Raw genomic sequence first — 128,709 nt, forward strand, 5'->3', positions numbered from 1 at the left:
AATTCTTGAGAGATTGCTATTCTTTGAGTTGCCGGGAGCTGCCTCTCTATCCGGAGAGAGAGAGCAGGAAAGCTGGATTCTGTAACGGAATCATCCACACCTCCCTCCCTCTCTCTGCATTCACTATAGATTTATATCTGTGCGTCTTTTGGAGCGAATCCTGTCGCTTTGGAAGCAGCAACTTTAACTCAGTTCTGGAAAAATAAAATAAGCGTTTCCAGGAGTGAGAAAAGGCAAAGTGTGAAGGAGATTGAGGAGTGATTGTATCGACCTTGTCTGAGTTTCTTCATCCTGGCGATCAGATTCCAGCCAAATATTCTTCACACAGGTTAGTGAGTATTTGGAATTATCCGTGTGTGTGAGGGTGTGTGTGTGTATCTGTGGGTGTGTGTGTGAGGGTGTGTGTGTGTACCTGTGGGGGTGTGTGTGTGTGTGTGTCTGTGACTGTGTGTGTATCTGTGGGGGGGTGTGTGAGGGTGTGTGTGTGTATCTGTGGGTGTGTGTGTGAGGGTGTGTGTGTGTGTATCTGTGGGTGGGTGTGTGTGAGTGTGTGTGTGTGTGTATCTGTGGGTGTGTGTGTGAGGGTGTGTGTGTGTGTATCTGTGGGTGTGTGTGTGAGGGTGTGTGTGTATCTGTGGGTGGGTGTGTGTGAGTGTGTGTGTGTGTATCTGTGGGTGTGTGTGTGAGGGTGTGTGTATCTGTGGGTGTGTGTATGAGGGTGTTGTGTGTGTGTGTATCTGTGGGTGTGTGTATGAGGGTGTGTGTGTGTATCTGTGGGTGTGTGTGTGTATCTGTGGGTGTGTGTATGAGGGTGTGTGTGTGTATCTGTGGGTGTGTGTGTGTGTGTGTCTGTGACTGTGTGTGTATCTGTGGGGGTGTGTGTGAGGGTGTGTGTATGTGAGTGTGTGTATCTGTGGGTGTGTATGTGCCTGTTAGTGTGTGTATCTATGAGTGTACGTGTGTGTTTTTTCTGTGTATGTGTGTGAGTTTGTGCAGCCCCGTGTGTGTATATGCATGTCTGTGTGTGTGCATGTGTATCTGTGTGTGTATGTGACAAGGTGTGTGAGTATGTGTGTTTCTGTGTGTGTATATATGTGAGGTGATGATACGGTATGTCTGTATGTATGGATCTGCATGTATCTGACTGTGTGAGTGTGTGTGTGTATCTGTGTATCTGGGAGTATGTACATCTGCAAGTGTGTGTGTCTGTGTGCGTCGGTGAATGTGCGTGTCTGTGAGTGAGTGTGTGCCTGTGTGTATGTGTGAGTATCTGAGCATGCGTGAGAGTGTGTGAGAGAGCAAGTGTGCGTGTGTTGGTGTGTATGAGGTTTAAAGTTTATTTATTAGTGTCACAAGTAGGTTTACACTGCAATGAAGTTACTGTGAAAATTCTCTAGTTGCCACACTCTGGCACCTGTTGGGGTACACTGAGGGAGAATTTAGCATGGCCAATCCACCTACCAAAAGCATGTCCTTTTGGACTGTAGGAGGAAACCGGAGCACCTGGAGGAAACCCATGCAGATATGGGGAGAACATGCAAACTCCATATAGGCAGTGACCCAAGCTGGGAATTGAACCCAGGTCCCTGGCGCTGTGGGGCAGCAGTGCTAAATAATGAGAGTTTGTGAGTATGCCTATGTAAGTGAAAATGTGAGTGTGTGACTGAATGAGTGTGTGTGTGAGTGAGTGTGTGTGTGTGAGTGAGTGTGTGTGAGTGAGTGTGTGAGTGAGTGTGTGTGAGTGTGTTTGTGTGTGAGTGTGAGTGAGTGTGTGAGTGTGTGTGTGAGCGTGTGTGTGAGTGTGTGTGTATATGTGTGTGTGTGTAAGTGTGTGTGTGTATACGTGTGTGTGCGTGTGTGAGTGTGTGTGTGTGTGTGAGCGTGTGTGTCTGAGTGTGTGGGTGAGTGAGTGTGTGTGTGAGTGAGTGTGAGTGAGTGTGTGTGTGAGTGAGTGTGTGAGTGTGTGTGAGTGTGTGTCTGAGTGTGTGTGTGTGAGCGTGTGTGTCTGAGTGTGTGTGTGTGAGTGTGTGTGTGAGTGTGAGCGTGTGTGTCTGAGTGTGTGTGTGTGAGTGTGTGTGTGAGTGTGTGGGTGAGTGAGTGTGTGTGTGAGTGAGTGTGTGAGTGTGTGTGAGTGTGTGTCTGAGTGTGTGTGTGTGAGCGTGTGTGTCTGAGTGTGTGTGTGTGAGTGTGTGTGTGAGTGTGTGGGTGTGTGAGTGAGTGTGTGAGTGAGTCTAGACCTTTTATTTTTTGACATTGAAAGAGATTTTGTAAATTCAGTTTTTTTATAATGAACTCTGGCCCTGAGGTTAGAAGCGCCGTCCCTCCAGCTGTTCAGTAAATGATATGGTCACTGGGAACAAAGAGATGGGGAGGGTGGCGCAGAACAGTTATCAGTGAATTCACTGGGTACAGCCATCCTGAGCAAACTCCCACAAAGTGAAAGATAAAATCACAGAGCTGTGACTGTGTCTGGGTGTCTGATTATAAAGCAGGGGAATCGCAGCTACTCTCGTTCACCATTGTAATAACTTCACTGAGTCAGAGCCACTAGTATAATCTCCCTAATTGAGGGTAGTTTAGGCTGTCTAGTTGGAGAGCTCTGCACAGATATATAATACAGAGTGTCTGGGACACTGGCAGGGAATATTCTGTACGAGAAGTATCTGGCTCAGTATTGCAAAACCATTGCCAATAAATCAGCTTTTTTGCAGGGACACCAAAGATGGTTCAGTGTGATTTGGACAGGCTGAGTGTGTGGGTATCTGCATGGCAGATGCAGTATAATGTGGATAAATGTGAGGTTATCCACTTTGGTAGCAATAATAGGAAGACAGATTATTATGTGAATGGGTGTAAATTGAGAAGTGGATACCCAATGAGACCTTGGAGTCCTTGTGTACCTGTCTCTGAAAGTAAGCGTGCAGGTACAGAAGGCAATGAAGAGGGGGAAATTGTATGTTGGCCTTCATAGTGAGAGGATTTGAGTATAGAGATAGGGATGTTTTGCTGCAATTGTACAGGGCGTTGGTGAGGTCACACCTGGAGTATTGTGTGCAGTTTTGGTGTCCTTATCTGAGGAAGGATGTCCTTGTTATAGAGGGAGCACAGCGAAGGTTTACCAGGCTGATTCCTGGGATGGCAGGTCTGTCATATGAGGAGAGACTAAGTCGGTTAGGATTATATTCACTGGAGTTTAGAAAAGTGAGAGGGGATCTCATAGAAACTTATAAAATCAATAATGTAAATATACAGAAATATCTATGAGCAGAAACCCAACTGCACTTCAGTCTATCCAGCCTCTCCTTATAACTCAAACCATCAAGTCTCAGTAGCATCCTAGTAAATCTTTACTGCACTCTTTCTGGTTTAATAATATCCTTTCTATAATAGGGTGACAAAGAACAGCACAGCATAGAAACAGACCCTTCGGCCCTCCCAGCCTGTGCCGATCATGGTGTCCTATCTAACAAACAGCTAATGTGCCTCTATCCCCCATTTGTTCACATGCTTATCCAGATAAGTTTTAAACGTGGCTCACATATCTGCCTCAACCACCTCACTTGGCAGCGCATTCCAGGCCCCAACCACCCTCTGTATAAAAAAAACTTCCCCCGCACATCTCCCCTGAACCTTCCCCCCCCAAAGTGGCACAGTGGTTAGCGCTGCTGCCTCGCAGCACCAGGGTCCCAGGTTCAATTCTGGCCTTGGTTCACTGTCTGTGTGGAGTCTGCACATTCTTCCCATGTCTGTGTGGGTTTCCTCCGGGTGCTCCAGTTTCCTCCCACAGTCCAAAAGATGTGCAGGTTAGGTGGGCTGGCCGTGCTAAATTGCCCCTTGTGTCAGGAGGATTAGCAAGGTAAATATGAGGGATTATGGGAACAGGGCATGGGTGGCATTGTGGTGGGTACAGACTCGATGGGCCGAATGGCTTCCTTCTGCACTGTAGGGATTCAATAATTCTATGATTATCTTGAATTTGTGCCCCGTTATAATTGTCATTCCTGCTCTGGGAGAATCTTCCAACTGTTCACCCTATCAGTACCCATCACCATTTTATAAACTTCTATCAAGTCGCTCCTCAGTTTCCATGTTTCCAGTGAGAACAATCCCAGTGACCAGGACTGTACACAGTATTCCAACTGTGGCCTTATTAATGTCTTGTACGGTGCTTTGTAATTGCTGCTATGTGGAGTTGACAGTTACGCGCAGATCCAACCAAAGAACACACCCGTCAACTCAACAGACTGACCAAGACCTTTGATCCAGACCTTCAGAGCACCCTCCGTGCTCTCATCCCACGTACTCCCCGCATTGGAGATCTCTACTGCCTCCCAAAGATACACAAGGCAAACACACCCAGCCATCCCATCGTATCGGGCAATGGGACCCTGTGCGAGAACCTCTCCGGCTGTCGAGAGCATCCTGACACCCATTGTACAAAGAACCCACAGCTTCTGTCGCAACGTTACAGACTTCCTACAGAAACTCAGCAGTTGAACCAGGAGCATTTCTCATCACAATGGGTGTCTCGGTGCTCTACACCAACATCCCTCACGATGATGGCGTTGCTGCAACTGCCTCAGTTCTCAACACCGACAACTGCCAGTTTCCAGAATCAACTTTACAACTCATCTGCTTCATCCTGGACCACAATGTCTTCACCTTCAACAACCAGTTCATCATCCAGACACACGGAACAGCCATGGGGACCAAATTCACACCTCAATATGTCAACATCTTCATGTACAGGTTCAAACAAGACTTCTTCACCGCACAGGACCTTCAACCGATGCTATACACTAGATACATCGATAACATTTTCTTTTTTAGACTCATGGTGAACAATCACTGAAACAACTATATGATGACATCAACAAGTTCCATCCCACCATTAGACACACCATGGACTATTCCCCAGAATCAGTTGCATTCTTGGACACACGCATCTCCATCAAGGACGGTCACCACAGCACCTCACTGTACCGCAAGCCCACAGATAACCTCACGATGCTCCACTTCTCCAGCTTCCACCCTAAACATGTTAAAGAAACCATCCCCTACGGACAAGCCCTCCGTATACACAGGATCTGCTCAGATGAGGAAGATCACAACAGACACCTCCAGATGCTGAAAGATGTCCTGATAAGAACAGGATATGGCACTCGACTCATCGATCGACAATTCCGATGCGCCACAGTGAAAACCGCACCAAACTCCTCAGAAGACAAACACGGGACACGGTGGACAGAGTACCCTTCATCATCCAGTACTTCCCCGGAGCAGAGAAGCTACGACATCTTCTCCAGAGCCTTCAACATGTCATTGATGAAGACGAACATCTCACCAAGACCATTCCCACACCCCCACTTTTTGCCTTCAAACAACCACACAACCTCAAACAGACCATTGCCTGCAGCAAACTACCCAGCCTTCAGGAGAACAGCGATCACAACACCACACAACCCTGCCACAGCAACCTCTGCAAGATGTACGGGAATGTTGTCTACCTGATATGCTGCCGGAAAGGATGTCCTGAGGCATGGTATGTTGGGGAGACCATGCAGACACTACGACAATGGATGAATGAACATCGCTCGACAATCACCAGGCAAGACTGTTCCCTTCCTGTTGGCGAACACTTCAGTGGTCACGGGCATTCAGTCTCTGACCTTCGGGTAAGCATTCTCCAAGGCGGCCTTCACAACACACGACAGCGCAGAGTGGCTGAGCAGATACTGATAGCCAAGTTCCGCACACATGAGGATGGTCTCAACAGGGATCTTGGGTTCATGTCACACTATCTGTAACCCCCATGACTTGCCTGGGTTTGCAAAATCTCACTAACTGTCCTGTCTGGAGACAATACACATCTCTTTAACCTGTGCTTAACCCTCTCTCCACTCACATTGTCTGTACCTTTAAGACTTGATTACCTGTAAAGACTCGCATTCCAACCATTATTTTGTAAATTGAGTTTGTGTCTTTCTCTGCCCTGTTTGTGAACAGAACCCCCACGAACCTGATGAAGGGGCAGCGCTCCGAAAGCTCATGCTATTAAATAAACCTGTTGGACTTTAACCTGTTGATGTGAGACTTCTTACTCTGGAGTTGAAACAGCAAAACAAAGGCCTAGATTGAGAAAAACAGCCCGTCAGCCCATCAGCACTATCCCGGAGACTTCACACCTTGGAAGCTCCATCTACATCTGATTTAGAACAATTAAACTGCAAAGCGATGTCCAAATCGGACCTGATTAAGATGACCGTCTGGTTAAATAGAAACCCGGTATTATCGCAGATCGATACGGGGGTGGCTGTATCACTGATTGGAGAATCAGTGTTCCTTAAAATTCACTCTGGACTCCAGCCCCTAATTTCACCAAAGACCTCAGCAAGGCTGAGAGCCCCCACAGGGGAATCTTTGTGAATAGTGGGTAAATCCCTATCGCTGTCTCCTATGAAAGGCAGCTGGGTCCTCGGTTACCGATGATTGTAACGGAGGATCGGAGACCAGCCTGATGGGATGAAATCAGTTGTGAAAGTTCCACTGGAATTGGCTGGATATCTTTCAGCCAGAGGCTTAGTGAAATTCCACTTAAATCCCCGGACATTTTCCAGGAAAGCCTAGGGATCATCAAAGGAACAACGGTGACCTCAACGTGAAGACCAGGAAGCAATTCCGGGATTTTGTAAAGCCTGTCCAGAACGATTTGGTTCTTGGGAAAAAGTGGAATCTGAAATCCAGAGACTGGAGTGTGGAGGAATTATCAAACCAGTGCGATCTGCGGAATGGGCAGCACAGCAGTGCCAATTCCGAAGCCGGACGGATCAATCTGCCTTTGCCGGGATTTTAAACTGTTCCTTGCAGCCGGATAAATACCGGATCACTGGGTCGAGGACTGGTTTGCGAAGTTGGCCGGAGAAATCTCATCTTCAAAACCCGATATAAGTCACGCGTACTTTCAATTAGAGCTAGACAGGAATTCCAGAGAAATTCACCAACTCAAACACAAGGCTCTTTATCAATACACCCGACTGACACCGGGGCATTGTCAACCCGCACAGTCTTCCAGAGAACAATGGAGAACATTTTCACAAGGTCTACCTCAGGATGACACCTGCATACCAGGGGAAATGAGTAAGGAACTCCTCGAGAACTTTGAGGGAGTCCTGAGTCGAGTTTGCAAGGCAGGTGTATGCCTAAGAAGGGAGAAATGTGTATTCCAGGCCCCCACAGTGACCTGTCTCGAGTGGACAAACCTGGTCTATGCCCTTTGGAACACAAGGTGCGGGCAGTCACACTCACCCAGATCCACCAGGAGCTAGGAACATTGCTGGGATTGGTAAACTGCTCTGGGAAATTTATACCCAACCTTGTCCCCACCCTGGCTCCATTCCACCAATAACTAAACCAGGCTCAGCCTCGGAAGTGGCCTTCCGTCAAAGTAAAGCAACAGTTTCCCTCATTGAACATTCAGGCATGTTATGATCCCAGGAAAGAATTATTACTGACCTTCAATGTGTCCCTGAGCGGCACTGGGATGGTATTGGTAAATAGGTGGCCAAACATAGAACATAGAACATTACAGCGCAGAACAGGCCCTTCGGCCCACGATGTTGCGCCGACCAATTAAAAAAGCAATGACCCTCTAACCTAAACCAATCTCTTTCCATCCATAAACCTATCCATAGATCTCTTAAACGCCCCCAAACTAGGCGCATTTACAACTGCAGCAGGCAGGGCATTCCAATCCCTCACCACCCTCTGGGTAAAGAACCTACTCCTGACATCCGTCCTATAAATACCACCCCTTAATTTAAAACTATGCCCCCTCGTGCTAGCTTTCTCCATCCGAGGAAAAACAGAGAGGAACACCCGATTGCGTTCACTTCCAGGGCCTGAGCTATTGTGGAATGCAAATCAAGAACATAAGAACATAAGAAATAGGAGCAGGAGTAGGCCATCTAGCCCTTCGAGCCTGCCCTGCCATTCAATAAGATCATGGCTGATCTGTTGTGGCTCAGTTCCACATTCCCGCCCTCTCCCCATAACCCTTAATCCCCTCTCTTATCAAGAACCCATCAACCTGCATCTTAAAAATATTTAGCGAGGGCAGCCTCCACCACTTCAACGGGCAGAGAATTCCAGAGATTCACCATCCTTTGAGTGAAGAAGTTCCTCCTCAACTCCATTCTAAACCGCCCCCCCTTTATCTTGAGGCTGTGCCCCCTAGTCCTACTGTCCTTTCTGAGCGGGAAGAGTCTCTCCACCTCAAATCCGCCCAGGGGGTCGGGGGGGGGGGGGGGAGAAGGTTGTGGGGGGGGGGGGGGGGGGGGGGGGGCAGGGGTGCCCAGCTCAGACCCCCTGCCAGGAGAAACACCCAATCACAGGCGATTGAAGCGTGATGGCCATGTGTGTGCGCGCGGACAGGACCAGCTTCCCGTGGAGTCCGTGGGGGATCAGCCATCCCACGGGAACACCTCCACCCTCTCAAAGTCAGGAAACCGCAGGCTGTGCCGGAACAATCGATACCCAGCAGGCCGGAAACTCGGGAAGGAATTCCCGGACCTGCCGGCTATCCCTCTCCGTCTCCACCAACGGTCACTCAGAGTCCAAAATGGACTCCACCTTGACCATCCCCACCCCTTGCTGCCCAATCAGGAGCTTGTATTGTGACGGGGGGGGTGGGGGGGTCCGCTTCACCCACCCACTGCCAGGAACCAGAGCAAACACCAAAAAAACTCTCAATCCACACACTTCCTGGGACCAGGGGGGGCGTAATGAGGGGGGGAGGGGCGTAACGAGGGGGCGTAATGAGGGGGGGAGGGGCGTAGTGGGTGCATAATAAGGGGGAGAAGTGTAATGAGGGGGAGGGATGTAATTGGGGGAAGGGGTGTAATGAGGGAGGAGGGGTGTAACGGAGGGATGTAATGTGGGAGAGGGATTGTAATGAGGTCCATGAGCTACTGGAATACGAGCTCCTGAATTGCAGGATGTTAAGGTTGCCCAATCAGGGAGCTGTACAGAGACACACTGCGGAGTACTGGTCCCCTCGCACGGGGGTGTACACCCCAGGTCCCTGGCACTGGGGGGTGTACACTCCGGGTCCCTGGCACTGGGGGGTGTACACTCCGGGTCCCTGGCACTGGGGGGTGTACACTCCGGATCCCCTGGCACTGGGGGGTGTACACTCCGGGTCCCTGGCACTGGGGGGTGTACACTCCGGGTCCCCGGCACTGGGGGGTGTACACTCTGGGTCCCCGGCACTGGGCGGTGTACACTCCGGGTCCCCGGCACTGGGCGGTGTACACTCCGGGTCCCCGGCACTGGGGGGTGTACACTCCGGGTCCCTGGCACTGGGCGGTGTACATTCCGGGTCCCTGGCACTGGGGGGTGTACACTCCGGGTCCCCTGGCACTGGGGGGTGTACACTCCGGGTCCCCTGGCACTGGGGGGTGTACACTCCGGGTCCCCTGGCACTGGGGGGTGTACACTCCGGGTCCCTGGCACTGGGGGGTGTACACTCCGGGTCCCTGGCACTGGGGGGTGTACACTCCGGGTCCCTGGCACTGGGGGGTGTACACTCCGGGTCCCCGGCACTGGGGGTGTACACTCTGGGTCCCTGGCACTGGGGGGTGTACACTCCGGGCCCCTGGCACTGGGGGGTGTACACTCCGGTATGGGGTGTATCTGAGTGTTACTGACTCCTGTAAGTGAATAGGTTCTGAGTGGGGGGGTGAAGACTCGGGGCTAATCGGGGGTGAACTGATGGAGTTTCAGGTGTCATCATGAAAAGTTCAGTAAGTTGTGGGTAATGTACCCGGGACGGGGCCCCTCCTGCTCCAGTCGAGGTTTAGTTTTCAGGCTGGATCTTTTACACGAGGACCTGGAAAGGCAGGGCTCAGTGTTACTGTGGGATTTGTGTATCCCGGGCTTCTCCCTGTGCCGCAGGGAACACGAAACACAGCCGTTGCCTCGTGTTGAAAGAGCCGCTCGCGTTGGGGGGGGATTGTTTTGTGTTTGCTGGACGAAACAGAGAGCACAGCAAGATCCCACAGATTGCAGTGCGACCTGATTCCGGAGATAATCATTGCACAGTTTTTCTGACCCAGCCCGTTCTTCAATCGTCTCCTTCGCAGACGGGTAACCGCTACCTGGGATGTCCCATCCAGCCCAGGCTCTGCCTCAGAATTCACACTGAGAGTCAGACTGCAGCCCAGGCGCTGGGGTGGGACTCGAACCTGCAGCCAGCTGTCTCAGGAGTGACCGTGTGTGTCCCCCCACCACCCCCCCCACCGACTCAGCCACACCCGTCTCACCCCCACCCGAAAGAACCTGGGGAATGAAAACAAAGCAGCATCAATATTCCCATTGCTGACATGGCACTGAACAGCCTGGGACTCATCCGGAGTCTGGAGTTCCAGACTCACCCCCAAAACCCCCAAATAATTCCTCTCTCACTGACCGGGGGAACGCCGGGAACCTGTCCCCACAGCTCAGAGCTGCTGGAATTCTGCTGAATCTCTCCAGTTTGATTGTTACCAATTTCTTTAGTGAAAATTAATGATAATCTTCAAGATTGCAGATACTGTTCATAAAATCCTCACAGGGAAGAAGGAGGCCGTTCGGCCCATCGAGTCTGTACCGATCACAATCCCACCCAGGCCCTATTCCCCATAACCCCTTATACTTACCCTGCCAATCCCCTCAACACGAGGGGCAATTTTAGCATGGCCAATCGAACTTACCCCGCACATCATTGGACTGTGGGAGGAAACCCACACAGACATGGGGAGAATGTGCAAACACCACACAGACAGTGAACCCAGGGCCGGAATTGAACCCGGGTCCCTGGTGCTGTGAGGCAGCGGTGCTGAGTGCCACTGTGCTGTTCCTGTGAAAAGTGTAGAGGATTTATCGCACGGTAATAACATTGCCAAGTACCAAGTGTAATTCTGGTGCAGGTTTTACAAACACTGTCACTCTCTGCTGCTCACCCTCACTGTCTGCCCCTCGTCTCCCAGCCTCAACTGTGAGGACAGTGAGAAAGCCCCAGATAGAACAGACCCTTCTTTACACCAGACTAAACATATCTGCAATTAGCAGCGACAGAGAACAGCGGCAATGGCAGGAGGGACGTAACGTGTAAACGTACAGATGGTGCAGGGGGGAGAGGATGGAGTAAGGCTCAGTTACTAAAAGTCCACTTTACTGCTGTCAGGAAGAAGCAATGATCCAATCACGGTGAACGTGTAGCCCCAGCTCAGGTCATGAGAGGAGGAATCAAAGCCTGTCACAGACAGGGAGATATTCACAACCCGATGAAGTCTCACTCATTAAACAATCCCTCTCCCCGGCCTGGATTCCAAAATCACCCACTTCCATCAACAAATTCAACCCGATTCCAATTCCCGAACCACAAACCACACCCGACCCCGGCACAGAGAGTATCTGTGACACAGAGAAACAATAAAGCATTTACTGGGACAGTATAGAGGGAGCTTTACTCTGTATCTAACCCCGTGCTGTACTTGTCCTGGGAGTGTTTGATGGGGGAACAGTGTAGAGGGAGCTTTACTCTGTATCTAACCCCGTGCTGTACCTGTCCTGGGAGTGTTTGATGGGGACAGTGTAGAGGGAGCTTTACTCTGTATCTAACCCCGTGCTGTACCTGTCCTGGGAGTGTTTGATGGGGACAGAGGGTCAATACTGAGGGAGTGCTTCCCAATCAGTGAGCAATGCCTCCAGTCAATTCAGTGTTGTACTGTGAGAAATGTAACAGGAAAGATGTTTACAAGAAGATTCCACAAACAGAAAAGTGCAAAGGCCCAGATAATTCATCTTCATTGATGATACAGATTGATGAATCTGATCCAGACAAGGGACAGATCTCCCCCCACTGCTCATTGATACAGTGCCAGAGTGAACCTCATCTCAGAGAGACTGTACATCCAACACTGCAGCGCTGCCTCAGTACTGACCCTTTGACAGTGCGGCACTCCCTCAGTACTGACCCTCTGACAGTGCGGCACTCCCTCAGTACTGACCCTCTGACAGTGCGGTACTCCCTCAGTACTGACCCTCTGACAGTGCGGCACTCCCTCAGTACTGACCCTCTGACAGTGCGGCACTCCCTCAGTACTGACCCTCTGACAGTGCAGCACTCCCTCAGTACTGACCCTCTGACAGTGCGGCACTCCCTCAGTACTGACCCTCTGACAGTGCGGCACTCCCTCAGTACTGACCCTCTGACAGTGCGGCACTCCCTCAGCACTGACCCTCTGACAGTGCGACACTCCCTCAGTACTGACCCTCTGACAGTGCGACACTCCCTCAGTACTGACCCTCTGACAGTGCAGCACTCCCTCAGTACTGACCCTCTGACAGTGCGACACTCCCTCAGTACTGACCCTCTGACAGTGCGGCGCTCCCTCAATACTGACCCTCTGACAGTGCGGCACTCCCTCAGCACTGACTCTGCGCTGTGCTGAGATGCTGTGTGACATTGGAGCGATGGAGGTGAGAGTTTGTGTGGAATCTCCAGTAATGTCAGTGCTGATCATGGTGACGGAGTCAGAATTGGAACAAACACCAAGTGAAACATTTCTCCCTGCGTCAAACTCAGCCGAGGCAGCAAGTCTCCACATCCCCTGCTGAGTGGAGCAGAGCCTCTGAATGTGTTTGGAATTTAGTTTTGAAGATTAAATATTTGAAACGTGAGAGCTGGGAATATTGTGAGTGCTGAGATCATCCTTTATTTGTTGATCGTGCCCCAGTTAGGAACTGCTGCCCTTTGTGAGTGTGAGAGTGAGAGGCTGGGGCAGAGGCAGGATCGTGAGGCAGAACCACTGAAACGGAGAGAATCACTCAGCGAGGCCATTCCAGAAACTGCCGGTTACATTTACATAAAACTGCATAATCCCATTCTCAATTATTTATTCAATATTAACATCCAATAAAAAGATTCCTAATACAGACTCATCCCAATGGACAAGATGAAAAAGATATTCTTCTCCCCTTTGATAAATATTCCAAGAAATTGACTGAGGCAGAAATGAACAATATCCATTCCCTCCTTAGATACAGAGTAAAGCTCCCTCTACACTGTCCCTCATCAAACACTCCCAGGACAGGTACAGCACGGGGTTAGATACAGAGTAAAGCTCCCTCTACACTGTCCCCCCATCAAACACTCCCAGGACAGGTACAGCACGGGGTTAGATACAGAGTAAAGCTCCCTCTACACTGTCCCCCCATCAAACACTCCCAGGACAGGTACAGCACGGGGTTAGATACAGAGTAAAGCTCCCTCTACACTGTCCCCATCAAACACTCCCAGGACAGGTACAGCACGGGGTTAGATACAGAGTAAAGCTCCCTCTACACTGTCCCTCATCAAACACTCCCAGGACAGGTACAGCACGGGGTTAGATACAGAGTAAAGCTCCCTCTACACTGTCCCCCATCAAACACTCCCAGGACAGGTACAGCACGGGGTTAGATACAGAGTAAAGCTCCCTCTACACTGTCCCCCCATCAAACACTCCCAGGACAGGTACAGCACGGGGTTAGATACAGAGTAAAGCTCCCTCTACACTGTCCCCATCAAACACTCGCAGGACAGGTACAGCACGGGGTTAGATACAGAGTAAAGCTCCCTCTACACTGTCCCCCATCAAACACTCCCAGGACAGGTACAGCACGGGGTTAGATACAGAGTAAAGCTCCCTCTACACTGTCCCCCATCAAACACTCCCAGGACAGGTACAGCACGGGGTTAGATACAGAGTAAAGCTCCCTCTACACTGTCCCCATCAAACACTCCCAGGACAGGTACAACATGGGATTAGATACAGAGTAAAGCTCCCTCTACACTGTCCCCCATCAAACACTCCCAGGACAGGGACAGCACGGGGTTAGATACAGAGTAAAGCTCCCTCTACACTGTTCCCCCATCAAACACTCCCAGGACAGGTACAGCACGGGGTTAGATACAGACTGGAATCTAATCGAGGGGTTCGGGGTGGTTTATATATAGAATAACAGATACCCGGGAGTGAGTTACAGACTGGAATCTAATCGAGTGGTTCGGGGTGGTTTATATACAGAATAACAGATATCCGGGAGTGAGTTACAGACTGGAATCTAATCGAGGGGTTCAGGATGGTTTATATACAGAATAACAGATACCCGGGAGTGAGTTACAGACTGGAATCTAATTGAGGGGTTCGGGGTGGTTTATATACAGAATAACAGATACCCGGGAGTGAGTTACAGACTGGAATCTAATTGAGGGGTTCGGGGTGGTTTATATACAGAATAGCAGATACCCGGGAGTGAGTTACAGATTGGAATCTAATCGAGGGGTTCGGGGTGGTTTATATATAGAATAACAGATACCCGGGAGTGAGTTACAGACTGGAATCTAATCGAGGGGTTCGGGGTGGTTTATATATAGAATAACAGATACCCGGGAGTGAGTTACAGACTGGAATCTAATTGAGGGGTTCAGGGTGGTTTATATACAGAATAACAGATACCCGGGAGTGAGTTACAGACTGGAATCTAATCGAGGGGTTCGGGGTGGTTTATATACAGAATAACAGATACCCGGGAGTGAGTTACAGACTGGAATCTAATCGAGGGGTTCGGGGTGGTTTATATATAGAATAACAGATACCCGGGAGTGAGCTACAGACTGGAATCTAATCGAGGGGTTCGGGGTGTGTGGAACCGATACCCAGTGAAGTGTTTGATACGGTTGAGATTTGCCTGGGTGTAAATGAGTCGAGTTGCTTGAAGTTTAATTTGAGAATGTGGGGCTAATTTCTCAGTGTCTCACTGTGATACCCTCCTTCTCTATTTGTGAATTGGATGGAGTGTAAAGCTGATTCCATTCCTGTGTGTGCAGAGTCCTCTCTGGCCTCTGTGTGATCAGATTGCTGAACTGAGCAGGGAGATAATGTCTGAGTTGGACAGATTTTTCACAAATTAGCAGCAGAAGGAAATTAGAATAATGGGATTCAGTACAGGAAAAGTGCAAGAGCATCATCTGCAGATTGGGTGACGCACAAACTGCTCTGATGTGAGGAGTGAATTCAGTCTCTTACTTTTTCACAGATTTCCACACACTGGGAGTTGGAGAAGGGGGAGAGACGGGGAGAGGAAGCAGGGAGCTGATGGATGCAGTGGCTGTTTAATCTGGTCCTTACTGTGTGTCTAACAGTAACCATGAGACTCTGCTACCTTTTCTCCTTCATCCTGCTGTTCGGGATGCTGGGTCTGATTTTCCTGATCCATGTCCAGGATCTGATGGAGCTGGTTAACCAGGAAGAAGCAGGTCAGTGACTCCATCCCCCCTTCCTGCCCACAGTGAGAGCGGCGCTGAGAGAGTTAAACCCCAGCACCAGTTGTGTGGATTCGGGTTCCCCTCTCTCCTGTCTGTCCGAGAGACTGAGGATGGGAGTTGCTGCAAGTGTTAAAGAGATTTAATCTGCTGGAGGGAGGGGGAGAGAATCTGCTTTGTCTGGAGTTCAAAGCAGAGCATTGTCTGAACACGGCTGAAATTTCCCACCCAAAGCACAGGGTGGGGGCAAGGCTGGAGCTGTCCCACCAAGGCTGGGGGGGTGCTGTGGCGGGGGGCATTGGGAGGGAGGATTGGGGGTGATTGGGAGGGGGGGGATTGGGAATGGGGGGATTGGGGGGGATTTGGGGGAGGATTGGGAGGGAGGATGGGGGGAGGGAGAGGGTGGATTGGGAGGGAGGGGAGATTGGGAGGGGGGATTGGGGGGGAGGGGGAGGGTGGATTGGGAGAGGATTGGGAGTGGGGGGACTGGAGGGGTAGTGGGTCTGGTGGAGACAGGAGTTTGTTGATTGGAACTTTCTAAGACTGAGATTGGAAAGTTTTTGCCAGGGTTTTTGGGTGCTCGATATTTGACAGAGAGACATGAAGATGGACAGGATTGACTGGATAGCAGAACGAGCTGGAGGGGCTGAATGTCCTCTTCCTGAGAGAGATTAGTTTGATAAAGATGACTGATTATCGATGGTGTTTATTGGTTATCTGTAACACACAGTTTCTCCAGCAGTCAGCCAATGCCCCAGGCCTGGATGAAGAATTTGCTGAGGTTTCGGAGTCAGTGTAATTCTGTTCTTGAAACACTCACTAACCTCCAACCCAGTCACCATGTCGCCCTCAACTAGAATCCAACTGCTCTGTAATAGTCTCACTGCGACAAAGAATCTTCCTTATCTCAGACAGGATCAAAGAAAGATTTGCATTTATATAGCACCCTTCATGATCTCATGCCATCCCAGAGTGTTTTACACTTTAAGAGTGCAGGAAACATGGCAGCCAATTTTACACAGCAAGATCCCACTAGCAGCAATAGGATAATGACCAGATCCTCTGTTTGAATGGTGATGGGTGGAGAGTAAATATTGGTCACTGGGAACAATTCCACGTGATTTTACTAAAATAATGTTCTGTCTGGCACTGAGGGCCTCACCTTATTAGGGAGGTAATGGCCCAGTGCAATTATCACTAGACTTTTAATCCAGAAACTCAGCTGATGTTCTGGGGACCCCGGTTCGAATCCCGCCACAGCAGATGGTGGAATTTGAATCCTATAAAAAATATCTGGAATTAAGAATCTACTGATGACCATGAAACCGTTGTCAATTGTTGGATAAACCCATCTGGTTCAGTAATGTCCCTTAGGGACGGAAATCTGCTGTCCTTACCTGGCCTGGCCTATATGTGACTCCTGAGCCCAACTATCGTGCTTGACTCTCAACTGCCCTCTGAACAAGGGGCAACTCGGGATGGGCAATAAATGCTGACCCAGCCCCTGTCCCACAAATGAATAAAAAAGCAGACAGTGCAGCACTCCCTCTGCACTGCACCGGCAGATTCTGCTGGCGTTAACTGCTGTGGGATTCGGAGGTGAGGGTGTCTGGACCGAGGGCTGGGAGGAATGTGATTCTGACACTGGGGAGACGCAGGCAGCTGTCTTTCACAAACCCGTTCTTGTGTGTGTGACACAGTGTCGGTTATGAAGAGAATTCACCTGTAATATTGATCTAAATTAAAGCAGTGTTTTTCGCAGTGAGTGTCAGGACAGAGGTGTTACACAGTGTGACTGACACGGGGATTACCCTGCTGCTCTGTGTGTCCTGTCCCTGTTTGGCAGCTGGTCTCGGGGTCAGTTTGAGCTGAATATTTGCTGACCATTTAATGTTTGAAACTTTCCCGCTGTGAGCCGGTTGCTTCGTCCGTCACAACTCAATCCTGTTCACCCAATGGAACAGTTTGTTTCTGACTTTTCACAGTTTTCAGTGTGATGCCTTTTACAGAGATATATTTAAACGGTATATTTAGCTGCTGCCATTAATCATTCTCACAGCACAAGCACATTCATCGCCTCAGCAACCTTTGATCATCTAAAAATTCCTTGTGAATCTGAGGTTCATAAGGATTCGAATCCTCCACATTTACTCCAGTTTCTGGAACCCAGTGCTCTCTTGCATTTTTCCACAGGTTCAGGCTTTGGTACATAGACCAGGATTTATTTACCACTCAGTATCCCATCAAATACTCCCTGAACGGGGGTTAGATACATAGTAAAGCTCCCTCTACACTGTCCCCCATCAAACACTCCCAGGACAGGTACAGCACGGGGTTAGATACAGAGTAAAGCTCCCTCTACACTGTCCCCATCAAACACTCCCAGGACAGGTACAGCACGGGGTTAGATACAGAGTAAAGCTCCCTCTACACTGTCCCCATCAAACACTCCCAGGACAGGTACAGCACGGGGTTAGATACAGAGTAAAGCTCCCTCTACACTGTCCCCATCAAACACTCGCAGGACAGGGACAGCACGGGGTTAGATACAGAGTAAAGCTCCCTCTACACTGTCCCCCATCAAACACTCCCAGGACAGGGACAGCACGGGGTTAGATACAGAGTAAAGCTCCCTCTACACTGTCCCCCCATCAAACACTCCCAGGACAGGTACAGCACGGGGTTAGATACAGAGTAAAACTCCCTCTACACTGTCCCCATCAAACACTCCCAGGACAGGTACAGGATGAATTCTTATTCATTAGCCTTACGGACATTCTGGGAATCTGGATTTGCAGCATTTTTTGAAATGATTCCATTTCCTGTAACTGTTGCATCTTTTATTTAATGCAAAACCAGTTTGGTGCTGACCTTTGCAGTTGGAGCAGAGCCAACCCTGTCATGTGAATACTTTGGGTCCCTGTGTAATATCTCTCTTTCTCTGGTTGCTCCTTCGACCATGATATGGAGATGCCGATGTTGGACTGGGGAGGGCACAGTAAGAAGTCTCACAACACCGGGTTAAAGTCCAACAGGGTTATTTGCCAGCCCGAGCTTTTGGAGCGCTCCGAAAGCTGGTGTCTTGTGCTCCTTTAACACGCAGGGGGCTTTGAGGGCTGTTTTTAACATTGTGTTTTGCTGTTACAGCAGCTGCTTGTGATCTGTATCATTGTATATTCCACAAACGACTCAATCTCTAATTAGAACATCAGTGAAAGTTCCGAATGCGTGTTTCTGTATTAATAGGGCAGTGTGTAAGATTATATTGTCTTATCCACTCTTTGGTTTGTGGAATTAAACACCTGTCTATCAAGGATTGGATTTCTCACCAGGAGACAAATATTCTCAAACTGTCTCTGGATTATCTCCTGGTCTTCCTTTCCCTCCTCTGGCTGGGAAACAAACTATCTCAATATTTTGACAGACTCCGAGTCTATGAGAGTACGAGCCTTTTCCTGCTTGTCGGAGAATGCAGCCCCACAGTAATTACAACACTCCTTCCAGAACTGTTCAAAACTCTCCACTATATTTATATCGATGAAGACTGGTCATTGTGCTGAAATCATCGTGCCATCTGACCAATATCTGACACTGTGTCGAATTTTATGGCTTCCTTAAATCATCAACAATAACTTCCAGTTCGAGTACTTTATTCCTGAGCTCAACAGCTGTGTACAACGCCCACCCTCCGCTCACAGTCCTGGGGTAACTCCCACATTCTTTAACTTGATTTATTATTGTCAGATATATTAGGTAACGGTGAAAAGTATTGTTTCTTGAGCACTATGCGGACAAAGCATACTGTTCCTAGAGAAGGAAAGGAGAGAGTGCAGAATGTAGTGTTACACTCACAGCTAGGGTGTAGAGAAAGATCAACTTAATATAATGTAAGTCCGTTCAGAAGTCTGATGGCAGCAGGGAAGAATGTTTTTGAGTCGGTTGGTACGCGACCTCAAACTTTTGTATATTTTTCCCAATGGAAGAAGGTGGAAGAGAGAATGTCCGGGGTGCGTGGTGTACTTAATTACGCTGGCTGCCTTACTGAGGCAGTGGGAAGACAGAGTCAATGAATGGGGGATTGGTTTGAGTGATGAACGGAGCTTTGTTCACAACCCTTTGTAGTTTCTTGTGGTCTTGGGTAGAGCAGGAGCCCAGACCGAGCTGTGATACAACCAGAAAGAATGTTTTCTGTGATGCGTCTGTAAAAGTTGGTGAGAGTTGTAGCTGACAAGCCAAATTTCCTTAGTCTTCTGAGAAAGTAGAGGCGTTGGTGGGGCTTTCTTAACTATAGTGTCCAGAAGGGGGGCACCAGGACAGGTTGTTGGTGATCTGGACACCTAAAAACTTATAGCTCTCGACCCTTCCTACTTCATCCCCATTGATGGAAATACTAATGTTGTGTTTCGGTGCCCGCTCCTTGGCACCAGATCTAGGATGCTCTAACTCATCTTTACCACTGGAGGTGACCTTCCACTTCCCATTTCTTGGTAAATGTTGCTGGTCTGACTGCTCCCAGAATGAAGCAGTGAAGTCCCTCAGTCACTTCTACCTCATTGAATGTTTTTAAGGTAAGGATAGATAGATTTTTGAACAGTAAAGGGATTAGGGGTTACGGTGAGCGGGCGGGTAAGTGGAGAAAGATCAGCTCTGATCTCATTGAATGGTGGAGCAGATGGCCTACTCCTGCTCCTGGTTCTTATGGTAGGAAATCTGTACTAAATCTGAAAAAGAACACTGCAAAACTAATTAAGAACATAAGAACATAAGAAATAGGAGCAGGAGTAGGCCATCTGGCCCTTCGAGCCTGCCCCGCCATTCAATAAGATCATGGCTGATCTGTCGTGGCTCAGTTCCACATTCCCGCCCTCTCCCCATAACCCTTAATCCCCTCTCTTATCAAAAACCCATCAACCCGCTTCTTAAAAACATTTAGCGAGGCAGCCTCCACCACTTCAACGGGCAGAGAATTCCAGATATTCACCACCCTTTGAGTGAAGAAGTTCCTCCTCAACTCCGTTCTAAACCGCCCCCCTTTTATCTTGAGGCTGTGCCCCCTAGTCCTACTGTCTTTTTTGAGCGGGAAGAGTCTCTCCACCTCTATCCTATCCATCCCATTCATCATCTTATACGTCTCAATGAGATCTCCCCTCATTCTTCTAAACTCTAACGAGTACAAGCCTAGTTTATTCAGCCTCTCCTCATAGCTCAACCCCCTCAACTCCGGTATCAGCCTAGTAAACCTCCTCTGCACTCCCTCCAAGGCCAAAATATCCTTGCGCAGGTGCGGCGCCCAAAACTGCACACAGTACTCCAGCTGCAGCCTCACCAATGCCCTATACAGCTGCAGCAAGACCTCCCTACTTTTATATTCAATCCCCCTCGCTATGAAGGCCAGCATCCCATTCGCCTTCCTGACCACCTGCTGCACCTGCAGGCTGGGTTTTTGCGACTCATGCACAAGGACCCCGAGGTCCCTCTGCACCGTCGCCTGCTGCAGTTTTTCTCCACGTAAGTAATAGTCCTTCCTACCATTATTCCTACCAAAGTGGACCACCTCACACTTGCCAACATTAAATTTCATTTGCCATTTCCTGGCCCATTCGCCCAGCCTATCCAGATCCTTCTGCAGACTCTCCACACCCTCCGCACAATTTGCCGTTCCCCCAATCTTGGTGTCATCAGCAAATTTCGACACCATACACTCGGTTCCCTCCTCCAGATCATCTATATAAATGGTAAATAGCTGAGGCCCCAGCACCGACCCCTGGGGCACCCCACTAGTCACCAACCGCCAATCCGAATAGCACCCATTGACCCCCACTCTCTGCCTCCTATTTGACAACCAGTCCTCTATCCACACTAACACCCTACCCCCAACTCCATGTCCCTCGACCTTCTGCAATAACCTCTTGTGAGGTACCTTATCAAACGCCTTCTGAAAATCCAGAAAGACCACATCCACCGGCTCTCCTCTATCCACTGCCCTAGACACATCCTCATAGAACTCCAGTAAATTTGTCAGACACGACTTCCCTTTAATGAAACCGCGCTGCGTCTGCTCTATCAAGCAATTCCCTTCAAGATGCCTCGCAATTTCCTCCTTAATGACGGATTCTAACATTTTACCTACAACAGACGTTAAACTAACCGGCCTGTAATTCCCCGCCTTTTGCCTGGCACCCTTCTTAAACAACGGCGTAACATTAGCCGTTTTCCAATCTTCCGGCACTTCCCCGGAATCCAGCGACGTTTGGAAAATAACCACCAAGGCATCCACTATCACCTCCGCCATTTCTTTCAGAACCCTCGGATGCATTCCATCCGGTCCTGGGGACTTGTCCACAATCAGCCCCTCCAGTCTGTCGAGCACCGCCTCTCTAGTAACAGTAATGTCATTAAGACCCTCCAGTCCTACCACCTTTCCATCGCTGACACCCGGCAAATTATTCACGTCCTCCTCCGTGAAGACAGAAACAAAAAAGTTATTCAATACCTTAGCCATATCCCCATCCCCTACCACTAGGTCCCCTTTCTCATCCTCTAAGGGACCAACGTTCACCCTAGCCAGCCTCTTCCTTTTTATATATTTATAAAAACTCTTACTATCCTTTTTTATATTAAGCAAGCTAAGTGGAGATGGCTGGGCAGGTGTTGTGCTGTAACTGTATGATGTGGGAGCAGGCAGATCCCATCGCGAGCTGCCGTGACCACGTCCACAGCTCGAGGAACTCCGGATCAGAATGAATGAGCTGGAGTCTGATCTTCAGACACTGCGGCACCTCCGGGAGGAACAGAGTTATCTGGATGCTTTGTTTCACCAGGTGGTCACACCCAGCAGGTTAGATACCTCAGATTTGGTCAGTGGTCAGGGACAGCAGCGTGTGATTGAGACAGGCAGGGGGATCCTGGAACAGAGGAGCCTCAGCTCTTGACCTTGTCCAACAAGCGTTAGGTGTAAGTCCCTGTGTGGATGGGGAGAGGGCTGTAGGGAGGATGAGCTAACAGACCACTGCACCGTGGTACAGGAGACCATTCAAGAGGGGGGAGCAAAAAACCAAGTGGTAATTGTAGGGGATTGTATGATTAGGGGGATTGCTAGCATCCTTTGTAAGCAGGATCGAGAGTCCTACATAGTATGTTGCCTGCCTGGTATCAGGGTGAGGGACGTCTCTGACCAGCTTGAAAGGATATTGGAGTGGGAGGGGAAGGATCCAGTTGCTGTGGTCCACATTGGGTCAAACAACACAGGCAGGACTGGGAAAGAGGATCTGTTTGGGAATTATCAGGCACTAGGAACTAAATTAAAGAACAAGAGTTATAACCTCAGGATTACTACCTGAGTCACATGCAAATTAGCATGGGGGGGGAGGGGGGAGAATTAGGGAAGTGACCACGTGGCTAAAGGAATGGTGCGGGAAAGAGGAATTCCATTTCCTGGGGCTTTGGCACCAGTGTTGGAACAGGAGGGATCTGTACCGGGGGGACGGTCTTCACCTGACTCAATCTGGGAACAGTGTTCCAGCGGAAAGGATAAGCAGGGCGGTCACGAGATCTTTAAATAGCAAGGGGGGGGGAGGGGGTAAAGACAAAAGCACGGGAAATGTAATGGTTAATAAGCAAAGCAGCAGTTTAACGTGTGGGGAAAAGTTTCTAACCACATTGAAAATTAGGAAAAAAGTTAAAATGGAGAACAGAGGAGGTGTTATTAACGGAAGTGTTAACATTCCAAAAGGTGTAAAAACTAGCATAAGGCACTTTATCTGATTACTCTAGCATTAGAAACAAGGTAAATGAGTTGATGGCACAAATCATTGCGAACGAGTATGATTTGGTGGCTGTTACAGAGACATGGTTACAGGATGGTCACCACTGGGAGTTATATATCCAGGGGGTATCAGAGGGAGCGACAGGAAGGTAAGGGAGGTGGTGTTGTATATAAGGATATATCAGGGCGGTAGTGAGAGATGAGACCGGTTCTATGGAAGAAAAGGTTGAATCCATTTGGGTGGAAATTAGAAATAGTGAGGAGAAAAAGTCACTGATAGGCGGGGTCTATAGGCCAACAAATAATAACATCACAGTGGGGTGAGAAATAAACAAAGGAATAACTGATACGTGTAAACATGTTACAGCAATTATCATGGGGAATTTTAATCTACATATGGATTGGTCAAAGCAAGCTGGTCAAGGCAGCCTTGAGGAGGAGTTTATAGGATGTAACCGCGATAGATTCCTTGTTCAGTCTGTAATGGAATCAATAAGGGAGCAAGCTATCCTCGATCTGGTCCTGTGTAATGAGACAGAAATAAGTAATGATCTCACAGTTAGGGGATCCTCTCAGAAGAAGCGATCACAGTATGGGTTGAATTTAAAATACAGATGGAGTGTGAGAAGGTAAAATCCAATCCCAGTGTCTTGTGCGTAAAGAAAGAAGACTGCAATGGAACGAGGAAGGAGTTGGCTAAGGTAGACTGGGAGAAACTTGATGGTGGGACAATTGAAGAATAGCGGGAGGACTTTCAAAACGCTTTTTCACATAGTCAGCAAAAATGTAAGGAAGGAGTGAAGAAAAAGAGATAATCAACCATGGATGTCGAAGGAAATAAAGGAGGGATCAAACTGAGAGAAAATGCAGACAAAGCGACAAAGATTAGTGGGAATCTAGAGGATTGGGAAATCTTTAAATGTCAGCAGAAAGCCACAAAAAAAGCTATAAAGAAAAGTAAGATGGATTATGAGAGTAAACTAACTCAGAATATAAAAACAGATAGCAAAAGTTTCTACAAATATATAAAATGAGAAAGAGTGGCAAAAGTAAACATTGGTCCTTTAGAGGACGAGAGGGGGATGTAATAACTGGAAATGAGAAAATGGCTGAGGCATTGAACAGGTATTTTGTGTCGGTCTTCACAGTGGAAAACACAAATAACATGCCAAAAATTGATGACAGGAAGGCTATGGCAGGTGAGGACCTGCCATAACTAGGGGGCTTCTTCACCAACTGGGGCCCCATGAATAAGATTAAATACATTTCATACACGCTGAAAATTTCATAAGAACATAAGAACTAGGAGCAGGAGTTGGTCATCTGGCCCCTCGAGCCTGCTCCACCATTCAATAAGATCATGGCTGATCTTTCTGTGGACTCAGCTCCACTTACCCACCCATTCACCATAACCCTTAATTCCTTTATTGTTCAAAAATCTATCTATCTTTGCCTTAAAAACATTCAATGAGGGAGCCTCAACTGCTTCACTGGGCAGGGAATTCCACAGATTCACAACCCCTTGTGTGAAGAAGTTCCTCCTCAACTCAGTTCTAAATCTGCTTCCCCTTATTTTGAGGCCATGCCCCCTAGTTCTAGTTTCACCCGCCAGTGGAAACAACTTCCCTGCTTCTATCTTATCTATTCCCTCCATAATCTTATATATTTCTATAAGATCTCCCCTCATTCTTCTGAATTCCAATGAGTATAGCCCCAGTCTACTCAGTCTCTCCTCATTAGCCAACCCTCAACTCCGGAATCAACCTAGTGAGTCTCCTCTGCACCCCCTCCAGTGCCAGTATATCCTTTCTCAAGTAAGGAGACCAAAACTGTACACAGTACTCCAGGTGTGGCCTCACCAGCACCTTATACAGCTGCAACATAACCTCGCTGTTTTTAAACTCCATCCCTCTAGCAATGGAGAACAAAATCCCATTTGCCTTTTTAATGACCTGCTGCACCTGCAAACCAACTCCTTGAGATTCCTGTACAAGGACACCCAGGTCCCTCTGCACAGCAGCATGCTGCAATTTTTTACCATTTAAATAATAGTCCATTTTGCTGGTATTCCGACCAAAATGGATGACCTCAAATTTACCAACATTGTACTCCATCTGCCAGACCCTCGCCCACTCACTTAGACTATCCATATCCCTCTGCAGACTTTCAGCATCCTCTGCACACTTTGTTCTGCCACCCATCTGAGTGTCATCTGTGAATTTTGACAAACTACACTTGGTCCCCAACTCCAAATCATCGATGTAAATCATAAACAATTGTGATCCCAACACTGAACCCTGAGGCACACCACTAGTCACTGATCGCCAACCAGAAAAACACCCATTCACCCCCACTCTTTGCTTTCTGTTAGTTAATCAATCCTCTATCCATGCTAATACATTACCTGTAACACTGCACCTTTATCTTATGTAGCAGTCATTGGTGCGGCACCTTGTTAAATACCTCCTGGAAATGATTATTTACTGTGATGGGAGAGGGAGGAAGGTCAGTTTCCATTCTCACTTTTCTTCATCCCTGGAGAAAAGGGAAATCGTTCTGCCCATCTCAGATTGTGTTTTTATTTGTTTGTGGGTGTGAGCATCTCTCTCTAACCTCATATGAATTGCCCATCCCTAATTGCCCTTCAGGAAGTGGTGGTGAGCTGCCTTCTTGGACCGCTGCACTCCCTGGTGTCGGTACACCCACAGTGCTGTGCCTGTGGGGGGAGTTCCAGGGTTTTGGCCCAGTGATGGTGAAGGAACGGCAATATATTTCCAAGTCAGGATGGGAGTGATTTGAGGGGAACCTCGAGGTGGGGACGTTCCCAGGTATCTGCTGCCCTTATCCTTCTAGATGGTAGTGGTGATGGGTTTGGAAGGTGCTGTCTAAGGAACTTTGGTGATTTCCTGCATTTTATGGGTGGTACACAGCAGGCAGATCAGTGGCAGGTGAAGTTCCACACGGAGAAGTGCGAGGTGAAACATTTTGGTGGAAAGATCATGGAGAGAGAGTATAAACTAAGGGGTAAAATTATTAAAGGAGTGCAGGAGCAGAGGGAGCTGGGGGTATCTGTGTAGGGATCATTGGAGGTGGCAGGACAGGTGGAGACAGCAGTTAATAAAGGATACAGTATCCTGGGCTTTATTAATGTGGGCACAGAGTGTAAGGGCAAGGAGGTTATGGTGAACTTATACAAAATACTAATTAGACCTCCAATGAGTACAGCCCCAGTTTACTCAGTCTCTCCTCCTAAGCCAACCTCTCAACACCGGAATCAACCCAGTGCATCTCCTCTGCATCCCCTCCAGTGCTGGGTTTGGACTATCGGAAGGATATGAACACATTGGAGAAAGAGCGGAAGAGGTTTACAAGATTGGTTCCATGGATGAGAAACTTCAGTTCCGAGCAGGAATCTCATTTGACTGCACTTTAATAGCCTTCCCCATATAAACAACAGCTGCCTGACTGACACAGTGTCAAAGCTGTTTTTGCAGAACAGGAAACAGCCGAGGATAACTCGCTGTGGGTGCAAAGGTTTTGCCCCTGGGGGGTGGGGGACAAGCCACGGGACTGCCCCCCTGGCATCCTGACACTGCCCCATGACACTGCCCCACCGCCCCCCCAGCACTGCCAGGAGGCACTGCTGGGGTGACACAGGGTGAGCGCTCTGGGGGGGCTGCACTGTGGGGTGTTGCCATTATCCATGGGGGCTGGTGGGTGTTGAGGGGGGAGTATAGTCTTCAGCACGGATCAGGGAGCTGTGATCTCGGTGGGTCCACCATTGCCAACTCTATCCAGCCCCTTCCTGCTGGCGTGACGGTGAAAACCCTTTCCCCTTAGAGTGTTAGAGAATCTGGAGAGAAAACTGGGCTGTCCGGCTGGAGGGATACACACTGGTATTCTCGCCTCTGCACAGTAAAAAGTCTGACAACACCAGGTTTTAGTCCAACCTATTTATTTGATAATATACTCACAAGCTTTCGAGGGACACCCTCTTCTTCAGGTGAATGGAGAGTTCTGGCCTCAGACAGAGCATATAAAGCTTGTGAGTATATTATCAAATAAATAGGTTGGACTAAAACCTGGTGTTGTCAGACTTTTTACTGTGTTTACCCCAGTCCAACGCCGGCATACCCACATCATTCTCGCCTCTGCCAGTGAACAGAATCCCACCCGATGGGCCTCCTTCCACCTGTAACGATTCTGTGATTTTATCATTTCTCTCACACGCAACTTTAAATCAGTTTAAAATTCTGACATGGAGTTTATTTTTGCTGAGATTCCTGGATCATCTCCCTGGACCATCCACTGTGAGGGCAGAGAATTTAGGAATTGTAGAATTTCTCTGTAATTCACCCCGAGACACAGAGAGAGCGAGAGACAGAGGCGAAGAAATCACGACTGTCAGACTGGATTCTATTTTTATTGAGTTTTTTTTATGATCTCTGGGTGTTCCAGCCAATGTAATCACTGTTGTGGGATTGGATATACAGCAAACTCTCACACAGCAAGCTCCCACCGACAGGGACAGACCGGGTGAGCTGTTTGGGGTGTTGGATGAGGTATAAATACTGGCCAGGGGAACGGTCCTGGACACCCCCTGAGGATCTCAGATTCACATCTAATTGGAAAGATGAATTTTGCTCCCCCGCAAACCCACCCCCGCCCCTCCCATTGGCCCATTCCCAATTTACTCCATCCTCCCAGCCTGGAGTTTAATTAACAGTCTTTCTTGTGGAACTTTCTCGAAAATCTTGTTGAATTTGAGGTCAGTACAACATGGGGCTTCCCACAATCCACTTGACCTGTTAATTCCTCCAAGGAGAGATGTGATTGGTTGGACAGGATTTACATCTTAACCACTGTCCGTGTAATTGTTATTTCAGAAATGTTCAGATTTATTCTTTGTCACTAACTCTGTTATTTTCACACTGAGCAGGGAGGGGAATTAATTTGTCAGTTCCTGTACCTGTTTAATTTTCGTGTTTAAATCTCCTCTGACGATCTGAAAATAATTCCATTCTCACCATTCTGCTCCCTGATCTCCATCTGTGTCCCGGGATAAACACCACCCAGTCCAGGGGTTACTCATTCTCCAGTTTTAACATTTCCATCATCCCTCTCTGTATCCCAGACTGTCTGTGTGGGGGCTGAGTGGATGGGTGGGCGTTTGTGATATTTGTGTATCAGTCTGTCTGTGCCTGTGTGAGTGTAGGTTTGAATGTGTGTTTGTGTGTGTGTGTGTGTGTGTGTGTGTCTGTGGGTCTGTGTGTGTGTGTGTTGCTGCGTGTGTGTGTGTCTGTGGGTGTGTCTGAGCGTGTGTGTGTTTCTGTGAGTGTGTTGCTGCGTGTGTGTGTGTCTGTGGGTGTGTCTGAGCGTGTGTGTGTTTCTGTGAGTGTGTTGCTGCGTGTGTGTGTGTCTGTGGGTGTGTGAGTGTGTGTCTGTGTGTGTCTGTGTGTGTGTGTGTGAGTGTGTGTCTGTGTGTGTTACTGTGTGCGTGTGTGTGTGTGTGTGTGTGTGTGAGAGTGTGTGTGTGTGTCTGTGTGTTGCTGTGTGAGTGTGTGTGAGAGTGTGTGTCTCTGTGTGTGTTACTGTGTGTGTGTGTGTGTCTGTGGGTGTGTCTCTCCCTCTCTTGCTCTCAGTTCTTTCACAGGGGCTTGGGATTGGATGGAGACAGTAAGCCATCATCAGATAATATCCAATCAGTCACCTTCCAGTTGCAGCTCTGTGTTGGGGCTGAGTGAACACAGCCTCGGGAAGATTGATCTCCCCGGGACACACAGCCCCAATCAGGGGGACACCCCCCTCCCAGCAATGCTCACTGCTATTCCCACATCTCCAGCCCCTCTCAGCAGACACAGAACCTGGAATTACTGTACACAGCAAGATCCCAATGCCACAGCTAGGCACCGGAGCAGTGATGGGGGCTGAGGGAGTAGGGAGGAGATGGGGAGAGGGGTCAGTACATCACCAAATGCAAAGGAGGAAACAACAAATTATCAAAGACAACAAGGGACAATTTCTCAATCCCAACTCATTCCCCATATCCCTGTACTCCACCTCCTGGGGGACAGTGTAGACGGAGCTTTACTCTGTATCTAACCCCGTGTTGGTACCTGTCCTGGGAGTGTTTGATGGGGACAGTGTAGAGGGAGCTTTACTCTGTATCTAACCCTGTGCTGTACCTGTCCTGGGAGTGTTTGATGGGGACAGTGTAGAGGGAGCTTTACTCTGTATCTAACCCCGTGCTGTACCTGTCCTGGGAGTGTTTGATGGGGAGACAGTGTAGAGGGAGCTTTACTCTGTATCTAACCCCGTGCTGTACCTGTCCTGGGAGTGTTTGATGGGGACAGTGTAGAGGGAGCTTTACTCTGTATCTAACCCCGTGTTGTACCTGTCCTGGGAGTGTTTGATGGGGACAGTGTAGAGGGAGCTTTACTCTGTATCTAACCCCGTGCTGTACCTGTCCTGGGAGTGTTTGATGGGGAGACAGTGTAGAGGGAGCTTTACTCTGTATCTAACCTCGTGCTGTACCTGTCCTGGGAGTGTTTGATGGGGACAGTGTAGAGGGAGCTTTACTCTGTATCTAACCCCGTGCTGTACCTGTCCTGGGAGTGTTTGATCGGGACAGTGTAGACGGAGCTTTACTCTGTATCTAACCCCGTGCTGTACCTGTCCTGGGAGTGTTTGATGGTGGGGACAGTGTAGAGGGAGCTTTACTCTGTATCTAACCCCGTGTTGTCCCTGTCCTGGGAGTGTTTGATGGGGGGACAGTGTAGAGGGAGCTTTACTCTGTATCTAACCCCGTGCTGTACCTGTCCTGGGAGTGTTTGATGGGGGGACAGTGTAGAGGGAGCTTTACTCTGTATCTAACCCCGTGCTGTACCTGTCCTGGGAGTGTTTGATGGGGGGACAGTGTAGAGGGAGCTTTACTCTGTATCTAACCCCGTGCTGTACCTGTCCTGGGAGTGTTTGATGGGGACTCTGTATCTCGCCCCTCTGTTGTTTATGGTGTTCTATCTTTGTGGATATTGGATGCAGCAATGTACTGTCTGAATATCTGGGCCAATCGATGGAAGGTTTCGCAGAAGGAGATTAAATGGTGGCTGTTCCCAGTCTGACAGCTCTGTGCAGTAAATGTAACATAGCAGAAATCCTGAGACAACCATTGAGATACAGGGGACAGGTCACCAGCGGGGAGCCTGGGAATCTGGGCTGCCCCAGAGAGGGTCAGTGTACACTGGGGTCAGGGAGAGGGTCAGTGTACACTGGGGTCAGGGAGAGGGTCAGTGTACACTGGGGTCAGGGAGAGGGTCAGTGTACACTGGGGTCAGGGAGAGGGTCAGTGTACACTGGGGTCAGGGAGAGGGTCAGTGTACACTGGGGTCAGGGAGAGGGTCAGTGTACACTGGGGTCAGGGAGAGGGTCAGTGTACACTGGGGTCAGGGAGAGGGTCAGTGTACACTGGGGTCAGGGAGAGGGTCAGTGTACACTGGGGTCTGGGAGAGGGTCAGTGTACACTGGGGTCAGGGAGAGGGTCAGTGTACACTGGGCTCAGGGAGAGGGTCAGTGTACACTGGGGTCAGGGAGAGGGTCAGTGTACACTGGAGTCAGGGAGAGGGTCAGTGTACACTGGGGTCAGGGAGAGGGTCAGTGTACACTGGGGTCCGGGAGAGGGTCAGTGTACACTGGAGTCAGGGAGAGGGTCAGTGTACACTGGGGTCCAGGAGAGGGTCAGTGTACACTGGAGTCAGGGAGAGGGTCAGTGTACACTGAGGTCAGGGAGAGGGTCAGTGTACACTGGGGTCCGGGAGAGGGTCAGTGTACACTGGAGTCAGGGAGAGGGTCAGTGTACACTGAGGTCAGGGAGAGGGTCAGTGTACACTGAGGTCAGGGAGAGGGTCAGTGTACACTGGGGTCAGGGAGAGGGTCAGTGTACACTGGGGTCAGGGAGAGGGTCAGTGTACACTGGGGTCAGGGAGAGGGTCAGTGTACACTGGGGTCAGGGAGAGGGTCAGTGTACACTGGGGTCCAGGAGAGGGTCAGTGTACACTGGGGTCAGGGAGAGGGTCAGTGTACACTGGGGTCAGGGAGAGGGTCAGTGTACACTGGGGTCAGGGAGAGGGTCAGTGTACACTGGGCTCAGGGAGAGGGTCAGTGTACACTGGGGTCAGGGAGAGGGTCAGTGTACACTGGGGTCAGGGAGAGGGTCAGTGTACACTGGGGTCAGGGAGAGGGTCAGTGTACACTGGGCTCAGGGAGAGGGTCAGTGTACACTGGGGTCAGGGAGAGGGTCAGTGTACACTGGGGTCAGGGAGAGGGTCAGTGTACACTGGGGTCAGGGAGAGGGTCAGTGTACACTGGGGTCAGGGAGAGGGTCAGTGTACACTGGAGTCAGGGAGATGGTCAGTGTACACTGGGGTCAGGGAGAGGGTCAGTGTACACTGGGGTCGGGGAGAGGGTCAGTGTACACTGGGGTCGGGGAGAGGGTCAGTGTACACTGGGGTCCAGGAGAGGGTCAGTGTTAAATGCTCCCTCACAGCCCCTGGGTAACTGTGTGTGATCTTATATGCCTTTCTCTGATTAGAACCTTCCACACACTTGATGGAGGAACACCGTTTCCGAAAGCTTGTGGATTTACTATCAAATTAACTGGTTGGACTCTAACCTGGTGTTGTCAGACTTCTTACTAATACAGGAAGTGAGACATTATTAGAGTTAGATTATTATTAGGGTTACATTATTAGGAAAGTTTGAATGTTCCCTCGGTAATGACCAGGAAGTGTGGGTAAATCCCAGTATCTGTGGATTATAGATGTGTGTTTTTAAACTGGGAGCAGAGTTTCGGGAAAGGATGTTGTGTGGACCCCACTCCCTGGACAATTAAAGTGGGGAGTGAAGAGGACAGACTTTCCTGGCTGTTAAAACCGGCTGAGCAACTCCAAATCATTCAGTCTGTCTGCTTTCCAATTAATAGCTACATAATAAGTCCCCTGGTTTCATTTTATCTGTATTAAAATCGTTTTCATGTTATGAATATTTAATGATAGGATGCATCTCAATGAGACAGGCTGCAAGGTTGCAGCTTCCAGCCTCTCTGTAAATTCACAGCCGGAGATTTGGCAAAAGCTTCAGCTGAAATGAAAAAAAAATGAAGGAGTAATTTGAGAGCACCAGCCGTGCACTTTGGGTGGATGTTCTGGGGGTGAGTTTGAATTCACGCACAGTCTGTTAGCAGCATGTCAAAGCTTCCCAGTAACTTGGAGTCGGTGCGGAAAATCGACACTCTGCTGAACCAACCGTCTGAACCAACAGTCTGCCCGTCGATGTTTTGTTCATCAAAGCGAGACTTTCAACCTGCAAACCTTTCCAATCCCCAACACCCTCACTCCCAGTGTCTCTGAGTGACTGCACCCTCACTCCCAGTGTCTCTCTGAGTGACTGCACCCTCACTCCCAGTGTCTGAGTGACTGCACCCTCACTCCCAGTGTCTCTCTGAGTGACTGCACCCTCACTCCCAGTGTCTCTGAGTGACTGCACCCTCACTCCCAGTGTCTGAGTGACTGCACCCTCACTCCCAGTGTCTCTCTGAGTGACTGCACCCTCACTCCCAGTGTCTCTGAGTGACCGCACCCTCACTCCCAGTGTCTCTCTGAGTGACTGCACCCTCACTCCCAGTGTCTCTCTGAGTGACTGCACCCTCACTCCCAGTGTCTCTCTGAGTGACTGCACCCTCACTCCCAGTGTCTGAGTGACTGCACCCTCACTCCCAGTGTCTGAGTGACTGCACCCTCACTCCCAGTGTCTGAGTGACTGCACCCTCACTCCCAGTGTCTCTCTGAGTGACTGCACCCTCACTCCCAGTGTCTCTCTGAGTGACTGCACCCTCACTCCCAGTGTCTGAGTGACTGCACCCTCACTCCCAGTGTCTGAGTGACTGCACCCTCACCCCCAGTGTCTCTCTGAGTGACTGCACCCTCACTCCCAGTGTCTCTGAGTGACGGCACCCTCACTCGCAGTGTCTCTCTGAGTGACTGCACCCTCACTCCCAGTGTCTCTCTGAGTGACTGCACCCTCACTCCCAGTGTCTCTCTGAGTGACTGCGCCCTCACTCGCAGTGTCTCTGAGTGACTGCACCCTCACTCCCAGTGTCTCTCTGAGTGACTGCACCCTCACTCCCAGTGTCTCTCTGAGTGACTGCACCCTCACTCCCAGTGTCTCTCTGAGTGACTGCGCCCTCACTCGCAGTGTCTCTGAGTGACTGCACCCTCACTCCCAGTGTCTCTGAGTGACTGCACCCTCACTCCCAGTGTCTCTGAGTGACTGCGCCCTCACTCGCAGTGTCTCTGAGTGACTGCACCCTCACTCCCAGTGTCTCTCTGAGTGACTGCACCCTCACTCCCAGTGTCTCTCTGAGTGACTGCACCCTCACTCCCAGTGTCTCTCTGAGTGACTGCACCCTCACCCCCAGTGTCTCTCTGAGTGACTGCACCCTCACTCCCAGTGTCTCTGAGTGACTGCACCCTCACTCCCAGTGTCTCTCTGAGTGACTGCACCCTCACTCCCAGTGTCTCTGAGTGACTGCACCCTCACTCCCAGTGTCTGAGTGACTGCACCCTCACTCCCAGTGTCTGAGTGACTGCACCCTCACTCCCAGTGTCTCTCTGAGTGACTGCACCCTCACTCCCAGTGTCTCTCTGAGTGACTGCACCCTCACTCCCAGTGTCTGGGTGACTGCACCCTCACTCCCAGTGTCTCTCTGAGTGACCGCACCCTCACTCCCAGTGTCTCTCTGAGTGACCGCACCCTCACTCCCAGTGTCTCTCTGAGTGACTGCACCCTCACTCCCAGTGTCTGGGTGACTGCACCCTCACTCCCAGTGTCTCTCTGAGTGACTGCACCCTCACTCCCAGTGTCTCTCTGAGTGACTGCACCCTCACTCCCAGTGTCTGGGTGACTGCACCCTCACTCCCAGTGTCTCTCTGAGTGACCGCACCCTCACTCCCAGTGTCTCTCTGAGTGACCGCACCCTCACTCCCAGTGTCTCTCTGAGTGACTGCACCCTCACTCCCAGTGTCTCTCTGAGTGACTGCACCCTCACTCCCAGTGTCTGAGTGACTGCACCCTCACTCCCAGTGTCTGAGTGACTGCACCCTCACTCCCAGTGTCTCTCTGAGTGACTGCACCCTCACTCCCAGTGTCTGGGTGACTGCACCCTCACTCCCAGTGTCTCTCTGAGTGACCGCACCCTCACTCCCAGTGTCTCTCTGAGTGACTGCACCCTCACTCCCAGTGTCTCTCTGAGTGACTGCACCCTCACTCCCAGTGTCTGAGTGACTGCACCCTCACTCCCAGTGTCTGGGTGACTGCACCCTCACTCCCAGTGTCTCTCTGAGTGACTGCACCCTCACTCCCAGTGTCTCTCTGAGTGACTGCACCCTCACTCCCAGTGTCTCTCTGAGTGACCGCACCCTCACTCCCAGTGTCTCTCTGAGTGACTGCACCCTCACCCCCAGTGTCTCTCTGAGTGACTGCACCCTCACTCCCAGTGTCTCTCTGAGTGACTGCACCCTCACTCCCAGTGTCTCTCTGAGTGACTGCACTGACCAGGGGACAGGGTCCAGACACAAGGTGCCTAAAGACTGAAACCAGGATCTTGGAGGGTCAGTAAGATTGCTCTGTTCCTGCTATTAACTCCATCACTCCCTATCTCCCTGTCTCAATACTGAACCAGACAGTTTGTAACCTTGTCCTGATACTCAGTACTGAAACTGGAGCTGGGGTTCCTGTCCCACACTCTCTCAATCTCCATCGCCGCCTGCTCCTGCCCAACTAACTCACCTAACTCTGTATCTGCTCCAAAACACTCACTTCACATCTTTGTTACAACCAAACTTCCAGCTTTTATAAACTTCCCAAACTCTGTGGCCTGTATTTTAACTCTCAGTGAATTCTCCCCCTGCCACCCCGAGAACCCCATAAGAACATAACGTAAGAATATAAGAACATAAGAAATAGGAGCAGGAGTAGGCCATCTGAGTCGGTAATCTTCAGTTACGAGTGGTGTGCCTCAGGGATCTGTTTTGGGGCCACTGCTGTTTGTAATTTTTATTAATGATCTGGATGAGGGTATAGTTGGGTGGATTAGTAAATTTGCTGATGACACCAAAGTCGGAGGTGTGGTAGATTGTGAGGAAGGGTGTCATAGTTTACAGGGGGACTTGGACAGGTTGCAGAGCTGGGCCGAGAGGGGGCGGATGGAGTTTAATGCGGAAAAGTGTGAGGTAATTCACTTTGGCAGGAATAACAGATGTGTTGAGTATAGGGCTAACGGGAGGACTTTGAATAGTGTGGATGAACAGAGGGATCTAGGTGTATGTGCACATAGATCCCTGAAAGTTGGGAATCAAGTAGATAGGGTTGTTAGGAAGGCATACGGTGTCTTGGCGTTTATTGGTAGGGGGATTGAATTTAGGAGTCGCAGCGTCATGTTGCAACTGTACACAACTCTGGTGCGGCCGCACTTGGAGTATTGTGTGCAGTTCTGGTCCCCACATTACAGGAAGGATGTGGAGGCTTTGGAGAGGGTGCAGAGGAGGTTTACCAGGATGTTGCCTGGTATGGAGGGGAGGTCCTATGAGGAGAGACTGAGGGATTTGAGGTTGTTTTCGTTAGAAAGAAGGCGGCTGCGAGGGGACCTTATTGAAACATATAAGATGATCAGAGGTTTGGATAGGGTGGACAGTGATAGCCTTTTTCCTCGGATGGAGAAAGCTAGCACGAGGGGGCATGGCTTTAAATTAAGGGGGGGTAGCTACAGGATGGATGTCAGGGGTAGGTTCTTTACTCAGTGGGTGGTGAGGGATTGGAATGCCCTGCCTGCTGCAGTTGTAAATGCGCCTAGTTTGGGGGCGTTTAAGAGATCCGTGGATAGGTTTATAGATGGAAAGGGTTTGGTTTAGGTTAGAGGGTCATTGTTTTTTAACCGGTCGGCGCAACATCGTGGGCCGAAGGGCCTGTTCTGCGCTGTAATGTTCTATGTTCTATCTAGCCCCTTGAGCCTGCCCCGCCATTCAATAAGATCATGGCTGATCTGTCGTGTCTCAGTTCCACATTCCCGCCCTCTCCCCATAACCCTTAATCCCCTCTCTTATCAAGAACCCATCAACCAGCTTCTTAAAAATATTTAGCGAGGCAGCCTCCACCACTTCAACGGGCAGAGAATTCCAGAGATTCACCACCCTTTGAGTGAAGAAGTTCCTCCTCAACTCCGTTCTAAACCGCCCCCCCTTTATCTTGAGGCTGTGCCCCCTAGTCCTACTGTCCTTTCTGAGCGGGAAGAGTCTCTCCACCTCTATCCTATCCATCCCATTCATCATCTTATACGTCTCAATGAGATCTCCCCTCATTCTTCTAAACTCTAATGAGTACAAGCCTAGTTTATTCAGCCTCTCCTCATAGCTCAACCCCCTCAACTCCGGTATCAGCCTAGTAAACCTCCTCTGCACTCCCTCCAAGGCCAAAATATCCTTGTGTAACCCCCCGCCATCCCCAATCTCCCCTGTCACCCTCAGATCCCCCTGCCACCCCCAGACCCCTCTGTGACCCCCAATCTCCCCCGCCACCCCCAATCTCCCCTGTCGCCCTCAGATCCCCCTGCCACCCCCCATCTCCCCTGCCACCCCCAATCTCCGCTGCCACCCCCAGCTCACTGACACACACTGGCCCTCTGTGTGAGTTTGCCTCAATTCTAAAACACGCTGCCTTGTTTCCAGATCCCTCCATAACCCAGCACCCCCTATCTCTGTAATCCCCTCCAGTAACACAACACTCCCAGACCTCAGCATTGAATCCACTCTGACCCCTTCACCATCCTGATATCAATCACTCCATCCAGGCTCCCTGACCCTGAGCTCTGGAATTCCCTCCCTAATTCTCTCCATCCTGTGATCCTTTGTTTAAATCTACCCCAGTCTCAATCCCTGGGCTAACCTGTCAATATACAGACCCTGGGATGTGGGTGCAGATCCAGTTAGGGACCAGGAATGTGTTGTTTAAAGCTTCCTCCTCCCCCTGTGAGTCAACATTGCTTTGCCGAGAGAGTTTCCAGTTTCCACCCCTGAAGTTCCAGGTTCGGAATTCTCTGAAAGTGCCGCTTGTCCCACCTCAGGGTTTCAGTCTCGTCTCTGCTTCCTGCTCCCTGGATCCTGAGTCTGGGATTCAGCCTCTGGTTCCTGGTGTCATTCCAGCTCTTTGTTAGACGGCTAGAACGGGCTTGGCCCCGAGTTTCTCCGGACTCCTGTATCCCGCTATTTATAACACCCGGGATGGGTGACGTCACAATCTTTTCCGCCATGAGTTTACGGAATGGCGAAGTGGGCGTTGGGATTGAATGGCCCACTCCAGCTCCAACTCGGAACTCCGGCCCTCTGGAACATTCCGTCCCTTCCTTCGTCATCAGAAAAACCCACAAAAATGGTCAGGAGCATCGCTGAGGAATCTTTGCTGCCTCAAACTGACTCAATTATCCAGCTCAGTAAATCACTGGGCTTCAGTGGGTTTGATCCAAAGATCTGAATATCTGAGAAACTGTGTAATGACTGCCTGATGTAACTGTCTGATTGGGAGATCTCAACAAACGCCTTCAAAAGCCAGACTGGTGTCAAACAAGGCCGTGTGTGTGTGTGAGAGCCACCATTCAACTGACAATCCACCTGACACTGGCTATTGGCCTCATCGAAGATCAACTGCCCTCCAATGTCCGTGTTAACCACCAGCTGGACAGGAAACTCTTTAACCTGAGGTGCCCCTGTGTCCAAACTAGACAGAGCAGCGCAGAGATAGTGGATCCACAGGCTGCAGGCCCATCCTGCACCAGGTTTATAAATCACTCTGAATTTCCTCAATTCTGCAACAAAACAACGAACCTTTCCTTCAACGTTGCCAAAGTAAAACTTATATCAGCCCACACCTAGAACATAGAACATTCCAGCGCAGTACAGGCCCTTCGGCCCTCGATGTTGCGCCGACCAGTGGAACCAATCTAATGACCCTCTAACCTAAACTATTCCAGTGTTATCCATATGCCTATCCACTGACCATTTGAACGCCCTTAAAGTTGGCGAGTCCACAACTGCTGCAGGCAGGGTATTCCCCACCCTTACTACCCTCTGAGTAAAGATACTCAGCTAAATGTTCCACCTCCCACCTGGGTTGATGGAGAGACTCTGGAATCTGTGCGACATTTCCCACAACTGGCGACCACTTCCCTGGAAAGGCCACCTTTAGTGAGGAGACCCAACCCCCCCCCCCCCCCCCTCCCCCCCAAACGAGCTCAGCTTCCTACAGACTGCGGCAGCGAGTGCTTAACGATAGAGATCTCCACGTATCAACAAACATCCTAGTTTACACAAGTCATTGTCACCGCACTCCTGTATCACACTGAGATCTGGATTGTGTGTCAGTGACACTGGGGAAATTCCCTCAGCAATCCCCGGATCCTGAGGGAGGAGGATTACTGAAGAAACACGAGTGTTCTTGAAGCCAGACCCACGAAACCCGGCAAACTCCCTGCAAAATGGACGGACTCAGCACTGGGCCTGAAGGATAAAAACCATCTCCCCACAAGGGCCTGTTTTCCTAACTCTCAAATAGCCAACATTCCAGAACACAGGACACGGATGAAGCTTCAAAGACATTCTGGAATGTTACTGGAAGCTCAGCATCGCTGCCGATGATGACTGGGGGAATTTGCGCTTCATTCTTCAGGATGATGACAATTTGTCCGCCATCTTCTCACCCCTCTCCGAGTTACAACATCTCAGTGATGAGGCAGAGCGGGAGAATAATTCCTGTGCTCCGGATCCCTGTGGGACTCCCTGCTCCAAGTGTCCAAAGGACTGGGCCTTGGGAATCGGCCAGTTCAATCCCACAGCAGAAACTCACAACCTCACTGAGGGGTCAGCCTGGAACTGAGGCTCCGTTCATGATAAATAATGTTCATTCTCCACCTGAGTTTTAATCACCTTTATCCAGCTGATAGTTAAATCCCCCCTTCCTTCATCCTCCTATTCCATCTCATCTTCACACCTCCACCTCTGGGTGAGTTCCTCTGTTTGGAGATGTCTCTCATAGAATCCCTACGGAAGGAGGCCATTCAGCCCATCGAGCCTGCACCGACCTCAATCCCACCCAGGCCCTATTTCCGCAACCCCACATATTTACCCCACTAATCCCCCTAACCTATCCATCCTGGGACGCTAAGGGTCAATTTAGCCTGGCCAATCAACCTGATCTGCAGATCTTTGGACTGTGGGAGGAAACCGGAGCACCCGGAGGAAACCCAGGCAGACACGGGGAGAATGTGCAAACTCCACACAGACGGTGACCCGAGCCGGGAATCGAACCCGGGTCCCTGGCGCTGTGAGGCGGCAGCGCTAACCCACTGTGCCACCCCTGACCCTGTACTCAATCCTTCAGATTTAATCTTGTTCCTGCGGCCCCCACATTCTCCGAAATCTGTCACTGGTTTTATTCCGGTCAGTAAATACTAACATTAACTGAATCACAAACTCTCTGTGTGTGTGTGTGTTTTACAGAATGAAATCCTCTGGCTGTCTAACAAAAGAAAGAGTTTCTTGGGGTGGGAATAGTTTCTAGACCTTGGCAAGGCAACGGGACATCAAATAACTCAGCTCACTTCCTTTGCTATAAATAATTTCAGTGGTTTTGGAGATTATTGCTGTGGTTTGCAGAGTCCATCGCCACTCAGTCACCACAGGTAATTGAAAAGTCTGTGATGAATAGGATCACTGCAGATAACACAGAGATCACACATTAATCAGCGTACAATGGAACTCTCCGGAGAGTTATCTGCTCACCCACCTGTCCCTGTGCCCCCAGCCTCTCTCCGAGCAGACACTATTCACTAACGCACACGTGGTTCTTCAACACAGCTCCTTTATTTTTGGAAACGTGTTGTTTCTACTTTCAGCCGACTGGAAATTTTGCCATTTGAACAGAGAGAGAGTAAACTGCTGAAAAGAAAAGGCAAGGTCACATTGCGAGGTGAAGGGGGAAAGACTAATCCCCCTCAGGGGGAGTGGGAAGAGACAGACAGAGACATTTCCTATAATCCAGACACCCATCAACACTAACAGCCCAGATTCTCTGGCCTCCCCGCGCTGTCTCTCCCACAGCGGGAGGCAGCTCCACGTTGACCGACGGTGGGAAGTTCTGGTCCTGTCGGTGGGAATTCCCAATGACTGAGCCTCGGTCCAGCGGGAAATCTGCGGCAGGCAGCGCCGTCAGCGAGAGCAGAAGATCCAGCTGGTGTGAGCAGCCGGAAAGTTCTAGCCAATTACTACAATGGGTCGAATAATGTGGGGTTTTTTTGGGTTTAGTGGTTAGGATCATAGAACATAGAACCCTACAGTGCAGAAAGAGGCCCTTCGGCCCATCGAGTCTGCACCGAACACAACCCCACTCTGGCCCTAACCCCATATCCCTACATATTATACCCACTAATCCCTCTAACCTACACATTCCTGGACACTAAGGGGCAATTTCTTAGCATGGCCAATCAACCTAACCCACACATCTTTGGACTGTGGGAGGAAACCGGAGCACCCGGAGGAAACCCACGCAGACACGAGGAGAATGTGCAAACTCCACACAGACAGTGACCCGAGCCGGGAATCGAACCCAGGTCCCTGGAGCTGTGAAGCAGCAGTGCTAACCACTGGGCTACCGTGCTGGCCAATATGTCAATATGTTTGGGCTGGTGTTCTCCGGCCGGTTACACCAATGGGATTCTCTGTTCCTGCTGCAGTGAACGGAATGTGGCTGAGTTTCAAATTCTCCATCCTCGCTGATGGCAGCAGCGGGGGGAGAACCCAGAGACTTCCAGCCTTGCCCATTCTTTGATGCTAGAAAGCCTAGTTTGATTGGCTCCTTACTGCTTGATGTAATAACAGTTTAAATGACTGGGAAACACTGACCCGTCGTGAATCGGAGACGTAGCCCTTTGTTGTGGCCAATGGGGAAGGTTGAATACAGAGGGAGACCAGTTTGCTCCGTCTCACCTGCTCTGTACAAACAATGAAAGTTCCACAGGGACAGGGTGCTGCCTCAGTAGTCGACCAGCTTGCCAACAATCACTCTCTCGGCCCCACACTGTAATCGTACAGTGCGGGGGACTGAAGCAGCAAGAGGCAAGACCAGCTCAGACCCTCACTGAAGCTGAGAGCAGCGGCAAATCTGGGGTGAGTCCCGATGCAGATAGTGATAAACCTCAGGAAGTTCCGGAGAAAATCCCAGAGAATAGTGAGGCTGAATAAACAGGAGGCAGGAAGGATTGGAGGGATATGTACTGGAGGGGGATGGAGTGGAGGCTCCAGTGGAACAGGAACACCAGCACAGACATGTTGGGCTGAATGGCCTGGCCCTGCTCTGTAATTGTATACCTGTAACTCTGTTCTTTCAGCCGAGCTCAGCCCCACACCCTGATGGCTGTATCTGATTCCAGACAGTCTGTTAACCCTCAGCCTCTGGTCTGGGACACAGCTGCCGGTTGCTTTTGCTGCTAATTAATATTTCAGTAATTAGCAAATCAAAGTGGGAGAGTCGAGTGTTGATTTGTCGACTCGAATCCACCTGCCTATCACACACACTCTGCCCTTCAATCGTCCTTTAATTTAACAATCATCTCACTCACTATGTCCCAGGAGGGTCTCTCTCTGTCTCTGTCTCTCTGTCTCTGTCTCTCTCTGTCTCTCCCCCTTTGTCTGTCTGTCTCTCTCTCTCTGTTTGTCTTTCTCTCTCTGTCTGTCTGCCTGTGTGTGTGTCGCTCTCTCTCTCCCCCCTCTCTGTCTATCTCTCTCTCTGTCTCTCTCTCTCTCTGTCTGTCTCTCTCTGTCTCTCTCTCTGTCTGTCTCTGTCTGTCTCTCTCTCTGTCTCTCTCTCTCTCTGTCTGTCTCTCTCTGTGTCTCTCTCTCTTTGTCTCTCTCTGTGTTTCTCTCTGTCTCTCTCTGTCTGTCACTGTCTCTCTGTCTGTCTCTGTTCTGACGGGTACACAGGGTGATTTAGATTTTAATCTGCTCACACGGGGACAGTGTTTTGGGGGTTGGGGTTTATCGCTCTGAGTGAGGTTTGAGAGACACAGTGAGATTTCACACCGTTTTCAAATGGCTGCTTTGAAGTAAAGGTGATCAGGATATCCAGCTCCCCTTCCCCAGTGATTTAATTGGATTTATTATTGTCACATGTATTAACATACAGTGAAAAGTATTGTTTCTTTGCGCACTCTTCAGACAAAGCATACTGTTCATAGAGAAGGAAGGGAGAGGGTGCAGAATGTAGTGTTACAGTCACAGCGAGGGTGTAGAGAAAGATCAGCTTAATGTGAGGTAGGTCCATTCAAAAGTCTGACAGCAGCAGGGAAGAAGCTGTTCTTGAGTCGGTCGGTACGGGACCTCAGACTTTTGTATCTTTTTCCTGACGGAAGAAGGTGGAAGAGAGAATGTCCGGGGTGTGTGGGGGTCCTTAATTATCCCGGCTGCTTTTCCCCGAGGCAGCGGGAAGTGTAGACAGAGTCAATGGATGGGAGTAATATTCCAAAAGCCCTGCCCCTTGGCAGTCCCACCCTGGCAATACCAATCTGGCAGTGCCAGGGTGCCAGGATAATTCCAGAGCACTACCCAGCTACGTCCTTGACCACCCGGAGCTACACTGGTCTCTAACGCACCCCCCCCCCCCCCCCCCCCCACCGCCGGCCCACGTGGCCCAGGTGCCTGGTCCGTTTGCGGAGAGCCGGAACGATTCCCCTCCAGGTTCTCATGGTGCTGTTCTGAAACCTGGTCAATGTAACGTGTGAAACATGGGAATGGTGTGAGGTAATGTTACTGGGCCAGTAATCCAAGACCCAGAGTAATGTTCTGGGGACATGAGTTCAAATCCCACCACAGCATTTAAATATAAACCAAATCTCAGTAATAATGACTGTGAAATAATCCCAATCTTTATATTCCATTCCCCTGGCAATAACAACAAACATTCCATTTACCTTCCTAATTACTTGCTGTACCTTCACGGTAATATTCTGTGATTCATGCACTAGGATGCCCAGATCCCTCTGTACCTCGGAGTTCTGCAATCTCTCTCCATTTAAGTAGCTTGCTGTTTTTCTACTCTTCCTGCCAAATTGGACACATTCCTGTTTTCCCACATTATACTCTGTCTGCCAATTTCTATCCAACTTATTTAACCCCTCTCTGCCCGTTTGTAATGTTGTTCCCTCTTCCTGATTCAGGAAAGCCGGTGTCTCAGTTAATTAGACCAACGATCACAGGGAGAAATTATTGAAGATTCCTCGGCCCCTCCAGACGTAGAGCAGACAGACGTCTCCAATGAGTTCAGACGTATACAGTTGAAGGAAGACGAATTAGTCACTTCCTGATCAGATACATCTGCATTTCATTTGGTTTGAATCAATCATCTTCAACAAACATTAATCAATAATAATACCTGTCATATACTCCAGCCAATTACCTTCAGGCATAATGGCATTTCATTCATCTGTAAAATCTGGATGTATCTTCCCATTTTGGCTAACTCAACATTCTGTATCCCTTAGTAACCAGAAGCCTGGCCACTAAATTCAAAGTTAACATTCCCACAAATTTCCTTCCAGGTCATTGTCACATCAGACTAAGGTGTGATCCCCGTGTCCCGTGTATCCAATTTATCTGGACAGTGAATAAACTTATTGCTAAAGTTGCCCTGAGAGTTCCACCAAACTCTGCTGATAAAACTTACATATTTCCAAAGTTTTAGTATACCCTTGGACTATGGTTCTGTCCAAATACCTTTTACCATCAGACTTTGTGGCAATCTGCCTTTGGCCAAAGTGAACATGATCTTTAAAGAATGCATTCATAAAGTCATTTAATACATTCCAAAATATCAACATACGTGTTTTTAAATCATCGTCACTTGTTTAAATTTCTTATTTCATTTTATATGTACGCAGATTGCTCCCTCGTTAGTTTATAGGTCGGATTTGACATCATTTACCTTGATGGTAGTTCTATCAGTCTCTTAAACTTCTAATGATCTCCCCCCATGTCTGCGTAGGTTTCCTCCGGGTGCTCCGGTTTCCTCTCACACCCCAAAGATGTGTGGTTTGGTGGATTGGCCATGCTAAATTGCCCCTTAGTGTCAGGGGGACTAGCTAGTGTAAATGTGTGGGTTTACAGGGATAGGATTGTTGTCAGTGTTGGCTCGATGGGCTGAATGGCCTCCTTCTGCACTGTAGGGATTCTACTCTGTTTAAAATGTTCACTAACCTGTTAGGATTTTATCCCCAACAAGTGGGGGGTGGGAAAGGCTAATCCCAGGGCAGCCGCCTCACTGAGCTCCAATCAGAAATCTCCGAATCGATTCGGAAACTGTACAACATTTCACAAACAGGCGTACTGAGGGGCCCCAGAGTGTCCCAGCGGCTGGCATCTTTGTCTCTGAGCCGCAGAGAGATAGAAACAGCCCCACTGACAAGTACAAACCTCCAGGCTGATCGTCCAGGGTAATACTGAGGGACTGCCGAGGGAGCTGGTTTGCTGCACTCCCCCTTCCCCACCCCCCCGGGCGTGTGTTTTGCGATTGGTTATTGGCCCAATGGGCCCTGAATAGAATCGATTCCAGCGCACTGTCCCTGAACATTCTCCCCGGCCTCCTGTTCGTCTCCCATCAAACACCAATCAGATCGGTGGTTCATCGTCTGTGGGATCTTGCTGTGCACCAAGCAGCTCTTGTCATTGCTGTGATTCCTAGATCCTCAGGTGCTGAGCTGGGTGTAACATGGTTTGGGTCATGGGGAGGTTGTGAAAGGCGCTATATAAATGTACAAATTCCTTGCTGCCTACAGTGGGGATGTTTGTGAGGTGCTTTATTCAGCGCTTGTGTTCCTGGCGGGGGGGTGGGGTTATGGAGGGTGGGGTTATGGAGGGTGGGGTTATATGAGATGGGGTTATGGAGGGTGGGGTTATGGAGGGTGGGGCTATGGAGGGTGGGGTTATGGAGGGTGGGTTATGAGGGTGGGGTTATGGAGAGTGGGGTTATGAGGGGTGGGGTTATGGAGGGTGGGGTTATGGAGGGTGGGGCTATGGAGGGTGGGGTTATGGAGGGTGGGGTTATGAGGGGTGGAGTTATGGAGGGTGGGGTTATGGAGGGTGGGGCTATGGAGGGTGGGGCTATGGAGGGTGGGGTTATGGGGGGTGGGGTTATGGAGGGGTGGGGCTATGGAGGGTGGGGCTATGGAGGGTGGGGTTATGGAGGGTGGGGTTATGGGGGGTGGGGTTATGGAGGGTGGGGCTATGGAGGGTGGGGCTATGGAGGGTGGGGTTATGGGGGTGGGGCTATGAGGATGGGGCTATGGAGGGTGGGGCTATGGAGGGTGGGGCTATGGAGGGTGGGGCTATGTGGGGGGTGGGGTTATGTGGGGGTGGGGCTATGAAGGGTGGGGTTATGTGGGGGGTGGGGTAATGGGGGCGGTGGCGTTATGTGCAATGGAGCTACGAGGGGTGATTGGAGTTTACAAGCCAGTGTTTGATAGCTACATGTTGGGTGAGAGAAGGGATGGGAAACCTGGGAAAATGGCACCAAGATCCTGGTCAGGCTCCGGAATTGGATCATTATCGCAAAGAAAAAATGTGCACAGCCGATGGGGAAAAAGCAGGAAGCGGCACTGGGCGATTGCCCATTCAGGGGGTTAGCATATGCATATTGGGCCAAATGACCTCCTTCTGTGCAGAACCCATTCCACAAGGTCATTCTATAGGGAGACTCAAAGCAGTGAATGGCCTCCTGCTGTTCCCGTGTCACAGACTCGAGGGGCTGAATGGCCTCCTGCTGTTCCTGTGTTATGTTCCTGTCAGCTCGGGCTGAGTTCAAACTGGGAAATGAATGGTCCGCCTGAATGGAGAGTCTGAAACCCCCACAGCATCGCGAGACAGGGGAGGGAGGGACAGGGGATCAGCTACAGGTGGACAGTCCAGATTCTGTGTCAGCCCAGAGATCCACCTTCACTCTCCGGGATCACCCAGTGATCCACCTTCACTCTCCGGGATCACCCAGTGATCCACCTCCACTCTCCGGGATCACCCAGTGATCCACCTCCACTCTCCGGGATCACCCAGTGATCCACCTCCACTCTCCGGGATCACCCAGTGATCCACCTTCACTCTCTGGGATCACCCAGTGATCCATCTCCACTCTCTGGGATCACCCAGTGATCCACCTTCACTCTCCAAGATCACCCAGTGATCCACCTTCGCTCTTCGGGATCACCCAGAGATCCACCTTCACTCTCTGGGATCACCCAGAGATCCACCTTCACTCTCTGGGATCACCCAGAGATCCACCTTCACTCTCTGGGATCACCCAGTGATCCACCTTCACTCTCTGGGATCACCCAGAGATCCACCTTCACTCTCTGGGATCACCCAGAGATCCACCTTCACTCTCTGGGATCACCCAGAGATCCACCTTCACTCTCTGGGATCACCCAGTGATCCACCTTCACTCTCTGGGATCACCCAGTGATCCACCTTCACTCTCTGGGATCACCCGGTGATGTTGGGACCTTGTCAATATGGCACCCGGATGGACAGTGATCCCCACCCCGCAGTTCAGTGCTAACCCACCCGGTCGGGGCTGGAAGATTTGGTGAGTTTTCCGGCTGGGTGTCCGCAGTGGGACAGACTCCGCGTTCCCGCCCCCGTCATGGGAACAAGTCCCAGCCTGGGAAAACTCCGCCTACCCATCCTCCCCGCCCCTTAACACCAATTCCACCAATCACTGGTTGGCATGAGGGAGATTCTGCCTCCCATTGGGTGCTGGTTGGGTGGGGAGGGGTTTACTATGGGAGCTGTGCTGAGTCAGCGAGTGAGGATAATTTGATTGTATAAAGGCTGTAATTACAGTGTGCAGTGTACTGTCTCTGACTGACAATTCACACAATAAACCCACATTTAACACATCACACAACACAAACCCTCCATTACGCTCCAGTCTCAATTACAGCACTCAGACTGGGACACAACTTATCCGCATCCAAACTTCCGCACAGCTGGAATAGCGATTTGATCTGATTTCCTCTCCGTCTTTCTGCTCCGGTCTGACGCTCCTCCAAATCCGGCCTCTCGCTCATCCCGCTTCCCCTCACTTCACTGCTGTTGCCGTGTTTCCAACTGCCTGGGTCCAAAGTCCTGGAATTCTCTCACCCAACCCCCAGATATCTGATGAAGGGTCACCAGACTCGAGACGTTGGCTCGATTCTCTCTCCACAGACTCTGCCCAAACCCACTGGGATTTTCCAGCATTTTCAGTCTTGTCCCTCGGATATCTCTCTCTCTCTCCACTCTCACCACATTGACCAAGCTTTTGATTGTCTGTGCCAATGTCTCCCTGTCTGTGCCGATTCTTCCCGCTCAGAAAGGACAGTAGGACTAGGGGGCACAGCCTCAAGATAAAGGGGAGGCGGTTTAGAACGGAGTTGAGGAGGAACTTCTTCACTCAAAGGGTGGTGAATCTCTGGAATTCTCTGCCCGTTGAAGTGGTGGAGGCTACCTCGCTAAATATTTTTAAGATGCGGGTTGATGGGTTTTTGATAAGAGAGGGGATTAAGGGTTATGGGGAGAGGGCGGGAAAGTGGAACTGAGCCACGACAGATCAGCCATGATCTTATTGAATGGCGGGCAGGCTCGAAGGGCTAGATGGCCTACTCCTGCTCCTATTTCTTATGTTCTTATGTAACCTCCACCAGCTCCTCCATCCCTCCCTATCACTGTAACAGGGATGTGATGTTCCAGGGGTATTATCACTCAACTCTTATCCCGGAAACTCAGTTAATGTTCTGGGGGACCCGGGTTCGAATCCCACCACAGCAGATGGTGAAATTTGAATTCAATAAAAAATATCTGGAATTAAGAATCTACTGATGACCGTGAAACCATTGTCGGAAAAACCCATCTGGGTCACTAATGTCCCTTAGGGAAGGAAATCTGCCGTCCTTACCCAGCCTGGCCTACATGTGATCCCAGAGCCACAGTGATGTGGTTGACTCTCAGCTGCCCTGAAATATCCGCACCCCTCACCCCCACGCCCCCTCTGAAACATCCATACCCTTCACCCCTCTCACCCCAACACCCCCCCAACCCGTCATCCCCCCCACCCCCCTCTGAAATATCCGTATCTGCCTGCCTGCCTCCCCTCCCCACCACCACCAACCCCCCCCACCCCCACCACCTCCCACCACCCCCCCACCACCACCACCACCCCCCCATCCCCACCACCCCCCAACCACCACCCCCACCCCCACCACCCCCCCCTCCCCAACCCCCCCACCCCCCCACTCTGGCTGCAGCACACTGTGTGTCTGAGCCAGATTTCTGGTTCCATTCCAGCCCGAGGCCTCATTCTGACTTTCCCAAAACAGTGACCCTGGGATAGCCACACATCCTCCTCACTCCTGCTCACTCCTCCTCACTCCTGCTCACTCCTGCTCACTCCTCCTCACTCCTCCTCACTCCTGCTCACTCCTCCTCACTCCTGCTCACTCCTGCTCACTCCTCCTCACTCCTCCTCACTCCTGCTCACTCCTCCTCACTCCTGCTCACTCCTCCTCACTCCTGCTCACTCCTCCTCACTCCTGCTCACTCCTCCTCACTCCTGCTCACTCCTGCTCACTCCTCCTCACTCCTGCTCACTCCTCCTCACTCCTGCTCACTCCTCCTCACTCCTCCTCACTCCTCCTCACTCCTGCTCACTCCTCCTCACTCCTGCTCACTCACACAGCAAAGACTTTCACTGGGGGTTCCCCAGCCACCCCTCCCCCAGCTGCCATCCATCAGGTGGTAAATCCATCCATCAAACCCCATCTCCTCATCCCACACCATAGGACACCCCCCACCCCCTCGCTGGCCCAGCACCCCCCTGCCCGTGTCCAGCCTCCTCATTGCTCTGGTTATAGTTCCAGGGTCACTGAATGCAGTAAAAAGGAGAGTTCGAATAAACTAAACATCTCTTTAGATGGAGCTTAAAAAGGGAAATCGAGATGCAGAAAAATACCATCTGTGCATCGCCTGTGTGGAATTAGACTGGAAAATAGTTAACAATATCACCACTGATTACTATTGATTCATCCTTTCACTTAATCACAGCACAATCACACAATGTCACCAAAGTCATTTTAAACATTCAGTACGGGTTTAAACTCAAGACCAAAGTACAAATTAAACACAAAAATAGAAAATTGCAAAAATCGGTCGCTGCAGGATTAGACATCACTCAAACCAGAGAGTGTTACCCCAGAATATAACACTGTCCCCCACCAAACACCCCCAACACAGGGTTAGATACAGAGTAAAGCTCCCTCTACACTGTCCCCCCATCAAACACTCCCAGGACAGGTACAGCACAGGGTTAGATATAGAGTAAAGCTCCCTCTACACTGTCCCCATCAAACACTCCCAGGACAGGTACAGCACGGGGCTAGATACAGAGTAAAGCTCCCTCTACACTGTCCCCATCAAACACTCCCAGGACAGGTACAGCACAGGGTTAGATACAGAGTAAAGCTCCCTCTACACTGTCCCCCCATCAAACACTCCCAGGACAGGTACAGCACGGGGTTAGATACAGAGTAAAGCTCCCTCTACACTGTCCCCCCATCAAACACTCCCAGGACAGGTACAGCACGGGGTTAGATACAGAGTAAAGCTCCCTCTACACTGTCCCCCCATCAAACACTCCCAGGACAGGTACAGCACGGGGTTAGATACAGAGTAAAGCTCCCTCTACACTGTCCCCCCATCAAACACACCCAGGACAGGTACAGCACGGGGTTAGATACAGAGTAAAGCTCCCTCTACACTGTCCCCCCATCAAACACTCCCAGGACAGGTACAGCACGGGGTTAGATACAGAGTAAAGCTCCCTCTACACTGTCCCCCCATCAAACACTCCCAGGACAGGTACAGCACGGGGTTAGATACAGAGTAAAGCTCCCTCTACACTGTCCCCCCATCAAACACACCCAGGACAGGTACAGCACGGGGTTAGATACAGAGTAAAGCTCCCTCTACACTGTCCCCCCATCAAACACTCCCAGGACAGGTACAGCACTGGGTTAGATACAGAGTAAAGCTCCCTCTACACTGTCCACCATCAAACACTCCCAGGACAGGTACAGCACGGGGTTAGATACAGAGTAAAGCTCCCTCTACACTGTCCTCCATCAAACACTCCCAGGACAGGCACAGCACGGGGTTAGATACAGAGTAAAGCTCCCTCTACACTGTCCCCATCAAACACTCCCAGGACAGGTACAGCACGGGGTTAGATACAGGGTAAAGCTCCCTCTACACTGTCCCCATCAAACACTCCCAGGACAGGTACAGCACGGGGTTAGATACAGAGTAAAGCTCCTTCTACACTGTCCCCATCAAACACAGTAAGAAGTCTGACAACACCAGGTTAAAGTCCAACAGGTTTATTTGGTAGTAAACACCACTAGCTTTTGGAGCACTGCTCCTTCGTCAGGTGAGTGGGGAATTCTGATCACAAACAGGGCATATAAAGGCACACACTCAGATTACAGAATACTGATTAGCATGAGAGTCTTTACCGCTCATCAAGTCTTAAAGGTGCAGACAATGTCAGAGGAGATAGCATTAAGCACAGGTTAAAGAGATGTGTATTGTCTCCAGACAGTACATTAAGTGAGGTTTTGCAAGTCCAGGCAAGTCATGGGGGTTACAGATAGTGCGACATGAACCCAAGATCCCTGTTGAGACCGTCCTCATGTGTGCGGAACTTGGCTATCAGTCTCTGTTCAGCGACTCTGCGCTGTTGTGTGTTGTGAAGGCCGCCTTGGAGAACGTTTACCCGAAGATCAGAGGCTGAATGCCCGTGACCACTGAAGTGTTCGCCAACAGGAAGGGAACAGTCTTGCCTGGTGATTGTCGAGCGGTGTTCATTCATCCATTGTCGTAGCGTCTGCATAGTCTCCCCAATGTACCATGCTTTGGGACATCCTTTCCTGCAGCGTATCAGGTAGACAATGTTGGCCGAGTTGCAAGAGTATTTACTGTGTATCTGGTGGATGGTATTCTCACGTGAGATGAAGGCATCCGTGTCGATGATCTGGCATGTCTTGCAGAGGTTGCTGTGGCAGGGTTGTGTGGTGTTGTGGTCACCGTTCTCCTGAAGGCTGGGTAGTTTGCTGTGAAAAGTCTGACAACACCAGGTTTTAGTCCAACCGATTTATTTGATAGTGAACGCACAAGCTATCAAATAAATCGGTTGGACTAAAACCTGGTGTTGTCAGACTTTTTACTGTGTTTACCCCAGTCCAATGCCGGCATTCCCACATCATAGTTTGCTGTGGACAATGTTTGAGGTTGTGCGGTTGTCTGAAGGCAAGAAGTGGGGGTGTGGGGATAGCCCTGGCGAGATGTTCGTCTTCATCAATGACATGTTGAAGACTCCAGAGAAGATGTCGTAGCTTCTCCGCTCCGGGGAAGTACTGGACGATGAAGGGTACTCTGTCCGTCATGTCCCACGTTTGTCTTCTGAGGAGGTTGGTGCGGTTTTTCGCTGAGCCGCGTGGGAACTGTCGATCTATGAGTCAAGCACCATATCCTGTTCTTATCAGGACATCTTTCAGCATCTGGAGGGGTTGCAGCAGAGATCTCCAGACACTGTTTGCTGGTCAGTGAGTGTGAATTAATTTTGTAAATCAATTCGAGGTGGAGTGGTCAGTGAGTTGTTTCAGGAAAGCTGCACCTCAGCTGCTGCCTCCCTTTGTTTTGTGTGAATTAAAGATGTGGGTAGTTGCTGATGGATTGGGTTGTTCATTCATCTTAAATAACCAGAGGCCAGAATTAGAAAATGGGTTTTAATCTGATTCAGTTTCCAATTAGATTCCTTCACAATGTGCCTTGCATGGACTGCTTGTGATCACTGTGTAAATAATCCCATCTCCAGCGAGCACTGCTTCCCCAAGCCTGGATCCCCATCACAGCAAAGCCTTCAGCTGCTGTGATTTAGTGAGGCACTCACCGGTAAGTAGCGTCCCTCTCTCACCCCATTGCCCACTGACACTAATCGGTTTGCTGATGGATGTTGAAGTGGGGCAGGTTCTCTCGCTAAGGGTCAGGTAATGGTTCCATCAGACACTCAAACAACGACAACCAGAGGCTCAACTCAGCATCCCACTCCCCCCACGGGACGGCACACGGGAACAGCCTCTCGGGAAGGGGGGGGAGGGGGTTGAAGGAGGGGGAGTTGGGGGAGGGGTGGAGGGTTGAGGGGATGGAGGGTGGGTTGGGGGGGTTGGAGGAGGGGAGGCTGGAGAAGGGGAGTTGGAGGTGAGGTGGAGGGGAGAGGCAGTTGGGGGGATGGAGGGAGGTGGGTATAGAGGGGGAGGGCTCCCTACAATGTGAGAAAGCTATCAGCTGGTAAACTGAACAGTGCAGATCTGCCCCAGTCTGTGCCCCCAGTCTGTACCCCCAGCCTGTACCCCCAGTCTGTGCCCCCAGTCTGTACCCCCAGTCTGTGCCCCCAGTCTGTGCCCCCAGTCTGTACCCCCAGTCTGTGCCCCCAGTCTGTGCCCCCAGTCTGTGCCCCCAGTCTGTGCCCCCAGTCCGTGCCCCCGGTCTGTACCCCCGGTCTGTACCCCCGGCCTGTACCCCCAGTCCGTGCCCCCAGTCTGTACCCCCGGTCTGTACCCCCAGTCCGTGCCCCCAGTCTGTGCCCCCAGTCTGTGCCCCCGGTCTGTACCCCCGGCCTGTACCCCCAGTCCGTGCCCCCAGTCTGTGCCCCCAGTCTGTGCCCCCAGTCTGTACCCCCAGTCCGTGCCCCCAGTCTGTACCCCCAGTCTGTACCCCCAGTCCGTGCCCCCAGTCTGTACCCCCAGTCCGTGCCCCCAGTCTGTACCCCCAGTCCGTGCCCCCAGTCTGTGCCCCCAGTCCGTGCCCCCAGTCTGTGCCCCCAGTCTGTGCCCCCAGTCTGTACCCCCAGTCTGTGCCCCCAGTCTGTACCCCCAGTCTGTACCCCCAGTCTGTGCCCCCAGTCTGTACCCCCAGTCTGTGCCCCCAGTCTGTACCCCCAGTCCGTGCCCCCAGTCTGTACCCCCAGTCTGTGCCCCCAGTCTGTACCCCCAGTCTGTACCCCCAGTCTGTGCCCCCAGTCTGTACCCCCAGTCTGTACCCCCAGTCTGTGCCCCCAGTCTGTACCCCCAGCCTGTGAATGAGTTGTAAATGTTACTGATTGTAGCCTTTTGGCAATTTCCATCAATCAATAATTTCAGGATCCAAAGGGAATAATGATGGAACATTTCACGTTGTGTTTGTAGTGAGTCAGTTGCTGGGATGGCTGGTTAGTGATGTAGGGAGACACAGACAGCGCGGGTTCAATCCCCGTACCAGCTACAGGGTATTCCTGAGGTTCCACCTTCCCAACCCTGCCCCTCACCTCAGCTGTGCTGACCCTCAGGTTAAAGCACAGCCAGTGGTCATCCAGGCCTACGGTCACTGAATCTTTATACAGAGCTGAAAGCAGCTGCATTGATATAGAACCTTCCACAACCTCATCATGTCTCAATGTGTAATTTCAATATTCAGAGTGATCAAATATTCCCAGTTCCCCATTCCCAACCACATCCTCTCCACTCTGAGCATCCAATCCCTCCACACCCCCTCCCCCTCCACACCCCCTCCCCCTCCACACCCCCTCCCCCTCCACACCCCCTCCCCCTCCACACCCCCTCCCCCTCCACACTCCCTCCCCCACCACACCTCCCTCCACAACACCTCCTCCCCTCCACACCTCCCTCCACAACACCTCCTCCCCTCCACACCTCCCTCCACAACACCTCCTCCCCACCACACCCCCTCCCCCTCCACACTCCCTCCCCCACCACACCTCCCTCCACAACACCTCCTCCCCTCCACACCTCCCTCCACATCCCTTCCCCCACCACACCCACTACATCCACCCCTCCACACCACCGCTCCCCGTGCCCTTCTCCCCACACCATTCCTCTGTGTCCCTCCCTCATGCCCCTCCACAACACCTCCTCCCCTCCACACCCCCTCCCCCTCCACAACACCTCCTCCCCTCCACACTCCCTCCCCCTGCACCAACCCCCCCATGCCTCTCCCCTGTACCCCTCCCCCCGCCCTATCAGCATTCCATAGGGACCCCCACCCCCTGTCACACTCTGGTTCCACGTCTCCATGAACCCCAACTCCTCGTGCACTTCCCATGGCATCTTCCCTTGGAAGATGCAACATCTGCTCCTTTACTGTCCAAGGCCCAAACACTCCTTTCAGGTTAAGCAGCCTTTCAGCTGTACCTTCTTCAATTTAGTTTATTGTATTCACTGTTTCCAATGAGATCTCCTACGTTGGAGAGACTCAACACAGACTGGATGACTGCTTTGCAGAACATCTTTGCTCTGTCCACAAACATGACACAACCTTCCAGTCGCTTGCCATTTTAACTCAGCATCTTGCTCCCATGTCTACATGTCGGTCCTTGGCCTGCTGCATTTTTGTAGCAGAGTTCAGCTCAAACTGCAAGAGCAGCATCTTCTGATTAGGCAGCTTACAGCTCTCAGGACTCAGCATTGAGTTTAACAACTTTAGACTGTGACCTTTTCCTCGATCTTCACCCCCTTTGTTTTATCCAAAATATTTTTGTCACAATGCACGCACACACACACACGCACCACCCGCCTCCCCCCCACCCCCCAAACCAGACTGGGCCAACTGTCATTTGTTTTTTAGTTTTGCTTCCAGTGAGCACTGACCTTTCTTCTCCCCTTACATTATGCTATCTTACCTTTATGCCACTAGCAGCACCCTCTATAACACTGTCATTAACACTCCCTTTGTCTTGTCGCCTGCACGTCTCTCCAAACACTGGCACCCTACCCTGCTCCATCCCCCGCCACTCCCCCCCCCACACCTCCCTCTCTCCCAGTATCAAACCCATCACATTCTCCTCCCTTCTCTTTACCTCTGAAGAGTTACATGGATCCAAATTTTAACATCACCACCCATCTCGATCAAAACACAGCAGGGACTGACCCTCTGACAGTGCGGCACTCCCTCATCACTGACCCTCTGACAGTGCGGCACTCCCTCAGTACTGACCCTCTGACAGTGCGGCACTCCCTCATCACTGACCCTCTGACAGTGCGGCACTCCCTCATCACTGACCCTCTGACAGTGCGGCACTCCCTCATCACTGACCCTCTGACAGTGCAGCACTCCCTCAGCACTGACCCTCTGACAGTGCGGCACTCCCTCATCACTGACCCTCTGACAGTGCAGCACACCCTCAGCACTGACCCTCTGACAGTGCGGCACTCCCTCAGCACTGACCCTCTGACAGTGCGGCACTCCCTCAGTACTGACCCTCTGACAGTGCGGCACTCCCTCAGCACTGACCCTCTGACAGTGCGGCACTCCCTCAGCACTGACCCTCTGACAGTGCGGCACTCCCTCAGCACTGACCCTCTGACAGTGCGGCGCTCCCTCAGCACTGACCCTCTGACAGTGCGGCACTCCCTCAGTACTGACCCTCTGACAGTGCAGCACTCCCTCAGCACTGACCCTCTGACAGTGCGGCACTCCCTCAGCATTGATCCTCTGACAGTGCGGCACTCCCTCAGCACTGACCCTCTGACAGTGCGGCACTCCCTCAGCACTGACCCTCTGACAGTGCGGCACTCCCTCAGTACTGACCCTCTGACAGTGCAGCACTCCCTCAGCACTGACCCTCTGACAGTGCGGCACTCCCTCAGCACTGACCCTCTGACAGTGCGGCACTCCCTCAGCACGGAATCCAATCCAAACACTTTGATTCAGAAATTCCTGAATCTCAGGGCAGTGTGGTTCTGGTGGTTAAATCCCGAGTGAGAGAAAAACCTGTTCTAAAGAATAAATCAAATGTAAATTTACGGTGGAATTCTCCGGAAAGCTGCAGATGTGGAATCAGACCAAATCACTTCATGCCTCTTAAGCATAAAAGCATAATTCTGAAGAGGAAGTTAATTAGAGACTGCCTCATTGGCTCCTAATCTGAGTGTATATTTATCAAACCAATCATCTCATAAATAAGGAAAAACAAACTCGCTGAACCATCAGCTAAACCTCATTATATCCGCCTCTCCTATTGGAAGCATTCACGGATATTCTGTGGAATTTGATTAAAGCTCAAAGATTTGACCAGTTCAGTCGGAATCCAGCCACAGGTTCCATCAAAAAATGCCTTGCAGAAACTCACCAAGGATCCTTAGGCAGCACATTCCCAGCTCCCGACCACTGCCACCGGGAAGGACAGGGTCAGCAGATACCTGGGAACACCCCCACCGGGAGATTCCCCTCAACTCACTCACTGTCCTGATTTGGAAATATAACGGCCGTTCCTTCACTGCCACTGGGTCAAATTCCTTCCCTAACAGCACTGTGGGTGTACCTACCCCTCAGGCGGTTCAAGGAGGCAGCTCACCCCCACCTTCTCAAGGGTAATTAAGGATGGGTAATGAACTCAAGCCTAGCCAGTGACACCCACATCCACAGAAGAGTTTTTAATGATAGGGTTTGTTTGGTTGGGTTTCTATAGAGAATCAGTGAATGGGAGAGTTTGACTAATTGGAATTCATAGAATCCCTACAGTGCAGAAGGAGGCCATTCAGCCCATCGAACCTTCACCAACTATAATCCCATCCAAGCCCTATCCCCATAATCCCATGCATTTACCCCAGCTAGTGACTGAGTACTGACCCTCTGACAGTGCGGCACTCCCTCAGCACTGACCCTCTGACAGTGCGGCACTCCCTCAGCACTGACCCTCTGACAGTGCGGCACTCCCTCAGCACTGACCCTCTGACAGTGCGGCACTCCCTCAGCACTGACCCTCTGACAGTGCGGCACTCCCTCAGTACTGACCCTCTGACAGTGCGGCACTCCCTCAGCACTGACCCTCTGACAGTGCGGCACTCCCTCAGCACTGACCCTCTGACAGTGCGGCACTCCCTCAGCACTGACCCTCTGACAGTGCGGCACTCCCTCAGTACTGACCCTCTGACAGTGCGGCACTCCCTCAGTACTGACCCTCTGACAGTGCGGCACTCCCTCAGCACTGACCCTCTGACAGTGCGGCACTCCCTCAGCACTGACCCTCTGACAGTGCGGCACTCCCTCAGCACTGACCCTCTGACAGTGTGGCACTCCCTCAGCACTGACCCTCAGACAGTGCGGCACTCCCTCAGTACTGACACTCTGACAGTGCGGCACTCCCTCAGTACTGACCCTCTGACAGTGCGGCACTCCCTCAGCACTGACCCTCTGACAGTGCGGCACTCCCTCAGCACTGACACTCTGACAGTGCGGCACTCCCTCAGTACTGACCCTCTGACAGTGCGGCACTCCCTCAGCACTGACCTTCTGACAGTGCGGCACTCCCTCAGCACTGACCCTCTGACAGTGCGGCACTCCCTCAGCACTGACCCTCAGACAGTGCGGCACTCCCTCAGTACTGACCCTCTGACAGTGCGGCACTCCCTCAGCACTGACCTTCTGACAGTGCGGCACTCCCTCAGCACTGACCCTCCGACAGTGCGGCACTCCCTCAGCACTGACCCTCTGACAGTGCGGCACTCCCTCAGCACTGACCCTCTGACAGTGCGGCGCTCCCTCAGTACTGACCCTCTGACAGTGCGGCGCTCCCTCAGCACTGACCCTCTGACAGTGCGGCGCTCCCTCAGTACTGACCCTCTGACAGTGCGGCACTCCCTCAGTACTGACCCTCTGACAGTGCGGCACTCCCTCAGCACTGACCCTCTGACAGTGCGGCACTCCCTCAGTACTGATTGACAGTGCGGCACTCCCTCAGCACTGACCCTCTGACAGTGCGGCACTCCCTCAGTACTGATTGTCTGACAGTGTGGCACTCCCTCAGCACTGAGCCTCTGACAGTGCGGTGCTCCCTCCCAGCCAGTGGATCACACTGTGCACAATCCCAGCACTCCTTCCCAATCAGCCCCATTATCCAGCAATAAGATTAACAAGGCCATTTCTGTTCATCCCCATTGCCTAGAATTAGGGGTGACACAGTGGTTATCACTGCTGCTTCACACCGCCAGGGACCCAGGATCGATTCCCGGCTTGGGTCATTGTCTGCGCGGAGTCTGCACATTCTCCCCATGTCTGCGTGGGTTTCCTCCGGGTGCTCCAGTTTCCTCCCACAGTCCAAAGATGCTGGTTGATTGGCTGTGCTAAACTGCCACTGAGTATCGGGGGACTAACAGGGTAATATGTGATCGGTGCAGGCTCGATGGGCCGAATAGCCTCCTTCTGCACTGCAGGGATTCTCTGATTAACTGTTAGTTGAAGGAACCTCCCCTGGACTGTGACATTAACATGAATTACTATCCAATCTTTGGCTTTTTAGCTTTAAGTTGTACTGAGCTGTAAAACTCTTCTTTCTATCCCTTTCTTGTATGCTTATGTGTGTGTGTGGTGTGTCTGTATGTGAGGGTGATTGTGTGAGGTTAAGGGTGACTGTGTGTGTGTGAGTTTTTTTGGGGTGGGACAGAGAGAGGACAAATCCCCTTTTCTACGTGTTTTGCCACTTTTCTTTCAGCTCACACCCAATCCTTGTGTGTGTGTGTGTGTGTGTGTGTGTACATCAGTATGTGTGAGTGTATTTCAGTGTGTGTGTGTCAGTGAGTGTGTGTGTGTGTGCATCAGTGTGTGTGAGTGTATTTCAGTGTGTGTGTGTGTGTCAGTGTGTGTGTGTCAGTGAGTGTGTGTGTGTATGTGTGCACCAGTGTGTGTAAGTGTATTTCAGTGTGTGTGAGTGTATTTCAGTGTGTGTGTATGTGTCTGTGTGTGTGTGTGTGTGCGTCAGTGTGTGTGAGTGTATTTCAGTGTGTGTGTGTCCGTGAGTATGTGTGTGTGTGTGCATCAGTGTGTGTGTGTATTTCAGTGTGTGTGTGTGTGTCAGTGTGTGTGAGTGTATTTCAGCATGTGTGTGTATCAGTGAGTGTGAGTGTATTTCAGTGTGTGTGTGTGCGTCAGTGTGTGTGAGTGTATTTCAGTGTGTGTGTGTCAGTGAGTGTATTTCAGTGTGTGTGTGTGTCAGTGTGTGTGAGTGTATTTCAGTGTGTGTGTGTGTGTCAGTGTGTGTGAGTGTATTTCAGCGTGTATGTGTCAGTGAGTGTGAGTGTATTTCAGTGTGTGTGTGTCAGTGTGTGTGAGTGTATTTCAGTGTGTGTGTGTCAGTGTGTGTGAGTGTATTTCAGTGTGTATGTGTGCGTCAGTGTGTGTGAGTGTATTTCAGTGTGTGTGTGTGTCAGTGAGTGTGAGTGTATTTCAGCATGTGTGTGTGTGTCAGTGTGTGTGAGTGTATTTCAGTGTGTGTGTGTCAGTGTGTGTGAGTGTATTTCAGTGTGTGTGTGTCAGTGTGTGTGAGTGTATTTCAGTGTGTATGTGTGCGTCAGTGTGTGTGAGTGTATTTCAGTGTGTGTGTGTGTCAGTGAGTGTGAGTGTATTTCAGCATGTGTGTGTGTGTCAGTGAGTGTGAGTGTATTTCAGCATGTGTGTGTGTGTCAGTGTGTGTGAGTGTATTTCAGTGTGTGTGTGTGTCAGTGAGTGTGAGTGTATTTCAGCATGTGTGTGTGTCAGTGAGTATGTGTGTGTGTGTGTCAGTGAGTGTGAGTGTATTTCAGTGTGTGTGTGTGTGTCAGTGTGTGTGTGTATTTCAGCGTGTGTGTGTGTCAGTGAGTGTGAGTGTATTTCAGCGCGTGTGTGTGTCAGTGAGTATGTGTGTGTGTGTGTGTCTGTGTGTGTGAGTGTATTTCAGTGTGTGTGTGTGTCAGTGAGTGTGAGTGTATTTCAGCGTGTGTGTGTGTCAGTGAGTATGTGTGTGTGTGTGTGTCTGTGTGTGTGAGTGTATTTCAGTGTGTGTGTGTGTCAGTGAGTGTGAGTGTATTTCAGTGTGTATGTGTGCGTCAGTGTGTGTGAGTGTATTTCAGTGTGTGTGTGTGTCAGTGTGTGTGAGTGTATTTCAGTGTGTGTGTGTGTCAGTGAGTGTGAGTGTATTTCAGTGTGTATGTGTGCGTCAGTGTGTGTGAGTGTATTTCAGTGTGTGTGTGTGTCAGTGTGTGTGAGTGTATTTCAGTGTGTGTGTGTGTCAGTGTGTGTGAGTGTATTTCAGTGTGTGTGTGTGTCAGTGAGTGTGAGTGTATTTCAGTGTGTGTGTGTGTCAGTGAGTATGTGTGTGTGTGTGTGTCTGTGTGTGTGAGTGTATTTCAGTGTGTGTGTGTCAGTGAGTGTGAGTGTATTTCAGTGTGTGTGTGTGTCAGTGAGTGTGAGTGTATTTCAGCATGTGTGTGTGTGTCAGTGAGTGTGAGTGTATTTCAGCATGTGTGTGTGTGTCAGTGTGTGTGTGTGTCTGTCTGTGTTAGTGTGTCAGTGTGTGTGTGTGTGTCTGTCTGTGTTAGTGTGTCTGTGTGTGTGTGTGTGTGTGTGTAGTTACGATGGTTATCTATCAGTTTTGAATTTATGAATAAACAATGGGGGATTTTCCAGGCCCATTTCCAGTGGACAGGAATGGCGGACAGTGCAGAGAATTGAGTGGGAATCTCAAAACTGCTTTTAAGCTGGCAGGATTTCTGGCACTGCCCCCCGGTGATGCCCCCCGGTGATGCCCCCCCGGTGATGCCCCTGGTGCTGAAACTAGAAGGCGATGGAGAGGGAGAAAAACCTGCCCTTAAACCTGTGATGAATTTGTGGTGAGTGTTGGTGGGGAATGAATATTTCAGGTTAAAGGTTGGAGTGTTTGTAATCGCTGCCGGGGAATCTCAGGTTTACAGAAACGATGCTAATATCTCTGATAGTTTAATGTTTGAACCAAGCGGTGGGTTTGATGGCCGTCAGACTCACAAACAGGATCTGTTTATTCCAGAATTCTACAACAATATTGCTGACATGTTTATTCTGAGTCTCATCAATCTCACAGCTGAAGAAAGTTGTGTTTCTCAATATCTCTGTCTGTTAGTAATAACCCTTCAATCAAAGCTAATGTCTGTCATGAGAGTTCCCTTCTCTCTCTTATCTCTGCACCAATTACTGTCGACCCTGGGGAAGGAATGTTTGTGGGTTACCTTGGCAACACTCGTTCCAGGGCCTCTTTATAATGCAGTTTTTTAATATCACTTTGACAAGTTTTCTTCCAAAGGAAGTCTTCTGTCTTTGCTTTTGCAGCAGTGTAACAGCGAGGCAAGTTTCCTGATTTTAAATCTACTGCAATAAGGCCTCGTGTGAATCTACTGAAAGCTGTCAGCAGAATTATCCACACTCTCGTCAGCTCAGCCTCAGAGCTTGCTGCTTTGTCCGAGTTACTCAGCGACACACCGCTGGGCACTCGCGCACTGTCAGATCCAGGCATTTCCATTCCTATTCCTGATCCACACTTCAGTCTCCCACAACCTGCGGCGGGGCAGTGGGCGGTTTAACTCAACAGAAAGTCGGGGGTGGAGGGGTTGGGATTCTCTTGGTCCCGAGGACAGTACAAAGTCCCACAACACCAGCTTAAAGTCCAACAGGTTTATTTGGTAGCACGAGCTTTCGGAGCGCTGCCCCACTTCACTTCCAGAGTTGTTTCGAGAGTTGCCTAGTGCTTCACGTTGTTAGTGTGCGCTTAAACTGGACCATCTGACGGGCAACACGACAGCTCAGTGACTATCACTGATTGCTGTGCAGACACATGGATTTGGGCCAGTGTCTGCGGGAGTTTGCGCATTCTCCCCGTGCTTGCGAGGGTTTTCTCCGGGTGCTCCGGTTTCTTCCCACACCCCAGAAACGTGCTCTTAGGCTGATTGGTGTAACAAATTGTCCCCAAATTAGTCTCCCCTCAATCTGGTTATGGTTCCTTTATTGCGGAGTCCAATAGGCGTAGACAAAGGTGATGGGTAGAGGAGGGCACTCACAATGTTAAATTGGGCAGCGCGGGCTGGTTGAGCCGAGTGGCCTGTTTCCCGGGCTGGGTTGTTCTTTGTTCCTTGACCTGGTGTTGTGAGATTTCCTATCATGCCCCATCCCAGTCCAACATCACAGTCCCAGGGGTTTACACGCTGCTGATTAGAGAAACGAAATGAGCTTCATATTTTGTGACTGCATTAATCCCTTTTGCTTCAATAATTGATTGGATCAGCGAGGGATGATTCCGAAGCTTGTTCTACGTTTGGAAAAGCAGAGGCACTGATTTGCCCTGAAGTTGTGTCTCCCACTGCACAGTGTGTCAGTCTCACACCCCCACCCACACCCCCACCCACACACCCCACCCACACACCCCCCACGCACACCCCCCACCCACACCCCCACCCACACCCCCACCCCTACCCACACACCCCCACCCCCACCCACACCCCCCACCCACACACCCCCACCCCCACCCCCACCCACACCCCCCACCCACACCCCCCACCCACACACCCCACCCACACCCCCACCCCCACCCCCCACCCACCCCCCACCCACACCCCCACCCCCCACCCACCCCCCCACCCACACCCCACCCACACACCCCACCCACAACCCCACCCACACACCCCCACCCACACACCCCCACCCACACCCCCACCCCACACCCCCACCCACACACCCCCACCCACACACCCCCCACCCACACACCCCACCCACACCCCCACCCACACACCCCCACCCACACACCCCACCCACACCCCCACCCACACCCCCCACCCACACACCCCCACCCCCACCCACACCCCCCCACCCACACCCCCACCCACAAGCCCCACCCACACGCCCATCAACACCCCCCCACCCACCCTCCACCCACACCCCCCACCCACAACCCCCCACCCACACCCCCACCCACAACCCCCACACACACCCCACCCACACCCCCACCCACACACCCCCACCCACACACCCCACCCACACCCCCCCACCCACACACCCCCACCCACACCCCCCCACCCACCCCCACCCACACACCCCACCCACACGCCCACCCATAACCCCCCACCCACACCCCCCCCACACACACCCCCCACCCACACACTCGCTACTTTGGCTGGGGAGACACTGGCAGCTGCCAGTCTGAGCAACAGAGCTTACCAGAGGAACAATGGGAATTGTGGGGATGGATATGGGAGCAGTGGGGATTTTGGGGATGGGTGCGGGAGCAGTGGGAACTGTGGGATGGGAACGGGAACAGTGGGAATTGTGGGAATAACACAGATGGAGCAGAGATGTGATTATCCAATATTCAAGAATTATTACTGAATGAGTGGAAATCAGATCAGATCTTCAGAGAAAGGACAAATTATTTCCTGCAGCTCCAAGATCATCCCAGTGCTTTTGCCATCGGGAGAGGGAGGGAGAAGGGAGTGGGAGGGCGAGAGGAGAGGGGCAAGGTCAAGGGGGAGGGGGAGGGCGGGGGAGGGTGAGAGGGAGGGTGAGGGGAGAGGAAGGGGGAGAGTGGAGGGGGTGAGGGGAGGGGAGAGGGAGGGGGAGAGTGGAGGGCGGGGGAGGGGAGGGAGAGGGAGGGGGAGAGTGGAGGGGGTGGGGGGAGGGGAGAGGGAGGGGGGAGAGTGGAGGGGGTGGGGGAGGGCAATAGGATTTTAATGAACTTGCTGCATGGGGCTGTTATCGGAGCGATGCCGGGCAGCTGCCTCAGTTACACTGCACGGAATCTCCCCGGAATCCAGCAGGGTCCCTGTGAGTAAAACATCGTGTTTCTCTCCAGATCTCCCCACACTTTATCACAAAAAAACAGAGGGGGCGAGTTACACACCGGCATGTATGGCAGCTGGGGGGAGGGAAATGGGGAGCGTAGCAGGGGCTGGGGGAGACGCAGGGGTGTGGTGGAGGGGTAGCTGGGGGAAACGGGGGAGCTGTGGGGGGGAATTGGGGGGGGGGGAAGCAGGGGGTGCTGGGCGAGGGGGAGCTGGGGAGGGGGATCTGTGGGGGGGAGCTGGGGAGGGAGGCGGGGGGATGCTGGGGGAGGAGAGCTGGGGAGGGGGAGCTGGGGGGAAACGGGGGAGCTGTGGGGGGAAGTGGGGGGGGGGGAAGCAGGGGGTGCTGGGCGAGGGGGAGCTGGGGGGGGGAGCTGGGGGAGGGGGATCTGTGGAGGAAGCTGGGGGACGAAGCAGGGGGTACTGGGGGAGGGGAGCATTGGGGGTGGGGTATGTAGTGTCGTGTTTTCCGGGCACTGTGTGGGTACGGACCTGATAGACTCACTGCCGGTGGGATTGGCAAATTCTGGGTTTTGCCGGATCCGGAGATCCTGCTGGATTCCCGCACACGGTGGACACGGGAACGAGAGCCTGGGCCATGCTTCCAAACTCACGGAATAGTGGGTGAATTTCCCGAGATTGTGTGAGATCAGGTTTTAAACTGTGACCCCGAAAACATATTGAAGGATTTTTCTGAATCAGTGACGGGTTTAATCTATATTTAATCACTCGGGCTTTCACTGGGATTAGTGTGTTCCTGACTGCGGGATTTATTCACTAATCCAGCTCACTCTGTATGAATATTGCATCGTTTGGATTTAGTTCATTCTTCACTCCAGCAGTGCGAATATTCCGTTTTCTTCCCTCATTTGATGCTGAACTTGGAATTTCAGATTTCCCAATAAACTGATCATTATCCCGACTCCCTGGTCGATGTCTCTCGGAATTCCCATACATTAACACGGAGCCGTTCACTCACTAACACCCTGACTGACTCGAACCAAGTGCTGGGATCTGGGAATGTTGCAGAGGATACAGAGATTGTGTTCACTGATGTTCTCTGTAAGAATTACACACTTAATCTCACACTCTGGGCAAGTTCTTTGGGTGATAATTGTGTAACCTGCTCTCTGAGCCACTTGGAGCTCCCGATGTGATTTTGCTTTGATTTATTGTTGTGTATTAGTTACAGTGAGAGGGATTGGGGGTCATTCCCCCAAATAAGCCTAAGTGCTCAATTCGTAAAAACTGGAGTAAATCCCACTATTTATTTTTCAAACTGAATCTCCCACACTCTGCAGGGTGCCCCAGCGTGAATCACACAGTGAGTGGGGCCTGTTCCCTCTGGAGAGGCCGGCAGCACCGCGCTGAGTGAGCCATTGCGCGTGTGCCGATCTGTCAGTGCTGAGGTTGGCACACACGCAGTGGCCCCACACTGCCAACCTCCCAATTGCTGACCAGCCCCACAGTCCCACAGTGCTGGCCATCCCCCTCCCACCCTCCGATCGCTGATCCCCCCCTCCCAAACACACCCGGGCCCAGCCCCTCCCCACAGCCCCAATCTCCCAATCCCCTCAATATCCCCTGCACAGGCAGCCCCCGACACACACCACCCCATTCCTCACCCCCCCAGTACTGACACCACCCCCCCCCCCCCCAGCAAACCCGGTGCCCATCACACTGATCACCCAAAGAGGTGCCACCTCCCATTAGGCCCTGCCCCTATTAGGCCCCACCCCACTGGCACCACCCTATGCCCAATGGGCAGTGTCAAGGTGCCCCCCTGGGGATTGGTACTTTGCCCCATGGGCAATGCCAGGTAACACAGGCTGGCAATGCCAAGGTGTCAACACCCAGGGGGGGCAACCCTTGGCACCCAACCCTCTGCCCCCCCTTCATTCCACTGGGTTCGGGCCCCCAGGTCCCACAAGTGGGGAGCTATAGTATTCCCTGCTGGAGTGAAACACTCCTGGCGGGGGTGGGGGGGTTGAGGGGGGGTAGATTTCAGCCCTGGGCCCACTAATGATATTTAAATTATATGGAAATGCTCATTTATATAATTTATTCACCTGCCTGCTGATTCCTACGTGGAGTTAATACTATCGGAAAGCTGGTGCTGGGGGACTCTATTGGAGCAGGATGCCCAGCGCGGATCCCACGGATCAGGCACCACTGGGATCTCCCCAGAATCACCCCCATTGTTTCTTGCGCCATACAGGCAAAGCATACCGTTCATAGAGAAGGAAGGGAGAGAGTGCAGAATGTAGTGTTACAGTCACAGCGAGGGTGTAGAGAAAGATCAACTTAATGCAGGGTCGGTCCATTCAAAAGTCTGTCAGCAGCAGGGAAGAAGCTGTTCTTGAGTTGGTCGGTACGGGACCTCAGACTTTTGTATCTTTTTCCTGACGGAAGAAAGTGGAAGAGAGAATGTCCGGGGGTGCGTGGGGTCCTTGATTTTGATGGTTGCTTTCCCGAGGCAGCGGGAAGTGTAGACAGAGTCAGTGGATGGGAGGCTGGTTTGTGTGATGGATTGAGCTACATTCATGGCCTTTTGTAGTTCCTTGTGGTCTTGGGCAGAGCAGGAGCCCATACCGAGCTGTGATACAACCAGAAAGAATGCTTTCTATGGGGCATCTGTAAAAGTTGGTGAGAGTCGTAGCGGACATGCCAAATTTCCTTAGTCTTCTGAGAAAGTAGAGGCGTTGGTGGGGCTTTCTTAACTATAGTGTCGGCATGGGGGGGACCAGGACAGGTTGTTGGTGATCTGGACACCTAAAAGCTTGGAACTTTTGACTATTTCTACTTCCTGCCCATTGATGTAGACAGGGGCATGTTCTCCTTTACACTTCCTGAAGTCGATGACAATCTCCTTTGTTTTGTTGACATTGAGGGAGAGATTATTGTTGCTGCACCAGGTCACCAGATTCTCTACCTCATTCCTGTTCTCTGTCTCATCATCGTTTGAGATCTGACCCCACTACGGTGGTGTCATCAGCCAATTGAATTAGAGGGGAATTTAGCCGCAGTTCGGGGTGTATTAGGAGTATAATCGGGGGCTGAGAACACAGCCCTGTGGGGCACCGGTGTTCAGGATGATCGTGGGGGATATAATGGGTTGAAGAATTATGGGTGGAGACAGGAAAATGGGGATGAGGGGTATGTCAGCCATGATCGAGTGGCGGAGCAGGCTCGATGGGCCGAATGGCCAAACTCTCTCCTATTTCTGATGAACTTGTTATGAAGTAAGTGTGAGGGAGCGAGAGGGAGAGACAGAGATGTTTGTGAAATTTTGAAACATCCTCTGTGTGAGCCCGAGAGAGAGATGGTGACAGCTGGTGCTCAACACAAATTGAATATATCCCAGGCAATTGGCAAAGAATCACACAACAGGCCTCCAAATGCAAACGCAGTCATGGAGACGACCTTTAACACAAGAACAACCTCTAACACAATTTAAACAGCGCTCATATTAAAGCTTATCATTCACTACAAAATGAACAGCAACTGAATAGAAAGAATAAACCTGGGAAATCTGTTAGTGTCTCAGCAGAGAGATGATGAGAGAAAAGAATTCAGTGTCACAGAGAAGCACTTTATACCCATAAAGGACTGAGTTATACTCATCATTACTCAATATCCAACAGAAAACAAAATGAAAAGCACCTAGATAAATGTAAGGAATAGCAGAGATCCCGGGCAGCGGAACAGCTCAGAAATCAGCAAAGGTGACAAAACAAAAAGAAAATGTGAAAAGAAACTGGCAACTGGTTTAAAAATCAAATGCTTACGATGAGATTGGGGGAATGGGTGTGGTCAGAGCCAATCTGGGATCTTTGTGATGGGTTAACGATGACATTAATTCCCTTGTTACCTCCTCAAAGAACTCAAACAGATTTATTCAGACACCACCTCCCCTTGACAAAGCCTGTCCGACTCAGGCCTACTTCATCCTGCACTCCCAAGTGTGATCCCGTCTTTAATAATGGACTCGAAACTCTTGCTAATGACCGGATAGATCGGTTCCTGATTAATAAGGGGATCAGGGATTATGGGAAAAGGCAGGAGAATGGGGATGAGAAAAATATCAGCCATGATATGAATGGTGGGGCAGACTCGATGGGCCGAGTGGCCTAATTCTGCTCCTATCATGGAAATTCAGGACATGGCAGAGATGGGTGAGGAGGGTGTGAGTGGAGCTGAGGCAGCAGGTAAGGGGAGCCAGAGGGCAGGAGTAATTGTCCAACAGGTTTGAGGCTCTCTCAGCTTGTCTGGATGAGAGTGGGGGCTGCAGGCTGGGTGAGCTGCCTATCCCTGGCACTGTGATACAGGAAGGCATTAACGTGGAGGGGAGCATATAGAATGTAATGGTCGTAGGGGCTAGTATAGTGAGGGGAATTGACACTGTGCCCTCAGTAAAATCAGAACTACCCGGTGCCCAGGGTTCAGGGCAACTGCTCAGGGCTGGAGAGGAAACTTACAGTGGGAGGGAAACTAATGGGGCTAAAGGCTGACAAACCCCCTGGAACTGATGAGCTGCATCAAGGATATTGAAGGAATAGCTACAGAGACAGTGGATGCACTGGTAGTAACCAAGACCCCTTGAATTCTGGAAAAGACTCAGAGGATTGGAAAACTGCTAATGTAATGCCTTTACTCAAAAAAGGAGACAAAAAAAACAGGTAACTATAGGCCAGTTAGCTTAGCATCTATTATTGAGAAAATGTTACAGTCCAGTATAAAAGATGGAATAGCAGAGCATTTAAAAATACATAATGTAATCAAGCAGTATCAGCATGGCTTCATGAAGGGAAAGTCATGCCTGATAGATTTAGTAGAATTCTTTGAGGTGATAACAATCTGGATAGATAAAGGGGAACTAGTAGTTGGACTAGATTTCCAAAAAAGTGTTCGGTAAGATATTGCACAAAATGCCACTTACTAAGATAAGGGCCATGGCATTGGCATGGATAGAGAACTGGCTATCTAACAGAAGATGGAGAGTTGGGATAAGAGGGACATTTTCAGGATGGAAACCTGTAACTAGTGAAGATCTGCATGGATCACTGCTAGGGCCATTATTATTCACAACATATTTTAACGGTTTGGACGAGGCAAGTGGATGTACTCTTGCCAAGCTCACAGGTGATGCAAAAATAGGTGGGAAGGCAAATGGTGAGGATGACACAAAGAGTATACCAAGGCATATAGATCAGTTAGGTGGGTGGGCATAAACTTGGCAGATGGAACGTAATACAGGAAAATATGAAGCTATGCAGTTAGAAGAATAAAAGAGATTAATATTATTTAAATGGAGAAAGACTGCAGAAAGCAGCAGCACAGAAAAGTTTCGGGAATAAATCACACAAAACTAGCATGGAAGTTCAGCAGGTGATAGGGAAGGGAGATGGGATGACGGTCTTGATTTCAAAGGAAATGGAGCCTAAAAATAGGGAAAGTCTTGCTGAAATTATACAAGGCACTAGCTGGACCACAGCTGGAATACTGTGAACAGTGTTGGTCCCCTTATCTAAGGAAAGATACAGTGGCATTGAAGACCGTCCAGAGAAGGTTCAGAGGTTGATCCCGGGGATGGATGGATTTTCCAATGAGGAGAGGTTGAATAGGTTGGGCCTGTATTCATTGGAGTTGAGAAGAGTGAGAGGCGACCTTATTGAGACATACAGGAGTCTCAGGGGGTTTGACAGGGTAGATGCTGAGAGGTTGTTTCCCTTGTGGGAGAGTCTAGTGCCAGAGGGAAAAGTCTCAGAGTAAGGAGGTCACCCCATTTAAGACAGAATGAGGAGGAATTTCTTCTCTCAGAGGGGAGTGAATCTATGGGATTCTTTACTGCAGAGGGCTGTAGAGGCTGGATCATTAAATATGTTCAAGGCTGAGATAGGCAGGTTTTTAATCAGTAAGGGGAACAGGATTATGGGGTAAGTCAGGGATGTGGAGTTGAGGTCAGATCAGATTAACCAGGCTGCTATATCGTGAACTTAGAAAGTTCTGGAGGTTTTAGAAATGATTCAGAAAAATGAAGCAAAGTGAAGAGGTGCCTGGGGATTGGGCCTGGATTTTGGGTGAGATTGGCCAATGTCTGAACTCAAGGAGAAAGTTTCAGGTCTTTTATCCAACAGAGTTTGTCGAGGAGGAATGGGATATTTCAGGAATGCAGTGCATTTTAAATGTTCCGTTCACAATTGGCCACAATTCCGGAACGTTCTGGGAGATGGTTACAGCGTAGACTGTGTCACCAGAACAGCCTCCAGGAGGCTGGTATCCTCACTGGTGATGCCTGGAGCACTCTCCATGTCCTTCAACTCACCGACAGACTCCCGCTATTCCTCTGTGTGTTTCCTTTCTCACATTTAACAGAAGCTGCTGGATTCGCAGCGTCTGTGCTGGTTTATTTATTGCAGCTGTCACCTGTCCTTAGCTGAATGTCCTTTAACTGAATCCCCCTGTCTTGGTTTGTTTCTCATTCTGTCTCTCATGCTCTCTCTCTCTCTCTCTCTCTCTTCAATTCTCTTTGTCTCTCACTGTCTTTCTCTCTCTCCGACTCTCTCTTATTCCTTGTATATTTGTATTAGACAGAGTGGGGTAGAATTGTGATAAGCAAGGGCGAAAGGTTATCAGTTGGAGGAAGGAATGTGGGATTGAGGTGACAGTCAGATTAGTTGTGATTTTATTGAATGGGGGAGCAGGTTTGAGGGGCTGAATGGCCTCCTCCTGTCTCTAATTTGTACATGTGGGAGTTTGTACACGTGCTCTCTGTGTCTCTATCACTCTGATTCTTACTGCCCTGTGGATACAGAAATCACAACATGGAATCAGTGAAAGTGTTTGGATAAATCTATCTGTTCAAAGGTCATGGTTTCTTTGACTATTGGCCTTTGACCCCAGAGCACTCAGCACCAATTCCTGAATCTAATCTTCAGCAAACTGCCCCTAACCCTAACTCAACCCTTAACCCCTAACCTCCACCCTTAACCCTGACACTATCCCTACCCCAACCCTTAACCCCTAACCTCCAACCTTAACCTCTTTACTCAGAGGGTAGTAAGGTCGTGGAATGCCCTGCCTGCAGCAGTTGTGGACTCGCCAACTTTAAGGGCGTTCAAATGGTCAGAGGGTAGGCATATGGATAACATTGGAATAGTTTAGGTTAGAGGGTCATTAGATTGGTTCCACTGGTCGGCGCAACATCGAGGGCCGAAGGGCCTGTACTGTGCTGGAATGTTCTTTGTTCTATTAACCCTGACACTATCCTACCCCAACCCTTAACCCCTAACCTCCAACCTTAACCCTACCCCTAACCCTTAACCCCTAACCTCTAATCTTAACCTTAACCCTACCTCTAACTGCAGCAAACCTAACCCCTAACCCAAACTTAACCCTTAACCTTTAACCCCAAATCCTAATCCTGACTCTAACCCCTCCCTTAACCTTAAACATAATCCCTTCCCTACCCCCCACCCCCCACCCCCAATCCGAAGCTGATTCTGGGATGTGAATCCACCGACTCCAATTATATCTCCGAATGGAAACAAATAATCGCTCTGAGGCTAAAAGACCCGTCAGAGAGATAGAGGGAGACAGAGAGAGAGAGAGGGAGGGAGTGAGAGAGAGAGAGATAGAGAGAGACAGAGAGAGACAGAGAGGGAGAGAGTGAGGGAGTGAGAGAGAGAGAGATAGAGAGAGACAGAGAGAGAGAGAGACAGAGAGGGAGAGAGTGAGGGAGTGAGAGAGAGAGAGATAGAGAGAGACAGAGAGGGAGAGAGGGAGGGAGTGAGAGAGAGAGAGATAGAGAGAGACAGAGAGGGAGAGAGGGAGGGAGTGAGAGAGAGAGAGATAGAGAGAGACAGAGAGAGAGAGAGACAGAGAGGGAGAGAGTGAGGGAGTGAGAGAGAGAGAGGATAGAGAGAGACAGAGAGGGAGAGAGGGAGGGAGTGAGAGAGAGAGAGATAGAGAGAGACAGAGAGGGAGAGAGGGAGGGAGTGAGAGAGAGAGAGATAGAGAGAGACAGAGAGAGAGAGAGACAGAGAGGGAGAGAGTGAGGGAGTGAGAGAGAGAGAGATAGAGAGAGACAGAGAGGGAGAGAGGGAGGGAGTGAGAGAGAGAGAGATAGAGAGAGACAGAGAGAGAGAGAGACAGAGAGGGAGAGAGTGAGGGAGTGAGAGAGAGAGAGAGAGATAGAGAGAGACAGAGAGGGAGAGAGGGAGGGAGTGAGAGAGAGAGAGATAGAGAGAGACAGAGAGAGACAGAGAGGGAGAGAGTGAGGGAGTGAGAGAGAGAGAGATAGAGAGAGACAGAGAGGGAGAGAGACAGAGAGGGAGAGAGGGAGGGAGTGAGAGAGAGATAGAGAGAGACAGAGAGGGAGAGAGATAGAGAGGGAGAGAGGGAGGGAGTGAGAGAGAGAGAGATAGAGAGAGACAGAGAGGGAGAGAGGGAGGGAGTGAGACAGAGAGAGATAGAGAGAGACAGAGAGAAAGTGAGACAGAGAGAGTGAGGTAGAGAGACAGACAGACCCAACTCAACCCAGTTTGAAAATTCCTCATAGACAGGGCTTCAGCCACTGAAACTAACCTGTTGACAGACATGAATCACAGCTTGCTTTCTGACTGCTTTGGCTGGCCTTTACTCTTCCAGCAAATTTGGAAATACCAGGCTCAGTCTGCTTCGGAGACAACGGTTCATTAACTCCGCTGGCGGGACCCCCCCCCTTGTTGCATGTGGACTGGTCCTATGATCCAAAACAAATCGAGAGATTCTGGTCTTCAGGGTTCTTCCCCATTGCTTCTTCAGGTCAGACTTAAAAGTTCAGACAGCTCTTTCAGCTGGTCCATTGGCTGCTGGGTGATAAAGTACAGTCCGAATGTGATTTGATTTATTTTTGTCACATATATTAACACACAGTGAAAAGTATTGTTTCTTGCGCGCTATACAGACAAAACATACCGTTCATAGAGAAGGAAAGGAGAGGGTGCAGAATGTAATGTTACAGTCACATCGAGGGTGTAGAGAAAGATCAACTTAATGTGAGGTAGGTCCATTCAAAAGTCTGACAGCAGCAGGGAAGAAGCTGTTCTTGAGTGGGTCGGTACGGGACCTCAGACTTTTGTATCTTTTTCCCGACGGAAGAAGGTGGAAGAGAGAATGTCCGGGGTACATGGGGGTCCTTAATTATACCGGCTGCTTTTTCCGAGGCAGCGGGAAGTGTAGACAGAGTCAATGGATGGGAGGCTGGTTTGTGTGATGGGATTGGGGGCTACATTCACCACCCTTTTGTAGTTCCTTGCGGTCTTGGGCAGAGCAGGAGCCCAGACCGAGCTGTGATACAACCAGAAAGAATGCTTTCTATGGGGCATCTGTAAAAGTTGATGAGAGTCGTAGCGGACATGCCAAATTTCCTTAGTCTTCTGAGAAAGTAGAGGCGTTGGTGGGACTTTCTTAACTATAGTGTCGGCGTGGGGGGGACCAGGACAGGTTGTTGGTGATCGGAACACCTAAAAACACCCTTTCTACTTCGTTCCTATTGATGTAGACAGGGGCACGTTCTCCTTTACGCTTCCTGAAGTTGATGGCAATCTCCTTTGTTTTGTTGAGATTGAGGGAGAGATTATTGTTGCCGTATCAGGTCACCAGATTCTCTCTCTCATTCCTGAACCCGAGCCAGCTGATTTTTCAGTGCCAATTCCTGGGATTTAAATATAAATGCGATTCCCTGTGGAATCTGACCACCATGAAAGTTTGGAGCAGGCAATCAAAGAATCATCAAAAACATACAGTGCAGAATGAGGCCATTCGGCCCATCGAGTCTGCATTGGCCACAATCCCACCCAGGCCCTATCCCCATAACCTCACATACCTACTCACTCACTCCCCGAAATGTGATCTCATTCCACGTTGAGGGGGAATGGATTTCTGGATGGTTCCCACACCTTCCTGTCCTGCCAACAAAGATGCCCACCCTGATAGGACTGGGAGACCCCGCCCAGCGGTCGGTTCAGTGACCAGGGGTTAGCATCTCTCTGTTTCTAATTTCAGAGGCGGGGGAGTCGAGGGGGGTCAGGGAGGGTGTGTGGGCTGCCCTGGAGAGAGGAAAGGGAGGGTCTGTATTCGGAGCGATGCTGATCGGGAGCACCTGAGACAGATACGGGGCAGGACAGCCGAGAAAGGGGCCGGAAACAGGGAAAGGCAGAAACTCCGGCAAACAGGCAAGTGTGCTGGTGGGACAGGGATGTCCCCCCACCCTCCCCAACCTGCCAACATACCCCCCAGTTCCACCACAACCCCCACCCCCACAACCATCACCCCCCATTCCCCCACCCCCCCCCCACTTCCCCACACCCCCTGTTCCCTCACACCCCCTCTGCCATCACTCTGCAGTCCCCCTGCCTGAGAGACTGCCACCTTCCATTACCAGAAGGTAGATGAGGGCAGTGCAGTTGATGTTGTCTACATGGACTTTAACAAGGTCTTTGATAAGGTACCGCATGGTAGACTATTGCAGAAAGTTAAATCTCACGGGATCCAGGGTGAGGTATCTAAATGGATACAAAATTGGCTTCTTGACAGAAGCCAGAGGCTGGTTGTAGAGAGTTGTTTTTCAAACTGGAGGCCTGTGACCAGCGGTGTGCCTCAGGGATCAGTGCTGGGCCCACTGTTATCTGTCATTTATATTAATGATTTGGATGAGAATATAGGGGGCTTGGTTAGTAAGTTACAGATGACACCAAGATTGGTGGCTTGGTGGACAGTGAAGAAAGTTATCTCCAATTGCAACAGGATCTTGATCAATTGGGCCAGTGGGCTGACGAAAGGCAGATGGAATTTAGTTTAGACAAACAAGAGGTGATGCATTTTGGTAGATTGAACCAGGGCAGGACTTACTCAGTTAATGGTAGAACACTGGGGAGAGTTACAGAACAAAGAGATCTCGGGGTACATGTTCATAGCTCCTTGAAAGTGGAGTCACAGGTGGACAGAGTGGTGAAGGCGGCATTCAGCATGTTTGGTTTCATCGGTCAGAACATTGAATACAGGAGTTGCGACGACTTGTTGAAGTTGTACAAGACATTGGTAAGGCCACACTTGGAATATTGTTACAGTTCTGGTCACCCTATTATAGAAAGGATATTATTAAACTAGAAAGAATGCAGAAAAGATTTACTAGGATGCTACCGGGACTTGATGGTTTGAGTTTTAAGGAGAGGCTGGATAGACTGGGACTTTTTTCTCTGGAGCGTTAGAGGCTGAGGGGTGATCTTATAGAGATCTATAAAATAATGAGGGGCATAGATCAGCTGGATAGTCAATATCTTTTCCCAAAGGTAGGGGAGTCTAAAACTAGAGGGCATCGGTTTAAGATGAGAGGGGAGAGATACACAGAAGTGTCCAGGGGGACAATTTTTTCACACAGAGGGTGGTGAGTGTCTGGAACGAGCTGCCAGAGGCAGTAGTAGAGGCGGATACAATTTTGTCTTTTAAAAATCATTTAGATAATTACATGGGTACGATGGGTATAGAGGGATATGGGCCAAATGCGGGCAATTGGGATTAGTTTAGGGATTTAAAAGAAAGGGCAGTATGGACAGGTTGGGCCGAAGGGCCTGTTTCCGTGCTGTAAACCTCTATAATTATCACTGCCCGCTGTCCGAGACGGGGTGAACATTGGGTAAGATGTGGAATTGTGGGACTCGATTCAAAGAGCAGAGGCTGTTGATAGTGATGAGGGTGATGAGATCTCCTTTCTTTATCTCACATTGAGTTAGTGTGAACCGATGTGAGATATTTCCTGGATGTTCCGAGGTGTTAAACAAACACCAGCCTTTCAACCTCCTCTTTCCTCCTCTCCATGTTGTGGCTCCTTTCCCTAATTGGCTGCGGATTGTTGTCTGCCCAGTTAATTTATTTTGATTGTGCCCCTTGCCTCTCACTCTGACATCTCGTTGTGACTCACAGGCTGCGTTGCCATTGGTAACGGCTCAAATTACCACAGCAGGAACATCTTAAAGTGTTTGCAAAGAAGGAGGTGACCTTAGAAATAGAAGAGAGGGGGACAGTGTTAATCCCAGAGTGGGAGAGAGAGAGACTGCTTCCGAGAGAGAGAGAGAGGGACGGCAATGAGGATGGAGGGAGGAGGGGGAATGGAGGGAGAGAGGCTGGGAACAAAACTCACTGCTTCACACCTCCAACACCCAACACAAGTTCACACCTCCAACACCCAACACAAGTGGGGAAATGACTGACGTCAGCGAATCATGATGTGGAGATGCTGGCACTGGACTGGGGTAAACACAGTAAGAAGTCTCACAACACCAGGTTAAAGTCCAACAGGTTTATTTGGTAGTATTTGTGGAACTGAGCCAAGACAGAACAGCCATGATCTTATTGAATGGCGGGGCAGGCTCGAAGGGCTAGTTGGCCTACTCCTGCTCCTATTTCTTATGTTCTTATGTAAACTCACAGGCTTTCGGAATCACTGTTCCTTCGTCAGGTGTGTGGAGAGTTCTGATCAGAGACGGGTATATAAAGTCACACACAGTTTACAGAATACCGATTAGAATGCAAGTCTTCACAGCTAACCTGCTATTCAAGGCTTAAAGATACAGACAATGTGAGTGGAGAGAGGGTTAAGCACAGGTTAAAGAGATGTGTATTGTCTCCAGACGGGACAGTTCGTGAGATTTTGCAAACCCAGGCAAGTCATGAGGGTTACAGATAGTGTGACATGAACCCAAGATCCCAGTTGAAGTCACCACGACACACAACAGCGCAGAGTTGCTGAGCAGAGACTGATAGCCAAGTTCCGCACACATGAGAACAGCCTCAACTGGGATCTTGGGTTCATGTCACACTATCTGTAACCCTCGTGACTTGCCTGGGTTTGCAAAATCTCACTAACTGTCCCGTCTGGAGACAATACACATCTCTTTAACCTGTGCTTAACCCTCTCTCCACTCACATTGTCTGTATCTTTAAGCCTTGAATAGCAGGTTAGCTGTGAAGACTTGCATTCTAATCAGTATTCTGTAAACTGTGTGTGACTTTATATACCCTTCTCTGATCAGAACTCTCCACACACCTGACGAAGGAACAGTGATTCCGAAAGCTTGTGGGATTATTATCAAATAAACTGGTTGGACTCTAGCCCAGTGTTGTGAGATTTCTTACTGTGTCAGCAGATCATAGCAGGAAGCAGCAACTTAACCCATCGAAGCCGGTTTATCATTCGGTTCAATTACAGTTGGTCTGTTCCTCAGTGCAATTTCCCAACCTTTACTGCGTTTCCTCAATCCCACTCTCCAAAAAACTCCATCCAGTGTCCTCTGAAGAGAGAAACAGAGTGAATGCTTCAACTCAATCAATATCAGCATCGACCTCAAACATTCACTCGCTTTCTCTCTCCACAGACTGGCCAGACTTGCTGAGTCACAGACAGTGCATTCCGGATCCTAACCATTCGCTGTGTGAATATGTCTCCCCCACACTCTCAGACAGTGCATTCCAGACCCTAACCACTCACTGTGTGAATCTGTCTCCCCCACACTCTCAGACAGTGCATTCCAGACCCTAACCACTCGCTGTGTGACTCTGTCTCCACCACACTCTCAGACAGTGCATTCTGGATCCTAACCACTCGCTGTGTGAATCTGTCTCCACCACACTCCCAGACAGTACATTCCAGATTCTAACCACTCGCTGTGTGACTCTGTCTCCACCACACTCTCAGACAGTACATTCCAGATCCTAACCACTCGCTGTGTGACTCTGTCTCCCCCACACTCTCAGACAGTACATTCCAGATCCTAACCACTCGCTGTGTGACTCTGTCTCCACCACACTCTCAGACAGTGCATTCCGGATCCTAACTACTCGCTGTGTGAATCTGTCTCCACCACACTCTCAGACAGTGCATTCCAGATCCTAACCACTCACTGTGTGAATCTGTCCCCACCACACTCTCAGACAGTACATTCCACACCCTGACCACTCGCTGTGTGGAAAAGTTTTGCTAACATCACGACTGCTGCCTTTGCAGTTCCCGTGAATCTGTGCACTTCCCCCCTCAGTGCTTCCAGTTTTTCATAATTTTCTCCATCCTGACACCTCCTGATGTTTGAACATTTCCGTCAAATCTCTTCTGATCTGTCTCTTCTTGGAGGGCCGGTTGCTGAGTGCCCTGTCTGTGCAGTTTCTGTAGGGGTTTGATTTAAAGATTTGAGTAGATTGGTTTGTGCAGACTGAGTGAGGAGGGAGCAGCACCTCCCAGCTGCTGGGTGTCGGGGGGTGGAGTGTGGGGGGAATCAGTGAACTGAATGGGGTTTATTGTGCTGTGTGTTGTACGGTAACATTCGACTGTGCGAGACGCAGGGGAAGTTCAGGAGGGTGAGGGATCTGTTGTATCCGGAGATGAGGGGGGTTAGACTATGAAGAGAGACTAAATAGACTGGGTCTGTACTCGTTGGAGTTTAGAAGGATGAGGGGGGATCTTATAGAGACCTATAAGGTAATGAAGGGGATGGATAGGGTAGAGGTAGAGAGATGCTCCCCGCTTAGAAAGGACAATAGGACTAGAGGGCACATCCTCAAGATAAAAGGGGGGCGGTTTAGAACGGAGTTGAGGAGGAACTTCTTCACTCAAAGGGTGGTGAATGTCTGGAATTCTCTGCCCGTTGAAGTGGTGGAGGCTGCCTCGCTAAATATTTTTAAGTCATGGGAACATAGATTTCTAATAGACAAGGGAATTAAGGGTTATGGGGAGAGGGCGGGAAAGTGGAACTGATCCACTTCAGATCAGCCATGATCTTATTGAATGGCGGGGCAGGCTCGAAGGGCTGGATGGCCTACTCCTGCTCCTATTTCTTATGTTCTTATGTATCACTGTTGCTGATTGTGAGAAATAAAACAGTCTGAGACCTTAGTGAAACATCACCTAGCCTGAAATCCTCGTTTGTGTTCTTTGTCGGAATTATAAATGATCTAATTTATCAGACGGTGGAACGGGGGGTGAAGTATTTCACTACAGCCTGGTGATAGTGAGAGACTTGATGAATCAGATCTCCCCGAACCTTGGACAGATAGCAGCATTCAGCATCATGTGACCCATGAGCAGGGTCATGTGATCCAACCTCACATGATCAAACCTCCCAAACCACAAGGCAGCAGGAGGAAATGTTTTCCCGCTCTGAGTTGTGTTTCGAGTGAGAAGGAGACGTTAGTATTTATATAGCACCTTCTCACACATCAGTCAGCACTCCCTCAGTACTGACCCTCTGACAGTGCGGCACTCCCTCAGCACTGACCCTCTGACAGTGCGGCACTCCCTCAGTACTGACCCTCTGACAGTGCGGCACTCCCTCAGTACTGACCCTCTGACAGTGCGGCACTCCCTCAGCACTGACCCTCTGACAGTGCGGCACTCCCTCAGCACTGACCCTCTGACAGTGCGGCACTCCCTCAGCACTGACCCTCTGACAGTGCGGCACTCTCTCAGTACTGACCCTCTGACAGTGCGGCACTCCCTCAGTACTGACCCTCTGACAGTGCGGCACTCCCTCAGCACTGACCCTCTGACAGTGCGGCACTCTCTCAGTACTGACCCTCTGACAGTGCGGCACTCCCTCAGCACTGACCCTCTGACAGTGCGGTACTCCTTCAGCACTGACCCTCTGACAGTGCGGCACTCCCTCAGCACTGACCCTCTGACAGTGCGGCACTCCCTCAGCACTGACCCTCTGACAGTGCGGCGCTCCCTCAGTACTGACCCTCTGACAGTGCGGCGCTCCCTCAGCACTGACCCTCTGACAGTGCGGCGCTCCCTCAGTACTGACCCTCTGACAGTGTGGCACTCCCTCAGTACTGACCCTCTGACAGTGCGGCGCTCCCTCAGTACTGACCCTCTGACAGTGTGGCACTCCCTCAGCACTGACCCTCTGACAGTGCGGCGCTCCCTCAGTACTGACCCTCTGACAGTGTGGCACTCCCTCAGCACTGACCCTCTGACAGTGCGGCGCTCCCTCAGTACTGACCCTCTGACAGTGTGGCACTCCCTCAGCACTGACCCTCTGACAGTGCAGCGCTCCCTCAGTACTGACCCTCTGACAGTGCGGCACTCCCTCAGTACTGACCCTCTGACAGTGCGGCACTCCCTCAGCACTGACCCTCTGACAGTGCGGCACTCCCTCAGTACTGACCCTCTGACAGTGCGGCACTCCCTCAGCACTGACCCTCTGACAGTGCGGCACTCCCTCAGTACTGACCCTCTGACAGTGCGGCACTCCCTCAGCACTGACCCTCTGACAGTGCGGCACTCCCTCAGCACTGACCCTCTGACAGTGCGGCACTCCCTCAGTACTGACCCTCTGACAGTGCGGCACTCCCTCAGCACTGACCCTCTGACAGTGCGGCACTCCCTCAGCACTGACCCTCTGACAGTGCGGCACTCCCTCAGCACTGACCCTCTGACAGTGCGGCACTCCTCATTGCCATTTTAAATGGGTGATTCTGTGTTTTTAAACAGGGATCCCTAGTTCTGGTCTCTCCCACACGGTGCCACCCTCCACACTGTAACCTCCCTGAGCTCTGACCCGAGTCCCATCTGTAACCAGACCCTGAGTGAAGGATTGAGATTAACTCTGTTGCCGGCGTGCTGTGTGATCCCCCATCTGAAAAACCCCATCCTGACAGTGATTGGACAGGAAGGATGGAACCGGAGTCTGTCGCAATGTTGTGCATAAAGATTCCCAGGACAGAATGTGATGGAAGAGCCTCCAGGGAGTGGCAGTGAGTACGAAATGACCAACACACATCGCCAGTGTACACTGGTGCTGGATGGGGGTGGGCCATTCCCTGGCCAGGAAGGGGATAGACCAGCCCAGTCTAGGATCGAGATGGGCCGACAGGGATTCGACAACAGGGCCCAGAGTTTGGTGAATCGACAGAGGTTCTCAGTGTCCGGTTTGCTTCACCGTCAATGTGGGAAGGACAATGTTGGCTTTGTGGAATCAGGAAGGGAATGTGTTGTGCTGTAGTTTCTCTGTGTTTCCAGGAAGCAGATCAGCTATGGACAATGTCAGGAGAGGATGGGCTGAATGGCCTCCTCCTGTTCCAATGTCCATTCCCAGTTGGAACTCCAGCTTCCGGATCCTCGCTCTAAACTGTTGACTTTTCTTTTTCAGGTTCCGGAGATCAGCTGAAAGCCGGTCAAAGCAGGAAGGTCAGTGCTGAACCCGGAGCGTTCCACCGCCCCCCCCCACCCCCCCACTGCCTCCACCCACCCCCCCCACCCCCGCCTCCCTCCCCCCACCCCCGCCTCCCTCCCCCCCACCTCCCCCCTCCCCCCGCCCCCCACTCTCCCCACCCCTCCCACCCACCCCCCCCCCCCCCCCCCCCCCGCTGCCTCCACCCCCCCCCCCCCCCCCCCCCCAGGAATATCTGATATTCTTCACAACGAGAGAAAGGCAGTGGGTGGGAGCGGTTATGTAGGCGGAGAGAGGCACGGGATACAGGGAGGGGTGGAGGGGGTTCAGGGAGGGACAGGGGGTTGCAGGGATAGGCGGGGGTGCGGGGAGGGGCATGGGGAGCGGGAAGGAGTGAGGGGGTGCGGGAAGGGTGTGGGGGGTGCGGGGAGGGTGTGGGAGGGGTGGGGAAGTGCTGGGGATGCCGGGAGGGGCGAGGGGTGTGGGGAGGGTGTGGGGGGTGCTGGAGGTCCAGGGAGTGGAGGGGGGAAAGGGGTGGGGGTGGGGTGCTGGAGGTGCGGGGAGGGGCAGGGGAGCAGGGAGGGGGTGGGGAGTGCTGGGTGTGCAGGGATGGACACGGGGATGTGCTGGAGGTGCAGAGCAGGGAGAGGCTGGGAGGGGGTGTTGCTGGAGGTGCTGGGAGGGGTGTGGGGTGCAGGAGGGGGTGGGGAGGTGCTGGGGATGCCAGAAGGGGCGAGGGATGCAGGGAGGGGCACGGGGGTGTGGGGAGGGGAGGGGCGGAGGATGCAGGGAGGGTGGGTGAGGGGAGGGGAGGGGTGGGACAGAGAGGTGCAGGGAGGGGGGTGCCCGGGGTCCCTTGTCACTCTGATCAGTGCGGTCAGCTTGTGATCATTGTTCGCAAGAAATTTTCATGAATTTATTTTCCGTAACAACAGTTGATAATAACAGGGTTAGTATTTAATAACAAGGTGAATAAAACAGGTTAATTCTGTCATAACACGTTAATAGTATAAAACAGAGGTTAATGTTGTATTAACAGGATTAATATTTGTTAGGGACCTGTCCAGAACCCCAAGGTATGTGATGAACCCGACTGTTTCACTCCAGCAAGGATTCCACTGACAAATTTGGGATTTTTATAATAAAACAAACTTTATTCAATAACACAGTTTAAATATAACTCAAACAAATGAAGCATCTTAACTATTAACTGTTAAACAATATTTAAAGATGAAAGGAACTAACTTTAATTTTTAACTTATTACTGTTTCAGTTCCAAATAAGCAACTTACAGACTTACAATGCCACTTGAAATATAGTTAGCAACCAAAATGTACTTGCTAGAATGAGTGTAGTCAGTCTTGAAACTTTCAGAGAGAATACATTTCAGCAACTTGCGGAAAACCTCTAACTTCAAACAAGCCCCAGCCAGAACACAAAACTGTTTCTCTGCTACTGACTTAACTCCTCTCATTAACCACATCATCACATGACCCTGCATTCCATTCCTTTAATCAAAACCTCCAGGAGAAATCCCTACCTCGAAACAAAAATCTGTTAGCTCTATCTTACAGAAACACAACACGGCTAAAATGAGTAATAATCCAGTTCTCCCGGCATCAGACTATATGTTACCCAGACACACCGGGGAGAATACTCCCAAAAACTTCCAAGTGTCAACTTTGTGTGAAAACTGGAGTAATTCATGCTGTTTTCTCAGTGGGAGTTCAGACTAGAATCTCCCTCACTCTGTGCTCTGCAGAGGCCACCAGTGTGAATCTCATTAAATTTCAGACAGCAAGACACATTCCCATTGGAGAGGCTGAAATCAGCGTGCTGAGTGGGCCATTGCGCACGCGCCGATCTGTCAGTGCCGGTCGGTTAGTGCCGAGATCGCGCATGTGCAGTGAGCCTGCACTGCTGGCCTCCTGATTGCTGACCAGTTCGATCATTGGCCAGACAATGACCCCCCACAACGCTGGCTCTCCGCGTCCACTCCCCCGATCACCAGCTCAACGGCAACCCGTACCCCCCACAGTGCCGACCCACCCAGCAGACAGACCGTCCCAACTGACCACACCCTCAGCCCACCCCAATCGCTGGTCTCTCTCCTTCCCCCAACAATCCAGTCTGCAGGGTGGCAGCGGAACCACCCACCCTCACCGTCTGCCCACTAGACCCCATCCTCATTAGACCCCGCCCCCCCCCAGGCACTGCCCCATGCCCAATGAGCAGTGCCAAGGTGCGACTGGGCATAGGCACTTTGTCCATTAGGCGGTGCCGGGGGCACTGGCTGGCATTGCCCGGTGCCCATGCCCAGGGGCACCACCTCCCCACTGCCTGACCCTCTGGGAGGGTGGGGGGGGGGGAACAGATTGCTCCCCACCCTCACTCCAGCTGGGTCAGGCTATTAGCTCCCTGAAAGTGGGGAGGTGTAATAAACCCCACTGGAGAGAACACCCTGCACGGGCTGCGAGATGCTATTGGACCAGGAGAATTCAGTCTCGGGCACGCAAATTTAAATTAGATTTAGAAGAATATTCAGGTACTTACTGTGCCTCCCTGTCAGAGACCTGGTGTGGGGCAGACGCTACCAGGAGTCCGGCACTGGGAGACGCTATCGCGGTGGGAACGCTCGCGTGAATCCTGTACATCGCTCCCCCTGTGAGATTCTCCCAGCTCACTGCAGAGGGAGGGGGGAGGAGGGAAAATCACCCCCACTGACTGCCTGTAAAATAGCGCAGAGAATGGAAATGGTCCCTTTAAACATAAAATACTCTACAATATATCTCTAACAATAGCACTGTATCATCATACATTACAATAAAGGGTTAATAGTATAATAATTGTGGTTAGTATTTTAATAGCAGGTTAATACTGTAACACCAGGATTCATATTGTAACAGTGGGTTCATATTATGGGTTAATATTGTGTAAAGGGTTAAGTTTGTTCTAACAGGTTGATGTAATAATGGGTTAGTGTTGTAATAAGAAGGGTTAGTGTTGTAATGACAGGTTAATATTGTAATATCGGCAGTAATGTCACTGGGTGGTAATCCAGAGGCCAGGAACTGAGTGCAAATCCTACAAAGCAGCTGGCGGAATTTAAATTCAATTAATAAATCTGGAATTGAAAGATAATCTCAGTGATAGCGACAACAAAACTATCTTCAGTTTGTTCACCAATGCCTTTAAGGAAGGGAAACTGCTGTCCTTACCCAGCCTGGTTACACGTGATTCCAGAGGCACAGAAATGTGGGTGAATCTCAACCGCCCTCTGAAAGGGTTAACCCAGTCAGACACCCCGTTCCATTACATTCAGAGTCAATACAATTGTTAAAGAGGCTGAGAACAGCAGCTGTGTCAGATGTGGAGTAGACGTCCGATCCCATTCCCCATTCCCATTCCCTCCCCTATCCCATTCCCATTCCCTCCCCTATCCCATTCCCATTCCCTCCCCTATCCATTCCCACTGTCTCCACCCTCATATCTGTGAGATTGCCAATCCTCCAGCATTGCCCTGGACTATCCAGGAGTTCAGCTCAAACCTCCAGGACTCTGCTGCTCTGATCAAAAACTTTGAATTAAATTCCCCCGCACTCCCCCTCCTCCCCCCACCCCCCTCCCCTCCCCTCCTCCCCCCCTCCCCTCCTCCTCCTCTTCCCCCACCTCCCCCCTCCCCCCCCTCCTGTTTGTGGGGAGTTGGGGGTCAGTCTCTGTGGCAGTGCTACAGCACCACCTGCTGAACACTTTGGGGATTTTCCTCCCTGATTTCCACGGATTTTATTTCCCCCCTTCCTCGGCCACACAGTGAAATGTCCCAATCACCGCCTCCGGTCAGAGCTTCTTGTAGGAGGTGGAAAGAGGTGAGATATTGAACTGTGGGGGCATCACAACCAGGTTTAATTCCCAGAATCAAAGCAGAAAATACTGGGAATCTCAGCAGGGTGTGCGGAGAGAGACGGGGTTCACAGGCGGGATTCCCCCAGAAAAGCTCTCACTGTCGAATTCGCATAAAAACTGGAGTAAATCTAGAGGGATTTTCCAGCGGGATTTTCCAGCGGGATTTTTTAACTGAATCTCCCACACTGTGTGGAGTGCCCCAGTGTGAATTACACTGAAACCTATTCCCACTGGAGAGACCGGCAGCACAGCGCTGAGTGAGACACTGCGCATGTGCACTGATCTGTCAGCACCGAGATCCGCACACGCGCAGTAGCCCCACACTGCCACCCTCCCGATCGCTGGCCTGCCCCGTGACCCCACATCACTGACCATGCAACCCCCTCCCACCCCCAGATCGCTGGTCTCGACCATCCCCCCCCCCCAACCCCCCGCCACAGCAGGCCACCCCCTCCCCTCACCCCCATGGCCAGCCCGATCGCTGGCCTCCGCCCCTCTGCCACCAAGCCCGACTACCCCATGGCAGCAACGACCCCCCCACCCCCACTGATCTACCCCCCCCCCCCCCAGGAGCCCCACTCCCCATTAACCCCTTCCCCTTTCTGGTCCCCACCCTCTTGGGCTTTGTAAAAGGCCCAGGCTGGCAGTGCTCAGGGGGCACCCCCCTTTGCCCCCAATCTCCGGGGGGGGCCTAGATAGCCTCCCCTGCCTTTTGCTCCAGCGGGGTCGGGCCACTGGCCCCCCAACTAGTGAGGAATTGCGGTAAATCCCATTGGAGTGAACCATTCCTGGCAACACGGCGGAGGCGATGGGGACCGGGGACTTCAGGCCCACTGATGACACTCAAATCTTCATTATAATCATTCATCCAGCTCTGTATCGATGTCTGGCGCAGAGCTGATGGAGACACGCAGAGGCCATGGTTCCCAGTGGGAAGCCCGGCGTCCAAGGAGACTGCCGGCTGCTAGATCAATGCAGCGGGTGGGGAGAACTGTTTCGAGTTTGGATGATTCTTCAAAGCTGAAGAGAGGGAGAAATGTGATGGATTTTATCTGGTTAAAGAGACGGAGCAAGGGGAAGGTCAGCGGTTGTTGGGAACTCAGGAATGCTGTGGTCACAGGTTGAAGGAATTGTTAAAGGCTGAAGAATGGGTTCAAAGGGAAGGTGGTAGAAAGGTTTAATATAACTGGCCCTAATTAGGTTATGATGTCAAACTAGATCTGTTCTACAATTGTTGTGGATTTTCTTATTTTTGGGTGTTGCTGAGTTAGGGAAGGGTTTTCTCCTCTTCCTCTCTTTCTTCCTCCTTTCGCTCCTGGGTAACTCTCCGCTCTGCAAGTTTTAGGCAGATCAAAGAGTTTTTCACCAAGTTGATGAGCCCTGCAGCAGTTGTTGATATCTCGGTGTATCCCTGGGAACAGCCCGTAGAGCAGAGTCCCACTTCCCAGAGTCAACCTCAACTAAAACCGCTCCTGTAATCGAATCCAAATGTTTCACTTTCCAGAGCGTTGACCCTCACTGCACTGTTAACACGTTCTCTATATGACTTTCAGGCCTTCTAAATAACTTCTTTAATCTTTAACATTCCCTTTGACTTGATTTGATTTATTATTGTCACGTATCAGTATACAGTGAAAAGTGTTGTTTCTTGCGTGCTGTACAGACAAAGCATACCATTCACAAAGAAGGAAAGGAGAGAGTGCAGGATGTAGTATTACAGTCATAGCTAGAGTGTAGAGAAAGATCAACTTAATGCAAGGTGGGTCCATTCAAAAGTCTGACAGCAGCAGGGAAGAAGCTGTTCTTGAGTCGGTTGGGATGTGACCTCAGACTTTTGTATCTTTTCCCAACAGAAGAAGATGGAAGAGAGAATGTCCGGGGTGCGTGGGGTCCTTGATTACGCTGGCTGCTTTTCTGAGGCAGCGGGAAGTGTAGACAGAGTCAATGGATGGGAGGCTGGTCTGTGTGATGGATTGGGCTACATTCATGAGCTTTTGTAGCTTCTTGCGGTCTTGGGCAGAGCAGGAGCCCAGACCGAGCTGTGATACAACCAGAAAGAATGCTTTCTATGGGGCATCTGTAAAAGTTGGTGAGAGTCGTAGCGGACATGCCAAATTTCCTTTGTCTTCTGAGAAAGTAGAGGCGTTGGTGGGGCTTTCTTAACTATAGTGTCAGCGTGGGGGGGACCAGGACAAGTTGTTGGTGATCTGGACACCTAAAAACATGATGCTCTTGACCCTTTCTATTTCGTCCCTACCAATGTAGACAGGGGCATGTTCTCCTCTACGATTCCTGAAGTCAATAATAATCTCCTTTGTTTTGTTGACATCGAGGGAGGGATTATTGTTGCTGCACCAGGTCACCAGATTCTCGATCTCATTCCTGTTCTCTGTCTCATCATTGTTTGAGATCCGACCCACTATAGTGGGGTCATCAGCAAACCTGAAAATTGAATTGGAGGGGAATTTGGCCGCACAGTCAGAGGAGTATTAGGAGTACAGTTGGGGCTGAGAACACAGCCTTGTGGGGCACCGGTGTTGCGGATGATGGTGGAGGAGGTGTTGTTGCCTATCCTTACTGATTGTGGTCTGTGAGTTAGGAAGTTCAGGATCCAGTCACTGAGGGAGTTGCCAAGGCCCAGACCACGGAGTTTGGAGATGAGATTTGTAGGAATATTGGTGTTGAAGGCTGAGCTGTAGTCAATAAACAGGAGTCTGACACAGGGTGTCCTTGTTATCTGGGTGTTCCAGGGTTGAGTGCAGGACCAGGGAGATGGTGTCTGCTGTGGACCTGTGGCGGCGGTAGGTGAACTGTAATGGATCCGGGCAGTCCGGGAGGCTGGAACTGATTTGTGCCGTGACTAACCTTTCGAATCACTTCATAATGATGGATATCAGAGACACTGGCCAATGGACATTAAGGCCACACTGCCTGGTTTTTCTTAGGTACTGGGATGATGGTCGTCTTCTTGAATCAGACAGAGATCTCAGATTGTTGCAAAGAGAGGCTGAAGATGTTTGTGAATCCCCCCCAGCTGATCCGGGCAGGATCTGAGTGCAGTCCGGGTATCCCATCCGGGTACCCCATCCGGGTATCCCATCTGGGTACCCCATCCGGGCCAGTCACGTTCCGTGGGTTGATCTTTGAGGAAGCCGCTCTGATCTCTGTAATGGTGACCCCAGAACAGGTTTATCCGGGGCTTTGTTTAGTGTCCGTGACATCCTGGCTGCCGACCTATCCCCGACCTGTGTTACTCCAGCCGCTGTAATCAGCCTTTACTCTGAATTTAGACAGACTGGAAGCATGAACTCGGTTTCTCTCTCCGCGGACACTGCCAGACCCGCTGAGCTTTTCCAGCATGTCCTGTTTTTATTTCAGATTTCCAATATCTGCAGCAATTTGCTTTTACGTTTGATCCTGAAAGAGGAACAGGACGAGGCCATTCAGCCCCTTCTCCAGCCTGTTACACAGGAACAGGACGAGGCCATTCAGCCCCTTCTCCAGCCTGTTACACAGGAACAGGACGAGGCCATTCAGCCCCTTCTCCAGCCTGTTACACAGGAACAGGACGAGGCCATTCAGCCCTTTCTCCAGCCTGTTACACAGGAACAGGACGAGGCCATTCAGCCCCTTCTCCAGCCTGTTACACAGGAACAGGACGAGGCCATTCAGCCCTTTGATTCTTTTCCACCAATCAATCACCTTTTGGATGACTGTTTTGTAATTTCAGCTACTCACCCTGATTCTGTAACCCCCCCCAATACAAAAATCCCCCCAACCCCCCCAACACAAAAATCCCTCCAACCCCCCAATACAAAACTCCATTCATTTGAGTTTTGAAATTTTAAACAGCTCCCCCCTCCCCCACCCCAGATCCCGCCCCCCCCCCCACACCCCGGATCCCCAGCTTTGTGTGGGAGAGAGTTCTAGATGTTTGCGATTTCCTCCCTGGTGTGAGAACTCGCTGCCTGATTTATTCCTCAACGGTCTCACACTCATTTTAAGATCTTAATTCTCCCACCAGGGGAGGCAGTTCCTCTTTATGATCAAATTCTTTATTATTTTAAAGAGAATAGAATCACAGAATCCTTACAGTCCCTTCGTGAAACTGCCCTGAACCTTCAAAACTCACACTAATACCGATCAGTTCAGTGTAACAGCCCAACTCCTGTCCTCCTCACAGACTGCGACAGGTTATTGCTGTCAGATTGCAGTGAGACTGACTGATTGTCGCCCAGTGATGGGGGCTGCACCCCCCCCACTCCCCTCCCCCATCTCATTCGACCATGAGATTGAAATCAGTTCATTCACCAGCCATGACTCCGTGAATAAGATTTAAAACATGCTGAATATTTCATAACCAAAGAACAGAGAAAATTCCAGCACAGGAACAGGCCCTTCGGCCCCTCCAAGCCTGTACCGACCGTGCTGCCCCCGACTGAACTAAAACCCCCGACCCTTCCAGGGACCAGATCCCTCTATTCCCATCCTATTCATGTATTCGTCAAGACACCCCTTTAAAAATCACTATCGTATCCACTTCCACCACCTGCCCCGGCAATGAGTTCCAGGCACCCACTACTCTCTCGTAAAAACTCTGCCTCGTACATCTCCTTTAAACCTTGCCCCTCGCACCTTAAACCTGTGCCCCCTAGTAATTGACTCTTCCACTTTGGGAAAAAGCTTCTGACTATCCATTCTGTCCATGCCTCTCATAATCTTGTCGACTTCTATCAGGTCTCCCCTCAACCTCCGTCATTCCAATTTTAGCAAATGCTGAATCATTTATCTATTAATAAAACTCTCATCAACTTCAAATGGTTAAAAACAAAAGAAATATTTACTCATACAACAGGATTTCCAGGAAAGAAACTGGTCTCCCGACAAATTCCATTCTCTAACTTCAGAGAGGGGAAAGGAGAGAGATGCAGTCCTCTCCCGCCTCAAAAAGCAGCAGCTAAGCTTGAATATTCTGTGTAAGCCTAGCTCCACCCAGTCACATTATTCGTACCTGCCTGGAAGTCCCACTCTGCAAAATCCCAGGGGAAAACAGCAGAACAGTATTAGTTCAGATTGAAACCAACGTTCTAACCTGCAGAAACATTTAGTTTGCTGCAACAACAATACAGGGTGTCAGTAGACACGAAGGGCAAGATTCTCCAGCCCAAAATCCCCCTGAGGTCAATGGGCATTTCCATTGTCGGCCCCCACACCTGCGTCCCCCCCCCGCCTCCCCCACCCGCTATGATTTCCATGCGGATGGGATGGGAAAACTCTCCCCATGGAGAGCGTATTAAAAACAGCTACAACACAATAACAGAACTCAAATCCATTCTGTAAAGACACAATCATCACAGTCCTCATCACTGCGATCATTGTGAATTACAACCAGAGATACCCCGGGGAGAGATCGCAGTAAAATACTAATCAGATGAGAGTAGATTTGGTTTTAAACTGTTCCTCTTTCTCCCACAGCAATGGTGCGATTGGAACCTCAAGACAAGGCACCCCGACCCTCAGGTGCCTGTGACCTCTGACCCAACACGTGGCTCCGCCCCTAGACACAAGGACAGACCCTATCGTTGGGATTCACCGTCTCCAGAGTGGCCCCCACGTTGGGAGAGGTGGAGGGGGCAAGAGCGACTCATTCAACGCAGGCTCAGGAGGAAGCTGCAGGAGCCGGAGCTCCGCCTGGGGACCAGAGAGAGGCCGGAGGCAGAGCTCCACCTGGGGACCAGAGAGAGGCCGGAGGCAGAGCTCCACCTGGGGACCAGGGTGAGGCCAGAAGGAGAGCTCCGCCTGAAGTCTGGGGAGAGGCCAGTAGCGGAGCTCCACCTGGGGACCAAGGAGAGGCCAGAGGCAGAGCTCCACCTGGGGACCAGGGAGAGGCCAGAGACAGAGCTCCGCCTGGGGACCAGGGAGAGGCCAGAAACAGAGCTCCGCCTGGGGACCAGGGAGAGGCCGGAAGGAGAGCTCCGCCTGGAGACCGGGGAGAGGCCAGTAGCGGAGCTCTACCTGGGAACCAGAGAGAGGCCAGAGGCAGAGCTCCACCAGGGGACTAGAGACAGGCCGGTGATGGAGCTCCGCCTGGGGACTAGAGAGAGGCCAGAGGCAGAGCTCCGGCTTGGGGCCCGGCAACGGGAGGCCATGGAGCACCGGCGGCTGAGGGAGGTGCAGCAGGCTCGGAGGAGGCGGATGGCTGAGGCCTGCCTGAGGTACCGGGAGGCAGGGGGTCCACGGTTATTGGCCCCTCACCACGTGGCCAGGATCTACGTGGAGGATCGATATCGCCTGCTGTACTGCGAGGTTCCCAAAGCCGGCTGCTCCAACTGGAAGCGGGTGCTGATGGTGTTGGGAGGCCAGGCCGGTTCCACGGCCCACATCCAGCACAAGGCCGCACATTACAGCAACTCCCTGCGGCGGTTGGACAGCTTTGACCGAGACCAGATGTGGCTGCGACTCCGCACCTATACCAAGCTGCTGTTTGTCCGGGAACCAATCGAGCGCCTGGTCTCTGCCTTTCGGGATAAATTTGAGCAGCCCAACACCTACTATCACCCCGTGTTTGGCACGGCCATCATTGCCCGGTACCGGCCCAACGCCACACAGGAGGCCCTCAGCACGGGGTCAGGGGTCACCTTCCCTGAGTTTGTCCACTACCTGCTGGACTCAGGCCGGCCGGTAGGGATGGACATCCACTGGGAGCCGGTCAGTCGCCTGTGCAGCCCCTGCCTGGTCCATTATGATTTCATTGGTCACTTTGAGAGCCTGGAGAGCGAGGCGGACTCTGTCCTCCGGCTGATCGGGGCTCCCCGGAACCTTACCTATCCTCGCTTCAAGGACCGGCACTCCCAGGAAGAGCGTACCAGCTCCCGTATCAGCCGTCAGTATCTGGCCCAACTCCCACCCGGAGACCAGCGCAGGGTTTTCCATTTTTACCAGAGCGACTACACCATGTTCAACTATCCCAAACCAGAGACAATCATCAACTGATTAACCCCAAAGCAGCCCCTACCAGCCCTAAACCCCAAACCATAACCCCAAACCAGCCCCAACCAACCCTAAACCCCAAACCATAACCCCAAACTAACCCCAACCAACCCTAAACCATGACCCCAAACCCAATCCCAGAGACAATCATCAACTGATTAACCCCAAACCAGCCCCAAACCAACCCTAAAGCATAACCCCAAACCAGGCCCAAACCAGCCGCAAACCAGCCCTAAACCCCAAACCAGAGACAATCATCAACTGACCAGCTGCACCAGCCCCAAACCAACCCCAATCCCCCAAACCCCCAAACCATAGCCCCACACTAGCCCCAACCAACCCTAAACCCCAAACCATAACCCCACACCAGCCCCAAACCAGCCCCAAACCCCAAACCAGGCCCAAACCAGCCCCAAACCCCAAACCAGAGACAATCATCAACTGACCAGCCCAACCACCCCCAACCAGCCCTAAACCCCAAAGCCCAAACCAGCAACTCAATCAATCCCAAACCAAACAGCCTCTGCATCCAACCTGAGACCCATTTCCTCTGAGATCCAACCCGCTGGTTTCCCAAATTTGGGAAGGGGGTGGGGGGAGTAGGAAGTAAGCGGATCTGGAGTGTGTGGGGGGAGGTGGGTGGAGTGGGGGAATGGGGGGGATGTGTTGGGGGCTGGAGTATGTAGGGGGAGGTGGGGGGAGTGGGGGGATGAGGGGGGGACGTGTTGGGGCTGGAGCATGTAGGGGGAGGTTGGGGGGATATGTTGGGGGCTGGAGTGTGTTGGGGGTGGAGGGGGAGTGGGGGGGATGGGGGGGTGTGTTGGGGGCTGGAGTGTGTTGGGGGTGGAGGGGGGAGAGGGGGGGATGAGAGGAGGATGTGTTGGGGTCTGGAGTGTGTTGGGGGTGGAGGGGGAGTGGGGGGGATGAGGGGAGGATGTGTTGGGGGCTGGAGTGTGTTGGGGGTGGGGGGGATGGGGGGGTGTGTTGGGGGCTGGAGTGTGTAGGGGGTGGTGGTGGAAGTGGGGGGTTTGGAGGGGGGGGGGGTTGCTGGAAGAGAGCGGGGAGTACACGGAGCAGGATGTCACTGCCCAGTACAGACACCAATATTCTCCAGTGATACTCCAGGATCTCACGGCCAATGTCCTGGGATGGGGAGTGGGGTAAGTGCTGGGATTTGGGAGGTAAAAGGGGAATCGGGGTTTTCCAGTTTCGTTTCAGTGACGATGGGCAGGTGGGCGAGTGAGAAATTCTGTCTGGAGGAACCTCACTGGCCTCCGGCTGGCCAGAGGTTCCGGTCAGACCACAGCCAAGATTCCCGGGATTCCTGCTCTCTCCCTTCCCTCAGCCTCTTTCTCTCGATCTCCTGTCCTGTCTCTGTGTTACTCCCGGTCCTGCTCTGTAATGATAACACTAACAGACTTTGTCACAAACACACAGTGTGTTTATTAACCCTGGACGGAGACTGAGAGCCCTCCTCAGGTGTGTGGGAGTGGGAGAGTTGTACGGACATGTGGGGGTGAGGGTGTGCGGCACGGGGGGATGTTTGGGGGTTGGGGTGTTGGGGGCTGTGGAGGGGTGTGTTGGGGGTGGAGTGTGTGTGGGGTTCAGAGGTGTGGGGGTGGAGGGGATGTGGGCGGGTGAGGAGGTGGAGGAGTGTGTGGGAGGGGTGTGGGGGTGGGTGTGTGTGTGGGGCTGTCTGGGGTGGGGGGGTGTGCTGGGGGCTGTGCAGGGGTGGGGGTGTTTGGGGATCGGGGGTGTGTGAGGTTGGGGGGGTTATGGGGTATGTGGAGTGGGGGGGGTGTGAGAGTGGCGGGTTGGGGGGGTGTGTGGGGGTGGGGGGGTGTGAGAGTGGCGGGTTGGGGGGGTGTGTGGGGGTGGGGGGGTGTGAGAGTGGCGGGTTGGGGGGGTGTGTGGGGGTGGGGGGGTGTGAGAGTGGCAGGTTGGGGGGGTGTGCGGGGGTGGGGGGATGTGGGAGGTTGGGGGGTTATGGGGTTGGGGGGGTATAGGGGTGGAGGGGGTGAGGTGGTGTGTGGGGGTGGGGGGGTGTGTGGGAGTGGGGGGTTAGGGGGTGTGCTGAGGTGGGGGGTGTGTGGGAGTGGGGGGTTGGGGGTGTGTGGGGGTGGGGGGGGTGTGGGAGTGGGGGGTTAGGGGGTGTGCGGAGGTGGGGGGTGTGTGGGAGTGGGGGGTTGGGGGTGTGTGGGGGTGGGGGGGGTGTGGGAGTGGGGGGTTAGGGGGTGTGCGGAGGTGGGGGGTGTGTGGGAGTGGGGGGTTGGGGGTGAGCGGAGGTGGGGGGGTGTGGGAGTGGGGGGTTGGGGGTGTGTGGAGGTGGGGGGTGTGTGGGAGTGGGGGGTTAGGGGGTGTGTGGAGGTGGGGGGTGTGTGGGAGTGGGGGGTTGGGGGTGTGTGGGGGTGGGGGATTGGGAAGCAACAGAAACAGAAAGAAACAGCTGAAACACACAGAGTGTGAACTCTCCCAGAGACAGGTTAAAATCCAACAGGTTTATTTGTCACACGAGCTTTCGGAGCACTGCCCCTTCATCAGGTGAGTGCAGGTGAAATACACACAGAGAGAGGGTAAGGAACAGACAGAAACCTTTAACGCAGAGAGAGACTGTCTGGGACAGAGAGAGAAAGAGAGACAGAGGGAGACTGTCTGGGACAGAGAGAAAGAGACAGAGAGAGGGAGAGGGAGACTGTCTGGGACAGAGAGAGAGAGAGAGACAGAGAGAGGGAGAGGGAGACTGTCTGGGACAGAGAGAGAGAGAGACAGAGAGAGGGAGAGGGAGACTGTCTGGGACAGAGAGAGAGAGACAGAGGGAGAACGAGGCTGTCTGGGACAGAGAGAGAGAGAGACAGAGGGAGAGCGAGGCTGTCTGGGACAGAGAGAGAGAGACAGAGAGAGGGAGACTGTCTGGGACAGAGACAGAGACAGAGAGAGGGAGACTGTCTGGGACAGAGAGAGAGAGACAGAGAGAGGGAGACTGTCTGGGACAGAGACAGAGACAGAGAGAGGGAGACTGTCTGGGACAGAGACAGAGACAGAGAGAGGGAGACTGTCTGGGACAGAGAGAGAGAGACAGAGAGAGGGAGACTGTCTGGGGCAGAGAGAGAGAGACAGAGAGAGGGAGACTGTCTGGGACAGAGACAGAGACAGAGAGAGGGAGACTGTCTGGGACAGAGAGAGAGAGACAGAGAGAGGGAGACTGTCTGGGACAGAGAGACAGAGACAGAGAGAGGGAGACTGTCTGGGACAGAGAGACAGAGACAGAGAGAGGGAGACTGTCTGGGACAGAGACAGAGACAGAGAGAGGGAGACTGTCTGGGACAGAGAGAGAGAGACAGAGAGAGGGAGACTGTCTGGGACAGAGAGACAGAGACAGAGAGAGGGAGACTGTCTGGGACAGAGAGACAGAGACAGAGAGAGGGAGACTGTCTGGGACAGAGAGACAGAGACAGAGAGAGGGAGACTGTCTGGGACAGAGACAGAGACAGAGAGAGGGAGACTGTCTGGGACAGAGAAAGAGAGGCTGAAACTGGGATGTAGACAGGGCGGGAATATGTAACGCCAGGAGTTGGAGGTAAGGATCCTGCTTATTTTGGGGTCCTGTGTTTGGTTGGGGAGGGGGTTTCTGGGCTCGGATGGGTACAGGGACAGAGTTCTGGAGGGTGAGGCCAGTGCTGTCGACAGGGGCAGTCTGGGGAGTGAACTGGAGGTTCTGGACTGCGGGAGGAACAGTCACCGCGAGATAATGATTGGAAAATGGAACCAGCACAGAGTGAGGCCATTCAGCCCATTCCGGCAGCTCTCCTCCAACAACCCTGTAAACTTTCACTATTTTATCCAATTCCCTTCTGAACTTTCTTTTTGAATCTGCTTCCATCGTCCAATCAGACAGCAGCTTCCAGATCACAACTTCCTGTGTAATAAATTCATGAGCCCATTATCCTTTCCTGACTCACTTTAACTCTGTGCCCCCCCCCCCCTGCTTATCCACCTCCTGTCCCTGGGATCAAACACCCCCACCCTATCCCGATCAACACCCTTTAAACTGGAAAATCTACCCCCCCCCCCCGTAAGGAGGACAATCCCAGCTCCTCTAATCCCCAATTAATGGAAGTTCTTCCTCTCGGCTCCCATTCCAGTAAATCCCCTCTCAAAAACAACAAAACCCTGAGAAAAAATTGAACAGCTGTGGTGGGAGATTAACCAGAGTTTTATAAAGTTTTAGAATAAATTCCTCACATTATTTATAAAGCGAAAGAACAAAAATGTTTTTTTTAAAACGGTCTTCTCAACCTGTGCTCCTGAGGCAAAAGATGTAAATACAACCCGTGTGTCTGATTCCCTACCTGTCCTGGGAGTGTTTGATGGGGGGGACAGTGTAGAGGGAGCTTTACTCTGTATCTAACCCCGTGCTGTACCTATCCTGGGAGTGTTTGATGGGGGACAGGGTAGAGGGAGCTTTACTCTGTATCTAACCCTGTGCTGTATCTGTCCTGGGAGTGTTTGATGGGGGACAGGGTAGAGGGAGCTTTACTCTGTATCTAACCCCGTGCTGTACCTGTCCTGGGAGTGTTTGATGGGGGACAGTGTAGAGGGAGCTTTACTCTGTATCTAACCCCGTGCTGTACCTGTCCTGGGAGTTAAAACTTCACAATTTGATGAGCACAATAGTTGAAAGAAGACAAAAAACTGACAGGATGTTAATTGTTACTGAGTCGATGGTGTGCTTCCTCCTTATTTGTGGGAAATGTATTTATGGGAGATTTTCCGTGTCTGGATGGGAGTGTAGATTTCAGAGACAATAATTGTACTGTAACACATTGAGTGTGATGTTGAGGTATTTGAAAGTGTTGGTGTGTACGGTAGGAGGCTGGTCCTTTTATAACTCAGCAGATATGAATCTTATATTTATTTATAGCATCAAGTGCGTTAAATAAAATTAAAACATTTTTCAATAACTCCCATGGAGTTTGTAATAAATGTTCTGTTCCCTGATTCCGGATTAAGTAATATTTGCACCTTTGGATCAGAGAGTTCCCAGCATGTGTGTCACAGCTAAACAATAAGGAAATATTGAGACAAACCAGCGACTTTCTCTGAACTCGCCCGACAGCGGACTGGAATTTTACCGCCTCACCTCGTCAGGTCCCACCCGAGGGGAATGGAGAATGTCATTCTGCGAGTCTCGCCCGCCCTGACTGTGGGGAGGGTGGGAGGTGCCAGTGAAACCCCAGCCCAGAGGAATAACACCTCTGAAAAACGCGTTAAGCTGCTCCCGAATTAGTCTGAGAAGTTTACAATGAAAGCATTATCACAGTGTGTGTGTCCAATACAACAGCCGGAACTTTCCGGGTGTTCCGGTTGGTGGGATTTTCCGGTACAGCACACCCTGACCGCCGATTTCCCGGTGGTGCGGGAGTACCACAAACCCGGAAACCCTACTCCCTCCCTCCCCACACACACACACACCCTGTACCATTCGCAGGCGTTTGGAAAGAGAATGAAGAAATCCTGGATTAAACAGCTCCTACAGCGGTTCCATTTCTTATGGAATCTCACTGTTCCTTCCCAAGAACTTCCCAGGAAAGAATGAGATTACAAATCACAAAGGCTGCCAAAAGGGATCTCAAAATCAACACATTCCTTTCTAATTATATTGGGAAGAATGTGGTCGGAGTGATGTGATCCCATTGGAAATGGAGAAAGGTGACGTTATCGATGGAAGGAAACGGCAGATAAGGTGCACAATGTGTGTCAGTGTTCAGTGTAGGGCAGTGGGATAGACAGACAAATTCTTATTAAATCAGGACCAGGGAGTCACAAACATTAACATCTCGGTAATGAAGAAAGCAACCTGCACAAAGGAATCAGAGTTTAAAAGAATAATGCAGATTCCTGAATATAATCTTCACAAACTATTCCTTTCGATGGATTTGGAATGTGATATTAAGCTGAGGTTCTGCCCTCTCTCGGGTATCCACAGTATACCCGACAGCGAGAGTTGGGTTTTTTAAAGTTTATTTATTAGTCATAAGTCAAGCTTACATTAACACTGCAATGAAGTTACTGTGAAATTCCCCTAGTCGCCACTGTTCAGGTCACCTAACCAGCACGTCTTTCAGAGTGTGGGAGGAAACCGGAGCACCCGGAGGAAACCCACGCAGACACGAGGAGAATGTGCAAACTCCACATAGACAGTGACCCAAACCCGGGTCCCTGGTGCTGAGAAACAGAAGTGCTGACCCACTGTGCCACCCATAACCTTACACAAATCTTTGCTCATTATTTATCCCTCAGTCAATATCAGGAATTTTCACACTGCTGTTTGTGGGAAATTGCCATTTACAAACAGTCCACCAGGCGCGCCCCAGTGATGGAGGAAGTGGGAATGTTCCGAAGATCCCAAGAGCAGGGATCCCACACCGGCGATGTGAAGGCCGCCCAGTGTATCTCCGGCTCTGGGATCATCTCTCCGAGACCGGGCAAACCCGGCAGGAAAGGCCACACGTTGAGGATTTCTGCTGTTGGTCAGGCAATGTCCAACAGGACTTGGAGCTGAAAAATCAAAGCACGATTAGTGAGAGAGACAGAGAGGGAGAGAGGGCAGGGGAAAGTTAAAAATGTAATTCCCAGGATACAAAACAGGAACCAACAAAATCCAAGAAGACAAGAACAAGCCTATAATCAGAGAGTGAGCTGCAAGGATCAGACCCAAAGTGTGGGTGGCACAGTGGTTAGCACTGCATTGGGGACACAGGTTCAATTCCCAGCTTGGATCACTGTCTGTGTGGAGTTTGCACATTCTCCCCATGTCTACGTGGGTTTCCTCCAGGCGCTCCAGTTTCCTCTCGCAGTCCAAAAGATGTGTGAGTTAGGAGGTTTAGCCATGGTAAATTCTCCCTCAGTGTACCCGGAGTGTGGTGACTAGGGGATTTTCACAGTAACTTCATTGCAGTGTTAATGTAAGCCTTACTTGTGACTAATAAATAAACTTTAAACAACCATGTGTTCTTAGTTCGGATCAGATGTGTGGGATTCCTCCCACAGTCCAAGAATGTACAGATTGGGTGCAATGGCCCTGAGTGTTTGTTTAATTATTATTATCATAGATCACTTACATTAACACTGCAATGAAGTTACTGTGAAATTCCCCTAGTCGCCCACACTCCGACACCTGTTTGGGTTACACTGAGGGAGAATTTGATGTGGTCAATGTGCCTAATCAGCACATCTTTCAGAATGTGGGAGGAAACCAGAGCACCCAGAGGAAACCCATGCAGACATGGGGAGAATGTGCAGACTCCTGGGATGAGTAGATAAGTGCAATTAGTGAGGTAAATATGTGGAGTAATGGGGATAGGGTCTGGGTGGGATTGTGGTCGGTGCAGACTCAATGGGCCGAATGGTCTCCTTCTGCACTGTGGGATTCAATGATTTCTTCAGATAGAATTGTAACAGTGAACTCATTTTAAATATTGTGACAGGGCAGGGGATAGAACAGGCTAGAGGGGCAGAACAGGCTCGAGAGGCAGAACGGGCTCGAGGGGCAGAACGGGCTCGAGGGGCAGAACGGCTCAAGGGGCAGAATGGGCTCGAGGGGCAGAGCGGGCTCGAGGGGCAGGAAGCGGGGCATGGGGCAGGGTGAGCCCAAGGGCAGGGGGGCCGCCCCCTGTTCCTAATCCATATGTTCCTAAATTGGATCTCAATGGAAGATACTATCAAACCAAACTTGCAAAAGAATCACCAAAACTTACAGGTTTTTTAATTCTCACATGGGATGTGGGTGTCAGTGAGTGGGTATTTATTGCCCATCCCTAATTGCCCTTGGACTGAGTGACTTGCTCAGCTATTCCAGAGGGAATTTAAGAGTCAACCCCATTGCTGTGAGTCTGGAGTCACATGTAGGCCAGACTGGGTCAGGACAGCAGATTTCCTTCCCTAAAGGACATTAGTGAACCAGATGGATCTTTCTGTCAATCAACAATGGTTTCAGGATCAAAATTATATTTTTAATTTGATTTTTTTCAAACCTTGAATATCCGCCATGACATTTCCATCTACAGCCTCACTGAAAACGAACTCAAAACACATCCACCTGTATGTCTACCTCATCTTAAACACACACCAGTTCAGGGTTTAGGAATATAAGAAGGATATTGCGCAAGGATATTTTGGCCCTGGAGGGAGTGCAGAGGAGGTTTACTAGGCTGATACCGGAGTTGAGGGGATTGAGCTATGAGGAGAGGCTGAATAAACTAGGCTTGTACTCGTTAGAGTTTAGAAGAATGAGGGGAGATCTCATTGAGACGTATAAGATGATGAATGGGATGGATAGGATAGAGGTGGAGAGACTCTTCCCGCTCAAAAAAGACAGTAGGACTAGGGGGCACAGCCTCAAGATAAAGGGGAGGCAGTTTAGAACGGAGTTGAGGAGGAACTTCTTCACTCAAAGGGTGGTGAATCTCTGGAATTCTCTGCCCGTTGAAGTGGTGGAGGCTGCCTCGCTAAATATTTTTAAGAAGCGGGTTGATGGGTTCTTGATAAGAGAGGGGATTAAGGGTTATGGGGAGAGGGCGGGAAAGTGGAACTGAGCCACAACAGATCAGCCATGATCTTATTGAATGGCGGGGCAGGCTCGAAGGGCCAGATGGCCTACTCCTGCTCCTATTTCTTATGTTCTTATGTTCTTATGTTCTTAAGAAGTAGGAACAGGAGGAGGCCACTTAGTCCCCAATTTACTTTCCACCTGCCCACCTTGGGGTCAATCACAAAGGGGTATAGTTTCAGGGTGTTGTGGGTTTTTTTTGATGTTCAGCCTTCTTCATTAGTACAACTTTGTTCTTTGCTGACTTTGAGTAGCCAGACCTAGTCACAGAACTTTTCAAACTGCAGTTTATTATGCGAGCCGTGTAGTTAGGATCTTGGAATACCAGCTAGTGGCCAGCCAGAGTACAGAATTCAGGAACACACAACAGATATAAGAACATAAGAAATAGGAGCAGGAGTAGGCCATCTAGCCCTTTGAGCCTGCCCCGCCATTCAATAAGATCATGGCTGATCTGTTGTGGCTCAGTTCCACTTTCCCGCCCTCTCCCCATAACCCTTAATCCCCTCTCTTATCAAGAACCCATCAACCCGCTTCTTAAAAATATTTAGCGAGGCAGCCTCCACCACTTCAACGGGCAGAGAATTCCAGAGATTCACCTTTGAGTGAAGAAGTTCTTCCTCAACTCCATTCTAAACCGCCCCCCCTTTATCTTGAGGCTGTGCCCCCTAGTCCTGCTATCCTTTCTGAGCGGGAAGAGTCTCTCCACCTCTATCCTATCCATCCCATTCATCATCTTATATGTCTCAATGAGATCTCCCCTCTTTCTTCTAAACTCTAACGAGTACAAGCCTAATTTATTCAGCCTTTCCTCATAGCTCAACCCCCTCAACTCCGGCATCAGCCTAGTAAACCTCCTCTGCACTCCCTCCAAGGCCAAAATATCCTTGCGTAAATACGGCGCCCAAAACTGCACACAGTACTCCAGCTGCGGCCTTACCAATGCCCTATACAGCCGCAGCAAGACCTCCCTACTTTTATATTCAATCCCCCTCGCTATGAAGGCCAGCATCCCATTCGCCTTCCTGACCACCTGCTGCACCTGCAAGCTGAGTTTTTGCGACTCATGCACAAGGACCCCGAGGTCCCTCTGCACCGTCGCCTGCTGCAGTTTTTCGCCACGTAAGTAATAGTCCTTCCTACCATTATTCCTACCAAAGTGGACCACCTCACACTTGCCAACATTAAATTCCATTTGCCATTTCCTGGCCCATTCGCCCAGCCTATCTAGATCCTTCTGTAGACTCTCCCCACCCTCCGCACAATTTGCCGTTCCACCAATCTTGGTGTCATCAGCAAATTTCGACACCCTACACTCGGTTCCCTCCTCCAGATCATCTATATAAATGGTAAATGGCTGAGGCCCCAGCACCGACCCCTGGGGCACTCCACTAGTCACCATCTGCCAATCCGAATAGCACCCATTGACCCCCACTCTCTGCCTCCTATTTGACAATCAGTCCTCTATCCACGCTAACACCCTACCCCCAACTCCATGTCCCCTGACCTTCTGCAATAACCTCTTGTGAGGTACCTTGTCAAACGCCTTCTGAAAATCAAGAAATACCACATCCACCGGCTCTCCTCTATCCACCACCCTAGACACATCCTCATAGAACTCCAGTAAATTTGTCAGACACGACTTCCCTTAACGAAACCGTGCTGCGTCTGCTCTATCAAGCAGTTCCCCTCAAGATGCCTCGCTATTTCCTCCTTGATGACAGATTCTAACATTTTACCTACAACAGACGTTAAACTAACCGGTATACTTTCAGATTTGATTATAAATGGTTAACATATACCAATCAAGGTACAGGAATTATCTCTATCCACTCACAACTATTGATTAAGATTACATCATGCATAAGATATAAATATTGAACACTGATCATCATCATTGTATGCATGCTTAACTATCATAGCCAATCAGCATGAAGGTTTAATCATGTTAGCTGACCTAATTTATTATAGTTATAGATTGTCTTTAACATGCTAGCTTGGGTCTTGGTTTGTAAATATTGATAGGGTGACCCATCGCGTGTATGCCCCTCATTGGACACGAGGTGGACCGACTTAAAACCTGTGAATGAAAAGAGAAAAACATTATTATTGTACCATACCCATTTACATTACCAGGGACGCCCCAATGCTAATGACCCTTATTTAAAAATCTCCTATATCCACCCATCTCCAACTCAGTCATGTGCCTGTCTAAGTTACTCTTAAATGACTCTAGCGTGTTTGCCTCCACCACCTTATTTGGCAGAGCATTCCATACCCCCACTACCCTCTGTGTGAAAAACCTCCCTCTAATATCTGTGTTGTACCTCTCCCCCCCCTCACCTTAAGTCCATGGCCCCTTGTCCTATGTGTCTCTATCAGAGGAAATAGCTTACCTCTGTTTACTCTATCTATACCCTTCATAATCTTATATACCTCTATTAGATCCCCCCTCAGTCGCCGTCTTTCAAGGGAGAAGAGCCCCAATTTCTTCAATCTTTCCTCATAAACCACATCCACAGGTTCCCCATTGTCCACTGTGCGTGTAATGTTCTCAAAGAATTCCACCAAATTAGTCAAACATGACCTTCCCTTCATGAATCCATGCTGTGTCTTACCAATGGGACAATTTATATCCAGGTGTCTCGCTATTTCTTCGTTGATGATCGATTCAAGCATTTTCCCCACTACAGAAGTTAATCTAACCGGCCTATAGTTACTCACCTTTTGTCTATCTCCGTTTTTAAACAGTGGTATCACATTTGTTGTTTTCCAGTCTGCAGGAACCACCCCAAAGTCCAGCAAATTTTGGTAAATTACCACTTTGTGCATTTGCTATTTCTCCTGCCATCTCTTTTATTACCCTGGGATGCATTCCATCAGGACCAGGAGACTTGTCTACCTTTAGCCCCATTAACTTGCCCAACGCTACCTCTTTTGTGATAATGATAGTTTCTAGGTCCTTACCTGCCATAACCTTCCTGTCATCAATTTTTGGCATGTTATTTGTGTTTTCCACTGTGAAGACCGACACAAAATACCTGTTCAATACCTCGGCCATTTCCTCATTTCCAGTTATTACATCCCCCTCTCATCCTCCAAAGGACCAATGTTTACTTTAGCCACTCTTTTTCGTTTTATATATTTGTAGAAATTTGTAAATGAAGCCATAGAGGTGAGAAACCGGGGATCAAATTGGATCGCCAGAATTAGTGTGTCTAAGACCAGATCCCATTCAGACCAAGTGGACACGGGGAGATGGATCATTTGTTAACATCTGGACCACTTGAAATGTACAGAGACACTCCAGCAGTCAGTGTTACCAACAAGAAATGTTTTTGAACCTTAAGCATCTGATTAACCTGAGAGAGACAACTGATGTCTCTGTGGAAGCAAGGTGTAATGAAATGGCTGTGCCAGAAGAGGGAGGCATTTTTGCAGCTCCTGTTAATGTCGATCCTGAGGAAGGATCTCAGATTACAGAATTCCACCATTCGACAAGAAACAGCAAAACCCCTCAAAGACTCGATTTATAATTGTCCGACTTGTTTATATACTCATGGGGTGGTACAGTGGTTAGCATTGCTGCCTCATGGTGCCAGGAACTTGGGTCCAATTCCTGCCTTGGGTCACTGTCTGCGTGCAGTCTGCACATTCTCCCCGTGTCTGCGTGGGTTTCCTCCAGGTGCTCTGGTTTCCTCTCACAGTCTGAAAGACGTGCTGGTTAGGGTGCAGTGGCTGTGCTAAATTCTCCCTCAGTGTAACCTGAACAGGTGCCGTAGTGTGGCGCCCAGGGGACTTTCACAGTAACTTCATTGCAGTGTTAGTGTAAGCCTTACTTGTGACTAATAAACAAAAAAAACTTTGTAATAGAACAGAGAACATTACAGCACAGTACAGGCCCTTTGGCCCTCGATGTTGCGCCGACCAGTGGAACCAATCTAATGACCCTCTAGCCTAAACTATTCCAATGTTATCCATGTGCCTATCCACTGACCGTTTGAACACCCTTAAAGTTGGCGAGTCCACAACTGCTGCAGGCAGGGCATTCCACGACCTTACTACCCTCTGAGTAAAGATGTTTGGTTAATGTTTAATTAGAACTGAGTGTGAATCCATTATTGAGGAGTGTATGAAGGAGTTAAAGGGGGCGGGATGTGGTGATTGTCTTTTAAAGGTAACACAGCACAGAGTAAGGGTCATGTGGTCACATCATCACTGCCAAGCTCTTGGAAAGACACAGTGAGATTCATTAAGATGTAAAACTGCTGAAAATGCTGTTAAAATATGGGCTGGGATTGTACAGTCTGTCCAGCTTGTGGGATGTTAACTCACACCAGAGTAAATGATAGTTTAACTGTCTGGCTGTATCCACTGGGAGGTGGGACACTCTGTGGAATGACTGTAAACTCCTGGCCATGGATCTCTTCATTCTCTGTCCAGACTCACTGTTCTGATGGATTGTTTTTGATAGCCTTCACTGGATACAAAGACATTTTCAATATTCTATACTCAGATCCACTCGGAAACTAATAATACATCATCACAGTGAAGTGAACAAAGTTATTACAGGTCAAAGAATCGAACACCAACTACAAATAATCCAACCCTACAGAAGTTTTTCTTTTTTCTTCCGTATAAACTTATAAAGTTTCTTCAATATTAGAGCCACCAGCATCATACTGGCTCGTGACACCACCAGGAGAAACATGATCACATCTACACAGTAATAGGTGTACCGGGGAAGTCTGTAAAACTCGGAGATGCACTGAGCCTTTGTGCTGCACCGTGTATTCAATCCAAACAGTGGCTCTGTCCATCGGGGTCTCTGGCTGGACGCGGTGGAGAGCAGAGAGTCGCTGCATGTTTTGCCGATATTTTGGGTTCTCTGTGACCTCATTAAGAGTTCCTAATAAATCTGATGTCTGCCTAGTTGCGACAATAACCACTTTCGCCGCTCCCCTGGTTTCGAGTCGAAGTAAGTTGTCAAATTGGTCATAAAACAAAGGCAAGCCAACTATTGGCACCCGATGGTAAACGGCCTCGTACACTCCATTGGTACCACCGTGGGAAACAAAGGCCTGGGTCTTGGGGTGCCCGAGTAGATCATTCTGAGAGATCCATCTCACTATGAGTGTGTTATTTCCTATATTGGGAGGAACAGGTCCATTGTGTTTCCAGATGACTTTCTGGGGGATCTGGGCAAAGAGTTAACTCGAGTCCCCGTGTTCTCCTGAGGTTTGGACAAACTCCTGGAAGGGAGCAGAGAGTGGCTGGGCCGGGTTACACTGGAACCACCCGATGTACACAAAATTGGGCATGATGGGTCTCAGAAACTCAAATGTAAAGTCCACTCTCATCAGCCACACATCTGCCTTTAAAAGGATGGCGTGGATGTCTGTGTCTCTGCCCAGGTACTGATGGCACAGCTGATGGTACAGAGGGTAAATCAGAAACTCAGAAATACTGGACTGAAGAAGATTTTGCAGAACGTTTTGAGTTCTTTGCTGGAAGTTCATTCTATCGGTTAATTGTGATCCCAGTCCTGGAACACAGGAGAGCGGAGACAGAGCTGCAAGTAAATGAGCTTCTCCACCAGGAACCCATCGAACATTGTAGACTAACAGAACATTTAAATAGTAAGCAAGCATTGGACCAGCACACAAACCCGTGTCTGCAAGGATCAAGTCATATTTGGCATCTGCAAGTTGTTTTAACAACTCTTTGTTTTCAAAAAGTATCTTGATAAATTGCTGAGTCCAAGAGTGGCCATCGGTCAAAAACAAAGTCAGTTCGATCTGGACCTGGATAAATGATCACAAGGTGGGGCGTTTCTCGGAGGCTGCCAATGAGTTCTGGATCAAACTCTGAATGGCACCTGGGCCTTCAATCGCTCCTGTGTTTCCGTGTAGGTCAACCACTACAGACTGATAGAAATCGAGGTTCTCTTTGATGTACCAGGATGTTGAAGAATGCAGTACAGTAATATCATGTCCGTGTAGGCTCAGCTCTTCAAACAGAACCCAGTGGCTTCCATTGACTGGTACAACCAGTATGTTAGCCCCTGGAACAGGGGGACAGTGAGGTTGTAGGTAAAATGTTAGAATCCGTCATCAAGGAGGAAATAGCGAGGCATCTTGAGGGGAATTGCTTGATAGAGCAGACGCAGCACGGTTTCGTTAAGGGGAAGTCGTGTCTGACGAATTTATTGGAGTTCTATGAGGATGTGTCTAGGGCAGTGGATAGAGGAGAGCCGGTGGATGTGGTCTTTCTTGATTTTCAGAAGGCGTTTGACAAGGTACCTCACAAGAGGTTATTACAGAAGGTAAGGGGGCATGGAGTTGGGGGTAGGGTGTTAGCGTGGATAGAGGATTGGCTGTCAAATAGGAGGCAGAGAGTGGGGGTCAATGGGTGCTGTTCGGATTGGCAGTTGGTGATTAGTGGAGTGCCCCAGGGGTCGGTGCTGGGGACTCAGCTATTTACCATTTATATAGATGATCTGGAGGAGGGAACCGAGTGTATGGTGTCAAAATTTGCTGATGACACCGAGATTGGTGGAACGGCAAATTGTGCGGAGGGTGGGGAGAGTCTACAGAAGGATCTAGATAGGCTGGGCAAATGGGCCAGGAACTGGCAAATGGAATTTAATGTTGGCAAGTGCGAGGTGGTCCACTTTGGTAGGAAGAATGGTAGGAAGGACTATTACTTACGTGGAGAAAAACTGCAGCAGGCGACGGTGCAGAGGGACCTCGGGGTCCTTGTGCATGAGTCGCAAAAACCCAGCTTGCAGGTGCAGCAGGTGGTCAGGAAGGCGAATGGGATGCTGGCCTTCATAGCGAGGGGGATTGAATAGAAAAGTAGGGAGGTCTTGTTGCAGCTGTATAGGGCATTGGTGAGGCCGCAGCTGGAGTACTGTGTGCAGTTTTGGTCGCCGCACTTACGCAAGGATATTTTGGCCTTGGAGGGAGTGCAGAGGAGGTTTACAAGGCTGATGCCGGAGTTGAGGGGGTTGAGCTATGAGGAGAGGCTGAATAAACTAGGCTTGTACTCGTTAGAGTTTAGAAGAATGAGGGGAGATCTCATTGAGACATATAAGATGATGAATGGGATGGATAGGATAGAGGTGGAGAGACTCTTCCCGCTCAGAAAGGACAGTAGGACTAGAGCGCACAGCCTCAAGATAAAGGGGGGGCGGTTTAGAACGGAGTTGAGGAGGAACTTCTTCACTCAAAGGGTGGTGAATCTCTGGAATTCTCTGCCCGTTGAAGTGGTGGAGGCTGCCTCGCTAAATATTTTTAAGACGCGGGTTGATGGGTTTTTGATAAGAGAGGGGATTAAGGGTTATGGGGAGAGGGCGGGAATGTGGAACTGAGCCACGACAGATCAGCCATGATCTTATTGAATGGCGGGGCAGGCTCGAAGGGCTAGATGGCCTACTCCTGCTCCTATTTCTAATGTTCTTATGTTCTTATACCAAGAATACACACAATCTGCAGATTTCTATTCCATCCAGAATGCTCCATATTCAGAGAAACCTTTACACAATCCAGTCTGAGAATTGAATAGAAATATTTGGAATAAAATCTAAATCTGATAGATAAGATGTTTATACATTTAGCCTATTTAGGTTTCTGTTAAGCTTCCAATCCTCCATCCCCACAATCCCAATGCATCCACCATGGCCAATACACCTAACCTGCACATCTTGGGACACTAAGGGAGAATTTAGCACAGCCGATCCACCTAACCAACATGTGGGAGGAAACTGGAGCACATAAAGGCCAAAAGAGTAACAAGGGAGAGAGAAGGGCCACTTAAGGATCAACAAGGTCATCAATGTGCGGATCCACAAGGGATGGGTGAGATCCTAAATGAATATTTCTTATCAGTAGTTACTGTTGAGAAAAGCATGGATGTTAGAGATTTTGGGGAAATAAATAGTGATGTCTTGAGAAGCGTACATATTACAGAGAAAGAAGTGCTGAAAGTCTTAAAGCACATTAAGGTAGATAAATCCCCAGGATCTGATGAAGCATATTCCAGGACATTGTGGGAGGCTAGGGAGGAAATTGCAGGTTCCCTAGGCAAGATATCTGAATCATCGACAGTCACAGGCGAGGTGCCTGAAGACTGCAGTGTGGCAAATGTCGTGCCTTTGTTTAAAAAGGGCTGCAGGGAAAAGCCTGGGAACTACAGGCCAGTGAGCTCACATCTAGAACAAACAACAAAGAAAATTACAGCTCAGGAACAGGCCCTTCGGCCCTCCAAGCCTGCACCAACCGTGCTGCCTGACTGAACTAAAACCCCTACCCTTCCGGGGACCATATCCCTCTATTCCCATCCTATTCATGTACTTGTCAATACACCCCTTAAAACTCACTACCATATCCACTTCCACTACCTCCCCCTGCAGGATTGTTACTCTGGGTGTAAGTGGGATTGCTACCCTGGGTGTAAATTGTTTTGTTACTCTGGGTGTAAGTGGGATTGTTACCCTGGGTGTAAATTGTTTTGTTACTCTGGGTGTAAGTGGGATTGTTACTCTGGGTGTCAATGGGATTGTTACTTTGCCTGTCAATGGGATTGTTACTCTGAGTGTCTGTGGGAGTTTTACTCTGGGTGTCAATGGGATTGTTACTCTGGGTGTCAATGGGATTGTTACTCTGGGTGTCAATAGGATTGTTACTCTGGGTGTCAATGGGATTGTTACTCTGAGTGTCAGTGGGATTGTTCTTCTAATGTCAGTGGGATTATTACTGTGGGTGTCAGTGGGATTGTTACTCTGGGCGTAAATGGAATTGTTATCCTGGGTGTCAATGAGATTGTTACTCTGGGTGTCAATGGGATTGTTACTCTCAGCATCAGTGGGAGTTTTACTCCGGACAGTGTAGTCCCCCAGGACAGGTACAGCACGGGGTTAGATACAGAGTAAAGCTCCCTCTACACTGTCCCCCCATCAAACACTCCCAGGACAGGTACAGCACGGGGTTAGATACAGAGTAAAACTCCCTCTACACTGTCCCCCCATCAAACACTCCCAGGACAGGTACAGCACAGGGTTAGATACAGAGTAAAACTCCCTCTACACTGTCCCCCCATCAAACACTCCCAGGACAGGTACAGCACGGGGTTAGATACAGAGTAAAGCTCCCTCTACACTGTCCCCCCATCAAACACTCCCAGGACAGGTACAGCACGGGGTTAGATACAGAGTAAAGCTCCCTCTACACTGTCCCTATCAAACACTCCCAGGACAGGTACAGCACGGGGTTAGATACAGAGTAAAGCTCCCTCTACACTGTCCCCCCATCAAACACTCCCAGGACAGGTACAGCACGGGGTTAGATACAGAGTGAAGCTCCCTCTACACTGTCCCCCCATCAAACACTCCCAGGACAGGTACAGCACGGGGTTAGATACAGAGTAAAGCTCCCTCTACACTGTCCCCCCATCAAACACTCCCAGGACAGGTACAGCACGGGGTTAGATACAGAGTAAAGCTCCCTCTACACTGTCCCTATCAAACACTCCCAGGACAGGTACAGCACGGGGTTAGATACAGAGTAAAGCTCCCTCTACACTGTCCCCCATCAAACACTCCCAGGACAGGTACAGCACAGGGTTAGATACAGAATACTATTTTTTGCAGTCGACATTTACTGCTGAGAAGGAATTGTTTCATTCATTTCTTATGAAGTACAAGTGATTTCTTTTATCTCCAAATTATTTTTATTGGTTGTTATGAGAATTTGAGCCTGCAGAGGGAGCCATTGGAATAAATTTTGTAAACTATTCTCACAGTGCAAGAAAAACCCAGAGTAACAATCCCATTAATACCCAGAGTAACAATCCCATTAATACCGAGAGTAACAATCCCATTAATACCCAGAGTAACAATCCTATTAACACCTGGAGTAAAACTCCCACTGATGCCCAGAGTAACAATCCCATTGAGCACCCAGAGTAAAACTCCCATTGATGCCTAGAGTAACAATCCCATTGACACCCAGAGTAACAGTTCAACTGACACCCAGAGTAACAATCCCATTAACACCCAGAGTAAAACTCCCATTGATGCCTAGAGTAACAATCCCATTGACACCCAGAGTAACAGTTCAACTGACACCCAGAGTAACAATCCCATTGACACCCAGAATAACAATCCCACTGGCATCCACAGTAACAATCCCACTGACATCCAGAGTAATAATCTCACTGACATTCAGAAGAACAATCCCATTGACACCCAGAGTAAAACTCCCACAGACACTCAGAGTAACAATCCCATTGACACCCAGAGTAACGATAACCATTTACACCCAGAGTAACAATCCCATTTACACCCAGAGTAACAATCCCATTAACACCCAGAGTAAAACTCCAACTGATACCCAGAGTAACAAGCCCATTGACAGGCAAAGTAACAATCACATTTACATCCAGAGTAACAAACCTACTGACATCCCAGACACTGACTGTAGGACACTGCTCCCGATCTGCTTCACTGAGACACTGACTATAGGACACTGCTCCCGATCTGTTTCACTGAGACACTGACTATAGGACACTGCTCCCGATCTGCTTCACTGAGACACTGACTGTAGGACACTGCTCCCGATCTGCTTCACTGAGACACTGACTATAGGACACTGCTCCCGATCTGTTTCACTGAGACACTGACTATAGGACACTGCTCCCGATCTGCTTCACTGAGACACTGACTATAGGACCCTGCTCCCGATCTGCTTCACTGAGACACTGACTATAGGACACTGCTCCCGATCTGCTTCACTGAGACACTGACTGTAGGACACTGCTCCCGATCTGCTTCACTGAGACACTGACTATAGGACACTGCTCCCAATCTGCTTCACTGAGACACTGACTGTAGGACACTGCTCCCAATCTGCTTCACTGAGACACTGACTATAGGACACTGCTCCCGATCTGCTTCACTGAGACACTGACTGTAGGACACTGCTCCCGATCTGCTTCACTGAGACACTGACTGTAGGACACTGCTCCCGATCTGCTTCACTGAGACACTGACTGTAGGACACTGCTCCCGATCTGCTTCACTGAGACACTGACTGTAGGACACTGCTCCCGATCTGCTTCACTGAGACACTGACTATAGGACACTGCTCCCGATCTGCTTCACTGAGACACTGACTATAAGACACTGCTCCCGATCTGCTTCACTGAGACACTGACTGTAGGACACTGCTCCCGATCTGCTTCACTGAGACACTGACTGTAGGACACTGCTCCCGATCTGCTTCACTGAGACACTGACTGTAGGACACTGCTCCCGATCTGCTTCACTGAGACACTGACTATAGGACACTGCTCCCGATCTGCTTCACTGAGACACTGACTGTAGGACACTGCTCCCGATCTGCTTCACTGAGACACTGACTGTAGGACACTGCTCCCGATCTGCTTCACTGAGACACTGACTGTAGGACACTGCACCCGATCTGTTTCACTGAGACACTGACTGTAGGACACTGCTCCCGATCTGCTTCACTGAGACACTGACTGTAGGACACTGCTCCCGATCTGCTTCACTGAGACACTGACTGTAGGACACTGCTCCCGATCTGCTTCACTGAGACACTGACTGTAGGACACTGCTCCCGATCTGCTTCACTGAGACACTGACTATAGGACACTGCTCCCGATCTGCTTCACTGAGACACTGACTGTAGGACACTGCTCCCGATCTGTTTCACTGAGACACTGACTATAGGACACTGCTCCCGATCTGCTTCACTGAGACACTGACTGTAGGACACTGCTCCCGATCTGCTTCACTGAGACACTGACTATAGGACACTGCTCCCGATCTGTTTCACTGAGACACTGACTATAGGACACTGCTCCCGATCTGCTTCACTGAGACACTGACTGTAGGACACTGCTCCCGATCTGCTTCACTGAGACACTGACTATAGGACACTGCTCCCGATCTGTTTCACTGAGACACTGACTATAGGACACTGCTCCCGATCTGCTTCACTGAGACACTGACTATAGGACACTGCTCCCGATCTGCTTCACTGAGACACTGACTGTAGGACACTGCTCCCGATCTGTTTCACTGAGACACTGACTATAGGACACTGCTCCCGATCTGCTTCACTGAGACACTGACTGTAGGACACTGCTCCCGATCTGCTTCACTGAGACACTGACTATAGGACACTGCTCCCGATCTGCTTCACTGAGACACTGACTATAGGACACTGCTCCCGATCTGCTTCACTGAGACACTGACTATAGGACACTGCTCCCGATCTGCTTCACTGAGACACTGACTGTAGGACACTGCTCCCGATCTGTTTCACTGAGACACTGACTATAGGACACTGCTCCCGATCTGCTTCACTGAGACACTGACTATAGGACACTGCTCCCGATCTGCTTCACTGAGACACTGACTATAGGACACTGCTCCCGATCTGTTTCACTGAGACACTGACTATAGGACACTGCTCCCGATCTGCTTCACTGAGACACTGACTGTAGGACACTGCTCCCGATCTGCTTCACTGAGACACTGACTGTAGGACACTGCTCCCGATCTGCTTCACTGAGACACTGACTATAGGACACTGCTCCCGATCTGCTTCACTGAGACACTGACTATAGGACACTGCTCCCGATCTGTTTCACTGAGACACTGACTGTAGGTCACTGCTCCCGATCTTCTTCACTGAGACACTGACTGTAGGACACTGCTCCCGATCTGCTTCACTGAGACACTGACTATAGGACACTGCTCCCGATCTGTTTCACTGAGACACTGACTATAGGACACTGCTCCCGATCTGTTTCACTGAGACACTGACTATAGGACACTGCTCCCGATCTGCTTCACTGAGACACTGACTGTAGGACACTGCTCCCGATCTGCTTCACTGAGACACTGACTATAGGACACTGCTCCCGATCTGCTTCACTGAGACACTGACTGTAGGACACTGCTCCCGATCTGCTTCACTGAGACACTGACTATAGGACACTGCTCCCGATCTGCTTCACTGAGACACTGACTATAGGACACTGCTCCCGATCTGCTTCACTGAGACACTGACTATAGGACACTGCTCCCGATCTGCTTCACTGAGACACTGACTATAGGACACTGCTCCCAATCTGCTTCACTGAGACACTGACTGTAGGACACTGCTCCCGATCTGCTTCACTGAGACACTGACTATAGGACACTGCTCCCGATCTGCTTCACTGAGACACTGACTATAGGACACTGCTCCCGATCTGCTTCACTGAGACACTGACTGTAGGACACTGCTCCCGATCTGCTTCACTGAGACACTGACTATAGGACACTGCTCCCGATCTGCTTCACTGAGACACTGACTATAGGACACTGCTCCCGATCTGCTTCACTGAGACACTGACTGTAGGACACTGCTCCCGATCTGCTTCACTGAGACACTGACTATAGGACACTGCTCCCGATCTGCTTCACTGAGACACTGACTATAGGACACTGCTCCCGATCTGCTTCACTGAGACACTGACTGTAGGACACTGCTCCCGATCTGCTTCACTGAGACACTGACTGTAGGACACTGCTCCCGATCTGCTTCACTGAGACACTGACTATAGGACACTGCTCCCGATCTGCTTCACTGAGACACTGACTGTAGGACACTGCACCCGATCTGCTTCACTGAGACACTGACTATAGGACACTGCTCCCGATCTGCTTCACTGAGACACTGACTGTAGGACACTGCTCCCGATCTGCTTCACTGAGACACTGACTGTAGGACACTGCTCCCGATCTGCTTCACTGAGACACTGACTATAGGACACTGCTCCCGATCTGCTTCACTGAGACACTGACTATAGGACACTGCTCCCGATCTGCTTCACTGAGACACTGACTATAGGACACTGCTCCCGATCTGCTTCACTGAGACACTGACTATAGGACACTGCTCCCGATCTGCTTCACTGAGACACTGACTATAGGACACTGCTCCCGATCTGCTTCACTGAGACACTGACTATAGGACACTGCTCCCGATCTGCTTCACTGAGACACTGACTATAGGACACTGCTCCCAATCTGCTTCACTGAGACACTGACTATAGGACACTGCTCCCGATCTGCTTCACTGAGACACTGACTATAGGACACTGCTCCCGATCTGCTTCACTGAGACACTGACTGTAGGACACTGCTCCCGATCTGCTTCACTGAGACACTGACTATAGGACACTGCTCCCAATCTGCTTCACTGAGACACTGACTGTAGGACACTGCTCCCGATCTGCTTCACTGAGACACTGACTATAGGACACTGCTCCCGATCTGCTTCACTGAGACACTGACTATAGGACACTGCTCCCGATCTGCTTCACTGAGACACTGACTATAGGACACTGCTCCCGATCTGCTTCACTGAGACACTGACTATAGGACACTGCTCCCGATCTGCTTCACTGAGACACTGACTATAGGACACTGCTCCCGATCTGCTTCACTGAGACACTGACTGTAGGACACTGCTCCCGATCTGCTTCACTGAGACACTGACTGTAGGACACTGCTCCCGATCTGCTTCACTGAGACACTGACTATAGGACACTGCTCCCGATCTGCTTCACTGAGACACTGACTATAGGACACTGCTCCCGATCTGCTTCACTGAGACACTGACTGTAGGACACTGCTCCCGATCTGCTTCACTGAGACACTGACTATAGGACACTGCTCCCGATCTGCTTCACTGAGACACTGACTATAGGACACTGCTCCCGATCTGCTTCACTGAGACACTGACTATAGGACACTGCTCCCGATCTGCTTCACTGAGACACTGACTATAGGACACTGCTCCCGATCTGCTTCACTGAGACACTGACTATAGGACACTGCTCCCGATCTGCTTCACTGAGACACTGACTATAGGACACTGCTCCCGATCTGCTTCACTGAGACACTGACTGTAGGACACTGCTCCCGATCTGCTTCACTGAGACACTGACTGTAGGACACTGCTCCCGATCTGCTTCACTGAGACACTGACTGTAGGACACTGCTCCCGATCTGCTTCACTGAGACACTGACTATAGGACACTGCTCCCGATCTGCTTCACTGAGACACTGACTATAGGACACTGCTCCCGATCTGCTTCACTGAGACACTGACTATAGGACACTGCTCCCGATCTGCTTCACTGAGACACTGACTATAGGACACTGCTCCCGATCTGCTTCACTGAGACACTGACTATAGGACACTGTTCCCAATCTGCTTCACTGAGACACTGACTATAGGACACTGCTCCCAATCTGCTTCACTGAGACACTGACTGTAGGACACTGCTCCCGATCTGCTTCACTGAGACACTGACTGTAGGACACTGCTCCCGATCTGCTTCACTGAGACACTGACTATAGGACACTGCTCCCGATCTGTTTCACTGAGACACTGACTGTAGGACACTGCTCCCGATCTGCTTCACTGAGACACTGACTATAGGACACTGCTCCCGATCTGCTTCACTGAGACACTGACTATAGGACACTGCTCCCGATCTGCTTCACTGAGACACTGACTATAGGACACTGCTCCCGATCTGCTTCACTGAGACACTGACTGTAGGACACTGCTCCCGATCTGTTTCACTGAGACACTGACTGTAGGACACTGCTCCCGATCTGCTTCACTGAGACACTGACTATAGGACACTGCTCCCGATCTGTTTCACTGAGACACTGACTGTAGGACACTGCTCCCGATCTGCTTCACTGAGACACTGACTATAGGACACTGCTCCCAATCTGCTTCACTGAGACACTGACTGTAGGACACTGCTCCCGATCTGCTTCACTGAGACACTGACTATAGGACACTGCTCCCGATCTGCTTCACTGAGACACTGACTATAGGACACTGCTCCCGATCTGCTTCACTGAGACACTGACTATAGGACACTGCTCCCGATCTGCTTCACTGAGACACTGACTATAGGACACTGCTCCCGATCTGCTTCACTGAGACACTGACTATAGGACACTGCTCCCGATCTGCTTCACTGAGACACTGACTATAGGACACTGCTCCCGATCTGCTTCACTGAGACACTGACTATAGGACACTGCTCCCGATCTGCTTCACTGAGACACTGACTATAGGACACTGCTCCCGATCTGCTTCACTGAGACACTGACTATAGGACACTGCTCCCGATCTGTTTCACTGAGACACTGACTGTAGGACACTGCTCCCGATCTGCTTCACTGAGACACTGACTATAGGACACTGCTCCCGATCTGCTTCACTGAGACACTGACTATAGGACACTGCTCCCGATCTGCTTCACTGAGACACTGACTGTAGGACACTGCTCCCGATCTGCTTCACTGAGACACTGACTGTAGGACACTGCTCCCAATCTGCTTCACTGAGACACTGACTGTAGGACACTGCTCCCGATCTGCTTCACTGAGACACTGACTATAGGACACTGCTCCCGATCTGCTTCACTGAGACACTGACTATAGGACACTGCTCCCAATCTGCTTCACTGAGACACTGACTGTAGGACACTGCTCCCAATCTGCTTCACTGAGACACTGACTGTAGGACACTGCTCCCAATCTGCTTCACTGAGACACTGACTATAGGACACTGCTCCCGATCTGCTTCACTGAGACACTGACTGTAGGACACTGCTCCCGATCTGCTTCACTGAGACACTGACTGTAGGACACTGCTCCCGATCTGCTTCACTGAGACACTGACTATAGGACACTGCTCCCGATCTGCTTCACTGAGACACTGACTATAGGACACTGCTCCCGATCTGCTTCACTGAGACACTGACTGTAGGACACTGCTCCCGATCTGCTTCACTGAGACACTGACTATAGGACACTGCTCCCGATCTGCTTCACTGAGACACTGACTATAGGACACTGCTCCCGATCTGCTTCACTGAGACACTGACTATAGGACACTGCTCCCGATCTGCTTCACTGAGACACTGACTATAGGACACTGCTCCCGATCTGCTTCACTGAGACACTGACTATAGGACACTGCTCCCGATCTGTTTCACTGAGACACTGACTGTAGGACACTGCTCCCGATCTGCTTCACTGAGACACTGACTATAGGACACTGCTCCCGATCTGCTTCACTGAGACACTGACTATAGGACACTGCTCCCGATCTGTTTCACTGAGACACTGACTGTAGGACACTGCTCCCGATCTGCTTCACTGAGACACTGACTATAGGACACTGCTCCCGATCTGCTTCACTGAGACACTGACTATAGGACACTGCTCCCGATCTGCTTCACTGAGACACTGACTATAGGACACTGCTCCCGATCTGCTTCACTGAGACACTGACTGTAGGACACTGCTCCCAATCTGCTTCACTGAGACACTGACTATAGGACACTGCTCCCGATCTGTTTCACTGAGACACTGACTATAGGACACTGCTCCCGATCTGCTTCACTGAGACACTGACTATAGGACACTGCTCCCGATCTGCTTCACTGAGACACTGACTATAGGACACTGCTCCCGATCTGCTTCACTGAGACACTGACTGTAGGACACTGCTCCCGATCTGCTTCACTGAGACACTGACTGTAGGACACTGCTCCCAATCTGCTTCACTGAGACACTGACTGTAGGACACTGCTCCCGATCTGCTTCACTGAGACACTGACTATAGGACACTGCTCCCGATCTGCTTCACTGAGACACTGACTGTAGGACACTGCTCCCGATCTGCTTCACTGAGACACTGACTGTAGGACACTGCTCCCGATCTGCTTCACTGAGACACTGACTGTAGGACACTGCTCCCGATCTGCTTCACTGAGACACTGACTATAGGACACTGCTCCCGATCTGCTTCACTGAGACACTGACTATAGGACACTGCTCCCGATCTGCTTCACTGAGACACTGACTGTAGGACACTGCTCCCGATCTGCTTCACTGAGACACTGACTATAGGACACTGCTCCCGATCTGCTTCACTGAGACACTGACTATAGGACACTGCTCCCGATCTGCTTCACTGAGACACTGACTATAGGACACTGCTCCCGATCTGCTTCACTGAGACACTGACTGTAGGACACTGCTCCCGATCTGCTTCACTGAGACACTGACTGTAGGACACTGCTCCCGATCTGCTTCACTGAGACACTGACTGTAGGACACTGCTCCCGATCTGCTTCACTGAGACACTGACTGTAGGACACTGCTCCCGATCTGCTTCACTGAGACACTGACTATAGGACACTGCTCCCGATCTGCTTCACTGAGACACTGACTATAGGACACTGCTCCCGATCTGCTTCACTGAGACACTGACCGTAGGACACTGCTCCCGATCTGCTTCACTGAGACACTGACTATAGGACACTGCTCCCGATCTGCTTCACTGAGACACTGACTGTAGGACACTGCTCCCGAACTGCTTCACTGAGACACTGACTATAGGACACTGCTCCCGATCTGCTTCACTGAGACACTGACTATAGGACACTGCTCCCGATCTGCTTCACTGAGACACTGACTATAGGACACTGCTCCCGATCTGTTTCACTGAGACACTGACTGTAGGACACTGCTCCCGATCTGCTTCACTGAGACACTGACTGTAGGACACTGCTCCCGAACTGCTTCACTGAGACACTGACTATAGGACACTGCTCCCGATCTGCTTCACTGAGACACTGACTGTAGGACACTGCTCCCGATCTGCTTCACTGAGACACTGACTATAGGACACTGCTCCCGATCTGCTTCACTGAGACACTGACTATAGGACACTGCTCCTGATCTGCTTCACTGAGACACTGACTATAGGACACTGACTATATGGGAAAGAAGCATGTGGGAGGAGAATCCCCTGGGGTTGTTCCCCTCCAAAATAGGTTTTCGGTCCTGGAGGCTACAGTTGAGGAAGCATCAACTGGGGATAGCCAGAGGGAGCAGGACTCTGGGGGTGAGCCTATTGTAAAAGCTCAGGTGTCTAGGGGATGCAAGAGATTGGGCCTCGTGATTGGGGACTCTACAGTTAAGGGGACGGATAGGAGAGTTGGTAGTAAGGGTAGGGACTCAGGGCTGGTGTGTTGCCTACCAGGGGCTGGGGTCCGGGATGTGTCAGAGAGGATATTCAAGACTCTTAGGGGAGAGGGTGATCAACCCCAAGTTATAATTCATGTGGGGACACATGACATAGGGAGGCTAAGGGAAGGGGATATTAAGCAGAGTTTCATGGAGTTGGGATGGAAACTAAAGGCCAAGTCAAACAGAGTGGTTATCTCTGGACTCTTGCCTGTGCCACGGGATAGTTTAGAGAGGAATAGGGAGAGGGAAAGTTTGAACTTGTGGCTGAGGGGATGGTGCAGGAGGGAGGGGTTTAATTACTTGAGCAATTGGGGCTCATTCTGGGGAAGGTGGGATCTCTATAAGAGTGATGGTATACATCTGAACCAGAGGGGAACAAATATCCTGGGGGGTAAATTTGTGAAGGCTATGCGGAGTGGTTTAAACTGATTCAGAGGGGGGGTGGGATCCTGGGTAGAGGGGGTGAAAGTGAGGGGGGCATAGAAGGGGATGGCATTGCACGGCATTGTGAGGGTGGGGCGGAGCGAGGTTTGAAATGTATATACTTTAACGCGAGGAGTATTCGCAATAAGGTGGATGAACTTGCAGCGTGGACCAGTACCTGGGACTTTGATGTTGTGGCCATTTCAGAGACGTGGATAGAGCAGGGTCAGGAATGGATGTTGCAGGTGCCGGGGTACAAGTGCTTTAGTCGGAGTAGAGAAGGAGGTAGAAGGGGGGGTGGAGTAGCAGTATTGGTCAAGGACTATATCACAGTGTCAGAGAGGAAGTTTGATGAGGACTTGTCTGTTGAGGTAGTATGGGCAGAAATTAGAAATAGGAGAGGAGAGGTCACCCTGTTGGGAGTCTTTTATAGACCTCCAAAAAGTTCTAGAGAGGTTGAGGAAAGGATTGCAGAGACGATCCTGGTTAGGAGTGAAAGTAATAGGGTAATTGTTATGGGGGACTTTAACTTTACTAACATTGATTGGAATTGCTATAGCTCTAGCTCGTTAGAGGGGTCAGTTTTTGTTCAAAGTGTGCAGGAAGGTTTTTTGACTCAATATGTAGATAGGCCAACTAGAGGTGAGGCTATATTGGACTTGGTGCTGGGAAATGAGCCAGACCAGGTGCTAGACTTGGAAGTTGGTGTGCTTTTTGGTGATAGTGACCACAATTCGGTTACGTTCACCTTAGTGATGGAAAGGGATAGGCATGAACCTCGGGTCAGTAGTTTTAGCTGGGGGAAGGGTAATTATGAGGCCATCAGGAGAGAATTAGGAAGCATTGGTTGGACTAGGAGATTACAGGGACTAGGAACGTCCGAAATGTGGAGTTTTTTCAAGGAGCAGCTACTGTGGGTCTGTGATAGGTATGTCCCTGTCAGGCAAGGAGGAATTGGTAGGGCTAGGGAACCGTGGTGCACAAAAAAAGTTGATTTGTTGGTTAGGAAGAAGAAGGAGGCTTATGTTCGGATGAGGCTTGAGGGCTCGGGTAGTGCAGTAGAAAGCTTTAGATTGGCTAGGAGGGAGTTGAAGAGGGAGTTAAGAAGGGCTAGAAGAGGGCATGAGATGACTTTGGCTGATAGGATTAAGGAGAATCCTAAGGCGTTCTATAGGTATGTCAAGAACAGAAGGTTGGTTAGGGCAAGATTAGGGCCAGTTACAGACAGTAGAGGGAAGTTGTGTGTGGAACCGGAAGAGATTGGAGAGGCATTGAACCATTATTTCTCTTTGGTGTTCACGCAGGACGATATGAATGTAGCTGAGGAGGTCACTGGGGTGAAGGGGTGTAAAATAGAAAGTATTGCAGTTGATACAGAGGATGTGTTGGATATTCTAGAAGGGTTGAAAATAGATAAGTCCCCTGGTCCAGAAGGGATTTACCCTAGGATTCTATGGGAGGCAAGAGAGGTGATTGCAGAGCCACTGGCTCTGATCTTCAGGTCGTCGTTGGTCTCTGGTATAGTACCGGAAGATTGGAGGACAGCGAATGTTGTCCCATTGTTTAAGAAGGGGAACAGAGACTTCCCTGGGAATTATAGACCAGTGAGTCTTACTTCTGTAGTGGGCAAGGTTTTCGAAAGAATTATTAGGGATAGGATTTATAGTTATTTGGAGAGTAATGAATTGATTAGAGATAGTCAGCATGGTTTTGTAGCGGGAAGGTCGTGCCTTACTAACCTTATTGAGTTCTTTGAGAAGGTGACCAAAGAGGTGGATAGGGGTAAGGCAGTAGATGTGGTATATATGGATTTTAGTAAGGCGTTTGATAAGGTTCACCATGGTATGCTTCTGCAGAAAATGCAGATGTATGGGATTGGTGGTAATTTAGGTACTTGGATCAGGAATTGGCTAGCAGATAGGAGACAGAGGGTGGTGGTTGATGGTAATTATTCATCATGGAGTTCGGTTACGAGTGGTGTGCCTCAGGGATCTGTTTTGGGGCCACTGCTGTTTGTAATCTTTACTAATGATCTGGATGAGGGTATAGTTGGGTGGATTAGTAAGTTTGCTGATGACACCAAAGTCGGAGGTGTGGTAGATTGTGAGGAAGGGTGTCGAAGTTTGCAGGGTGACTTGGACAGGTTGCAGAGCTGGGCCGCGAGGTGGCGGATGGAGTTTAATGCGGAGAAGTGTGAGGTAATCCATTTCGGTAGGAATAACAGATGTGTTGAGTATAGGGCTAACGGGAGGACTTTGAATAGAGTGGAGGAGCAGAGGGATCTAGGTGTATGTGTACATAGATCCCTGAAAGTTGGGAATCAAGTAGATAAGGTTGTTAAGAAGGCGTACGGTGTCTTGGCGTTTATTGGTAGGGGGATTGAATTTAGGAGTCGCAGCGTCATGTTGCAACTGTACACAACTCTGGTGCGGCCGCACTTGGAGTACTGTGTGCAGTTCTGGTCCCCACATTACAGGAAGGATGTGGAGGCTTTGGAGAGGGTGCAGAGGAGGTTTACCAGGATGTTGCCTGGTATGCAGGGGAGGTCCTATGAGGAGAGACTGAGGGATTTGGGGTTGTTTTCACTGGAAAGAAGGCGGCTAAGAGGGGATCTTATAGAAACATATAAGATGATTAGAGGTTTAGATAGGGTGGATGGTGATAGCCTGTTTCCTCGGATGGAGAAAGCTAGCACGAGGGGGCATGGCTTTAAATTAAGGGGGGGTAGTTATAGGACGGATGTCAGGGGCAGGTTCTTTACCCAGAGGGTGGTGAGGGACTGGAATGCCCTGCCTGCTGCAGTTGTAAATGCGCCTAGTTTGGGGGCGTTTAAGAGATTGGTGGATAGGTTTATGGACGAAAAGGGATTGGTTTAGATTAGTGGGTCAATGTTTTTTTTTAAAAATAAGACTGGTCGGCGCAACATTGTGGGCTGAAGGGCCTGTTCCGCGCTGTAATGTTCTATGTTCTATGTTCTATGTTCTATGACACTGCTCCCGATCTGCTTCACTGAGACACTGACTATAGGACACTGCTCCCGAACTGCTTCACTGAGACACTGACTATAGGACACTGCTCCCGATCTGCTTCACTGAGACAACTGACTATAGGACACTGCTCCCGATCTGCTTCACTGAGACACTGACTATAGGACACTGCTCCCGATCTGCTTCACTGAGACACTGACTATAGGACACTGCTCCCGATCTGTTTCACTGAGACACTGACTGTAGGACACTGCTCCCGATCTGCTTCACTGAGACACTGACTATAGGACACTGCTCCCGATCTGCTTCACTGAGACACTGACTATAGGACACTGCTCCCGAACTGCTTCACTGAGACACTGACTGTAGGACACTGCTCCCGATCTGCTTCACTGAGACACTGACTATAGGACACTGCTCCCGATCTGCTTCACTGAGACACTGACTATAGGACACTGCTCCCGATCTGCTTCACTGAGACACTGACTGTAGGACACTGCTCCCGATCTGCTTCACTGAGACACTGACTATAGGACACTGCTCCCGATCTGCTTCACTGAGACACTGACTATAGGACACTGCTCCCGATCTGCTTCACTGAGACACTGACTATAGGACACTGCTCCCGATCTGCTTCACTGAGACACTGACTATAGGACACTGCTCCCGATCTGCTTCACTGAGACACTGACTGTAGGACACTGCTCCCGATCTGCTTCACTGAGACACTGACTATAGGACACTGCTCCCGATCTGCTTCACTGAGACACTGACTGTAGGACACTGCTCCCGATCTGCTTCACTGAGACACTGACTGTAGGACACTGCTCCCGATCTGCTTCACTGAGACACTGACTATAGGACACTGCTCCCGATCTGCTTCACTGAGACACTGACTGTAGGACACTGCTCCCGATCTGCTTCACTGAGACACTGACTGTAGGACACTGCTCCCGATCTGCTTCACTGAGACACTGACTATAGGACACTGCTCCCGATCTGCTTCACTGAGACACTGACTGTAGGACACTGCTCCCGATCTGCTTCACTGAGACACTGACTGTAGGACACTGCTCCCGATCTGCTTCACTGAGACACTGACTATAGGACACTGCTCCCGATCTGCTTCACTGAGACACTGTATAGGACACTGCTCCCGATCTGCTTCACTGAGACACTGACTGTAGGACACTGCTCCCGATCTGCTTCACTGAGACACTGACTGTAGGACACTGCTCCCGATCTGCTTCACTGAGACACTGACTGTAGGACACTGCTCCCGATCTGCTTCACTGAGACACTGACTATAGGACACTGCTCCCGATCTGCTTCACTGAGACACTGACTATAGGACACTGCTCTCCGATCTGTTTCACTGAGACACTGACTGTAGGACACTGCTCACGGCCCCGCACTCTGTTTCACTGAGACACTGGACACTGCTCCCGATCTGCTTCACTGAGACACTGACTGTAGGACACTGCTCCCGATCTGCTTCACTGAGACACTGACTATAGGACACTGCTCCCGATCTGCTTCACTGAGACACTGACTATAGGACACTGCTCCCGATCTGCTTCACTGAGACACTGACTGTAGGACACTGCTCCCGATCTGCTTCACTGAGACACTGACTGTAGGACACTGCTCCCGATCTGCTTCACTGAGACACTGACTATAGGACACTGCTCCCGATCTGCTTCACTGAGACACTGACTGTAGGACACTGCTCCCGATCTGCTTCACTGAGACACTGACTGTAGGACACTGCTCCCGATCTGTTTCACTGAGACACTGACTGTAGGACACTGCTCCCGATCTGCTTCACTGAGACACTGACTGTAGGACACTGCTCCCGATCTGCTTCACTGAGACACTGACTATAGGACACTGCTCCCGATCTGCTTCACTGAGACACTGACTGTAGGACACTGCTCCCGATCTGTTTCACTGAGACACTGACTGTAGGACACTGCTCCCGATCTGCTTCACTGAGACACTGACTATAGGACACTGCTCCCGATCTGCTTCACTGAGACACTGACTATAGGACACTGCTCCCGATCTGTTTCACTGAGACACTGACTATAGGACACTGTTCCCGATCTGCTTCACTGAGACACTGACTGTAGGACACTGCTCCCGATCTGTTTCACTGAGACACTGACTGTAGGACACTGCTCCCGATCTGCTTCACTGAGACACTGACTATAGGACACTGCTCCCGATCTGCTTCACTGAGACACTGACTGTAGGACACTGCTCCCGATCTGTTTCACTGAGACACTGACTGTAGGACACTGCTCCCGATCTGCTTCACTGAGACACTGACTGTAGGACACTGCTCCCGATCTGCTTCACTGAGACACTGACTATAGGACACTGCTCCCGATCTGCTTCACTGAGACACTGACTATAGGACACTGCTCCCGATCTGCTTCACTGAGACACTGACTATAGGACACTGCTCCCGATCTGCTTCACTGAGACACTGACTGTAGGACACTGCTCCCGATCTGCTTCACTGAGACACTGACTATAGGACACTGCTCCCGATCTGCTTCACTGAGACACTGACTATAGGACACTGCTCCCGATCTGCTTCACTGAGACACTGACTGTAGGACACTGCTCCCGATCTGCTTCACTGAGACACTGACTATAGGACACTGCTCCCGATCTGCTTCACTGAGACACTGACTGTAGGACACTGCTCCCGATCTGCTTCACTGAGACACTGACTGTAGGACACTGCTCCCGATCTGTTTCACTGAGACACTGACTATAGGACACTGCTCCCGATCTGCTTCACTGAGACACTGACTGTAGGACACTGCTCCCGATCTGCTTCACTGAGACACTGACTGTAGGACACTGCTCCCGATCTGCTTCACTGAGACACTGACTGTAGGACACTGCTCCCGATCTGCTTCACTGAGACACTGACTATAGGACACTGCTCCCGATCTGCTTCACTGAGACACTGACTGTAGGACACTGCTCCCGATCTGCTTCACTGAGACACTGACTGTAGGACACTGCTCCCGATCTGTTTCACTGAGACACTGACTATAGGACACTGCTCCCAATCTGCTTCACTGAGACACTGACTATAGGACACTGCTCCCGATCTGCTTCACTGAGACACTGACTATAGGACACTGCTCCCGATCTGCTTCACTGAGACACTGACTATAGGACACTGCTCCCGATCTGCTTCACTGAGACACTGACTGTAGGACACTGCTCCCGATCTGCTTCACTGAGACACTGACTGTAGGACACTGCTCCCGATCTGCTTCACTGAGACACTGACTATAGGACACTGCTCCCGATCTGTTTCACTGAGACACTGACTGTAGGACACTGCTCCCGATCTGCTTCACTGAGACACTGACTGTAGGACACTGCTCCCGATCTGCTTCACTGAGACACTGACTATAGGACACTGCTCCCGATCTGTTTCACTGAGACACTGACTGTAGGACACTGCTCCCGATCTGCTTCACTGAGACACTGACTGTAGGACACTGCTCCCGATCTGCTTCACTGAGACACTGACTATAGGACACTGCTCCCGATCTGCTTCACTGAGACACTGACTATAGGACACTGCTCCCGATCTGTTTCACTGAGACACTGACTGTAGGACACTGCTCCCGATCTGTTTCACTGAGACACTGACTATAGGACACTGCTCCCGATCTGCTTCACTGAGACACTGACTATAGGACACTGCTCCCGATCTGCTTCACTGAGACACTGACTATAGGACACTGCTCCCGATCTGTTTCACTGAGACACTGACTATAGGACACTGCTCCCGATCTGCTTCACTGAGACACTGACTATAGGACACTGCTCCCGATCTGCTTCACTGAGACACTGACTGTAGGACACTGCTCCCGATCTGTTTCACTGAGACACTGACTGTAGGACACTGCTCCCGATCTGCTTCACTGAGACACTGACTATAGGACACTGCTCCCGATCTGCTTCACTGAGACACTGACTGTAGGACACTGCTCCCGATCTGCTTCACTGAGACACTGACTATAGGACACTGCTCCCGATCTGTTTCACTGAGACACTGACTGTAGGACACTGCTCCCGATCTGTTTCACTGAGACACTGACTGTAGGACACTGCTCCCGATCTGCTTCACTGAGACACTGACTATAGGACACTGCTCCCGATCTGCTTCACTGAGACACTGACTATAGGACACTGCTCCCGATCTGCTTCACTGAGACACTGACTATAGGACACTGCTCCCGATCTGCTTCACTGAGACACTGACTATAGGACACTGCTCCCGATCTGCTTCACTGAGACACTGACAATAGGACACTGCTCCCGATCTGCTTCACTGAGACACTGACTATAGGACACTGCTCCCGATCTGCTTCACTGAGACACTGAACTGTAGGACACTGCTCCCGATCTTCTTCACTGAGACACTGACTATAGGACACTGCTCCCGATCTGCTTCACTGAGACACTGACTGTAGGACACTGCTCCCGATCTGCTTCACTGAGACACTGACTATAGGACACTGCTCCCGATCTGCTTCACTGAGACACTGACTGTAGGACACTGCTCCCGATCTGCTTCACTGAGACACTGACTGTAGGACACTGCTCCCGATCTGCTTCACTGAGACACTGACTATAGGACACTGCTCCCGATCTGCTTCACTGAGACACTGACTGTAGGACACTGCTCCCGATCTGTTTCACTGAGACACTGACTGTAGGACACTGCTCCCGATCTGCTTCACTGAGACACTGACTGTAGGACACTGCTCCCGATCTGCTTCACTGAGACACTGACTATAGGACACTGCTCCCGATCTGCTTCACTGAGACACTGACTGTAGGACACTGCTCCCGATCTGTTTCACTGAGACACTGACTATAGGACACTGCTCCCAATCTGCTTCACTGAGACACTGACTATAGGACACTGCTCCCGATCTGCTTCACTGAGACACTGACTATAGGACACTGCTCCCGATCTGCTTCACTGAGACACTGCCTATAGGACACTGCTCCCGATCTGCCTTCACTGAGACACTGACTATAGGACACTGCTCCCGATCTGCTTCACTGAGACACTGCCTATAGGACACTGCTCCCGATCTGCTTCACTGAGACACTGACTATAGGACACTGCTCCCGATCTGCTTCACTGAGACACTGACTATAGGACACTGCTCCCGATCTGCTTCACTGAGACACTGACTGTAGGACACTGCTCCCGATCTGCTTCACTGAGACACTGACTATAGGACACTGCTCCCGATCTGCTTCACTGAGACACTGACTGTAGGACACTGCTCCCGAACTGCTTCACTGAGACACTGACTATAGGACACTGCTCCCGATCTGCTTCACTGAGACACTGACTGTAGGACACTGCTCCCGATCTGCTTCACTGAGACACTGACTGTAGGACACTGCTCCCGATCTGCTTCACTGAGACACTGACTGTAGGAC

General features: G+C 50.6%; 1 protein-coding gene and 1 pseudogene across 1 annotated transcript; one reads left to right on the top strand and one right to left on the bottom strand.

Annotated features, from left to right (window-relative positions):
* The first annotated feature begins 132 nt into the window (after positions 1–132).
* LOC145339499 (uncharacterized) lies at positions 133–92,267 on the top strand. Its single transcript, XM_080183973.1, has 4 exons — positions 133–328; positions 15,121–15,340; positions 81,129–81,166; positions 90,528–92,267. The coding sequence occupies exons 2-4, from the start codon at positions 15,184–15,186 to the stop codon at positions 92,043–92,045; spliced, it is 1,713 nt and encodes a 570-aa protein (XP_080040099.1). The 5' UTR covers positions 133–328; positions 15,121–15,183; the 3' UTR covers positions 92,046–92,267.
* A 12,992-nt stretch (positions 92,268–105,259) lies between these two features.
* On the bottom strand, positions 105,260–107,810 carry LOC145339498 (UDP-glucuronosyltransferase 2A2-like; annotated as a pseudogene).
* Between the last annotated feature and the right edge of the window lie 20,899 nt (positions 107,811–128,709).

Source organism: Carcharhinus amblyrhynchos, unplaced genomic scaffold (genome assembly GCF_965287045.1).
Source record: "Carcharhinus amblyrhynchos unplaced genomic scaffold, sCarAmb.v2.hapA scaffold_502, whole genome shotgun sequence".
Taxonomy (NCBI): domain Eukaryota; kingdom Metazoa; phylum Chordata; class Chondrichthyes; order Carcharhiniformes; family Carcharhinidae; genus Carcharhinus; species Carcharhinus amblyrhynchos.

Bases quoted from the DNA above. Each gene is read 5' to 3' on its own strand.
- LOC145339499 (XM_080183973.1), top strand. From the start codon at position 15,184: ATGCAGTGGCTGTTTAATCTGGTCCTTACTGTGTGTCTAACAGTAACC. The intron at 15,341-81,128 runs GTCAGTGACTCC...TTTCTTTTTCAG, and splicing joins GGTTAACCAGGAAGAAGCAG to GTTCCGGAGATCAGCTGAAA. The intron at 81,167-90,527 runs GTCAGTGCTGAA...TTTCTCCCACAG, and splicing joins AAGCCGGTCAAAGCAGGAAG to CAATGGTGCGATTGGAACCT.